We start from the raw sequence: 141577 nt of genomic DNA, 5'->3' as shown, positions 1-141577 counted from the left end.
AACCCCAACAAACAAGAAAATAATGAAGGATTCCATGCCCTCCATCCCTGATGCCTCATGCCTGGAAACTTCCGTGGTCGGACCGTCAAGGGTGCAGCTGCAGGGGACAGCAGGGAGGCTCCCCGCAAAAGTAAACAGAATCACCACAGAATCCAGCTAGTGCACTCCTGGGATAAACCCCAAAGAACCGAGGGCAGGGACTCACCAGACGTTTGTGCCGTGTCCACAGCAGCGTTATTCCCAACAGCAAAAGGAGGAAGCGACCCAAGTGTCCACGGGCGGATGACGGATGAACAAGGTGAGGCGATACATGCGCGGGAGTGGTACTCAGCCCCTAAACAGGAAAGGGTCTGACACCTGCTGCATCACGGATGAACCCAGAGGACACTGTGCTCAGTGAAACAAGACAGTCACAGCAAGATGCTGCCTGTGGGATTCCACTTAAATGAGTCCCTGAAGTAGCTGAATTCACAGAGGCAGAAGGTACAGGCTGGGTTCCAGGGGCTGGAGTTAGTGTTTAATGGGGACAAAGCTTCAGTTTGGGAAGATGAAAGATTTCTAGGGACAGAGGGTGGTGATGGTTGCACAACACTGTGAATGTATTAACGCCACTGAACTGCACATAAAAATGGCGAAGACGGTGAATTTTATGGGGTTTTTTTTACCACACACACACAGTTGATGAAACATAAAACTTCTTCCTTCCTGTGGCAGTGACAGCACCTACTGTGTGCAGTGGGCCGGGGCTTCGTAAGCACCCATCACAAGCACATGGCCACACTCACCACGTGCTCACCAACACTGGGGTCTTTACTTCCTAATCTGACGACTGATTTGGTGAGAGCACCTGGGTGGTGTGAAGCAGTGTTTCTGGAAATGGGGAAGAGGTGGGTGACGGACGTGAATGGTGGGTGACGTGGGGACCAGATGATGCCTAGAGGATTCTCAGGGTCAGCTCGACCTTCGGTGACGCTGTCATTGGTTGGCACAGCCCTAACTTCTGTTCCCTGATCCCTGTGTAAGTGATTTCCCTCCTCGGGTTGTATGGAGTTACTGCTACTGAGGAAGTCCAAACACGTCGAGTGTCTTTACAAGCAGAATCCCCAGCTGGGGCCTGGTTAAGACAACTGGAAATGACAGCTCAGGAGTCAGACACCCACACGATGAAGGAGAAGCCAAACCAATTTCCTAAAATTTACATTTAAATCTAATCTGCAGTCAGGATCACCAGGCTCATGGTCAAGACCGCTCACAGCTAATGTTCCAGAACAGAGCTCTGTGTCTCTGAATAATGAGCTGACGGCAGGGAGCTCGGGCTCTACCCCGGACTGCAGAGGGGCTCTCACTGAGAGGCTGACATGAGCTCTGCCCTGCTCTGCCTGGGGCCGTGGGGTCCAAGTCCGAGCCTCTGCCACCCCTGGAAGCTGGAGCTGGGGAGGTTAAGGCAGGACGCCCCTGCCACCCCGTGAGAAAACACAGGCAATGCTTTGAGGGCAACACGAAGCCACATCCTTCAAATACTGCAGCACCTCCTCTCGTCTAAGCCCGACCCGGACGACACCCACTCAGGCCTTCCCCGAGTGTTTCCGAGACATTCCGCAGTGTGCGCATCACACAAACGCTGCTGAGCTCTGGGTGACATCCTGATCCCAGGATGACACTTCTGCCCGCTGCCTCACGGGACAACAGAGGGGGCAGGAAGTCTACTGTCCGCTCAGAAAGGAGCCCCAGCACCTCCACAAAGCCGGCCCTGGGTGTGCCAGAGCTGGGCGCCTGGAAGAATTCAGAGGTCCTGTCCCTGTGGTCCAGGACGACGGGACTTGAGTTTAGAGCACAGCGCTCTCTAGCCTGGGTGTTTTAACTCCAAGCTGTCCAAGCCTCAAGGCCTGGCCGTCAGAGCGGTTGAGCGAGAAGGCCTCGCCGAGTTCCTGAAATCGGCTGGAATTTGGAGCCTCTGCTGGCACCGCAATGGGCGGCCTGATGGGGCAGCCGCGCCGGGGGCTCACTCCCAGCAAACCTGCCCTGGGCGGGTGCAGGGGGGCCCAGGGCCTGCAGTTTCAGCGACCAACGGGATCGCGGTGCCTAAGACCACCACCCAGCGGGCGCCCCACGGCCCAGCTGCCGCCGCCCCTCCCCAGTTCCGTCCCGGCCGCCCCCAGCCCTGCCCGGCCCAGTCATCCCGGCCCCGCGCTCACCCTCTCCTCCTCGGCGCGGATGTCGGGCATGGTGCTGAGGCAGAGGCCGACCGCCGTGACGGCCACGAAGGCCACGGACACGCAGGCGAAGAGCTTGCCGGCCGGGCCCGAGCGCGGGTCGTCCAGCACGTCGCGCAGGCGCCGCCGGCCGCGCGCCAGCCGCCCGCCGCCGGACCCAGGGACGCAGGCCGGGCTGCCGGGGCCCCCGCGCTCCGCCGGCCCCGCGCGCGCCTCGGCGGCCTCCTCCTCGCGGCGGCGCAGGCGGCGCAGGCAGCAGCGCTCCAGGCGCGCCTCGTCGATGCCCCAGTAGGCCAGCTCGTCGCGGAAGGCCAGGGCGCACGCGCCGCGCAGCAGCCGCAGCTTCCCGGCGCGCAGCAGCGCCACGATGGCGCGGAAGGCGCACGGGCTGCGGTCGAAGAAGAACTCGTCGCGGCTCACGTCGTAGTCGTCGCACACGCGCAGCAGCTCGTCGTGGCCGCGGCAGGCGCGGAGGCGCTCGAGGCGCGCCAGGGGACAGCGGGCCAGCGCGGCCCAGGCCAGGCGCACCCTGCAGCCGCCCACGTTGATGATGACGTGCCGGGCGCGGGCCCCGCCAACGCTGCCGCTGCCGCTGCCACCGCCGCCGCCGCCAACCGGGGGCTCGGGGCCCGGGGGCTCCGCGGGCCCGGGGAGCAGGGCCATGGCTCCATGCGCCACACCAGGGTCCGGAGGCTGGGCCTGCGAAGGAAGGGAGCGCGCGTTAGGCCGTAGACAGGCCGGGAGCTCTGGGACACCCGCGTCCACGCATGACCTTGGGGCTTTGGGAGCGAACCAAACCAAGAGCTCCATCGGCCCGGCCGCTGGGTTCTTCTCTCCTGCATCCCTGACGCCTGCAGGTGGTCCCAGGAGCCCGCCCCTCAGCTTTCCAGCAGGCCCCGCTTAACAAGGGACCCGCCTTCATTTCTTGCCTGGAGACTAGGGACGCGGCCAACGCGGGGCAGCACGAGGGAGGAGGGCGGGCCGCCCTGGAGATGCTGCCTCAGGAGATGATGGCAAGGCCAGACCTGGGGGGTTTCCGGCCGGGGGAGGGGGCTGCTACGGATGTACTGATCCTTCAGAAGCGTCAGCCAAGCTGCCGGAGCAGCCTGTGGACGTTGTTCGGATTCGGATTAGAGGGAACCAACTATAAAGAGACACGTAAGAGTAAATAAGAAAATCCCAGCACTACCTATGGTTTTAAAGCCTTCTTAAAGGCATGAGACGAGTACTGCACTCGTGAAAAACAGGGCGTTTCGGCCCCTTAGAGGCCCACAGTGAGGTATTCACGTGAAATGAGGTCTGGGTCCTCATTAAGCACATCTTTCTCAAGGTGGTGTGCAGACAAAACACTTCACCTGCTGCTGGAGCCCGGTGATGGGAACACTGGGGCCATTATACTTTCTCTCTGCTTTTACATACATTTACAAACGTCCCTAATAAAAACAGGTTTGTCTTGCTTTTTAAAAGCTTCCAGATAATTCTGCTGCACAGCTGGGTTTGGGAGGCGCTGATGTAGAGAAGCTCACGATGCTTCGGTTGCCTTGATTCTCTAAGCCAGAGGTTCATGGGAATCCTTCAGGGGTCTCTGAGCCTAAAATTAGACGCAAACTTGCCTGTGCACACGTGTTTCTCGTAGAGGATCCTCAGATTCTCAAGGGGTCTGTGGCCTCAAAGCTTAATGAAGCTCACAGCTCCAAACATAAGGGAGGGAACTATCTCTGTAGTGTGGGGATTGCTAGCCCGGGTCCCCTTTACAATATTTTGAACGTGGGTCACCCACACTAGCTGGTGGGCACGTACACTTTGGCATTCGTTGTCGGATGCCTTCTCAAGAATGCTTGGGCAGAGGTAAGATTCCAGGTGAGTTTCTTATAGGAATGATTACTTGTTTTATTCTTTGACCAGGGTTCAAGAAACTCACAAAAGAAATCATATTCTTCTTAATGAGTATCTCATCGTAGCTTGTGCCCAGACCAGCACCCAGAATTCCTAAACGTGTCGGTTTACTCGGCACTTGTTAAAAGGACGTGTCACGAAATATGTTACTGAGACAAAATCATTTTTGTCCTGAATGTGGACATTTAAAGTTTTGTGGCGTATTTACCCACAATTGCACCTGGCATTCCTTCCTCTGCCCAGAGCTGGGTCACCCCTTAACGTCTATGTATCTGTTTGGAAACAGGGTCCCTGACTCAGGAACCACATCAAAAAGGGTCCATAAGTAACACTGATGACTGTGTCCTTTGCAGAGACTCCCGTGGGTTCTTTTCCACGCCGCTGGAGGGCGGTTCTGTTCCTCCAAATCCTGCTCAGGATGGCCCCCCTTGATGTGTTAACACAACGGGGCACCACGCACTTCTCTGCACCGTGGCAACAGTGACAGAGCAGAGAAAACAGGCAAATACCAATCCGGGGACATAAACTCCAAAAGTCCCATTTACCAGGGAGTATATCTTAGACATTGGCTAGGCAGTAATCTGCAGGGGAGGGACAGTTCCAGTTTGGTTCTCAAAGTGTAGACTGAGGGCCAACAGCACCAAAATTATCAAAAGAACCTGCAAAAAAAAGTATATTCCTGGCTCTACACTTAAAATTCTGAGGGACTGGAAAACTGCACAGTAAGGACCCCCAAATATCCCCCCATTAAAGCAATGAGAAAACCGGCAAAAACCATCAGAATCAACTTTTTTTGGAACTCTGGACAGTAACCAAAGGGTAGCAGCAGCCAGGGGAACACTTGAGTAAAAACAGCTGAGGGCTTCCCTGGTGGCGCAGTGGTTGAGAGTCCGCCTGCTGATGCGGGGGACGCGGGTTCGTGCCCCGGTCCAAGAGGATCCCACATGCCACAGAGCGGCTGGGCCTGTGAGCCATGGCCGCTGAGCCTGCGCGTCCAGAGCCTGTGCTCCGCAGCGGGAGAGGCCACAGCAGCGAGAGGCCCGCGCACCGCAAAGAAGAAAAGTGAGCTCTTAGCATTTTATTTAACCTGCTTCCAGTTCAGCATTCGCCTTGAAGATGACAGCCTGCGTTCCTGGTACCAGGACTGGCACTGGAAGAGGAGAGTGGACCCGATTCAGGAGGAACCATAACTATTTGGACCCTTCTGGTGGCTCCCGCGAAAGGCCCGTCAGAAGGCTTGCCTGTACCTCCCCTCACTCGGGACTCTCCCAGGGCTGAAGTGGCCCCCCGGGCAGTTTGTGGAAATCACTTACACGAAAATGTTTGCTGAGGCAACGGATGAATATTATTGTTGGGGCAAAAAATAGACTAACCAGAAAGCTTGGGAGAAGAGGCTGGGGAGTGAGACGCTTTGGAAATGCTCCAACACACTGCTGGAAATCTAGAATGCTGCTCACGCGCCTGGGGCCATGTGCGCGCTCGGGAGAGACCTGAGAAGGCCCTACACTCTCCCCGCGCCCCGCCCCCAGCGGACCTGCAGCTCTGCACAAGCAGGAGGCGAAAGGGGGAGGCAAGGGACAGGCCTGCTGGGTGTTGAGGGTGCCCTGACACACAGGGCCCGTCTGCAAAGACTGGTTTGTTTTTGTTTTTGTTCCAGGCATGTGAGAATCTCTGTCCAGTCACTTGCTGACCATTAAGCTAATGGGACAGAGATATCAGTGGCCACACAAGACAAAAACATACAGACTTTGCCTAATTCGTCCAGAAAAGTCAAACAAACAACAGCAATTACAACAAACCCTGGGGAGCGGAAGAATCTGATTAGAAGAACACAGGAGTAAATCTTCACGGCCTTGGAGTAGGCAATGGTTTCTGAACTACAACAGAAGCATAAGGAACAAAAGAAAAATAAATAAACTGGGCTTTGTCATACTTAAACTCTTTTGTGCATTAAAGGACCTTATCAAGAAAATGAAATGATAGCTCATGGGATGAGAAAAAATTTACAAATCATATATCTGATAAGGGTCTAGTGTCCAGAATATATAAAGAGCTCCTACAACTCAAAAACAAAAAGACAAACAACCCAATTAAAACGTGGGCAAAGGATTTGAAGGACTTCTCCAGAAAAGATACAAAAATGGCTAATAGACACTTGAAAAGATGCTCAGTGTGATCGGTCATCAGGAAAACGCCAATCAAAATGACTTGGTACCACTTTACGTCCATTAGCTCGGCTGCGACCAAACAAATGGAAAAAGGAGTGTCGGCAAGGGCGTGGAGAACTCAGGACCCCCGTCCGCTGCTGGTGGGAATGTGAAATAGTGCAGCTGCTGTGGAGAACAGCTGGGAAGTTCCTCAAAAAGTTAAACATAGACTTACCATGGGATCCAGCAGTGTTACTCCAAGAGAAATGAAAGCCTAGGTTCACGCAAAAACGTGTACGTGAACATTCACAGCAGCCAAAATGTGGGAACAACACAACGGTCCATCAGCTGACCAATGGATACGTAAACGTGCTCCATCTACATACCGGGACACCATCAACCACAAAAAGGAATGAAGTGCGGACACAGGACACAGCACGGATGGAGGTTGAGAACATGGTGTAAGTGGAAGAGGCCGGACAGAAAGGAGCTGTCCAGAGCAGGCAGATCTGCAGAGACAGAAGGTAGGTTAGTGGTTGCCGGGGGCTGGGGGCTGGGGTGGGGGGGTGACCAACTAATGGTGACGGGGTTTCTTTTTGTGGTCATGAGGATGCTCTGGCATTAGGTAGTGGTGAGGGTTAAAATACTAGAAACACTGAATTGTACACATTAAAATGGACATTATCATTTCAATCAAAAAAAAAAATTGACATCCGGTTCTGTGCATGTCAATGAGCAGGTGTAGTGCGCTAAAGCCCGAGAACCACTGCTTCAACGGCCAAAATCAAGACCTTTCGTTGTTGTTAAGGATTTGCTGCTCTAACCACTGCCAGGCAAACCTACCACCAGGGCGACTCACGAACCGTAAAGCGGGGGGCACCCAAGGGGTGTTCGGCATGCAGCCCGGATGCCTCACTGACCCTGGGATTTGGGAGGGGGAGAAAACCAAATAGAAGGGGCCGTGGGGAGAGAGCCAGCGTGCCTGCCCAGTCACTGCAGGATTTGAGGGCGAAGGCGCTCCGGGCTCAGCTGTGTTGCTGACGCCTCGGGGTCGGCGTTTCATGCAGCAAATGTCAGTAACGTCGGCTGGTGCTAGACACGTGATGCTGGAGCTCATGGCGGTGGGGGTGGGGGGCGGAGCCGGGGGCGCGAGGACGACAGGCACTTCCAACGCTGCGAGGCTGGCTCTGCTCAGAGGAGAGGCTGCCCCGAGGGCTTTGCAGGCTCGCCGACCCGGCAGGAGGTTGGGGAAATCTGAGGAGGTAATGCTGAGGAGGAAGATCCTACTTTCCTCAAACGCAGTCAGTTGTTTAGGTCGCGGAAACTTGTTGCAGAGATCCCCCAACTGCCGCTTCTCATCGAGGACCCAGGGACAGCGGCTCGAGTTCCACATCAAGGATGCCAGCGGCTCACAGCCGACCTCCTTCCCAGGCAGCTCGGAGGAGGACTCAGCATCTGCCCAGGAGGCAGGCGGGGGTCCTCACGGGAGGCGCCCCACTCTCTGGAGCCGTGCGAGGCCACCGGGGAGGATGGAGCCTCCAGGGCAGGCTCACAAGTTTCTGGGCTGAGGCCGAGGTGTGCCCGAGGGAAAGCGCCACGTGACCTCACGTCCTTTTCCCGTAACTGTCAGAACCAGCTTCTGCCTGGAATACCGTGAGGGGCAGAGACAAGTATGGAGTGGGAAAGCCCACCTTGCCTGCGCTAGGCTGGGGTCCTCCACGTCTTCCTGTCCCCGTGCAGCCAGTGACAAATCCGTAGCACAGGTCAATCAAGTCCCTTTGTAGCCACGTCAAATGTGTGCTCCGAGTTCTTTGTAGGCAGGGATGACCGATCATTAAAGTAACTGGGGAATCAGCCAGACCCTACAGCTTTCCTGTAGAGGGTTTTCTTCCCCGGAATATACATTTACAAACATAAACATAGCTTACGTGTTACTAAGTGTTGTTAAGTCACGTTCTCTCTGCTGAGAGCCCTGAAGTGCGTCCCTATCCGCTGTGTGGGGCATAAGAGGCATTCAAGTGCCGTGGCTTTTAAGAAAAAAACGGACAGCTCGATAGAAAAAATGGGCAGATTGTCACAGAGTTTACAGTAAAGGGAAAACACAGACTTTAAATATATGAAAAGATGCTCCAGTTCATTTCTTTTTTTTTTTAATTTATTAATTTATTTGGCTGCCTCGGGGGTTAGTTGCGGCATGCAGGATCTTTCGTTGTGGCAAGAGGGCTTTGTTGTGGCGCACGGGCTGTCTAGTTGTGGCGCATGGGTTTTCTCTCTCTCTAGTTGAGGAGCGCAGGCTCAGTAGTTGCGGCGCGTGGGCTTAGTTGCTCCACGGCATGTGGGATCTTAGTTCCCTGACCAGGGATCGAACCCGCGTCCCCTGCATTGGAAGGTGGATTCTTGACCCCTGGACCACCAGGGAAGTCCCTCCAGTTCATTTCTAATAGCAAAAATAAGCATCTCAAATTACTACGTTGTAAGGTGGGAAGGTTTGATGACACACTTTATTGCCAAGGATGTGGGGTCTCTCGGACGTGTTCATTTCTGATAGATAGTAAACTGGTAAACCATCATGACAGGAGGTGGAGGGTTTGAACTAATCCTACAGGAAGCACTGATGGTTGTCCTTACACCCTAGTGAAAGGGTAAACTAGAACAAAATCTGCCTATGGGATAGGAGGATTACAAGATTTCTCTGCCTGGCTCTACAAGAATATGTGTTGAAAAGCCTACCTGCACAACGGATTTGAGGTTGAAACTTTTGTCTCTGAAACTCAAAGCTAGGAAATTATCCCCCGTGAAAGGTGGTCCCAGGTTGGCAATATCCTGGAGACACACATAATCAACTGGGGTGACTCTGCCCCCGGGACACCTGGCAAGGCCCGGGACATTTTTGGTTGTCGTGATTGGGTGTGACTGGCATTGGTGGGAAGGAGCCAGGGGTGCCATGAAGCCCTAGAGCGCACGTGCAGGACACCCCAGAACAAGGGCAGACCCAGCCCAATGCCATCAGCACCCCTGGTCTAGAGGGACGGCTCGCCACTCAAGCCTCATAGCTTCCCGCTGATGAAGCCTCAACCGAGATGAATTGACAAACCGAAATTATAAAATACACAGGGCACAGTCCCACCCGAGCAAACACCAGCAGACACAGGAATAAGAGGATCAGGCTCCTGGGAACTTGAGATGATAGGATTATCAAAAATCTTCACAGACATCAAAGAAGGAATTAAAACCCCAGAGGAAGAAAGACATTATCACAAAGTCCAGGAGGATCTGAATAAGAAAGACAGTTTCCAGAGGTGAACAGATGAGACTGAAAGTAGAGTCTGTCAGGTTAGGGTCAGGGTGAGATCAGGTTGGGGTTAGGGTGAGGTCAGGCTGAGGTCAAGTTGGGTCAGGCTGAGATCAGGTTAGGTCAGGTCGGGTCAGGTTAGGTCAGCTTGAGGTCAGCTTGAGGTCAGGTTGGGTCAGGTTGAGGTCGGATTAGGTCAGCTTGAGGTCAGGTTGGGTCAGCTTGAGGTCAGGCTGGGTCAGGTGGAGGCATTCTCTCCCAGGAACCCTCCAAAAGGGGTCAGTGGAAGACAGACATCACAGACAAGGACACATAAAGCAAGCAACGGAGAAAGGGAAATGATCAATTCTGTTTACTGGGAATCCCAGGAGAAGAGCTGAAGATAAGCCAAGTGACGAAAACGTGGTGAAGGTGGAAGACATCCAGCTGCAAAGGCTCAGCGCGCAACAGGACGAGGAGATTCCACGCCTGGCGCTTTACGGGGAGACCTGGGGGCTTTATCCTCGAAAGGAATGTGTGCTGTGGGACTTGGCTTCGTAGCTGCTCTGGGGAAAGACGCCCCCGTGTCTGGCACAGCCTCTCCCTCAGCTCAAAGCCCCGTGACACTGTAACTGGGGCTGGACACGCTCAGCAGTCACCGCAGAAAGGGCCAGGGGCCTGGTCCACTGCCTCCAAGGCATCCGTGGCCAGAGGAGAGGGAGCGTCTGCCCATCGTGCTGTGCGCCCGTCGGGTCCTGCCCCGGCTGGCACCCCCGCATTCCGTCCCTGGGCCCTTGGAGCTGCGGGCAGGAGGGGGGCCGGTTAGGGATGCATCTCCTGGGGGGCCTGCAAGGGAGCGCGGCAGAGGGGCGTGTGTGAATGAAAATAAAAAGGGGGAAAACACACATGATTAGGAAGAGGTTCTCAAATACCAGGTCAACCCACAGTGGAGGAAATATTTATTCTGTAGCTGAATTTACCAATTTAGGCTTAAAAACATGAACTGGAACAGACTAAAACCTCTTTAGCAGAGATAAAGTTTTTGGTGTCACCAAGCAAAGTATTCTCTAGGAGAGATTTCTTTCCTTGTACAAAACAGACAGCTTCTTACTTGGAGAAGGTGACCTTTAAAATGAGACCCCTGGCTGTACCTGGGACGAGGGATCCATGCTGTTGGGCACCCCACACCCCCCTGTGGCCCCCACGTCCCCGGCCTGTGCACACGCTGGTGGACTCCCAGCTGTCAGCACCTGTCTCTTTGCCGACAGGCCACAGATGCTTGAGCCTTCGTGCTCCCCGGGGCAGCTCTTGCCATGGTGACATGAAGCCCCTGAGCCCCCGGTCCCCGGACGGGCCTCAGTGCAGACTGGGGGTTAGGGGGTGGGGCGTGGGGGTGGGGAAGGGGGTGGGGTGTGGGGGTGGTGGGTGGTTTGGGGTAGGGGTTGGGGCATGGGGTGGGCTGGGAGCTGGGGGGTGGGGACTGGGGTAGGGTGAGGCACGGGGGAGGGTGGGGGGACCAGGCGCCCCGAGGGCACAGGAGGCCCCCAGATGCGTCCAAAAGGTGGGCGTTTGATCTCAGCTTAAAAGCCAGTGGCTTTAGGATCTACAACATTATTTCACACCGTAAATGTCGCCAGATAGTTAATCCAGTGATTAAAGGCTCTGATAGACTGCTCCCTGCCTCAGTTCTGGCTCGGAATCTTTACAAGTTCAGTTCACACGCCACCTCCTCCCTCACCTCTTCTCACCCTCAGCCGCCCGGTGCTTTGCGGGAAAAGGGGGCCATGACCCGGCCCTTCCACAAAGACCATTCCCGCCTCTTGGCTGGTCTCTCCTTCCAGGTACTGCTTTGCTTTACAGCTGAAATGCTTAACCTCTGAGCTGACACAGGTTCACGAGAACGAACACATGAAACAGGCCATGTGACAGGATGGAAAAAGTGATCTAAATAAGAAATGCTTTTCTCCAACCAACCAACTAGCAGATGACTGCGGCTGAGCTAGTTTAAAATAAAAATGCATCTAACCTCCTGACCATAAAGAGAGCAGAGGTTAATATTTCGTGAGCCACTGCATTTTTTGTTTTTCAATTCTTATTGTCCTACCAAGACAAACATCATATGAATTAAGATAAAAATCATCTATGGGTTAAAAACACAGCCCCAAAGGCAAAGGACTAATTTTAAATGAAACATGATTCTTAGGAAGCTTCAGCCTTAAAGATACGTACTATTAGGATCATTCCTATCATTTCTTTCCAGTTGTTAAACTCCAGTGTGTTCAACTATTTTGTTTCGAAATGCATTTATATTCTATATGTCAAAGTTACACAAATTACAAAAGGCTTCTAAAGTGTATATATGAACAGAACTCAAGACTTGCTGATTAGATCGATCTAATTTTTAGCCATGTTGTTGACAGAAAGGCTGATGATTATTTTTCAGTTATGATTTATGAGAACCACATATAATCTCCAAATCTGTAAGACACATTGACATTTGGTAACTGATAACTCTTATTCACAAAGCATGATGTATATATACAGCAGAGCTGCATATAATGGCCCTGAAGATTTTTCTTAAATTACACTTTCAATTTTGAGCTTGAAGAGATCCTTTTACCCAATTTGTCCAGTGGTAGCATCTCGCAAAACCGCAGGGTGCAGACACTGACACAGTCCAGACACAGCATCCATCACCACCACGGCCCCCGCAACCCACCTCCAGCCCTCCCAGCCCCACCCCCAAACCTAACCCGGCCACCACTGGTCTGTTCTCTGTCCCCGTACTCCTGTCATCCCGAGAATGGTGTATAGAAGGACCTGCACTGTTATGTAACCTTTGAGGATTGGCTCTTTAACCGCCCACGAGGTGAAGGACAGCTGGGTTCCTTCTACGATTTGGCTGCTATGAGCAAAGCTGCTATAAACATTTCCATAAAGGTTTTTTCCCCTCTCTAATAGCCAGTGGAGCAAAAGTTTTTACTTCTTTTTTTTTTTTGCGGTACGCGGGCCTCTCACTGTTGTGGACTCTCACGCTGCGAAGCACAGGCTCCGGACGCGCAGGCTCAGTGGCCATGGCTCACGGGCCCAGCCGCTCTGCGGCATGTGGGATCCTCCCGGACCGGGGCACGAACCCGTGTCCCCTGCATCGGCAGGTGGACTCCCAACCGCTGCGCCACCAGGGAAGCCCCAGAAGTTTTTACTTTTGATAAAGTCTAATTTACATTTCTTTTTTTCCTCACTGTGCTTTTGGTATCAAGAATGATGTGTATGATCCAGCATCCCAAAGATTTTCTACTGTTATTTTTCTAAAGTTAATAGTTTTGCATTTTACATTTAAGTCGGACTTAATTTGACTTACATTGAAGTCTGACTTAATTCTTGTATAAGGTGTGGGACTTAGGTGCTCAGCAGGAAAATACGTCTACACCATCTTCCCGGAAGTGGAAGTCCCCAAAGATTTTGAAAGCAAGCTATAAAATGTTCGCTAATCTTGTGACTTATAATAGAGTCATTTACAAGAAATTCTGCCGGCTCTGGAAACAAGTTACAATAAAATAAAACCAATGTAATTTTTCCTCTAAAAATTTTACAATTTACTTAAATGATATGCTTGGAGCATCTAGTATGTCTTCATGTTCTAGCTGCTCCGTATCTTACAAATTCTTTGGAAGCTGTGTGTAAATATAAATATGTAAACAGATGTTTCAGGTGCCCATTGACTCTGATTTCTAAACAAATAGTTTTTCTAAAATTATTCTTAGAATAGCAGTCACTGAAAGTGGCTCTAGTCTCCCCAGCATGACTCGGAATTTTGATAGCAATCTTCACCCACATTCCACCCAATACTGAGGGAACATCTGGCCTTGGTTCCAACAGCTGTGACACCCGCCACCCACCTTGTACCGGTACCCGGTGGCAGAAATGTGCCAGTTCTCTCAAACCCCTCTGTTCAACCTCTGCCTTTTGGGGATTTGAAATCATAAGCCTAGACTGGGTTAATTTACCTCTAAGTGTTTATTAAGCTCAGATAGTTCTACTGAATAAATAGGAAAGACGTATCCGATCTGCTCAGAGCGTGGACATGAACACGCCCAGCATAGCTTGTAGGCTCGTACAGCTAAACGCTTTCTCTTTCTACTGCAATCGCACTTCACCACCTGGGACCACGTCTTCCCACTGAAGAACCGTTTCTCACCAGAAGCGGCTCATTTCTGATGGGAGCAGGCCAGGTCCAACGTGAGATCAGACACCGTGTGCCAGAAAGCAAGGCAGAGCTCCAGTGTCAAAGGGCATGCGTCAAAGGTCGAGGGTGGCACAGAAGGGCTCCTTCAGGCAGACTTTGAAAGTCTAAATACATAGTGACTGGACTTAACCCACGAGTAAGTAAAGCCCTCAAGTCTATGGTACATACAGTGAAAAAGAGAGGAAGAAAGAGAAAAATCAACTCACCGTCGGAAAACAAGACATCCGCACGGTGCTGGCTACCACGTCATCGAGAGGGGGGCGGGCTTCACGACGGGTGCGAACCATGTCCACCCCTAATCCCGTAGCCGAACTTGGTGCCAAGGGTCTGGGCTGTGGTGAAGGTGCAGCGGTCAGAGTCTCCAGCAGCCGTCCAGCTCTGCCCTGGGCAAGGACGAGCTCCAACAGGTGTCCAGACCCAAGTCCCTGCATCCGGAGGATACGGGAAGAGGGAGAGACAACTGGGGTCTTCAGAGTCAATGACCAGGGAAAATAAAAGGTGGGAGGGATGTTCTAGAATGTGGGGTAAAGGAGATCAAGAGACATAACCAAATGAAGTACATAAACCTTGATTAGATTTTATCCAAAAAACCTACAAAACACAGATTTGGGACAACTGGGGAAATCTGAATTTGGACCTGATATACTCATTGTTGTTAACTTTCTTAGGTGTTACAGTGGAATTTGGTTACAGAAGAGAATGACCTTATTTTTAGTAGATGCATGCTTAACTATTCAGGGATAATTGTCTTGGTTTCTGTAAACTACTTCCAAATGGTTCATACATTTCATATATATATGGACACACACACATATATATACACACATTTCATATATATATATATATACACACATATATATATATATATATATATATATATATATATACTTCCACACAGATGGCTAGGTTTTCACTGTACTACTCTTTCAACTTCTTTTTATGCTTGAAATTTTTCACTTAGAAAGAGCTAGGAAAGGGGCTTCCCTGGTGGCGCAGTGGTTGAGAATCCGCCTGCCAATGCAGCGGACACGGGTTCGAGACCTGGTCGGGGAAGATCCCACATGCCGCGGAGCAACTAAGCCCGTGCGCCACAACTACTGAGCCCGCTAGCCACAACTACTGAAGCCTGCGCGCCTAGAGCCCGTGCTCTGCAACAAGAGAAGCCACTGCAGTGAGAAGCCCGCGCGCCACAACGAACAGTAGCCCCTGCTCACGGTAACCAGAGAAAGCCCGCGTGCAGCAACGAAGACCCAACGCAGCCAAAAATAAAATAAAATAAATAAATTTTAAAAAGGAGCTAGGAAAAAGCAGCCCCCTGCCAAAACCAACTAAACGTGATTCTAATGACATTACTTTTCTCCTCACAAAGCAGGAGGCAGAGCAACATACGCCTCCATTTTTATTGAAGGAAACATTAATAATGGTTATGCTGTGTCAGCTAGGCTGGGCCACGGGTGCCCAGATATTTGGTCAAACACTTTTCTGGGTGTTTCCGCCGAGGCGTTTTTGAATGAGATTAACATCTAATCTGTAGAGTAAAGCAGACTGCCCTCCCTGACGTGGGTGTCTTACATCTTATGTCTTAGCATGAAGGTTTTTAAAGATACAAACCCTGCTATGTAGCCGAGCCCACTGCCTCTCGGCCCTGCAAGGTCCCCCTCCCCCCTCCACCGACGCCCGACGCCGGGTCCCTGCTCCTGCTGCTGGTGGCGTTTCTGGGCTGGCAGCTTACGTCGGCTGTGGGTCACCCCACCTTCCTTTCCCTTCCTGGCGTCTGCCAGCTGCGCTAGGACAGAGCCCGCACACCCTCCGACCCAGAGGCCCCGGTCAAGGACTCAGCTTTGCTTGTGTGGATCTGCCTTTGTGCTGTTTCAGGCAGAACCATCACTCAGAACCGACCACACTGGTCTTGACCACATGGGCCAAATGATCTTTTACACATATCGACTTGTCCATCGTTCGTTCACTTTTCAGCACACTTTGACCTGCTCCCAATGGCTCCTGCCCGTCCGCGGGGAGTTCTGCAAAAGTTTGTTTCTTTTAAGATGCTGTGGCCACAGATTTGGGTTTTGTTCTATAAACTCGTCCTTACTAATCGCTCACTTTGCAAACATCACTCACACCGTAGGTGTCGAAAGAAAAGCAATTAGACTCACAACGGAAATTCCCAAGGACAACAGTCACATCCGACGGCAGCAGGAGAGATTTAGGTTACGTGGCGAGAGAGCCTCCGTTCATTGTAAGCTTGAGAAACACTGAGAAAAGTTATACAACATCCTTCCCGGCCAGTTTTTAAGGGAAGTCGGGCCTCTGCCTGCCACACCGACGGGGCGGCGCCAGCTGGCAGGCGAGCAGGTGAGGCGGAAGCGGCCCAGCTCTCGCAGGGCCGGCGTGTGCTGGATGCGGGGGCAAAGCCAAGGCTGTGTTTCTTTGAAAACAACACGCGTAAATGTGTGAACACCTCGTAAGCCTGCCAGGTGCTGCACACAGCGAGATTCCCGCACGTAGGCGGGAAAACCCGGGACGGAGCCAGAAGCCAGGTGCCGGGGCCAGTTACTCAAAAGTTACTTAAAATCTCTCAGGGTCTCAGGGTCCGGTCGGTGAATCAAGGGATTGGATGAGATCGTCCCTAGGCCTCTTCCAGACTCAAGGTCCATAAGTACCAGATAAGAGTGGAAAAGATGGAAAGCCTAGCCTCTTGGAAAAAAGCAAAAGAGAGCGGGAAGATGGAGGGGGGCAGTAGCAGCAACGCCTGAAGAAGAGAGAGACCTGGGCACGTGGGGGACACCTGGCGGCAGGTAGACACAGTTCCACCGGGGGGTTAGCACCCCCGACCACCAGCCCAACTTTCAGTCCGGGTCCTGGGAGGAAATGATGTTTCCTCTGTGGCCTCCGTGTCCTGGGGTGAGGCAGCCCTGAGGAGAATGAGGTCGGCTGGAGCCTGGGGCACCCAGGGGACAAGGATGGGAGGGGACAGTGGACACAGGCTCTCTGGGGGCCCCGAGTTCTTCATTTTGCCACCACTCCACTCTTCTCTACTCAGAGCTCCTCGTGGCCATCTCTCTTTGTCTTTGTCTCTGTCTCTGTCTTTCTCTGTCTCTGTCTTTCTCTCTCTGTGTCTGTCTCCCTCCTTCCTCCCCAGCACAGCCTCAGGCTCCGGGGAGCTGTCCGGTGGGGACAGGCGTCCGAGTGGCCAGTCCATGCCACTGGTTCTTTCCCCAAATCTCTGTCCTCCTCCCTCTTGGGCATTAACCTCTGAGGAAATCGCTGTTTTCAGGTGTCCACATGTTGGGACTCTTTAGGCGATGGTTTTAATTCGATGAGCCCATTCTCCCCGGGGGCGTCTGGGCCACACGCAGGACCCTCTTACCGTTGGCTGGTTTCCCCGCGTCAGGGCTCATCCCAGGGAGCCCTCTTCCAGAGCTGCTGTCTCCCAGGCCGTCTGCCGGTGCTTCTCCAACCCCTGAAACGACAGGTCGGCCCTCCTTCAGGGCGCCGTGTCTGGACGTTGGTTGGTCACGGACTTCTTACAGAATCCGGGAAACACGGTTCACTGCCTCATAAAGCACACGGTCGGTCTGGGGGTCTGAGGACCCTCTGAAGTCTGCCGTGGTCACGGGGCCCCACGGTCCCGGGGGAATGTTCATTCCAATTACCCGCTTAATGACATCGTGATGGTCATTGTACTTCGTCCCAATCAACGTTCTCACTCGCGTCTCCAAGGTGTGCACGTGCTCTGAGCGCAGGGCTTTGACAAGACAGATGGAAACATAATAGCTTCTCAGAACTTGTTCTTTTCTTATCTCCTCTCGGTCTCCCATCAGCGACCTAGACAGACACTCGGTGTATCGCTCTATAAATGTAAGAACTGTCACCTCCAGGCTCAAACGCAAGGCCCCTGACCACGTCTTCCCTGTTTCAGGGAGAGGATTCTTTCTGGAGGCCAGTGTGTGTCCTGTGCCCTCATCCCGCCTCGCCTCCCCAATTATTCCCTCTTCCAGCCCCCGTGGGCTCTTTCTAATCAGCAGAAGAGCAATTCACAGATGGACACCCCTGCCCCCAGTGCTAGCCGCTTCCGGCCCTGCCTGCTGGGCGAGAGTCTCCACCGTGCGCACCTGCCCCGGCCCCACAGAGCGCTCGGGGGATGAACAGTGCGTCCCTCTGGAAGCCTCCCCTCTCTGGGCCCACCCGGGGCTCCCCGGCTCGCCCCGCTGCCCCCACAGGCCCGACGCCCTCCTGGACGACCGTGAGCTATGCCCTTGCACGTGGTAAGTGAGTTGTCCCCGAGTGGAGGAGCCGCTGGGGCAGAAGCCCAGGGGTCACCAGGGCTCAGGCCACCTGCGCACCACTGTCAGCCGCCCGGAGCCCAGCTGACCCGTGTGTGCACTGCAGCACCTGCCCGTGGCCCAGGCCTCTGGGCGCGCCCAGGCCCCGGGCTCTGTTGCGTGATTCACAGGACGAACGATCACTTCAGAGGCGCCTGGGCCTCACCCTCAGCAGGGTTAGGGTCTCTGGACCCTCAGCATGAACCTCCTTATGGGCTTCAGTGCGTCTCCCTGTGCCTGTGAGCCTACGGGCTGGAAGAGCATCTTGCGTTCCAGGACAACGGTAACTGCTGAGTCTGCTTCAGGGTATAGCTGAGAGGATTCTAATTAGCACATCTGTATGCGGATGTCTGTTACATCATTGTTTTCTCTGAAATAGCTATTTGCATAGGTGTTTTTGCTTCTGGAGCCCAGAGGAGAGGGGCTTCCACCCAGCCTCGGAGCTGCGGCACCAGCGGGGGGGAAGGGAGTCGCCCCATCCCTTACGCGTGGATTCCTGGTTTCCAGCCTGTGATTTGGAGGAAACATCGCCCCGAGGGAGGGGTTCACACTGGCATTCTGTCTCTCTGCAGCATTTCCCAAATCCATCCTGAGCACCCTCAGTGTGTCAAGGGGCCCCCAGTGGGTTTGTCCCCACCCCTATCAATTTCTAAACCCACATAATGAAAGCTCTTGAATGGTCTAAAATAGACCGCGGAGTTTGAGAGCCGCTGTCCTGAGCTAGTGAGCCCCCTGGCCCTGCCCCGCTGGTGGGGGCCTGAGCTCTCGCTGGGCCCCGGGGGGCTTCCTGAGCTAAGAGGCTGAGCCTGCGGTCCAGCCTGGCCCTGGACACCGACCCCAGAGCAGATGTTTGTACAGGACGGAGCTACTGAAACTGCAGTGAATGGAAAGATGATGGTTTGAAATTCTCGTGGGTCACGGCTGCTACCCGCTACCGCTCTCTGCCCATCACACAGGGATCGCGGGGGTGGGGGGGTGGGGGTGGGCGTCCCTGTGTGGACCAGTATCCCTGGCACCTGAGAGGAGGGGCTGCAGCTTGAGGGCACAGGGCTGGCCCAGACCAGCCCCCAGACCCTCCAACTCCAGCTCCGGGGCCCCTGGACTCTCTGGGGCCTTAAGTGAGGGTCCCCAGGCTGGTCCCCAGAAGGAGGCCCAAGGCTTCCACTGCAATCCCATAAAAGACCAGAGGCCCCCAGTGATCCCAGTAAGAGCAGGCGGCCTCCTCACAGGCTCCAAACATCAGATCTCAGCTCCCTGAGCAGGAAGTGAACAAAGCAAAGTTTCTAGATAATTGAATTTTTACTTTTTAGTCAGGACAATTCTTAATTGGTAATTCCTTTTTCAAATCAATTTTATTAAACAAGTAATCATTCCCACACCTTCTGCAACAGAGTGTGATGCACATAACTGGACCTCCATGTGAGCCCCTGCGAGGCTGTGGGGCACCGCTGTGCTGTCACCTTCTCCAGGGAGTCCCGACAGCAGGGGACTCCTGTGCACCCCGAACCCCTCACGGAAGGAGCGGTGCACCTCAGGAGAGGGGGTGCTGCCTACTCTCTGCAGAAATAAGTCTTCAATCCAAGTCTGAAGTGACTGCCTCACTGTGAAGACCTCACGCACCAGAAATTCTCTCTCCAGTTCGGCGCGGTGTCTCTGAAAATTATCAGAAACACCCCAACTAACTGCCCACGCAGAGGAGAGTGACCGAGTAACTACCACGGTCCACACAGTGAGCAACCAGCCGCTGCAAAGAGAACGAGGAAGATGTCTGCAGCCGGGCATGATGACTTCCGGGACGTGTGTTCAGGGGCACATCTGGAGACGCACAGTCTAGTGAGGCAGAGGCATATAACACGCACAGGGCCTGCCTGTGCAGGAGACATTTAGGAAGGAGAAGCAGAAACCACAGGGACTGGTCCCCGGCTGGGCGGGTGGGGAGGACAGGGCGGGGGCTTCCCCTGAGCTCCCAGAGCCACACGCTCCACGTTCCCTTTGCCACCAACGACCAACAGCCAGGTGGGAGAGAAAACAGTAAGAGCCTCACCGTAGGGGTGGGAGGAAGAGAGAACCCGCCCGAGAAGCCGTGGGAAACAGCATTGATGGCTGTGAGGCCGCAGACAAAAGAGCCGGGCGTGCAAGGTTGTGCCGAGTAGGTAAACTCTCAGGCTGAGAACATCCTTCTGCAGTGTCAGCAACGCGATATGCAAAGAAAAACTGGAATTGCAGACTCAGGAGATGAAGGAGAAACACAACCCAGACGTGGGGAGGGATCCGAGCGTCCTGGAGCACAAGTGAGAACGGGAGACTCCGGAATGGGCTTCAGCGCGGTCACCGTGCAGGACCAGCATTGATTCCCTGGTTTCACTGTGTTTTTGCAGAAGATCTTAACATGAGAGGAAGCTCGTTGGGGATACAGGAGAACTCTGTGCTAATTTTTCAGCTGTTCTGGAAGTTTAAAATAGTTCAAATAAGAAGGTTTTTTTAATCTAATTTTTTCTGTTTAAACCCTGAGGCACTGGAATGAAAAGCACCTTGAGTCTGAACTTGATGAGTTTCACTTCAGCCTTCACACCCCCTCCCCAGGTATCAGCGCTGGGATCTCCTCAAAGGCCAAACCCCCAGACACTCAGCCCACTTCCAGCGTGGCCTCCGACGCTTTCTGCAGAAACCAGAAACCGTCCAAAATTCCCACGAAACACCAGAGACTCGATCTTACGAAAGAAGAGCAAAGTTGGAGGACTCACGCTCCGATTTCAGAACATACCACAAAACTGCAGTAACTAAGAGGGTGGTCCTGGCACGTGGGCATCATCGAGAGCACAAAACAAAGCCTCACGATCACAGTCAGTTGATCTAGACACGGGTGCCGGGTCCACTCAATGTGGAAAGGACAGTCTTGTTAACAAATGGTGCTGGGAACACTGGACAGTCACGTGCAAAAGGATGAACTTGAACCCCTACCTTACACCACATGTAACACTTCAGTCAAAATGGGTCAGTGATCTAAGTTTAAGAGCTAAACCTATAAAAATATAATAAGAATGGGGTCAAATCTTCACGATCTTACATCTGGCAATGCTTAAATATGACACAAAAAGCATACACAGCAAAATCTAAAAATAGATCAATTGGACTTGATTAAAATTAGACTTTGGTGCATTGAAAGACTCTATCAGCAGAGTGAAAAGACAACTCACAGAACAGGAGAAAATATTTGCAAATCACATACCTCATCAGGGTTTAATATCGAGAATATATAAAGAGTTCTCACAACTCAACAACAAAAAGAGAAACAACCCAGTTTTAAAATGGGCAAAGCACTTGAATAGACATTTCTCCAAAGAAGGCAAACAGCCAAAAAGCACATGAAAAGATGCCGCACATCCTTAGTCCCTGGGGAAATGCAAACCAAACCCACAGTGAGATTCTATGGGGATGACTTTAGTCAGACAGACAGACAGTGGCAAGCACTGACTGGAATGTGGAGAAACTGGACGCCCACACAGCGCTGGTGGGAATGTAAAATGGTGCAGCCTCGGTGGAAAACAGTTTGATGGTTTCTCAAAAAAGTAAACACAGAATTACCATATGACCCGGCAATTCCACTCCTAAGTATATACCAAAATAATCGAAAGAAGGGACTCCAACAGTTATATGTCAGCCAATGTCTGCAGCAGCATTATTCCCAATAGCCAAATTGGGAGCAACCCTCAACAGATGAACAAATAAACAATGCGGTCCACCCACGCAAGGGGATATTTCTCAGCCACAGAAAGACATGAAGTACCGACACCTGCTACAACATGGATAAGTCCTGAAATCGTTGTGCTAAGCGAAATAAGGCAGACACAAAAGGACCAATATTGTATGAAACAGCTAGAAGAGGCAAATTTGTATAGATAGAAAGTAGACTAGAAGTTACCAGGGGATGGGGTTTCCCTCGTGGCACAGTGGTTAAGAATCTGCCTGCCAACGCAGGGGACACGGGTTCGAGCCCTGGTCCGGGAAGATCCCACGTTCTGCAGAGCAACTAAGCCTGTGCGCCACAACTACTGAGCCTGCGCTCTAGAGCCCACGAGCCACAACTACTGAAGCCTGCGGGCCTAGAGCCCGTGCTCCGCAGCAAGAGAAACCACGGCCATGAGAAGCCCGCACACCCAACTAGGGAAAGCCTGCACGCAGCAACGAAGACCCAACGCAACCAAAAATAAATAAAATAAAAATAAATTTAAAAAAAAAGAAATTACCAGGGGCTGAAGAGGGGAAATAGGGAATTATTGCTTAATGGGCACAGGGTCTGTTTGGGGTGATGAAAAAATCCTGAAAATAGTGGTGATGGTCACACAACACGGTGAGTGTAGTTAACGCCACAACAGTACAATGTAAAATGGTTGAAACAGCCAACTCTACGCTTTACACGGTGGGGAGCCTCCAGCTGTGGCCCGAGCTGACTCGCGACCCTGACCGGTGACACGGCCCCGGCGCGGCCCAGCCAGAGCGGACAGCAGGCGCCGGCTGCACACTGCCGTGTAGACCGCGCGCTCAGCGTGGCACCCGGTGCGGACCCACAGCCGTGAGTGACGGGGCCTGGGGTGTGCGTGGAGGAGCCCTCCCCATCTGCTCACACGCTGTGGCCTGAGCCCCAGCTGTACCCGATCGGCCACCAGGGAAGCTCCCAGGACAGTGAGGCCGAGTGTCCTGCCCCAGGGCAGGTGCCTGGGACAGCCAGGCGGTGCCGGCGGCGGAGCCGTCCCAAGCGGCCATGGCCCGCGGGGTCCTGCCTGCGTTGTCCTGCCCAGCGTCCCTCTGTCGGGTCCTCCCATAGCCAGTGCCCTGTGGGCATGTGGCCTCGTCCGCTGGCCTCCCCATGTGGCCACTGCCCCTCGCTGGGCTCGGGTCAAGGGGGTCTCACCTACCCCCCGCCCCCCGCGCCATGGCAGAGCTCTCTGCTCTTCTTACTTTGCTTCTTTCATCTCTTGAGTATTTGCAGATGCCTCAGTTTCTTGTTTGACACACGGTCACTGAGGTGCTATATCGCCAGGCACCGGGCTGGGCCCTGGGCTCCGAGGGGTGGACGGAGAGTCACAGGTGATCCTAGCAGCCTGGCCAGACCTCGGGCTGCTGGACACCCACCTCTGCTCCCTGGGAGCAGCTCACCCTGCAAGCGGCACGCAGAGCACCGCGCCAGCCCTCCGGAGTCTCCAGGACAAGGTTCTATCTGGGGACACAGAGGCTCTGCAGGTTCTGGCTGGGTCAGCATCGCACGTCCCCAGAGGTGATGACTTAGCTGCTCTGGCAGCAGCCCACATTCTCCGTAATTAGGACCCCTTAGGAGACGCCTTCGCAGCCCTTAAGCGATTTTGAGGGGGAGCCCCCGCTGTGACTTCAGGCTTCAGAAAACAACATTTTTAGAAGAAATGCTGCTTCCTGTCAGCAATGGGAAGACTTTTTCCCCCTTCTCCTTTATCCACAGCTGCTATAGATAAAAATGGGTCAAAATAAGTAAAAACTGACATCCTGCTCCTGCAGTCACGAGGGCCCCCTGCCACGTGGAGGCCCCTGCCACGTGGAGGCCCCTGCCATGCGGAGGCCCCCTGCCACGTGGAGGCCCTGTGCGCCCCCCTTCAATGGGGCGCCAGCCATGAGGCTCCTGAAGGGACCAGGCATCAGTCAGTGATGGGAGACCCCTTCCTGGGAAACATCTGTGCTGGTTACATTTTCTCCTCTGGGAAGTCAGTTCCTCGGAGGCAAAGGGCACTAGCAGTAAGGATGTGTCCCAGTCGTGGTCCCACCTCACTGGACAGGGTTCACCGGGGACACGGCTGGACCAGAGGTGGAGCGGGGCTCCATCCTCAGTGGAAGCCCAGAGGACCTCCGGGCAGAAGCAGCGGGCGGAGGCTCTGCAGCAGGGCCCCAGGAGGTGGGGTGTGTGTGGGGAGGGCCGGGGATGGGGGTGCGGGCAGGGGCACAGTGCCTGAAAGGGCTGCTGGTGTGGCCCCTGCTTTACAAGCTGGGCTGTATCCAGGCCCGGCCGTTGTAAATGAAAGGAACTTCCACGTACAAGGTACTTAGGGATACACCCGACCAAGGAGGTAAAAGCCCGTTCCCTGAGAACTACAAAAGGCTGTTAAAGGGAATGAAAGAAGACACAAATAATTGGAAATACATCCCATGTTCATGGACTGAAAGACTTAATATGATTATGATATCTACATGACCCAAAGCGATCTGCAGCTTCAGTGCAATCCCTGTCAAATCCCAATGAGGTTTTTTGCAGAAATAGGAGAGCCATCCTGAAGTTCATGTGGGACCTCAAGGGCCCCGAAATAGACAAAACAATCTTGAAAAGGAACAAAGGTGGAGGCCTCACCCTTCCTGATTTCAAAACTTACTACAAAGCTGTAGCCAACAAAACAGTACATCACTGGCACAAACACGGTTCATGACCAACAGAATGAATCGAGAACCCTGAAATCAACCCTCGAATACGTGCTTAAGTGGTGCCAAGACCATTCAATGCGGAAGACCATCTGCAACAAACGGTGTTGGGAAAACTGGACATCTGTATGCAAAAAAAAAAAAAAAGGAAGTTGGATCCTTACCTTACACCATATAAAAAAATTAGCTCGAAATGGATCAAAGACCTAAACATAAGAGCTAAAACCATAAAACTCTTAGGAGAAAACAGAGCTTTTCTTCTAAGATTCATGACGTTGGATTTGGTAATGATTTCTTGGATATGACATCAAAAGCACAAGTAAAGAAAGGAAAAGTAGATTAACCGGATTTCGTCAACATTAAATAATCTTGTTCACCAAAGAACACTATCAACAGAGTGGGAAGACAGCCCACAGATCAGATGATAAGGAGAAAATATTTTCAAGCCATATATCTGATAAAGGACTGGTATCTGGAATATATGGAGAACTCCTACAGCTCAATGACAACCTAAAAAACCTATTTTAAAAATGGACAAAGGACTTGAATAGATATTTCTCCAAAGGAAAAAAAAAAAAGGCCAATAAGCACATGAAAAGATGCTCTAACAACACTAATCATTAGAGAAATGAAAATCGAAACCACAATGAGATACCACTTCACATCCATTAGGGTGGCTATTATAAAGAAAAAAAAACAAACAGAAAGAGTATTGGCGAGGATGTGGAGAAATTTGAACCCTTGGGCACTGGAGGTGGGAATATAAAATGGTACAATCACTGTGGAAAACAGTACAGGGATCCCTCAAAAAATTAAAAATAGGGGCTTCCCTGGTGGCACAGTGGTTGGGAGTCTGCCTGCCGATGCAGGGGATACGGGTTCGTGCCCCGGTCCAGGAAGATCCCACATGCCACGGAGCGGCTGGGCCCGTGAGCCATGGCCACTGCACGTCCGGAGCCTGTACTCTGCAACGGGAGAGGCCACAACAGTGAGAGGCCCGCGTACCGCAAAAAAAAAAAAAAAAAAAAAAAAAAAAAAATTAAAAATAGAGTCACTGTATGATCCAAGAATGCCAGTTCTGTGTATCTACCCAGAAGAATTGAAAGCAGGGACTCAAACAGATACTTGTGCGCCCATGTTCACAGCAGCGCAGTTCACAACAGCCAAAGGTGGAAGCAACCCAGGTGTCCATCAGCCGACGGGTGGGTCAGCAGCAGGTGGTGATAGACACAGGGAATGTTATAAGGTTACGTTATAAAAAGGAAAGAAATTCCGCTACAACGTGGACCAACCTTGAGAACACCGTGCTAAGTGAGAGAAGCCAGTCACAAAAGGGCAAACATTGTAGGAGGTCCCTTGAGGAGTTAAATTCAGGGACCGAAAGCTCGAGAGCTCGAGAGCTATGTGACATTTGCAAGTCGACTGCCTACCCTGTGTCCGTTTCTCCACCCGCGACGGCGAGTGGCAGTGACGGCGCCTGTATCACTGGGTAGGGAACCAGCGAGGCCATCGCTGTTCCTTCCAGGCAGTGCCATCACCTTCCTGCAGCCCAGATGTGACCATTTCTACGATGACAACAAAGCCCTCGTGTTTGCCTGTGGGACTGCAGGCAGGTCCTGCCAACGGGCAGCCGCTCTCTGATGGCCCAGGGGTACCCAGGCCCTTGGGCCAGTTCTGAACGAGGCGTCCAGATCAGGTGAGGCTTGTGTGGAGGCACAGCAGGAAACTCCGTTGACTGGGGACGGGCTGCCGCACACGATGACCTACTTGGGGTGAACTGGTATCATTTAATTTTTATACAGCTTGCTGTTAACAGAGGCCCCAAAATAAACAGTTGTGCCACTTGCTTCAAGAACATTTTCTCTTCGGTTCAAATAGTTTCTTTTTTTTAATATATATATATATATTTAAAATGTATTTATTTTTGGCTGCGTTGGGTCTTCGTTGCTGCGCACGAGCTTTCTCTAGTTGCGGCGAGCGGGGGCTACTCTTCGTTGTGGTGCGCAGGCTTCTCATTGCGGTAGCTTCTCTTGTTGCGGAGCATGGGATCTAGGCGTGCGGGCTTCAGTACCTGTGGCACGCGGGCTCAGTAGTTGTGGCGCATGGGCTTAGTTGCTCCGCGGCATGTGGGATCTTCCCGGACCAGGGCTCGAACCCGTGTCCCCTGCATTGACAGGCGGATTCATAACCACTGCACCACCAGGGAAGGGAAGCCCCCAAATAGTTTCTTACCTTACCAACGCACACTTGTTCTAAGAGGTCGGGAGAGCTGGTGGGGGGGCGGGGATGAAGAGGAAGCAGGGCGCGGCTCAAAAGGCCCAGGGCAGCCCCGAGGGAGGGGACTCCACGACCCGGGCGCCTCACCTGTGGGTCCCACCCAGCGGGTTCCGTCGGCACCTCCGTAGGGCGGCCCGGATGGACCTGGGGTGGGAGAACAAATGGGGGTCCACTGCCCCTCGCACTCACGACTGGGATGACGGCCAAGCAGCGGCCAACTCTTCCTGGGGGTGTGCGGCAGAGGCAGCGAGCAGGTCCCTCGGAGCAGCCCCAGTCAGGAGGGGGCAGGGGGCTGGGGGCCGCTCCCGCCAGAACCTTCCGTCAGGGAAGAGCCCACAGCCTGATCCTAGCAGCTTCCTGGCAGCCCTCCCGGCACTGGGCCTTTCCAGTGGCCGCCTTCCAGGGGACACGCAGGGCTGCCGGACCCTGTCTCGGGTATGTGGTATCCTGAGCGTCGCAGGGTCCTAAGGAGGTTCCGAACTTTTCACGGGAGGATGTGAATGTACGTGGTTCCCAGCATCCCGAGTCCCCAAGACGACACGCCCCGCCCCTGAGCCCCCGCCCAACCCGCCCCATGCGATCCAGCTGCTTCGACAGGACTAGAGGGTTAATTTCGCCCAAACAGAGCACTATGATCCCACTGGGATCCAGCTCCCAGCAATGAGGGAGGCAGCTGTGCCTCGTCCACCCTGCAAAAGCCCCAGGTGTCACTGGTCAGCTGCTGGATGCAGAGGAGGTCTGTCAGAAAGGCGTGGGATGAGACTTCCCACCACGGACGCAACACTTTTCTTTTCAGCCACAAGAAGGATATGTTTTGATGTTTCTTATTCATCTCTACATTAATTTGCATAAATGAGTCTTAGAAGTTCATCTTCATAAAGAATAATGTTCCAAGTATAAAACTAAGCCATGGGAAAAGTGGAAAATTGGACAGTGCGATAACATAGAAGGAAGAACTACCTTTAATCCCATCACCACTGACAGCCGTCGTAGAGCTGGGGGTCCGCCCCCACGTTCTTTCCGTATTCTGACACAGGTGGCTGAGTTGACCTCCGGCTGCTGGCAGCTGCGGTGGGCATGGTGCCCGGCGGGGAGGGAGATGGACGGGTGGGTGCCTGCAGGCCCTGCGTCCACAGCAGGAGAGGCAAGAGAGCCCCCGGGGGAACACTGGAGCTCACACGTCCTCAGACTACACAGTTCTCCTCTTTGCACCCTCCCAGTCAGACAGGAAGGCTGAGCAAGGCTTCCACGCAGGGGTCTGGCTGGTGGGACGGGGTCGGTGGGCAGCGAGGGCTGTAGGGAAATGCCCACATTTTCGCTAAATCGTGGTTCTCTCCTTGGCACCGGGAACCCCATGGAAATAGGACGTTGGCTCTCCTTTGATGCCACTCCAAGTCCTACCTAAGCTCTCCTGACTGCCTGTAACCGTGTGGGTGGACACTGGGGAGGGGTAATGGGCCATTACCCTCCCTCAGCACTGCCCTATCACTGGACACTATTTCACTGGTACTTTACAGCTAGACACTTGTATGAAGGCTGCAGAGAACACCCCTTTGCCTATTAAAGTCATTTTCTCTGAGAAGCCTTCCCTACCCCCAATAGAAATATATATTAAAGTATATTACTAACTAACACATAAATAGATTTTTCATTGTAAAAAGTGTTTTTACTCAGCGAATTCCCCCGAGATTCATCCAAGCTACCGCGTGTATCAATACCTCACTCCTATTTTATTGCAAGTAGTATTTCATGGTGTGGATGGACCACAGTTAACCACTCACCCACAGAAAGAATCTGGGTTGTGCCCAGTTTTTGATTATTACAAACAGAACTGCAATAAACTGTCATGTACAGGCTTTTATGTGAACAGAAGTTGTCATTTCTCTGGGATAAATGCCCAGGAGTACAACCGCTGGGTCATATTGTAGTTGCATAATCGATTTCATAAAAAATCGCCAAACAAATTTCCACGGTGATTGTACCATTTTACATTCCCACCAGCGATGTACGAGAGATCATTTCTCCACGTCCTTGTCAGCATTTGGTGTATATTTTTAATTTATTTTGATAAGTGTGTAGTGAAACCCTTTTGTGGCTTTAATTTGCTTTTCTCTAGTGGCTAACGATGGTGAACACCTTTCACGTGCTTATTTACCATCTTTATATCCTCTTCAGTGAAATAACTGTTCATGTATTTTGCTCATTTTTAATTGGATATTTTTGGTTTTGTTGTTGTTGTTGGCTATTGAGTTCTGAGAATCCTTTATATACCACAGATTTGGGTCCTTTATTGGATGTGTGGTTTGCAAACATTGTCTCCCACTCTGTAGCTTTTCCTTTCATGCTCTTCAAAGGGTCTTTGGAAAAGCAGTTTTTAATTCTGATGAGGTCCAATTTATCAAGTCTACCTTCTACAGACCATGCTTTTGGTGTCAAGTCTAATAACTTTTTGCCTAACCCTAAATCCAGACGATTCTCTCCTATTTTTTTCTAAAAGTCTTACAGTTTTACATTAAAGTCTGTGATCCATTTTTGAGTTAATTTTTAAAACATGTATTTTATTGAAATATAACTGAGTTACAGTGTTGTGTTTGAGTTGATTTTTTTTTTTTTTTCCTTTTTGCGGTACGCGGGCCTCTCACTGTTGTGGCCTCTCCCGTTGCGGAGCACAGGCTCCGGACGCGCAGGCTCAGCGGCCATGGCTCACGGGCCCAGCCGCTCCGCGGCATGTGGGATCTCCCCGGACCGGGGCACGAACCCGCGTCCCCTGCATCGGCAGGTGGACTCTCCACCACTGCGCCACCAGGGAAGCCCCTGTTTGAGTTGATTTTTATAGAAGGTGTGAAGTTAAGGATAAGTTCTTTTTTCTCCTGTGGATGACCAACTGAACTGCCATTTGTTGAAAAGGCTATGCTTCCTCCACTGAACTGGTTTTGTAACTTCGTTGAAGATCAGTTAGGTGTACCTGTGTGGGTCCACTACTGGGTTCCGTGTTCTACGCATCTGTCTGTCCCTCTGCCAGCATCACATTGTCTTATTACTGGAGCTATATAGTGAGCATTAATATTGGGTAGAGTAATTATCCACTTTATCCTTCTTTTTCAAGATTGTTTTAGCTATGTTAGAGTCTGTGCCTTTCCATATGAATTTTAGAATAAGCTGTACATGTCTACAAAAATTCTTGTTGGGGTTTTGATAGAAATCGTATTAAACCCATAGATCAGTTTGAGAAGAATAGACAACTGTACTGTGCAGAGCCTTCTAGTCCATGAACATGGTATGCCGTCCTATCGTTCAGGTCTTCTTTGACATCTTTCATCCGCATTTTATAAACTGCAGCATATGGACCCTGTAAGTGCTTTGCATCATTCATACCTAAGTATTTAATTTTCTTTCAAGTGACAGTAATGGTCTTGTGTTTTAACTGGTTTCACACATGAACTGTTGGTATACAGAAATGTGAGTGATTTTTGTGTCTTAATATCTTACCCTGTGACCTTGCTGTACTCACTTACTGGTTCTAGGAGCTTTCTTGGTACACTCCTCGGAATTTTCTACACAGGTAATCATGGCGCCTGCAAAGAGGGGTAGTTATATTCCCTCCTTTCTGAGCTCTGTGCCTTTATTTCCTTTTCTTGCTTTATGTAACTTTCAGTACTAGGTTGAGAGGAGACGCCTTTGCCTTGTTCCTGATCTGAGGGGGAAGACATTCAGCCATTCACCATTAAGTATGATGTTAGCTGTATGTTTTTTTCAGGTGCTGTTTATCAAGTTGAGGATCTATTTCTACTTTTCTGAGAGTTTTCATTATTAGTGGGTGTTGTATTTTATCAAATGCTTTTTCTGCATCAGTTGATGTGATTATATATCTGTTCTGCTGATAAGGTGAATTATACTGACTGATTTCTGAATGTTGAACCACACTTGCATACCTGGATTAAATCTCACTTGGTCCAGTAACTTTATGCATCACTAGATTCAAAGTGCCAATATTTTGTTTAGGATTTTGTGTCCTAGTTCATGAATGATATTGATCTGTAGTTCTCTTTTTTGTGTGTTGTCTTTGTCTAATGTGGTCTCCAGGTAATGCTAACCTCAAAGAGATTTAGAAAGTGTTCCCTCCTTTTTGTTAAATGTTTGGTAGGATTAATTCTTTTTTTTTTTTTTTTGTGGTACGCGGGCCTCTCACTCTTGTGGCCTCTCCCGTTGTGGAGCACAGGCTCCGGACGCACAGGCTCAGCAGCCATGGCTCACGGGCCCAGCCGCTCCGCGGCATGCGGGATCTTCCCGGACCGGGGCACGAACCCGTGTCCCCAGCATCGGCAGGCGGACTCGCAACCACTGCGCCAGCAGGGAAGCCCTGGTAGGAGTAATTCTTTTTTGAATGTTTGGTAGAATTTTCCAGTGAAACCCCCAGGACCTGGAGATTTCTTTTCTTTAGGAGTTCTTAAAGAATTAACACAATTTTGAAAGTTATATTATTGATACAGTATCATATATAGAGATCTTTCCTCTTTTCTAATATAAGCATTTTAGTGCTATCAATTTTCCTCAGCACTGCTTTGGCTGCATTCCACATGTTTTGATTTGTTGTGTCTTCATTTCCTTTCAGTGCTATATTTTTTAAAATTTGAGACTTCCTCTTTGACATATGAATTGTTTATGTGTGTTATTAATTCCCAAGAATTTAGAGATTTTTCTGTCATTTTTCTGCTCTGCTCCTTGAGTCTGTAGGTTTGTATTTTTTGTCAAGTTTGAGAGGTTTTCAGGCATTCTTTATTCAAACACTTTTTCAGTCCCATTCCCTTTCTTCTCTCCTTCTGAGGCCTGATGATAAAAATGTTGATATTTTTGTTATTTTCCCACAGGTCCCTATGACTCTGTTCATTTTTATTTTCAGTCTTTTTTTTCTCTCTGTTGTTGAGACTGGTCAGTTTTGATTAGTCTCAGGTTCACTGATTTTATCCTCTGTTATGTCCTCTCTACTTTTGACCCCATGCAGCAAGTTTTTAAATTCAATTATTGTATTTTTCACTTCTATAATTTCTTTGTATTTTTTTTATAACTTGCATTTCTTTGCTGAAATTTTCTGGGTTTTTTTGGTTTGTTTGTTTCAGGAAAACCCATAATTGCTTGGTGAAGCATTTTTGTGAAGGCTGCTTTAGAAGACTAGTCAGATAATTCCAACATCTGATTCATCTCAGCATTTATTGATGGTCTTTTTCAGGCAGGTTTTGATATTTCTGGTTCTTGGTATGATGAGCGATTTTTTTTTTTGTATCAGAGATACTTTTAGACGTTCTTTTGCATGTTGAATCCTATTGTTCCAGCTCCATTTGTTGAAGAAACTATTCTTTCCCCACTAAATGGTCTTGGCTCCTCTGTTGAAAATCAACCTCCACAGATTTTGGGGTTCATTTCCAGACTCCCCACTCTATTCCATTAATCTATACATCTCTTCTTATGCCAAGACCACACCATTTTGATTACTGTTGTTTTGAAGTAAGTTTCAATAAGTAGTAAGTGTGAGTCCTCCAACCTTGTTCTTCTTTTTAAAGATTTTTTTTACTTACCTGGGTCCTTTGCAATTCCATATGAATTTTAGGACCAGCCATTTCTGCAAACAGGAAGTAGGGATTTTGACAGGGAGCATACTGAATCTGTAGGGCAGTTTGGGGAGTACTGACACTTTGACAATATTAAGCCTTCCAATCCATGAACACAAGATGTCTCTCCATTTATTCAGGTCTTTAATTTCTTTGTATTTTTCAGCGTACAAGTACTTCCTTGGTTAAATGTATTCCTAAGTATTTTATTCTTTTTGATGCTGTTATAAATGGAGTTGTTTTCTTAATTTCCTTTTCAGATTGTTCAATGCTAGCATATAGAAACACAACCAGCTTTTGAGTGTTGTTGAAGTTCTGGTTTGTTTTTATAACAGTCATTGCTGACGGATATCACCCACCACTTCTGAGGTTGGAAGGTCCTGTCCCTCCAGAGACTTTAAATAGTAACTTCTAGATTTTTCTAGTTTGTTTTAAAATGTTTGCTTTCCGTATGTACTGCCTCTACTCAGTATCTGGTATTGGATGACGTCGAAGTCGGTCTCCTCTTACTGGTTGAGCCACGGCCCCAGCATCCTGGTCAGCCTGCCCTGCTCTCTGGAGTGCTAAGATGAGCCTCCCTCAGTGCCATGGAGCCCCACCCCATGTCCCAGGAGAGCCTGTGCCCCATCACGACTGTCACATTCCCAACATGGGCGTCTTTCTCCAGCCTCTCCTGTCTCTTTCCCAACGCTTCCTTTCTAAGTTTCTCTTTTTGTCCCTCTTTACTTTGATTTTTTTTCTTTTAGACTATTTCCAAGTTCCTCCTCTTTTTGAAATACTAGGTTCTGCCCTAAGACAGAAAGGCCTTTTACCTAAGAAGCTCCACCCTGGGTGCCGACAGTGCTTCCTGCCTGCTCTCCTCCCTGCAAGGCCATGGGGGTTGTTTCCACGCCACAGACAGGGACAGCAGTCGTGTGAGCAGTGTGGGACCAGACTGAACCCGGCCACAGGTGCCTGAGTGACATGGACACTGGCCACCAGCTCAGCGACCTCACAACCCCTGGAGGCTGGGAGCCCATGAGGCAGGAGGAGGGGTTGGAAACCACAGCAGTGAGTCACGGAGGCAGGGAGGCTGGGCCCCAAGTCGGCGGGCATTCGGCGAGACTCCTGTTAACAGTGCCTGGGAGAAGTGAAGGCTTCTGCTCTAGGCTGGGACGCCTAGAGGTACCATCTGGAGGTGTCATCAGTGGGTCCGAGTGCCCGCCCTGCTGTGAGGGAGGGATGGCAGGGATGCCCCGTCAGGTGCCCGTGTGCCGGGGTGTCTGCGTGGGGCTGGGGCCGCACACCAGGCTCTCAAGCGCAGACTCCAGCCCGGGTCTGGGGCCTCGCAACCACGGAGGCTAGAAAGGATTGTGAGTCAGCAAATGTGAGCCTTGGCCCCTCAGTCGGGAGCTGTGCGGTCTTGAGCTCATCGCTCAGATGTTTCTTATCATCCAATGGAGGAAACGACCCGCCAAGGACCTCTGGCGGCAGGGCTTGTCCCCCCAGCGAGAGGACATCTGGGTGATGACATCCCCAGGCAGACGGAGCCCCGAGATGCAGGAGTCACATGGACAGTGAGGACAGACAAGCCCCAGGGGCACAGACCTCTCAAAACACACCCCCAGAGGCCCCGCTGTTGGGGGGGCAGAGAACGGCCGCCTCCCGCCTGCAGACCCCAGGCGCCGACCCAAACTCAAGGTCTGGGCCCAGGGCCGTGACTGATCGCGGGCAGGTCAGTTTCCTTGTCCTTGGGGCGAGTCTCCCCGAGTTCTTTCCAGCTCAACACCTGGGAGTCTCAAGTGGCCCAGGTTTGGGGCTAATTCTAATATTTAAACATGAAAAAAGGTGAGGGAGTTCAGCCTTGAGACTCTCCACGGAGCCTAGACCCGTGGGGAGGGTGAAGAAAGGAAATGCTGCAGAGCTCAGGTCAGTAACTTCTAATTCTGGCCCCGAGCCAATGGCAGTTTTGCAAACAGATGCCCACACTGTCCTGTTTGTCCTCCATTAACATCGCCTTCACCTGCCTGAAACGGGGCTTGTAAGCCCTTATTCTGGTCTCACCACCAAAGGGGCAGCAGGACGCCCCTTCACAGGCCGGGGGTGGGGGAGCTGCGTGCCAAGGCCTCCTCCCTGCAGCCGTGAATGGCGCCAACTGACGTCCGATTCTGGGGCCCTTCTTCTCCAGGCCGAGCTGGGCGGCGCGTTGTGTGTGCGGACAGAATGATTCCTGTTCCCCGGGGCCGCGGCGGTGGGAGCGCAGGCCGCACCTGGCCCAGGGCCGCACGGGCTGCAGGGCAGGTGCAGTGAGAGGCCAACTGAGTACCGAGCGCGGACAAAGGGCCTCGCTGGGCAGACTCCCTGCACTGGGGGTGTGGAGTGGAGGGGGAGAGGGGGCAGCCCCAGGGCAGGCGTGTGGCCTGAAGACGGCCGCACGCCGCTCAGTGGGGACACGTCTCAAAGTCGCCTACATTCCCCCCACGTACCAACACCAAGAAGAGGTCTGTGAGCCACACAAGCGCACACGGGCCACCCAGCTCAGAGCCCCCAACCCCCGGGCGCCACTCCAGGTCTCCAGGCCGCATGGCTCACGGGGTGTTGCCTGGAGATTTCTCTAAGGGTCTCCCCTGCCCGCCAGGCTTGTGCACGCGTGTGTGTGTGAATGTGTGTATATGTGGGTGTGTACACATGTGGGTGGGTATGTATGTGTGCATACATGTGTGCGTGTGTGTCGAAGTGCCTGCGTGTAGGTGTATATGTGGGTGTGTACACGCGTGTATGGATGTGCATGTGTGTGTAGCTGCGTCCATCCTCCTGTATCTGTACACATCTCCTCCACAACTGGACTCCAGATGCTCAGCACAGAACCCAGCTCACTGTGAACACTCAGAGACGTCTGCTGGGCCCTGCAGCACAGACACAGCCATGTGGCCAAGGCCAGAGGGTGGGCGCCCAAGTGCTGGTGCTCGCACGGCTGGTGGCCCACTGCAGGGCTGGAGGTAAATGCAAACAGCGTGGGCAAACGGTGGTCCGGGAGGAAGCACACGCCAAAAACAGGAGAAGCGAGGCCGCCACAGAGAAACAGAGGACAGGAGGAAAAGGCAGCGGGGAAGAAGCACAGCCTTCCCGGGAGACAGATGGGACAACCGAGGCAGCAATGACCCCTGAAAACACACGCAGGAAACCAGGCGTCTCCCAGTGCGGGACATGCAGGGACATGCGTGACAAACAGCCCAGGAGCCGGCCAGCTCGGTGGCAACACACGTCCCGATTCACACTTTCTCCTGCGCGAGTGTTTTGTAACGACCCCGTGGTACCTTCCGACAGAAAGACCTTGGCATTGGAAACGCAGAGATTAAGATTCGAAATGTGATGAGAGTCAAGGTGATGTGCAGGGAACTCCAGCACAACTTTCCCGAGAAACCATCTGGCGTCATGTGTGAAAAGCCTGAAAGCTCATGCACTGTGACCAAATGAAACGCCTTCTGAAGACAAAGATGTCTATTATAGAATATTGAGAAATGAGAAACAACCCACATGGCCAACAATAGAAGGAAACACAAACACATTTTGACAAATCCACCCAAAAATATTCAATTTAACAAGTGAAAACATGAAGACATAAAATGATCCCAAATGCTTGTGTGAGAGTGTGTGTACGTGGGACTGTGGGTGGTAATTCTGTATATAAACCCTGAAAGAAGGACATATCCTAACGAATCAGTGGCCGTTCCTCTAGGAGTGGAATTACACAAGCTTCTTCTTAAACTTATGCTTCTCTTTAATCTATGTTTCCAGTTCCTCTATGATAAAAATGTACTTCTTTCATGGTGAAATAGCAGGTATTTTTAGTCACATTTGTCGTATCTGGAAGCATGAGGCGCCACCTTTCCACTTGCTCCTCGGGCTTGGAGCGGGCTTCTCTTTGGTCGCGTTCCCTTCGGTGTGAAATAATCTCTTCACATAAAAGGGCGTCAGCCCAGACGTGACCCACCCAGGACGCCGCTGAGCACAGCGGGCCCCTCTCCCTCCCAACGGCCTGTCTGCCTGCAGCTCTGCTCCGGTGGACGCACCGGGCACCCCCCTCCCCGGGGACCAGGCATGGGCTCAGATGCGTCGCGGCCCCCAGCCGGCCGGCAGGTGTTTGCCGGGAGTGACAGCCCCTCGGAAGCCTCTTACTGGCCAAGCCTCCGCCCCCCAGTTGTAGGTTTCTTGTTAAAACAACACGTCAGGATTCCAGGAGATGAAAAGCCACCTTGTTCGTCGTGCTCGTTGCCCCGCACACCTCTGCGTTTTCTTGAGACTCTAGAATTTTTCTACTTCCAATTTGGTGAGTATTCAAGAAGCCAACGATACATATTTCCTATCTTTCTTCATCTAAAATAGGTCTTTGTTTTTTCTTTTGGTGGAAAAAAAAAATCAAGGAAATTTGTTCACAGTCAGAAGCGGTCATTTTCCTGAAGTAACTGTGAACTAGCTAAATTCTCCAGAAAGGGGCCTCGCAACAGCGCAGCACCACAGCCAAACATCGGAGGCTGAGGAGCAAGACCGTTCCCTTCCCAAGACTAAGTAGCTAATCTACATAACGGGCATTAATTTTTAATGCGTTTTATTTCACTGAAGCGTTACACTCCATTGCATTAATTGCTATGATGTTACATAAAACATACGGATTTAACACTTGTCATGCACTTTTTCCCGTGTTAATCTACACGCCTCCTCGACCCCCGGAAAGGAAGGGAACCCTCTTCCTGGCTGTTACCAGACCCGGTTGGGCCGCTGTTTGTTCAGGGAGACGATCTGAAATCAGCTTGGCCTGGAGGTCGGGGGCTCAGACAGCGCACGGGGACTCTGCCCCAGGGGCCCGCGGCGGCACCCTTGTGCGGGTGGGACTCCGGGACCAGGGAGTCCGGCAGGTGCCTGCTTAGCAAGGGGCGGGGCCTAAGCCAGCGCCCTGCCCCCCCGGCCGGCGCGCCCCCCGCCCCCCGGGCCGGCCCCACCCCAGTGGGCAGCCCTGCGCTCTGCTGTGAGCCTGGCCGTTCGGCTGCCCGGCTACGCTGAACTCGGCGGGGAGATCCGGCTTTTAGACACACGTTCTGGGCAGGGCCTTTCCGTTATTTTGAACCCGTTTAACGTTGTGACCCAGAACACAGAGAACTGCACTCATAATAGGTGACATGCCGGTACTTTCCGTTTCACTCTGCTACAAAGACGCCAGTCAGAACCCACACCACCAGCTTCCCACTGCCCCAGTGATGGGAATCACCTGGACTCCGGCTGAGGCTCCGAAGCCCAGGCCCCATGCCAAGCCCCGGACAGAACCCGGGACGGAGGCAGGCACCCTCTGGGGATGGGAGGGGTGAGGGTGCATGTGGAGACCCCCGGCTGGGAGTGCACAGGCTCCAGGAAGCCTCGCCAGCGAGGGGCAGACCCTCCGTCCACACACACCCTCCCTGCGTCCTGTTGGGGCCGGGTGGCTGCAGGCTGGTGAGGGCTGAGTCAGGAACACGGAGATCACAGCCTTTCCCACCGGAAAAAGCTAATCCTTTACAAAAATAAATCTGCGTCTTCAAGCTAGAATTTAGTAAAAACCCAACATTCATATCAGCCTGAGGGTTTCTGAGGCTCTGCTGGGCCCCATAATCCTAGCCTCACTTTTCATGTGCCCAGCACTTCCCAAGTCTAATCTGAGGTTTAAACTCCATCGTTTAAATATCTGAGAAGGTTAAAAATATCCAGGAAGGTCATTAAATTCTGGGAACTGCAGCCCAGGGCTCTGGCTCTGCCACCACTGGAGCTTATCTGCTCCCTCCCCAGGAGGCTTGTCTAGGGAGGCGGGAGGCCGAGGGGGGCGGACAGAGCAGGTGTCAGGTGGGTGAGGCGGGGGCAGAGCGCTGTGGCTCAGCCGGAGCCCCTCGGGAGCGGCGAGGCGTCGGGGGCCCAGGGCGCCGTCTGCCCCTCGGTGTGCGGTCTGCTCTCGCTTCTTAGCTTCATTAATTTAAAAAACAACGTAATGTCTCCTGTACTATTTATACGTGACATTTCAGTTTGTCTTCTTTCTAAACAGACAATCAAATTAAAGTGTTGGGAGTTTCATTCTGCGTGAATGTATGCCCGGCTCTGTTTCACAGAAACGAGTTTTCCCCCGAAATTCAGAGAGCTGGCATGGTGCAGCCTTCTGGTCTGACACGGGAGGGATCAGGAAAGACAAAGCAGCAGCAGCTGAAACGTTTGCCCTGCGGCTACGATCGAGGAGGCCCAGTACGCGTGTGTCTGGCCTCACAGCGACGCGCACCTGTGCCTGCTTGGGTGCGTTAATGGCACGGGGCACCGAGTAACCGTCTGTACCTGGCAGGTGCCCACAGGTGCGACGCCGAGTGGGGAGCAGGCCTCTGTCTCGTCTGCTTCGGCTGAGAAGCGCTGAAGCTCTCAGGAGAGCCACTGGGAGGAGACAGAGACACGGCTGTTTCTTTCTTTCTTTTTTTTTAACATCTTTATTGGAGTATAATTTCTTTACAATGGTGTGTTAGTTTCTGCTGTATAACAAAGTGAATCAGCTATACGTATACATATGTCCCCATATCTCCTCCCTCTGGCGTCTCCCTCCCTCCCACCCTCCCTATCCCACCCCTCTAGGTGGTCACAAAGCACCGAGCTGATCTCCCTGTGCTATGCGGCTGCTTCCCACTAGCGATCTATTTTACGTTTGGTAGTGTATATATGTCCATGCCACTCTCTCACTTTGTCACAGCTCACCCTTCCCCCTCCCCGTATCCTCAAGTCCATTCTCTAGTAGGTCTGCGTCTTTATTCACATCTTACCCCTAGGTTCTTCATGCCTTTTTTTTTCTTTTTAGATTCCATATATATGTGTTAGTGTATGGTATTTGTTTTTCTCTTTCTGACTTACTTCACTCTGTATGACAGACTCTAGGTCCATCCATCTCACTACAAATAACTCAATTTCGTTTCTTTTTTATGGCTGAGTAATATTCCATTGTATGTATGACACGGCTGTTTCTTCAACGCCCAAGCGGACCCCCTTTCAGCTGTGACGTGCAGACTAATCACCCACTGAAAGGCCGGCTGGGGCCAGAGCCTGAGCCCTGACCAGCTCCGAGGGTGATGCTGCAGGTTCCAGGCCGTCGTGGGGCAGCGAGGGAGGGCTTGCCAGGGTGCTGGGGTGTGAGCGGCTCTCACCTGGCACCCTCCTCCACCTCGGCCTGGAGCTACCCGGTGACGCCCTCTTCAGTCTGACCCTGAGTGACCTCGCGGGCAGTGCGGGCTCCGCGCCTCAGTCCTAAAATGTCCCTGTTCCTCGGGAAATTGCCCATTAGGACATGGTGCTCAGATATTCAGACGCACGTGGCCATTCTTCCCGGACCCCATGGGCCCTCACATCCGGCACCGCCTCATCTGCTCCCCTTCACTCCCACCCCTCGCATCCACACTGCCACGGAAGCTGAGAGGCTGCTCCCCACTCCAAACGCCCCTGAGCCCCTCCTGCCCTCCTGGTGCCCGGAGGGGAGAGCTGGGGTAGGAGCGGGGCTGCCCGTGCCCCTGGCTGTCAAATCCTCCAGGGACACGGAGCCCACCTGCTTTTGCCAGGGCAAAACCCAACATGTTATCATTTCCTACCAACCCATGTGTTCCACACGACCTATTAATCATCGCACATACACCTGTAATTATGATAGTGCAGGTCCCAGCCATACCCTGGGTAGAATCTCTTAATTAAACTCAAACAATGAATCAACCAGCACATATTTTCTGAGCATCTGGCGTGCGCAGGCCTCAGTGCCAGGCAAGAACTCGTGTCCCTCCTTTTCTCTCATGCCTATAAAAACATCCAATTGTTTCCTTAAATTATGGGAATCTCAAGGTATTAAAAAAAAAACTTTTGCAAAGTGGAAATACACAAATTGTAAGATGAAAAGGATCAAGACACTTGGCACTGGCCTTGGAAGGGGTCTGGGAGTTTTCTCCTAACTTATCCCCAGTGAAGGTGCAGATATACTAGCGTTTCATTGGCAATACTGTGTAATCCTTAGCGTGTGTGTGGCTGGTAAGCAACGGGGATCCACAGCAAGGGGATTCCAGCCCCCAAATGAGCCACCACGCTCCCCCTGCGTTCAGTTTAAGGGAAGCCAGAATGAGTCCATCCATTGACTAACGGGGCATCATAGATGCGTTGAAGCCTCGGGAGGCCTGCTGTATACACCGCACCATCTAGAGATTAGGGGTGGGGGAAGGACGGCGCCCTCTTCTGCTTAAACTGCCTGGGTTGTGGGATCGCCCTGGAGGTCGCCGCAGAGACGGAGGGTCTCTGTGCTCCCACCCCTGGTGGACAGGGAGACCTTGGGGGTTCTCCTAACTGACCCCCTTGGCAGCTGCCCCGGGGAACGAGGGGGCAAACCAGCTGCCACCGCCGCCTCCGCGAGGCCACCTCCCAGCGGGGTCACTGCCACTGGCTCCAAATCTTGGCCTTGAGTACAGGACTCAGGAAACTGGCATCTTTGCAGCCCAGCGAGAGGGAGGAGAAGGGGAGGCCCAGGCAGGGAATTCCAAAGGCCAAGTAGAATCCACCGGGGCCGAACCCAGCTCTGGGCTGGAGTTTCGGATGAGGTGACAAACCGTGACAAAAGGAGACACAGCCCACGATCAGAGCCCTGCCCAGAGAGTCGGAAATCAGAAACTGAGTCTGCTGGGACCAGCGGGCTGGGAGGGGGCTCCACCGGTCACCCGAAACCCCTGGAGAGCAAACCCGCGCAGGCGCAGGGACACGGCAGGGTCCCCAGGGACTCGGGAGCTTGGGGGAGCATTAGGGGCGCAGAGAGACCCCAGCTCGCCCTTCTGGACGTCCTTGTCATCCCTGCCGAAGCCTGGGACCCCCTGAGCACCCGCCCCCCTCATTTCTGGAGCCACTATCCGGACCCCGGGCTGCTCTCTGAGCCCCCCAGCCCCGGCGCCCGATCTGGGCTCAGAGGGCGAGTGTGGGAGCCCCCTGGGCTCGGCTCGGATGGGGAGGGCGCAGGGAGCGCTTGGGATCCTAGTTGGCAGAATTCGCAGACCCTCTCCTGGGTTCAGGTCCGCGTCCCGGCTCCGCGCCCGGGCCAGAGAAGGCAAGGCTGGGAGGGCGGCCGTGCGTGCGTGCGTGCGTGCGTGCGTGTGTGTGTGTGTGTGTGTGTGTGTGTAAGGCTACCCTAGCGCGCACCGCTGTGTATACGGGGCGACGTTCCCCTCTGCACAGCAGGGGCGGCAGGAAGGGGCGAGGAAAGGGCACCCGCGCGCCGGGGACTCGCCCACGTCCCGCGCCCTCTTCGCGGAGCCGGGTGCGCCCACAGCCAGCGAGGGAGGGTGCCTGGGAGATCCCTGGTCATCCCACTCTGGTGCCCCCACCCTGATCTCCGCTTAGGTCACCGCCCCGCTCCCGGTCGCGGACGCCGCTTTGTCCCACCCCTCCGTCCCCTCACCTGGGCTCCTGCAGATCCGACACAGACAGACGGGGCGGCAGCTGGAACCAGGCTCCGGCCAAGGCCGCCCAGACCTCCATGAAAGCACACGAAGCTGGCGGAGCCCGCGCGCGCCTGCGGCCGGGCGCCGGCCCAGCGCGGGACTTGGAGCCTGACGGGGGGCCGGGGGCGGCGCCCAGCCCAGCCCCGCCCGCCGCTCCGGTGGCCGGGGGGTGGGGGAGGGGCGCTTAAATGTCCCTCCCGCAATCTCCTTGGCCCCAGCCCCCTGCGCAACCGAGTAGAGACCGCGCGCGCCGGACTGTCGCCGCTGTGGGACAGGTGCTTGCGCCCCCGTTGCCCTGGGCCCGCCCAGACGCTCGGGTGTAGACCCCGCGCCCCTCCCGCCCCCGCCCCAGGATCTCACGGTGTAGACACCCTGTCCCCGCTACGGCCCCGGGAGACTCCAGCGTAGGTCTCTCTCCCCGCCGCGTCCGCCCCCCGTCTCCCCTCGGGCTCGGGACCCCCCGGTGTAGATCCTACTGCGTCTCCTGTCCCCGCTCCGCCGCGGAGCCCTCACTGCAGAAGCCCCGCGCCCTTCCGCCCCGCTCCGGCATCGGCACCCTCCAGTGTGGAAGCCTGCGCCCCCGGCCCCGTTCCGGCCCCGGGACCTTCCCCTGTGGGTCCCCGGCCCCACCGCGCGCGCAGCTTCACCTCGGGGCCCCCGACTCCGCGGGCTGCCGCTCGGCTCGCCGGGCCGGCGGCCTCCTCCAGGAGGAGCGCGGCGTCTCTGGAGCCCGCAGCCCGCGGAGTCCGGCACCGCCCCGCGCACCGCCCCCGGCCCGGCCCGGCCCCGGCGATCCGCCCGGCTGCTGTGGCGCGGCGCCCCCTCGCGCCCGGACGCGGGTCCCTAGGGCGAGCGGACCCCTGGGCGCGGCGGTCCGTCTGGGAGCCCGGGGACGTGTCCACTCAGGGCGAACTCTCGGGGGCGCACGAGGCGCGGACCCCGATCTGCGCCCCGGGCCCACCGACGCAGGGGCGGCTCCAGAGGCGCAGAGACCCTCGCCCCCTCCATAACCACACGCGGAAGCGGCCCTTGCGGAAAAGGGGCAGGCGAGGGGCTCTCCAGTAAGCGCGGTCGCGAGAGCCCGGAGGAAGGGCACTTGAGGGGTCTGGAGACGCTCGGCCGGTCACCAGGAGAGCCTGCGCTTTGCGGGCTGGCACTGCCAGATGCGTGTGTGGTGTGTCTTGAATCCTGACGGCCTCTGTGAGGGGCTGTTTCACCACGTGCATTTACACGAAGAAGGTGTTCCTCTCCAGCTTGAGCCTGGACACCGAAACCTTGGAAAGAAGGCTTTTTTCTTCATAGAAGCACTCACTGAATATCAGAGCCCGAGAGGCCTGGCCACCTCTCTGTCCCTGAAAGGCCACCTCTCCCCCAGGAGGTGATGGCTTCTGGGCGCTGGTCGTGCCGTGTTTTCCGGACAGAGTCTGTCCTGGGCTGAGCAGAACCTGTTATGGGTGGTGGGGCATTTGCCCCCTGGGGATGGACATTGTAGTTGCTGAGGCAGAACTAGGTGGAGGATCCCTTTAACACAGAAGCCCTCCAACTCTAGGAAACACTGAACAATAAATGAGTAAACAAGGCGGCTTATGGAAATCTCTGGCCCACAGCGAGTGCGCAGCCTCTGGGTTACATAGGTCTGAGTGCGGATGGGTATGTATGATTTCTCAGGCTAAATGCTCCCCAGCCCCTAACCCTTCATGGGAGGAAATTTCCAGCCCCAGCTCCACCACAGCTGCCCCTTCAGAGCTTGTGCCGTGGTTGTGATGTGCAGTGTGGCATGATCCCATGCCCCTCCCCTCTCCAGACACCGTACCTCTGTGCATCCGGCCGAAGCACTCACTAGCCTTTCCTGGCATCACATCACGTTCTCAGTCAATCCTGCATTTTCAGTCGGCAAAGATCTCTCCATCTCCCCCAGTCTCTACTGGTGCAGTTGTTCCTGGTTTCTCCTGATCTGCGGTTTTTAGCTATTTGGTTCTTTAAAATCTAGGTGCAGTATATTTGTTTCTATTAAATTGTGTTTGTTCATTTTTACTAACCTCTTTGGTGAGCCTGTCAGGTATTTCAGAAGCCTAATTCTATCATACAGTGTATTAGCTCTGTCCTCACCTTGAGCTGGTGGAAAAGCGGTAACTCAACGTTCTCCAAAGAGGAGGACACCCAGGGGCCGGGGCCTCCACTGAGCTGTGCCTCTGGTGCCGACTGCAATCAACTTGCCTTGTCGTGGTGCCAGGGACACTCTACCCCCATCTAGACTGTTCTAGCGATGCACATTTTCTGTTTTCTTTGGGAGACTTAATTGAATGCCTTTCTGAGATAGAAGCAAAACTCATTAGGCATCTGAACTGCTAAGTCTACCAATTTTACAAAAACGAAAAAGAAAGGATAACACGCATGTTCTGGTTAATTTCACTTCGTCGTGATGGAGTAACCGTCAGCACTTTGTTTTAGAAACAGTGCATGTGAACTTGCTGGCAGCGGGTGCAAATCCTGTCCATTACTTAGTAGCCTCAGTGCGTCTTTGGCCAAATCACTTAGCTCTCTGTGGGTCACTTTCCTTGTCTATAAAGTGGAAATAACAGTAGAACCTCCTTCGCTGTTTTGATGCTTAAATGAGTTAGCGCTAGGACACATCTGGGCCATAGCAAACAAAACCAGTTATCATCATTATTTTAGGCGCTTACAGAGCAGTAACAATCTAGAATGTGGTAGGAATGCTGAAACAAGAGACTGAGCACGTCTGCAAACCGAGGAGCTTTGAACTCCGGGCCCAGGGGCCCTTGGGGAGGACACGCAGTCCAACCTCCGCCCGTGGGCTGCCTGGCACCCACAGATGCGATGGGCACTGTGGGCATCCTTCCACGTGGGCTAACTCCTCTCCCTAAAACCAAGCAAATAGTTCAGCGTGTCGGAGAGGGACAGACCTTTCTCAAACTTCCTTTTTAAGTACTCTTCTCGTCTCGCTAAGCCCCTTAACTTCCTTCATTATGTGTGTCTCATTCCCTTTTATTATTTTTACTGCTTTGTTTCTGGACTTCTGCAGGTTTTGCTCTGTATTTCTGATCGTTTTGAAGCCACTGTTAGGCAGCGTCAGAAAGGAGTGAACGCTGCGGATGTTGGACCCTCTGGCAGCCACGTGCCTGGGGGTCCAGCACTGCAGGGATTTTATAAATTCACTGCTGGTCCACAGGACGGGAGCCAGGGACAGGGTTGCAAAAGACGGTACCATCAGCCCCAGTAGACTCATCATTGCTCTTTCTGAATAATATTAAATTCATTGCTGTTTGATGCATTTGCATTTTTCGTGTAGCTTCTGTTTTAGGAAAGGAGCAAACATTTACAAAATGGTTTTTGAACGTAATACGTGCTTATTGTTGAAAATTAGTAAACCTTCTGTGAAGAATACAAAGGAGAAAATAAGAAATCCCTGTACTTCCCATCTCCACCATTCAAACTTGACCACTGTTACTGTTTAGGACCCATTTTGGTACCAAAACATTTTGGACTTTTTTAATGTAAGAATATATTTTTGTTTGTTTCTATACAAAAATAGCATCATAGTAGCTCCTGGATTTTCACTGGATTTAATAGCAAATGAATATCTTCAGTGTTTTCCAGGCTCCAACATCATTTTAAATGATTGCACAGGATTCCTTCTTGTGGCTGGTACCAACCTGCCACTGAGACTCTGTTGTTTGACATCTATGTTTTCTCCAGTTTTCCACTAATTATAAAATACTTCTGCCAAAACAGCTTTCTAGATATATCTTAACCCACTTTCTTGACTATAGTAGCATATTAGTAAATACTGACTGGTATGTTACTAGTGGAAAATCCTTGCTGTGAGTGAAATCCTTTTCTTGAAGAAATAGAACGTTTGCATATGCACTTGTTTCTCTCTCTCTCTTTGCAGATAGTAATCCCCGTGTGCAGGGACATTTCTATTTTCGCTTCTTTGTCCTTAGCGTAGATGGGACCTGGCGCCCATGTGTGTGTTTGGAAGGTGTTTACTGTGAGTGTATAAGTGCAGAAGGGCGTGAATACTGTTATGAACGCACACGTCTAATTACATTCTTTACCAGCGTTTTCCAAGTAAGCACTTTTATTCTGGGTACTTAACTAAAATTTTCATGAATTGGCTCCTTTTTGAGACAAGATGATACAGTCCCTCCTCTCTTTCTGGTAACAGCTTTACTGAGGAAGAATTCAGGTACCGCACAATTCGTGCCCTTCAGGTGTGCGGTTCAGTGGGTTTTAGGATGCGCGCAGAGCTGTACAACCGTCACAGTCAGTGACAGAGCACTTTCACCTCCGCGTAAAGAACCCCGGACCCTGGTGCCGTGAACCCATTTTCTGTCCGTCTGTCTGTCTGTCCACCTGTCCCTTTTGCGTGCAAGGTGCTCAGAGCTCCGTTCAAGAGTCTGTCGGCCTTTCAGACACTTGCATTCTTTTGTTTGTTTATCTGCCTGTTCCTGGCTTTCTTTTTTGCTGTCTCTTCTTGTTCATGTCCATTTCTGACGTGTGTCACCCTTCATCTCTGAGTGCTGCGGGGAACCAGCCCTCTCCCTGTCAGTGGTTCGCTCAGCTGCTACTTGAAAACATTTCTCTTTCTGCCTTTCTGTTCTCTGACTTTTCTTTCTCGGGAGCGTTTGCAGCATTTCACGTGTTCTGGTCACTTTGTAGTTCCCGCAGATGCCCATGATCTGTGCTGCCCCCACCCCCAGGCCACTGGTGGCTGTCCCACCCTGTGTCCACCCCATCATCCCGCTTTGATGGACCACACGCCCCCCCACCCCGTCACGGGAGGCCGGGCCTTTGAGCTTCCCCAGAATTCCCCCTTTGTTCATCCCTTTCATCGTCCACCCCCACTCCCCTGCTCTGCATTTCTCTTCTTCCATTTCCTCATCTTACTTTGAGCTCCACACAGGGACACCACCTACTAAAAGGTAGATCGTTTGCCTCAGCGTGTCGTCCAGGAGGCCCTGGGCCTTCTCCTCGTGCCTGTGGTTCAAGAACAGGACGGTGTTTCACTCAGGAGAGAGACGTCCTTCTGAAACGTGTGCATCACTTTAGGGTGGGCTCTTAGGACAGGGGCCTGCGGTGGATTCTCGCCAAGTGTAAGCAACCAGCTTGTCTCCGCGGTTGGGGGGTGGGCGGCGCACACGTTTGAATTCTCTTAACCCCACGCATCTAAGGAGCGAGGCTCTTCCCAGGGCTGGGTCCTCCTCTCGTCCTAACGAGCAGACACACTTGTGGTCCAGGCCCGGGGGCCCGGCTCTGCTGCTTTTCATCTGTGAACTTCAGAATCTGTGCCTCAGCGGGCGACTCGTGCAACACTTCTCAACGTGGCTTTTGTTACTATGAGATGCTCGTGATCCCAGAAGCGCAGCAGGGTTTCTACAGAAGCCGCTCATCATTTAATTTAAACCTACAGTGGGATGCGAGGGTCTTGCTGCCTCTCTCAGTTTTGTGCTTATGAATTTAACATGCAGTTTCACTTGTGTCATGCTTCTCGAAAGTGGCCTCAAATTTGACGCAATAACATTTTAAATTGTTTGAGTTGCTTAATCCTGTATAGAATACTGAGTAAGGGTCTGGCTGGTTGGGACTTGCTTTTTCCCAAGTTATTGGCCTCAGTGACACTTTGAAGAGAAATACTTCTCTTGCCTTTGTGAATAGGGCAGAGCCCTCGGCAGCTCCAGTGTCACGGGACAGGCCAGTCACCCTCATCCAGTTCAGTAAATTCTCCTCACACCCGACCGGTGCCGGGAGTGCTGGGCACTGCAGCCTGAAAGGTGCACTGGAACCAGCTAGAAAAACCTTGCTCTGCGGTAGCTGTGCGGTGGGCGGATGGGAAGAGCCTGAATGTTGACGCGCAGGGCTTTTCCGTCCTGGCTCAGCCTATAAATGAGCTTTAAATTTCTCCCCCACAAACGGGAAGCCACTGCGCTCCGCCGGCAAGCTCTGCAGAACGGTGGTGTCTCAGATCACAGAGGCCAGGACAGTGGTGAGAAAGAGACAGAGAGACACAGGGAGAAGCTACAGCTGCCCCGCACCCACGGCACCCACGCACAAGCCCAGACAGAGCGCAGAGCCGTTCTGGGTTCTGGACAAGGCAGTAGCAAGCAGCAGGCCCTTGGTGGCCTGCGCTGGAGGTAGGCGCCTTCCTCGGATAGTGATGAATGAATCAGAGGAGGCGCACGGAAGGATTTCCTGCAAGTGATAATAAAAGCGGTGCAGGAGACGCTCGGAAAAGGGTTAGCAGAATGGGTGCGACAAAAATAAACACAGACGCCGAGCAGTGACATCCCAGCCGCCCTTGACCGCACTTTCCTCCGTCCCTCAGAAGGAGGGTGACCGTCCCCGTCAGGCCCAAGCGCAGAGCAGGGCTGCCTCCCCGCCCCCCACGCTGCCCGGGCCGGTCAGCCACCTCTTCTCGCTGGGGTGGTGGTTAGAGCTTCCTGCCTGCCCGTACATGCTGCTATCAGGGCCTAAGTTGGGCTCCCCGAGTCCACTCAGGTGCCCGGCTGTCCAGGCGCCGAGGTCAGACCTGCCGGTGGCCTCGCCGCAGATCCCGTCCGTCCATGGTCCCCACTCACGACGCTCGCTCCCTCCTTCGGACGACGGGCTGCCGTTCATCACGCACGTTCTTCCTGCGCTTGCCTTGTAAAAACTCGGGTCCATCTCCCCCAGCGCACAGCAAGACCATTGCTTGTAAGAGCGTGTTGCACTTCAGGCAGAAATGCCTGTTTGTTGGCCTTTTTCCTGGGTAAATTTTCAGCCTCGCACCCGTGCTAACATTCATCCTCACGACATCTCGGGTGGGCGCCTCGGTCTGCCTGGTCTTTAACTATCGTCTGAGCGCCGCGGCTCTGGAGCGTTTGGTGGCCTCGGCAGGGCTGCCTGCTCCGTGCTCCCACGCTGGCTTTGGGGTGTTTCTTTGCTGAGGAATAACAAGGCCCGATCCTAATTACAAGGAGTCCCCACGGTTCTGACAACACTTCCATCTGTGGCTGTCCTGCTCGCATCTGCCACGAGAGAACAGAACGCCCACGCTGGTTACACGTGCGAGGCGGAGCTCCTGTCCTGGTTATGAAACAGCCAGTCATCTAGGATTTTCGTGCTTCCTAGCGGGGCTGGGAGTCTGGTCACGCCCCCCTCGGACAAGATGAGGGCCCTGGGCAGACAGCCCGTGTGTGTGCACGTGTGCGTGCACCCGTGAGGCGTGTGTGTGTGCATGTGTGTGTGCGTGTGCGCCGTGCCGTGGCAGGCGCTAGGTGCACGCGCTCAGGGAAGAACACGGAGCTTCACGTGGGAAATGCTGGGGTTTCTTCTGTCCTGATGGCAGCCGCTCCCCTCCGTCCCCCGCCCCTCCGCGCCCCTTCCCAGTCCTGGGGGAGGAAGCCTCCGGGATTCAGGGATGCTGGGCCCGGTGTGGGGTGCAGGGCGGGCCCCTGCGCATAAGCACCCCGCGGACCTCCTGTCCGGGAGCGGCTGAGATGGGACGAGCCCTCCGGAAGGATGGCCCCAGGTGGACCCCGTAAGGAGCAGAGGGGGGCCAGGCGGGCGGGCGGTGGAGTTCCCCTGCTTCCGGGGAAAGTCTGCATCTGCCCCTCCGGCTCGGGGGCCCCCCGGGGCCTCGTGGCAAAGGAGCGGGGACATGTGTGGGGGCTACCAGGGCTGTGGCTCTAGGGCGGCGAGGGTGGGGTCAGCCTCTGGGCAGAGTTCGGTCTGTCCTCGCCCCGTGGAGCGCGGATGTCGCCAGGTGCGGAGGAGGGCCCACGTGGCGGCCCGAGGAACAGCCCCAGCCGTCTGGAGAGCTTTTCCTGCACTGGTTAACGGACTGGACCGGGCTCGTGGCCGTGGCCCCGGTGCTGGTGGCCCCTGCTCCCAGCTTCTCTGAGAGTGGAGGTGGCGGCTCTTCACCCCCAGTTTCCCACTGAAAACTAGTAAACCAGCTGTTCACCAGAAGGGCCACATTGCTTACTCTCAAGGCAGACAGATCTTTAGTGTGAATTTCTGGAAGTAGCAGGTCCCGACCCTATGTCCCGTGACCGGCTTGATGGCGACCTCGGGTCGCGTTTGGTTTCGGGGACGAGAGAGCCCTTCCAGCAGGAGGCTCTTCTCTGTGCCGGGTCCTCTGTGCAGGTTGGGGCGGGGCGCGGGGACGGGGGGCGGGGCACAGCTCAGCCCCATCCCGTGGAGACCGCGACCTCCTCGCGCCTCACGGGGCTGCTTCCCCTGCAGGGGCGGCCGTCCGCTCAGGGTCCAGGGGATGTTTTCATTCCGTTTGTTTGCTTCCTGGGAATAGCGGCTCCTTCCCAAGGGACCAAAATGAAAGTGACAAAAAATAAAAATGTCAACAAACATTTGGAAGAACTGTTTAAGCTCACTTATAAGTAAAAACTGCAAGTTGAAAAGATGCCGCTTTTCCTTATGAAAAGAAATATCTTCCAATGGTCCCAGTCATCCTGTCCTGAAAACCCCTCTGAAGGAAATGGACTGGAGATGGAAAACCTGAGGATTCCCCAAGGTTTACTCCGGGAAGGCCTAGCCCTGCTTTGACAACAGATTCTTTTACAATTTGGTGAAAACTGAGGATGGAAAGTGCTTTTTCTAACCGTAGACCAGCCGAGCGAAGAAAAAAATGTTCAACAGAGAAAAACCAAATGTGTTGACTGCCTCACATTAAAAAGGGAAGAAGGAAAGAAAACTAATTCTGGTGGAGAATCACGTTTGCCTCCTTACTGGAAACAGTTGTTACATAGGTAAGTGGGCTGGCGCGAGCCCCGCACCTCACTTCCTCTCAGCAAAGGACGTGAGCTGAGGCTTCAGACGGCGTCTCGGGGCCCACGTGTCTCTCTGGTCTGTGCCCTCGGTCTGCTCTCGGCAGGACTGCACCGGAGCCAAGGCCCTGTCGGCTCCAAGGGGAGGGAAGGTTCTGGCAACACTTCCAGGAGGGATCTGGGTGGTTAGGCTGGCGTCACTGCGTCCAGAGGCATGGACTCCCGGCACATCAGGCTGGGACCACGGGGAGCTGAGGGCCAGGGCCTCGCTCCCTCAGCTTCCGGGGCGGGTCGTCCCTGGGGTCCTGTGGCTGACGGTCAGCACATCCCCGCCCCCGGCGCGAGATGCAGCGCCCCCCCCCCCCCACATCGTGTCAGCCAGGCTCTCCAGCTGCTGCCGAGTGTGCCCGCGGAGGGGCGGCAGGGTCGCCCCGGTGAGCGCCATCGCGAATTCTGTTAGAATGAAGCGAGGAAATCGCTGTTTCAGAGCTGCAGTCGGTTCTGAGTTGGCTTGGACTTGATCTCAGAGGTCGTTTGGGCCTGCTCTCACTTACAGGTGAGGAAAGGTTACCAATGTCAGAGGTCGTTTGGGCCGGCTCTCACTTACAGGTGAGGAAAGGTTACCAATGTCAGAGGTCGTTTGGGCCTGCTCTCACTTACAGGTGAGGAAAGGTTACTAATGTCTCAGGTACAACTTAGAGGAACAGATAAGGCAAACCCTGGTTTATTTTCATTGTTTCAGGGCTGACTATTCACTGCAACGAATGGATGCGAACACAGGAGAAAATAGGGGCAGAATGTGTGGCCACATCAGAAGCTGCCCTGTGTGCCCCTCCCGGCTACTCACGGCACCCCATAGTTTTCTGAAGCCCCAAACCTCAAAAATGGGAGTTGCAGGAGCTAAAAATAGACATGTTCCGGTGACAAATGCAGCCTGTCCCCTCCCTTCTTCCGGCTAAACATCCCAGCTCTGTTACAATGTTTCATAAGCCGCGTGTGCGGCTCTGGATGAAATGGCCCCAAGTCCTCCCTCTGGCTCCCAAGCTGTGGGAGTCCAGGGCTGAGCCAGCCCCCGAAGGGGGTCCAGTCGGCTCGAGGCCCGGGGGGGCAGAGAGCGTGTAGCATCCAGGAGCTGTAGGTGAGCGTCTCGAGGGGAACTCGCCCTGCGCGGCGTGGCAGGGGGCGCAGTGCCAGTCCTGCGGCCGCAGCCCACACGCCCTTTACCAACAGCGACGCCCTTACCTGGGAGGCTCCCATTTCCTAGGCAACTGACCGTTGGATCCACAGTGGGAGCACCTGTTGGTGTGCGTGGACACTGTCCTTAGTTGTATTTTCCATTCTTGTAATTTTTTCTCTCTCACTTATGAACTTTCCTTAATTACCCTCTCGGCGCTGGGTCTGTGCCAGACGCTTGTCATGCAAAGGGTTCCTGTGACCAAGGAGCTTCTGCTCTTGTCAGGGAGACAGACCTGTAGACAGGTGTCAGATGTTATGGTGCAGGTAGACGGGTGTGACTGTGCAGGTAGACATGTGTGACATTGCAGGTGGCCAGGTGTGATGCGCAGGTAAACAGGTGTGACCATGTGGGTAGTCAGGTGTGACTGTGCAGACATTCGGACCACCGGGATTCCCCCCACCTTTGTCACACACAGGCCTTGGTTCAGTGTCTCTCCTCCAGGGCGGGGAAAGACATCTGTTAGCCGACCCCTGGGAGAGCTGGCCCCTGGCCAGGCAGGAAGTTCTTTGAGGAGTGTCCGGAGGGCCTTTGAGTTTACAAGCAGCGAGCAATGCGGCTTCCCTTTCATTTGGGCAGGGCCGTGGGGGGGAGGGGAAGTGGCCAGAGACACCCCGGGGCACCCTCCTGCTCCAGCCCTCACTCCCGCTTTGCTGACTCTGCTCTGGCCTATTTTCCGAATGCACCTCTCTCTGCACGTCCACATCCTTCCGCCGCTGCTTCATGATTTCTGACGGTCCCGTGCCCCTTGCTTCACGCTCTCAGAAGTTTCTGGGCGACGCCCAGTGCGGCGGTCCCTCTCCCAGCCTCTGCCCCGGTTACGAAGCAACAACTTGCACAAGCGAGGCTCCTCCTGCCTCCTCACCATCCTGGTGTCCAAGGAGACAGGCGAGCCGGGGTCAGCTGGGTCACTGTCGTTAAAGCGCTCCTTGGACGCTGTTTGGACCCGGGCGGGACTGGGTGCTCCTCTGCACCAGGCATTTTCAGGGCCTTTGTGAATGCGCTCGAGGCCTCTGAGTTCCGGCCGCCGCACCAAGTCATCACACCAAGTCCCCGTGGCCACCTGACAGGGGTCGCCGGGTCCCGAAGATCCCAGGACGAAGCCCTCCTGGGCAGGCGAGTCCCTCCCCGGCTCAGCACCCCAGGTCTCACGGAAACTCGGGTGCCTGCAGGGCCCCTCCCGGCTTCCACTCTCAGAGGAGCACGTGTGGTCTGAAAAAGCAGGGTCCACAGAAAACAAAACAAGAGCTATGGTTTTCTTTACAGACGGCCCCAGGAAGCAGAGATGCTAGAACATTCTCAGCTGGCAGCAGACGCAGACTGAACCCCAGGCCCCTGGTGCTGGGCTGCAGGCGGGGACATCACAGGGTGTGATGCTCATGGTCACGGTGCTGGGCGCAGAGCACAAGGCCCAGACCCTCTCTGGGCTGGGCTTCCTCGGTGGAGAGCAGTTCGTGCCTCCACAGGGAAGAACCCGGCCTGGGGGGAACGGCCCCAGCCGAGCCGCATGTAAGAGTGGGCGCCGGGCTCAGCTTGCCTCCCGGGGACACGCCCTGGGCGGCTGCCGCGCACAGATCCAGGATGGTGACACTGCCCACCTCCGAGGGCCGGGACCATGGAGGCCCCGAGGTTGGTGCCCCCCCGGGTCCTGCCACGGGCTCCCCCGCTGCCTGCCGCGTCTGTGTCCTTTCTCTGGGACGAAGCACAACCCCGAGCGTGACAGCCTTCTGTGGGCTCGAGTCTGGCCTGCAGGTGGTCTTCTGTGGATGCATCCCCACCCCCGAGCTCCCAGCTGGGACACCGTCGGACGCTGAGAAGGCCTCTGGCCCTGGCACCTCTCGTCCCCCCATCCTCTCCGATGAGGACACATGTAGGGCTCACCCAGCGGTGGTGGGCCGTGTATTTGGATGAAGGGTCAGAAGGGTCATTTCACAACACGACAGGATGGAGCCCGATGGGCCCTGGGTGTCTGGGGGGCGGTGTCCTTGGGGGAGGCCGAGTCTGCAGGACAGAGCAGCGGAGGTGGCTCTGGGACCCTCGTGGAAAGGAGGGACCTGGTGACTCAGACGCTGAGGTCACATCTCCCCCTGCGGCTCTCTGCAGAGTGCTGGACTGGTGGTCTAGGGGACAGGCAATTGTCCTGTCACTGTGGGACGCCAAGTGTGACATCATCACCCACGTGATGTCACAAGCGGAACAGGCACGCTGTGAATGGGCGGTGCTGCCGGGGGCGGGGCAGGGGGCACGTTAGCCTGAGGCTGGCTGCACGCTGTTTCTACTGCCCTTGGATTTGCTCTCTGCCCACGCGCACCCTCCCTCCCCCAGTGGGGTGGATTCCTACTTATTATCAGAAGTGGGAAAGGTAATTACCAGGCGAGGGATCATAGGTAACAGACAAGGGTGCTGGTTACAAGTTTGCTTTGGGTAGAAAGTTTTACTTGTTTGGCAGCAAGATAACAAGCGTTGACAGGACATCACTTTTTGGAAAGACCTATTTGAAGAACATTGGAAAGGCCTTCTAGACGTTTCCACCGGCTCTCAGCTGGCCCCCGACTCCCTGTCCAGCTCCGGGCGGAATGGATGGGCTCTAACAGCCAGGCGAGTGATGCCCTGGGCACGCCTCACTTCCTGCAAGGCGTGTCGCTGCACAGGACCTGGGGGGTCTGCTGAGGGCAGGGGAGCAGGTGTGGCATCGGGGCCCAGCTCTGGGCTCAGCCTGCAGCTCCCGGGTGCCTGAGATGGAGCCCTGGGCGCCCCCAACCCCCTCCAGCCCGAGCACAGAGCAGTGAGTCTCCCACAGCGACCTCACGGGCAGGAATCGGGGTCAGCGTCACAGGAGGGGTGACCAGGGCTGGAAGAGACGAGGGACCAAAGAGGAGAGAGAGGCCAGCCCCTCCCGCCTGCAGCCACGCAGCCCGGGCGTCCCTAAACCCAGCCGTCCAGCGCGTGAAGCTGTTCTGAAAGAGGCGCTTCTAGGAGGCGTCGCTTTTTTCAGGTTGACCGTGAACACTCGCTGTCCCCTCGTTTATTCTCGCGAAGGCAGTTTCCAGGGACCCGTCCAGGGCCGCTCGCTGGGACTGATTCAGCAGGTGGAAGACAGACCCCCGCCTTCAAGGGTCTACAGCGCTGGGGCGTCCGTGGTTGGCCCCTCCTTGGTTGGTATGCAGCTCTGGCAACACAATTCGGGAACAGTCACGGCCCTGCAGAGGCTCGGAAGGCAGAGGCCCGGTACTTGAATGGTTACCCCGCTCGCTTATTTTCCTGTATTTGCCGTGGAGTGACTGGAAAATTCCCCATCCCTCAACGCCTACGAGCCAGAGATTACCAGAACCAAAAATAAAAAGATACCCACAGCTTTTCAAAGAGGAGCAGCGAGGTGATTGAAGGCTCCCCCAGGCCTCCTCCACCGGCCCCATCAGGGGCTCCGAGACAGCCGAGCAATTAGAGACAGTTGCTGTTGGGGGAAAAGTGCCAAATGCTGCGAGCTTTAAATCCTTCCTTTTGATCAGATTGGACTCTGGCCACTTTATAAAGCTGAACATTTAGATTTTAGAAAGAAACGCAACAGCCCACGGGTTCAAGAGTGATACCGGGTCTTGCAGAAGACAAATGTTACGAAACACATACAGAGAGAAAGACCCCTCATTAGGAAGCGTACCCTTCACTGTCTCCACATATAAGCAGCGTATAATTCAACAACTTCCCAGCGTTATTACCTTCATCGCAACAGCAGATGTGCCCAGGAGTCCACGTCCCTACGAGACAGGAGCTTGGTGGGGAGTCCTCACGCCCGGAGGCCTCCACAGGCTTCCCTGGAGGACGACACATCCACTTCCCCGCAGCTGAGGCTCTGAGACAGAGATCGTACCTGGCTGGTCCTGCCCTCAGGCCCCAAGGAGACCAAGGGGAGGGTGTGGGTCTCAGCTTTCCCAGCGGACGGAGGCTGCTCTGCCCTGGACGGCGTGCAGCCAGAGGGCAGTGTCAGGAGTGGACGCAGAGCCTGCGAGGGGCAGCTCAGCCAATCAGAGAGCGTTAGCTTGGACCCAGGGGGCTGCACACGGGGAAACTCGTGCAGCAGCGTTCTCGGGGGAGGCCCTGGTGCTCGGGGCCTCTGGGCCAGGACGGATCGGTGGCCGTGGGCAGAGGCAGGGCCAAGAAGGTGGCTGCAAGCCGAGCCTGGAGCAGCGCCTGTGCTGCGTTCAGCGAGGGGCAGGGGGTGGTCCGCTCAGCTCCGGAACGGGGACGTCTGCCGTTTGATAGACCGCAGGCCGGGTTATGGCCTCGTGGTGATTGTGAGAAACGGGGCCAGAAAGGCCAGCACAACTCAGCCCCAATGGTGGCCGTTCCCGAACCGTCCTGGCAGCACAGTCCAGGCACCTACGTTTCCCCAGATCATTGCTGGGGGGTGAAACCCTGGAGAGCGAGTGTCTGTGGGCTCGGAGCCCCATGGGTTACTCCGCGGTGTGGGGCTGCATATCTCACGCTGTGTAATTACGTAGCCAAATTTCCCCGGGGGGTTCTGTTTACAGAGGGACTTCTGATCATTCTTGAGGTTTGCTTAATATGTGTGTGTGTGTGCAGGTGAGTGTACTGAAAATAGCCGAAAATCTGTAATAAGTTAGAGGAAAGGCAGGCAGGCAGTCCAAGCGACTAGCAGTACGATTTGGGGGAAGTTCTGGACTCTCTCTGGATGTGAAACGAATGGACGGCAGCCGCCCACGTGTGGTCTGCACAGGGTAGGCCTGCACCCCCGGAGCCTGTTGGAGGTTCAGGCTCAGGCTCCGCCCCGACCACGGGTCAGAATCTCCGTTTTATAAGGTCTCAGGCCGCTCATCCGCGCGCAAGCACGTGCCAGAGGCTGGGCCTCCCCATCTCTGAAGTCCGTCCAGCTCTGCATTATTTGATTCTATGGAAAGAAGGAAGGCTCTTAAGAGGCCATAAAGGGACCAGCAGAGAGAGGATCTCTCACCGAAGGGCAGCAGCACAGAGCTGCTGAAGAGCCGTCGTGTTTGCTGTGTGTGCAGGGCGAGCACAGGCGGCCCCGAGCAGCAGTGCCGTCGTGTTTGCTGTCTGTGCAGGGCGAGCACAGGCGGCCCCGAGCAGCAGTGCCGTCGTGTTTGCTGCGTGTGCAGGGCGAGCGCAGGCGGCCCCGAGCAGCAGTGCCGTCGTGTTTGCTGCGTGTGCAGGGCGAGCGCAGGCGGCCCCGAGCAGCAGTGCCGTCGTGTTTGCTGCGTGTGCAGGGCGAGCACAGGCGGCCCCGAGCAGCAGTGCCGTCGTTAAAATGAACGTTTGTGAATTGACCATTTAACACTTGCAGCCTGACCATGAAATAACGCATCACAGAGCAAAACGCATCAGTTCCTGACTGCTGTCCTGCTTTGTCTCTTGGGTCGCTTGCATTGGGTCTGAAACCAGCCCCAGGTGGGAGTACTTACAGCACGGAGACGGCACATGCCACAGACCAGCCCCAGCGGATCCTGACCCGTTCCCAGCGCCGGGCGTCTGTCTGTCCACAGTCTCGCTGTGAGTGGAGGGAGAAGGCTGCTTCCAGCGAGATGTGGGAACTCCAGGGCCTGGTCTCAGACAGAAGGTGAGCGGGGTCACGGGATCACGTGGAAGCAGCCCGGGGCTCTGCGTGTGCACCTTTTTACTTGGATGTGATTGACTTCTGCACCAGAAGCCGAAGGGGGCTCACTGTGCCTCAGCAGCAGCTGCAGGACGCTGGCTGCCGGAGCTGGGAGATGGCCGGGTCGCCCCGGGGCAGGCGGAGCCGCTCCTGCCGGGCTGCACCTTGCCCTCCACCGGGCCCGGCCTGCTGAGTGATGACCACTGCAGCGTTCCTCCCCTGGAACCATCCTGCCGCGCTTCGTGGCTGCACCTCCAGTGCCCAGCGCACTGACCAGCACCAAATAAACACGTGTTAAATGTGTGAATGAATAAGAAAGGAACCCCGCCGGGAGGGGCTGTCCTGTCCTGTCGCCGGCTCGCTGGTGCCTTCTGACACGCGTGTCAAAGGGCGTGCTGTTGGCGTAAGCAGCGGGCGTTCACGGATGCTCTGTGGGCTGGCGCAGCTGACAGCCGTCGGAGGAATTTCGGCGAGAGCTCAAAGCCAAGCCTCATGCCCATTTTCAGGGCCCGCTTGTCCCCCCGCCTGTCACTCGGAGCCAGTGGGATGACTCAGAGGCCCAGAGCGTCTGACCAGGACACGCTTCGCACCGCGGAGGTTCACGGGCTGGGATGGGGGGGCCCGCCCCCCAGGCTCTGCGTTTGGCCCGGGTCCAGGCGCCGTTCTCCTTTCGACGCACATATGTGTTTACAGCGGAAGAAACGCAAACAAAAGTTCAGTTCGTGCGCGTGTGGGTTCCACGTTTATATTTTTCTGTTGCAGAAATGAAACTCCTGCTAAATGTGTTATACGTACATACAGATAAATAAATCCTGAATGCACGGATTGTGTTGCCCCAGCGTATTCTCATATTTTATCCTTTTAATACACTTCAGACGACACTGATGTTTGAACAGTGGACAGGAAGGAGCCCCTGCGGTGGTTCTGCTAGAGCTCGGATTTTCCTTTTTCCTCGTGTGCTCCGTGTAGAGATTTCCCCTGGGCATCGCTGGGCAGCTGAGGCCGCGTTGCAGGATCACAAGCTGCTCCCGGGTCAGGCGGAGCCCAAGGGGCCCGAGGGGCTGCCGCCCCGGGTCTGCGGCTCACAGATCAGGGAAGGTGGAGGTCAGTGAAAGCTGCTGTCCCGCAAAGCCTCTTAAATGGGAAAGCACAGGCTCCGCGTCAAGGTGACAAGGAAGTCCCCTGGGCCCAACGGGCAGCTGAGTAACTGTCAGTGGAAGCGAAACAGAGCAGCACAGGCTTGTGAAATGAGCCAGCGGGTCTCCTGGAAGCCGGGTGCAGACAGGAGGGGCCGGCGAGGCCCCAGGGCACGGAGGCTGCCGTCCAGGGGGCAGCCCTCGCCCCCCGCTGGCTGCAGAGACCCCAGATCATGTTAAGAGAAGTGAGGCTCCCCCGGCCCTTCTGGACACCACACACGTGTCCCTCTAGAAGCGTGGCCTGGCTTCCGCGGTGGGGACCACGACCAGGAGGTCGGCTACGGGCGGAGGCCGAGGAACGGGGTTTGAGGGGCGGCCTGCGGAGAGGTCAGCCAGGAGGGGAGGGGCCGCAGGAAGCGGTCAGCACGGAGAGGCAGGCAGAGTGGGCTCTGACCTCTGGGGCGCAGGCTTCGCTGGGTTTTCTCTCCGGCATAGCCGAATATTTTTGTGTCCTCAGGACACCCCCCCCGAAGGCGTTAGAGGCTCGACGGCGTGTTAGATGCTGGTCACCAGGCACTGGTCTGACTCTGTGTCCTGTGTGCCTGCCTATCCTTCTGGATGTTTCAGGGCCCCCTTGTTACTCCTTTGATGATCCTGTTTCCAGAGCCGGCTGTGCAGGGACCAGACTCTGAGGTTGCCATGTCCGTCCTCGGGGACGGGCGTCCACCAGGGCCGCCAGTTTTCAAGCCCTCGCGCGCCTTGGCCTCGCAGGCCCCGATTTTAATCCTGCCTTAATCTCGTTCAGTACATTCCGCCCACTTCGCTCTCACCACTAAGGCACGTGGGGTGAAGCCGGGCCCAGGCCGTCTGTCCCAGCAGTGAGGGCTCTTGGAGGTGAGTGAGAAGCCCGTGTCTCCCCTCCTCTGGGTGTCCCGAGGCCCCGCTGACTCTTGCCGTCATCGCCCGGGCGGTCCTCCTCATGGCCGAGTCCTCCGTGGTTCCGAGCACGCCCTGGAATTCTCAAAGGCGCAGTTGTCAGGGCCCACCTCGTCACGTCGCACGGGCTCTCTTTCTCCAGGGCGCGGCGTGTGGGACAGGTCTCTGCACTTTCGCGGCATTGCGTCTTTAGCGTCTTCACCCGGGACTGGTCCTCACAGCTGCGGAGCTTGCCTTCCGCCTAGAGCAGGTGCTGCCGGTTCCAGGGTCGCTCGGGCGCCCACCACGCGGACAGCTGGACCCGCCTTGCGGATGGAGGGCCTGGCCCGACGTTCAGGAAGTCTTGCAGTGTACGGCTTGCTGGTTCACTCATGCCGTTCGCCGAGGGGCGAGGGTTAAAACAACATAGACAAACCAAAAAGGAATTTAGAACCTCCTCTATGTAGCTCAGCTCTTAGGAGGTGAAGTCTAGTTTTCCCCGATCAAAGCAAATACGACCGCCCGTTCCTTCACTTGGACGGTATTTCTGAGGCTCTCCTGGGTGCTGGAGGCCAGCACTGTCTTTTAGCCCGTGTGTTGCTGTGGTAACCGCCACCAGCCACCGCGCCGCGGCCCAGCCCACCCCCGAGTGCGCCCAGACCTTGGGTGGGCAGGGCCTCAGGGGCCCGTGGCTGCTAGAGGCCCCCGGACAGTGGGCTGGGCCTCAAGGCCCCCTATGTGGCAAAAACCAGAGCAGTAACTGTGGTTAAGACCATCCATGGAGGCTAAAATTGGTGCAGAAGCTCCGCGATGGGCAGGGTAACTGCAGGTCTCAGAAACTGTTGAAAGCGGAGTAGGAAGCTGGCTGCCGCTGCTCTGACTGCAGTCCCGACAGGACCACAGGCATGGTCCCGGGAACCTGAGAAAAGCCCACCTTGAGGGACCGTCCGGGAATCCCTGGCTGTGCTCGTCGAAAGGTCTGGGTCGTGACAGAAAAAGACTGAGGACCTGGAGGGGATGAGGGGGCCTGACGACCGAGGAAACGCCGGAGCCGGGCCGGACCGGGGGGCAGACAGGGGACCCTAGGGGACAAGCTTGTCCCCAGGGTGTCAGGCGGCCGGGCCGCCGACACAAGCTCCTCGCCCACTGACCCCGGTGACACACAGCCATGGGCCGCCAGGGCCCCGCGGGGACAGCACGAGCAGGTGGTGGTAGCTGGGGACACAGCCCGCTGCCCACACCCAGCCTGGTTCTTCCGAGTGGATCACGTCGGCTGGGGGTGATCGAACTCGACCCGGCCTCCCAGGCTTTCAATCCCAGAGTTCACGCCCTTGCGTCGCCCGGCGAGGTCGGCTCTGCGTGGGCCCAGGCGAGGGTTTGTTTTCTTCCCGAGGTGCTCCTTGTAGGCGCTCTGGGTGTGGGCGCTGACAGTGCGGGCGCTGTGTTCTCTCCAGTCACTAAGTGCAGGTTGCGACACCCTGGACGGACGAGCCACTTACGACATTGCCTTGACGAGAAACGCTCGTCGAGACCAACACCTGTTATGCTGAGCGCTGGTCTCCCCTGGGTTTGCATTTTCGCATCAAGTGACTTTTTCAGCAAAGGAAAAGATGGGGTCTCTCGTTTTTTTTTTCAGTGCTGAAAGTACCTATCAGGGTATTAAGTCAGTGATGTTTCAAGCATTGCTATTCCCATTGTTGTTCTGATCACTTATTTAGCAGGAAGCCCTTTCCTCGCACTGGGTCCTGTGTGCAGACCTGCACGTGAGCCGACAGAAGGGCAGCAGGTCCTTTCCGGAAGGGCACAAGCCGGGCCACCGCTGGGGTCCCAACAAGGCGCCGTCCAGGACCCATCGGTCCAGCCGACACCCTCCCCGAAGCCAGAGGCTCCCTTTTTGCTGTCGCTGCCATTCTCAGACGCTCGACAGACGGGAGCAGCCACTGCGCCCGCCAGGTGCTCGCGGAGGCGCCTTGGGGCGGCACCGAGTCCCGCGGGAGGGAAGCAGGGCCGGGAGCCATGGGGGGCGGGGGGAGGATACGGATGCTCTTCGCTGCCGGGAACCCGCTGGATCTGGAGCAGCAGCAGGTCGCTGGGTGCTGCCCGGGCCCCGGCGGGCGCCACTCAGGGCTCAGACGGGGGCTCCGCGTCACTTCATCGGGGGGCACGGGCGGAGCCGCTTCCGGGAGCTGGGCTCCTTTCGTCCCCGGGGGCCCGTGGCTTCACTTTGTTTCTAACGATAAAGCGGCTGTGGACAGGCCCCCCTCGTCCCGAGGGAACAGAATCCACGACACACTTGCTGTCGGAGTGAGTCTCGGAGCAGCGGGGTTCGGTGCTCGCCGTGCCGGTCGAGCTGGCGGCTCTCTTGGGACAGAGAGGAACCAGGGCCACACGTTAATCTCAGCCCAGAGGCGGGGGGCTGCCTCTTCTCACGAAGTCCACGAGGAAACCCTGGGGCGCCTGGGGGGCATCACCGTGGGCAAGGAGGGGCTGCCGGCTCCGCAGCCCCGGGTCTTTACCCCGGGACCCTCCAGGGGTCAGAGGCGGAGCTGCCCGCAGAGTCCGGGATGGCCCCTGGAGACCCTGGTCCAGAGGCGGCGGGCGGTGCCCTCCTCTCCTGCCCCGCGTGCCCCCGCGCCCTGCCCCCCCCCCCCCCAAGCGGCTCCCGCCTCCCCGAGGGCAAGCAGGATGGCGCCCATTGGCTTTGACCTGTTTCCTTCTCAGCAGACGTGACGATGGCGGCCGAGTGCTGGGCGGCAGCTCCACCCCCTGAGATGCAGCTGGACGGAACCTGCCTCTGAGCCTCTCCCCAGCGACCGGGGCCTCTGCAGAGGGCAGGGGAGAGGCCGAGACCCTGACGGGCTCTGAGGGGACCCCTCACGGGGCGAGCAGGTCGGGGCCCCCAGGCTTCACGGGGGGCTCTCTCTGCAGGGCTGACCCAACCTGTCGCGGCCCCTCGTCCCCCGTGGCGTGAGCCAGGGGTCCTGACCGTGATCTCCGCAGCACACACAGGAAGCCAGGACGTCCCCAACCTCAAATCCAGGCCGACTTTTCTGGAGCACTGTCGTCTCGGGGGAGACAGAGCGCCTGGAAGCAGCTGCCCACAGAGTGCTGTGGAACTCGGTCCAGCCTCTCGGGTGACACGACACATGGTGACCTTGTCAACTCGTGTTGCTGCTCGGAGCTCAGACTCCAAGGCCAGGTCCTTAGGGGCCTTCATCTCTGCACAGATGGTCCCTGGTTGGTGCCAGGACGCGGCGGGCGCTCAGCTGTCAGAGAGGTCAGAGCCCGCGGGAGACCATCTCCCGTGGATGCGGCAGCAGTCAACCCTGAACGGTGGCGTGTGCGTGCACGCACACCGTGTGTGCACACGTGTGCTCCCACATGTACGTGTGCGTGTGCCTGGGGGGGGTCACACGCTCAGCAGGGCTAAGCGAGCACTACAGCGGGTCCAGCGTGGGCCACAGACATTGCTGACCTCAGGCCCCAGGGGCCCCTGGGAGGAAAGCCGACAAGGGGGGCCAGCCCAGCTGCCCACCTGGGGTCTGGGACACTTGGGGCCTGGGTCTGCAGCCTGGGGTGCGGGACCAACCGAACCGTCCTTTCACTACAAAGCAACCGGCCTTGTTCTGTTCATCTCTAAAACTCAGACCGAGCGACTTTATTCATGTTGTTGTCACTTTTTATTACAGAAAATTCCAAACACATACAAAGTAGGCAGGACTCAAGCTTCTCCAGTGAAAACTGCACTGACCTTGCTCCCCTCCAAGCCTCCGCCCGCCCGCTGTGCCTCGTACTGTTCCAGTGCAGACCCCGGACATCATGCCATTGCATCATAAATCTCTCAGTACATCCTCTTAAAAAGGGGGCTCCTAAGAGCTACACTTCACCTAAAATAAGTGAACAATATTCATTAATATCACACATGTGTTCATGTTTAAATTGCCTGTTGTCACGCTGTGTCTGTTACTTTCAGTTTGTGTGAATTAGGACCCAAACAAGCCCACGCGCTGGGATTGGCGGGCGTGCTTGCCTTTAATCAATGGTTCCCCTCCATCTCTTCTGCTTTTCTCGCTAATTATCTTTAGAAGAAGGCAGGTTGTCTCACGGAGCCTCCAGCAGCCTGCCTTTTGCATATGCTGGATATCGACGATGAAAAGACATGGAGGAGACGAGGAGACGTAAACGCGTGTTGCTAAGTGAAAGAAGCCCATCTGAAACGGCTGAGCACTGTGTGTCCAACTACAGGACATTCTGGAAAAGACAAAACTGTGGACCCGGTGAGCAGATCAGTGGTGCCGGGGGCTGGGGGAAGGAGGGAGATACGGGGGAGCACAGAGGATGTTTACGGCAGTGAAAACACTCCGTATGACCCCATGATGGTGGATACGTGTCTTTACACATCTGTCCAAACCCACAGAATGTACAACACCCAGAGTGAATTTTAACATAAACTGTGGACTGTGGGTGATGATGTATGGACATAGGTGCATCAGTTGTAACAAATGTCCCGTCTGGTGGGGGTGTTGATAGTGGGGAAGACGGTGCACGGGCCGGGAGGGGGTGTACAGGAAGGATCCACACCTCCCCCTCGACGGTGCTCTAGCCTTAAGCTGCTCGAAAAACTAAATTCTATTAAAACAATATGCATAAGAAACTAAAACAATACATTGAAATGCTAATGTGGTTAGATTTGGTGGCAGGATTATAGCAATTTTTCTTCCTCATCTTCGATGGGGTCTACGTTAAAATTTCACAATTACTTTTAAAAAGCCAGGCTCATGACCACAGGAAAGGACTAAACACTGAATGCGACTGTCACCTCTGGGTGGGGTGATGAACGGCCTGCTTCCTTTGTTGTACTTGAACATTTTTCCACCTGGGCAGCACTTTCAAAATGGAAAAGCTTTATGTAAAGACCAGGCTGCAGCTCTGAACGTGTGTGCGTGTACACACGTGCACACGTGTACATGCACACGCTCAGCAGTCCACACTGGATTGAATCTGACTTTGAGAATACAAGGCGTGTACCCTGAAGCTGGCCCTTGTGGCGCACGAGTGGGTGGCTCTGGTCATCCTCCAGGCTCTTCTGCTCGCGTGGGGCAGCCCGGGTCCTTGCAGGGAACACCAGTGCCCCCGCCCTGACACCTGGGCAGCCCCCGGCCCTGACTCGGGTTTCCGCGTGGGGTGGGCCCACAGACGGGTCGGACTCACACGACAGGTGTCCCCACGTCACAGCTTCACGGTTGTTTTAAAAACGTGAAAAAACATGAAAAACTCAGACGGGACATGAGATCCACCCACGTTTACACAAAATTTCAACATTGCGCTTCTCAAGGAGGGTAAAATTTCACATTTCCAGCGTCACAGACTTTTGAGTGTTTGTAAAAAGTGGCTTCAATTTATGATCTGCTTGTGCAAAGATTTCTCGTGGACCGAAGGGATTCTCTCCCAATTCCTGGTCATGAATTTTCAGACAGCTGTCTTAAGCGTAAAGCCTGACGTTTAAGTTCCGTTCAGGATGGCAAGTTCAAGCTTCCTACTAAAATTTCTACAAAAGATGTCACTTGGAGGAGTTGCACAAATTATCCAGCATCTCCCTGACTCGCGCGCACTTCTCTCTGTGAGACAGCACGCAGGTCTCCTAGGCAACCCTCCCCCAAAGGTGGTATCGCCTCCTCAGGAGGCTCAAGGGGCCCCGGGGACCTTCGGTGCCACCCCGGCCCCCGGGACGGCTCAGCATGCCAAGCACACGCCACGGAGAACAAGGCTGCAAGGAGATGTGTAACTACCCCCAGCCCTCTAAGGGATATCCACCCGAGGCGCTGTGTCGGGTTTCAGCAGGAAACCTTGAGATTAGTCACGTTCCCAGTTCTGTCTTCTCCGTTCCTGCCCTAGTACAGACCCATCAGAGGGGCCTCCCCCTTGCTGCTCCCCAGGAATGGTTCTGACCGGGAATCCCGGAGCCTCACACTGCTGTTGTGGAGACTGGCAAGTACACGAAGGTACACTCACCTTGGTGAGGAAACTAGGCGGGGACTGTGCCTAGATTCTTGACGTCTGCCGGCCCACACCTGTCCCATGTGCATCATGATTCCCACGCTGCCCCCCACCCCCATCATCCGGAGGGCGGGTGGCATCTGACCATCAAAGAGAGGACAAACCATGGGAGGAGGATTCAAGTTCCCAATGACACCTGAGCGTTTGGTGAACACCTGGATCCAGCCGTACCTGAAGCTCCACCCCACTTCTCAGACAAGCCAGTGGATGCAGGAAGACAAGCCCACTGCAGCTGCGGCTCTTACCTGCAACTGAAGAGTGTGAACAGGACACAGCCTGAGCCCAACACTCACTTTTAATCCAGTAATTAGCCCAGAAAATGCAAAGAAGAACGTTTGCTGCGTGCTGATCTAGAGCTGGAAGGGGGCACACCTCTGTGTCTTGGTGACCCGGCAGCCCAGGGGCTGCCCCTCCACACAACAGGAATGCAGCATCTCAGGCACACCCCGGGCTCTGCTCCCTCCACCTGCAGCCTGACCCGGAGGGATCACGCAGGAAGGACCAAGGGGCTGTCTCAGAGGAGGCACGAAGGCAAGTTCACCAGCATTACCGCCCAGGGGTCTCAGGTCAGCGGTCTGGGTGGGATCTTCCTGGGGCTGCCCGAGCACACAGGGCCTGTGGGTGAGACCTGGGACCCCAGGGGTGGGACCACGCGTGGCCATGCTGTCTGGCTGACACACTGAATACGATGTTTCACACCGTGTCAGCACTGAGCTCCCAGGTCAGAATCGCCTCTGGTTTCCTTGGGTGTCTTGGGTCAAATTATCATAAATCTAGTGATTAGAAACAACACCGGTCCTTGGCATTCCTAAAGCTTTGGTGCAATAAGGGACAGACGAACAGCCACGGACTGGCTTGAGAGGGTCATCTGCTTTTCTGTTTCAGCGTCCAAGGCCCTGGTCATTCACCCAGGAATCGGCCCCGTGAGCGCCCTGGAGGGGAGCGGGACAGGGCAGCTCACCCACGCACGTGGCGCGAGAGCTGGATCCCGTGACGAGGGAACGGGGCAGAGCAGAAGGCTTACAAAAGGGACTTTTATTAAAGGAAAGAAAAATCTGTTTGGTGGGTCACGTATGAAATAGATATACAAAACTTTACATGCCCGCGAGGGCAGGGCCCTTTGTCCCGGCGCCCGCGGGAGCTGCAGGGCCCTGGGGGCAGCTGGGGGCCCCAGGCCTGTCCTCGTCACACGCCGATGCACGGCCTCGCTTGAAACCTGTGCATGTTCTGGTAGCTTCAGTCGTGAAAAAGCAGGTGGATGCTGGGCTGCCGCCGCCTCAGCCCTCTGTCTGGTCGGACGCCCAGCCTTCACCCTAAGCAATGTGCTGCCTAGTTAAAGGAAAAACACCTCCCCACACCCCCCGTCTTCCTGATAAAAAGCGCCAACTCCAGTCCCGCTGTGCGGCTCTGCTGGGCTCACCCAGGATCTCTGGCATGGCCGCGTTCCCTGCCCCGCTGTCCTTAACAAGTAGGCTTTCTTGTAGTGAAACTTCTAAAAACACCTCTTTCTGCAAAACAGTGTGTTTCTGCAGGTGGAGCTCTGCAAACAGACATGTCCCTCTGGAGGAGGGGCAGCTCCCGGGACGGAGGTGAGTCGAGTGCACGCCCCGCGGTCACATGAGGTCGCCAAGCTCGGCCTCCAGCGCGGCTGCCATCTCGTCCGCCTCCGAGCTGCCCCCCTCCTCGTCCTCGCAGCTGGACGCTCCGCTGGACTCGCTGGCTGCGTCCTCTTCGTTCAGCTTCCTCTTGTGGCCCCTGCAAGGAAAGCACACGCACCGTGAGATGCTCGTGGCACACACGTTCCCCGGCCCCTCGGCCTCCAGCCCCCATGCTTCCGGAACAGCCCTGACAGCACAGGCTGGGCACCAAGGCAGCCTCTGTCTCCGGCAGGTAACGAAATACCCAGGACGTGTGAGGGCGGGAGAGGGAGGGGCCCGGAGCTAGCTGCCGCTGGGAAGGGAGGCGGGGACAGCCGCCAGCAGACGGGTGTATGTTTTACATTCAGGTCTATGAAATCTATTTTGAGTTAACCGCTGAGTACATTTCTGACTGTGGGCTACGATTAATTATTCTGCATTTGGACATCAATAGTTCACAGCTGTTGTCGCACCATTTATCGAAAAGTTACGTAGGAATATATATACGCCCCCCAACAACTACTATGGTTTGGGGAAACCTTCTGAAGGGAAGAAACCCCCCAAAAGATTTACCTCTTAGAGACACAAAAGGCATCTCAAGCAGTCACAGACACGCACGAGACTGGGAAAATGACGTGCAAGACTATGACGTCTATAACCTAAGACCTACAATACACACAGAAATTTCTACAACAGACAAGGAATAACCTAATTGTGAGAAACACTCCTCAAACAGAAAAGGGCAGTTGGCAGAAAAAAGGGCCAACGAACACTGAAAAAGATACTACGATGTAATTTGAAAAGCAAATCAAGGTGCCTGTCAGGAAGCACATTCAGCCCCCAGGCTGGCGGAAGTCAGAGGAGAGGGACCCCGGCCCCGGAGGGAGCACGTGACCCGAAGGGGAAGCGCGCGCTTACTGCGACCCAGCGCCGCCCCTGCCCAGCCGCTGCGGCCTGGCTCGGCAGCACACGTGGCTGGAAGGGAAAGTAAACCCGAAAGAAACCCCTCCTCTCAGGTCCCGGCGGCACCGGGAGGAGGTCGGTGCAGGAAGGGGGCGCGGATGGGAAGCGACCCGGCGGCTGGGAGGGCGCCAGGGTCTGGACAAGAGGACGGAGCCGTGTGGACCCTGTGATGTGCTTTCAGGACAAACACTGACCAAGGTGTCTGCTGGAGCACAGCCACGCTGGGACACGGCGCCCGGGCCTCGCCAGCTCGAGCCAGCTCTGAGCAGACATGCGGCCCGAGGGTCCAGCCCCTCAGACACACTGCAGGGGTAGCTCTGGATCTGCGAGAGACGGTGGAGCCAAAGGTGGTGCTAAGCGTTAAGCGTAATTCAGCTGAGGCGCTCGCACGATTCCCCTTCGCTGAGTGAACACAACAAACTCAGAAACGACGTGCAGACGGAACAGTTTAGAGACTGCTTTCTCCTAACCCCAACGACACCCACGCTCCACGGGGCAGTGCCCAGCACCGCCTCCCAGGACAGAACTGGGCGGTCGCGCGTGTGTGCGTGTGCAGCGGTCACACACACGAGAGCAGAGCAGAGTCAGCCCCAGGCCTGAGCTGTGCTCAGCTGCGGGTGGCGGGCAGAGGGGGCTGAACCCCACCTTCCAGGCCCCCACTTGTGGCTGCACCGCCGGCGGCGCTGAGAGCACGTGGGGACGTGGTCTGTCCTCGAGGCTCCTCCCCGACCGCCCTCCACCTCTGGGGTGTCCCGCCTCCGGGGTGTCCCTGGGGCGGCTGCCGCGCCTGCTGTAAAGCAGATCCCCGTCTTCCGGTCACCGAGGGGACGAGCTTCCAGGAAGTAGCAAATCCAAGGGCAAAGAGGAGGTGTTCCCGTGACTGGTGAGGAAGCCCCCGGGGCCAGGAAGGGCCGGGCCCTCTGCCTGTGTACAGAGACCCTCACGCACCCCGAGCTGCTGCAACAAGGAAGCCGAGGCTGAGTCAGTGGACGGCGCCCGGCTGCGTCGGCCGGGATTGCTGCTCTCCTGCGGGGACGGCTCCACAGGTGGCACAGGGGGCCTGGGAGGGACCCCGGGGCACGAGAAGTGCAGGCCCCTAGGAGGCTGATCCCGGGGCGTCCTGTTGATAAAACCTCCTGCACTGCCCTTGGAGACCCCGCTGCAGGGCAGCCTTTTGGGACAGAACGGGCTGCACAGGGTGTCCCCCCCACCACCAGGGCGACGCCAGCTAACAGCTAGGCAGGAACCCACGGCTGTCGCAGCCTCTGTGCGGAGAGACAAACGTCGACTGTGCTGAGCCCGGCTGGTCCTGCGGGAGAGACCCTGGGACCTCGGTGTCCACTCGTGCGGCCGTGTCCGGGGGCCTGGGGACCAGGGTTGGGGGCCGCAGCGGCAGTGCCTTGTGCTGGGAAGAGCAAAACCTGCAGTCTCGGTTAAACAATGTTTGGAGTATTCCTATATCCAACACGATTGAGTTTTAGTAATTAAAGATCACCTCAAAGACTGGACACAGCTGCAAGTCGCGGTTAATAGATGCCTAAAATTGATACCAGCTTCCTTTCCTCTCAGCAGAGCCTGCAATAATTGTATTCTGTTTTCACAACCAACAGCACAGTCCCCTAGAGAAACGCTAACAGATTTAATTTGGGGAAAAATTAAGGCTCAAGAATCAGCTCAGATTCAACGTGGAATAAAGCAAGAACGTGAACAGGAACATAAATCACGCGTGTACGTTTCCTCCCTCACGTCCCAGCCTCTGAGCTCTTTGCTGTAAAGAGGCACGTGGACCCGCACCTGAAGTCTGCTGTTTAAAAGATGCACAATTATTTTAGCAACTACGGCAAACAAACACACATTATTATTTCATACCAGTGTCTAACCAACAAGATCAAACAATCCATAACACATTTATTTTTCAAATTGCTGGTTACAACCAGCTTGGTATTTTTGGCAGAAAGAAAAAGAACAGAGCAGCACGGCAGGTGGTAAGGTCACTATTTTACCTAGCAAAAGCTGTTTCAGGTACGTGTGTGCATGTGTCCACGTGCGTGCAGGGGAGCACCTGCCCTGGGGTGTGGAAGGCCGTCTGGACCCCGAGGCAGAGAGGACGCGTGTGGGCTCCTGCCTGCCCTGTCCGGTCACGACAGCGGAGGCTCTGCTGCTTCTTCAAAGAGGTGCATGTGTAGGTCACTGTAACACAACACCGGGCTCCAGGGCGTGTGCTCAGGTCAGGGCCACAGGGCGAGAGGGCACGTTCCAAGGAAAAATCGTCCGGGCCACATCTGTTGAACTGTTTCTGAAAAGCCTGAGAACTCAGGTGACGTCGCCTATTTTGAGGCAGTCTTCTGACCCGTCCTGGTCTTGGCTTCCTGCATCCTCGCCGTGACGCGTGCGGATGGGGACCTCTGAGCTGGGCTCTGGGTGCAGAAGCGTGGACGCTTTGGATTTTCCCATAGTAGCGTTTTTACTTGAAAAACGGGTCCCGATGTGTCAGATGACGTTCCCCATCACATTTGGCAAGGTGCCAGTCATTACGTCCCTGGCAGTCCTGCCACGTGCGCGCCGAGGGCCTGGCGGTGCCGTCTGAGACGCTGTCCCCAGGACCCTTCGGCGATTCTCCGTCTCCGCGGCTCTGGGAACGTATCCCGTCTGTTCTCTGATACGCGGTCGCCCTCTCGGGCAGCTTCTCCGGCCTCTTCTGTCTTGTCTGTGGCTCATTCTTCTGTCTCTCCGATGTCTCACGATTCTCTTTGCTGGAAACCGGACGTTTTAGTTACTGCGCTGCAGCCGCTCCGGGCACTGGTCTCCCCTCCCCACAGGGCGGGGCTGTTCTGGAGAAGCTGCTGCACCGGCACCGCCCCCTCCAACAGCGCAACGTCTCTGGGGTCCAGCCTTGGGCGCGGGCTCAGCGCAGGGAGACAGAAAGGCACACACAACTAAAACAGCGCCACTTTTTATCCACCGCACTGCAGGGCCCAGAAGCCGTCACGAAGCACCGTGGCAGGGGGGGGGGGACAGCCAGCCCCCTCGCCATCAGCACGGCCCTCCACGGTCGGAGGGCAACTTGAAGCAGCTACCAGGCCAAGAGCGCGAAGGCCTTCCGACCGCGGCGAGCCGCCTTCAGAAATGGACTGTGCGTGATGAGCTCACACACGCAAAGGGCTGGGGCCCAGGGTGTCACCACGGTGCTGTCGGCTACGGCAGGTTAAACATCACAGATCGACACACGAATCGACGGGAAGCCACGTGTCCACGCGACAGAAGGGCAGCTCCTCAGCCACAGCCTGGGGAATTTACAACCTGAGCCAAGCGCCTTGGTCCAGGGTCACCAGCTGGCAGCGCAGACAGAAGGTGTCCGACGGCAAGGCAGCGACAGGGCAGAGGTGGAGGGCTGGCTGCAAAGCGGCCTCCGGGCTCCACCGCGGCAGCAGAGCTGGGTCTGCTCTCTGGTCACAAACACCGGGCCCACGTCTCCTCCATCTTTAGAAATGACCGACGTCCCCAGCGTAGTAGAGACAGCCTTGCCTAGGTGACCACCCAGCACTGAAAACAGCTCTCACGCGTGAGGGCCTCTGCACAACTTCGCACCGTCCGTCTACACGTTCGGCCGGGACCCCGGCCACCGCACCCCTGCGGAGAAGGGGAGGCGGCAGCGGACCGGGCGGTGGGAGCCCGGGACGCGGGTCAGGAGCTGCGCCTTTAGACGTGGGTGGCGCTCCTGACTAGTTCACCACGGGACCGGGTGGGGTGAGGAAGGCGCCGAGACTAAACTCTCTGGCACTTAGAGAACGGGCCTCAGGGAGAGAGAGCCGGCTTCCGCTGGCCAAGCCGACCGCCCACGACACGAGACCCCAGGCCGCGTCTCCACGTCGGCGTCTCCTGCGAGTGGCGGGGGCAGGGCGGCGTCTCCGACGCCTGCAGACGTCTCGTTTGCCAAGTGCCTGCCACACGGCCCTGACTTCTTACTCAGGGATCTACCTCAAGGAGCGGAAGTGCCCCTCCAGCTGCCGTGTGTAAGACGGGCGTCTGACGTCTGTTCATTTGAAAGAAGAGTGGATCGGTTGTCAGTGGACAAGCCCAAACCCCACCCCCGTCCTTCCATCAGAAGTCACCTTCAAGTTCCAGTGACATTAAGATCCCGTAGGGGAGCCTGGCCACTCGGGCCGGCAGGACGTGCTGCCAACCGCTCGGGAGAAGCCAGGCTGCGACCCAGGGCGCAAGGCGCCAGCGCTCGCAGCAAAGGCCGTGGACCGAAATGTCCCGCAGGCAAGAAACAAACCCCCCAAACAAGCCTGACTTAATCTCAAGTAGAAACGCTACTATGGGAAAGTCCAAAGCATCCACACTTCTACACCCAGAGCCCACTGACAGGAATAAAACATGCGCGAAAACCACATTCGCCAGCTTCTGGGCAGAGAAAGGGGTGAGCTCCCAAGCCCGATCACGGCGCCTCGGCCCCGACGCAGGGCAGACTCGACGTCGGGTACAGGGAGACGCTGAGCGGCGGAGGGGCAGGCGGGGGCGGGAACAAGGGTCTCTGGCCACCCAGGGGAGGCGGCGTCCGGGTGGACCCTGGGCTTTGGCCTCGTCTCAGATTCCCACAGCGCTGAGGTCAAGCCCCACGGCACGGTGTGAAACAGCAGCTGCAGTGAGGATGGTGAGGAGGCCTGGGCTGGGGTGAAGGGGGGGCTCCCAATCACCCCCACCCGCCCCACGCCGACCACAGCCCCGGCCCCCGCGCTGGACTCCCCGGCACCGTGCAGGGCCGAGAGGAGCCGCGGTGGGCGCAGGCCACACGCCTCTGGCCCCGATGGCAGCCCCGACCACCGCAGGCAAGGCTTTCTCCGTGTGGCCCCGAGCTACTTCCCGTGTGGGCAGATGACTCCGTGGAGACAAAGCAGGCCGCGCGCCCCAGGACTCCGGCCCGTCCTTCCCAGTCTTAGAGAAAAGGCTCTGTCTTCCTCTTCACTTGGCAGGCGCAGCAGCGCAGCAGCAGTGGAACCGGGGCTCCGGGAGCACACTCCTCAGAGGGGGCCCAGCTCCCTATGTCCCTCGAGAGCCCCACGGGGCCCTCGCGCGGAGCTGAAGACGCAGCTGGGTCAAACACCTGTGTAAGGCAGGGGTCCCCAACCCCTGGGCCTCGGACTGGTCCGTGGCCTGTTAGGAACCGGGCCGCACGGCAGGAGGGGAGCGGCGGGCGAGCGAAGCTCCGTCTCTGTTGACAGCAGCTCCTGTCGCTCGCATCACTGTCAGGTCAGCGGCGACATTAGATTCTCAAGGGGGATGAACGCTGCGGGGATCTGTGCGCGTGAGGGGTCCTGGCTGCACACTCCTTATGAGCATCTAATGCCTGATGATCTGGGGTGGAGCTGAGGTGGGGACGCTGGGACCCACTGGGGAGCGGCTGCAGATGCAGATTCTCATTAGCAGGGAGGTTTGGCTGCCCAGAGACCGTAGTAAATCAATGGCTCGCAGACTCATATCAAAACCCTGTGAGTGAGTGGCAAGTGACGGCAAGCTCAGGGCTCCCGTTGACTCTGCACTGTGGTAAACGGTATACTTATTTCATCATACGTTACAATGTAATAACAGAAACAGGGTACACGACAAACGTAATGCCTGAATCACCCCGGAAGAAACCACCCCTCCCCTACCACAGGTTTGATCCCCGGCCTGGGAACTAAGATGCCACGTGCTGCGAGGTACGGCAAAAACAAAACAAAGCAAAACAAAACACCCATCCATACGCACGTGCACACCGGTAAGTAAGCAAAGGAAAATACAATGAAACGGAAAAGCAAGCACCGGCGTGCCGTCCTGCCTGACTCGGCGTCAGCACTCACAGTCCCAACAAGCCAAGTGACCCCGAGGGCAGACACTGGTGTGGGCAGCTGCCCGCGGCCCACGCCCTGCACACGCCCGAGGTCACGCGGGGGCCAGTTCTCACCACGACCTGCCTCTGAACACTCGAAACCCTGGGGCTGTGAACACACCGCGCAGCTGGACACAGAGCACAGGGCCGCCATCGGTGGACAGCACGCTGCTCCCGGCCGTGTCCCATCCTGGGTCCACACACAGCAGCCCTCCAGACATGAGCGGGGACTCAGGGAGAGGAGCCCCACCGCAGGCTCCTGGGCCGCTGGGACCACACCTGGGCACGAACCACCACCTACAACACACACTGTGCACTCTGTGAAGGGGAAGAGTTACATCTGCCCAAATGGTAACTGAATCATAAAAAACGATAAAAATCAAGGGCACCACAAACGTAATATTCTAAACAACCTGTAACGTGCTTTGTATGTTTCAGAAACAGGACAGTGACCTTTGCCCTCTCAGGACCACCCAGACCGACGTCTTTAGGTCTCTTACCCCCTTCACTATTGCCTTGAAAATGATACCCACACACCATGGTCCGTAACAACACTGGGAAGATACAGCAGGATAACAACAGTGCACTGATCAACACGGAAGGTGTCTGGCGCTTGGAAGGTGTCTGGCACTCGCGGGGCAGCGCACAGGCCCCCCCTCACCTGGGCAACCCCCCGCCTCCCAGCCCCTTCCCCGCACCTGCGCCCCCCCCCCCCCCCGGGCCCCCGACCGCCCCCCTTCCTCTCGCAGGCCCCCTCACCTGGGCCCCCGGCCGTCTGCTGCATTCCTCTCGGTGGGTGGCGCTGACCTGAGCGTGGGCCCCCTCGGGGCCCCCAGGGCCTCGGGCTGCCCGGGCCTCGGTCCGCGCTGCCGGTCCTCCCGGTCTCCCGGCTTCTTCTTCTCGCTGTCACTGTCATCGCTGCCCTCTCCTAGGATGTCATCCACCTAACGAAGGGCCAAGAGTCAGCACAAGATCACCTTTCTGAGGAATCCACGCGACGGCCCCTCCCTCGGGAGTGACACCACCGCAGATTTCTGCACGGGCCCCGCTTCCCGTGACTAAGCACGCAGGACACCCCGTAAAGCTCCAACACGGGGCCTGCCGCGAGACGGGTGCTTACAACCAGCACCGAGGAGCGTGGACAAGGCCCACGGGGTGCACGACGGGAGGCAGAGGTGGCCTGGGCTGTCCCTCCTCCACGCCCACCTCGCCGGGTCCTGGGACCCACGCGGCCACGTGTGGGGTGCCTGCCCGTCTGTCTTCTCTGACAGACCTCAGGCTTAACTGTTCATAGACATGGCAAGGGAGGGGGCTTGGGGGGCAGGGGGCAGGGCCCCGACGACACCTGATGCCCACGACGGCGGACGGGGCGCTGGAAAGGGGAAGGCAGCGGCAAGAGGAGGCCGGGCCCACGTTTCCTGAACACGGACCCGCCAGCACCTTTTCCAGGAAGGAGCAGAGACCCCGTGTCCCGTCAGCTAGCGTAACTACGTTCTTATGGCCCCAGAGCGGGGTCATCACTTAACAAGTTTGATCTGTGAAGCTGCTTCAAGTGTGCGAAGCGACAAGAGATTTGCTCACCGGGCTCTGCCCCCGTGAGCTCCCAGCCAGAGCTCCCAAACCCCCGGAGTCTCCTGGACCAGGGAGCACCTTTGGTCTAATGAGGCGACCGTGGTGGACTCTGGGGTGGGGCCGGTCACCCAGAAGCACCAGCGGATAAGCGGCCTGGACCTTTCCACCCCACCCCGCCCCCAGGGAGCCTCCCTAGAACCCCCGAGGCACAGGGCTCGGGAGCCTCTGGCCGGGACCCTCCCGACCTCACCCGTGTGCCCTTCACCCGCCGCCAGTCAGGCCTCGACCGCGTGCCCGATTCCACGTTTCCCAAGTTCTCAGCCGTCCCGGCAGGGGCGTGGGAACCGACAGGCGGCCGGCTGGTCAGAAGGACGCGTGACAACCCGGGACCCCCCATTTACGACTGCGTGTGGCGTCGGGGAGTCCCGTGGGCCGTGCGCGTCCTGTGTTTCTCGACTGCTGGCTGCGGCTGCGGGTGAAGGTCTCAGGGCGAAGCCAGGGGGGCACTGCCACACCCCTGGTCAACCAAGCAAGAGCGACCGTGCACCAAACGCTCAGGGAACGACCCCCTGCGGCTCCAGCACAGCGAGGCTGGAACCCAGCTAACAGCCAGCACTCGGGGGCCGCGCGGCATACACGAGACAGAGGGCGGCCGGCGGGGGGGGACGAGGGCTGCGCCCACGCGGGCTCTTGGGCTTTTGGAACTTTAAACTACGGGGCGGGATGGCTACTTTATCAAGCTCAGAAAACACGCCAAGGAAGGAAGGCTGTGAGGTGGACTTCACTCACGGGAACTCTGACTTCTTCCAGCAAACCACCCACTTCTAACTGAGCCCTGAGTCAGGGAGGCTCCCGTGGGGCCCAGAACCCAGGACGACCAGGGGATGCCCCTTCGGCACCCCTCCCACGCCCGCAGCACCCTCCTGGGTGTGTGCCCTGCACACCTGCTGCTCCCCGTGGCTCTACTGGGCCCGCTTCCCTGTGAGAGTCGTGGACTCGCAGTGCGTGGCAGGGACACCTCGGGGAAGGCACCGCAAACGGGACAGAACGGGTTTCAACCCTCTGATTAAATTCGAGGGCGGGGGGGAACACCCCCTCTACAGAGCAGCTCTGATCAGCGACCGCCAGCCACACCCTGAGCGCTCAGGCCAAGGCTGACGTCTTTGAACCACTGTATCCAATTTCAAGTCTATCAACACGCAGTCTAGGGAGGAACGATGCGCAGGGACCTCCAAGTTAAAATACGGAAACATTTTAATGGACAGTTAAAGTGTTGGCTTTATCGTCAGGGGTCACAAGATCTTCACACGCAATATATCCTCTCGGGTTAAACTAAAGGCACCTAACAAAAAGCATCTAACTGTATTAATTCTAACAGGTTATTGACACTTACACTTCACCGGTATATTGAGGTGGCCGTACTTAACTTCATTTTGATAAGCAAACCTCCTCTTGTCAAATTTTGCTCTGAAAATACTTCAGGTCTTTAACTCCGCATCCCATCTTCGCAGGGGAAAAGAAAGAACTAAAAGAAGCCAATCATTTAAAATCTCCCAGAAGCACACAACCCCAGCAGCTCAGAGCCCGCGGGGCGACCCCAGCCTGGAACGCGTGCCAGGCCGCCCACAAAGCGCTCGCGGCTCGGCGGCGTTAGCCCCAGGCCTGGCAGACAGCGCGGGCTCATCCCGCAGGAGGTCGGGTCTCATTTAACCCTGCTTGGTGTGCTCCCCCCGGCTTCCCTCACATAAAGTTCTGTATGAGGACAACTTTGCACTTCCCGAAAAACAGGGATCTGTAATGAACCATTTACTTCGTAAATGTTGTTTTAAAAATGCTCGTGTAAATATTTTAAAATCTTAATTAAGGGAAAATCTAAAAGCAAGTACATGAAGAGAAATACAAAATTCACTTTTTCCTCAAGTACTGAAATCTCTCAAAGGGCAAGCACGAATGACATCAAATGCTCTTGGGAATGTTTCCATCCATCGACTTGGAAGATGCAGGTCATGAAGACTTAGTAAAACTCATCTCAGCTTCTGACCCGTGGAAGCGAGGCAGACGAGAGAGAAACAGAAGAAATGGAAACAGCAAGTCCAGGCCAAGAACGGCCAGAGGGGACACGGCCTCGTCCCAGCCCTGGTCCCAGCACTTTCTTCTCACCGTTCTGTGACTTTGCCTGCAGAGGGAGGGAACCTGAGGCAGCGAGGGCCGCGCGCAGAGCACGAGTGAGCTGCTCTAAGCGACTAACAGCACCGCCTGTGAAGAGGACACGCCTCCGAGGACCACGGCGGGAATTCTAAGCTCTGGTCTCAGGCAACGCGCTTCCGGTGAGGTAGAAATGATACCACCTGAAGGGTCTTTAGACCGACACCAACGTACTTCTCTCTTGGCCAGAAGAACAAACGTCCTGGTCATTCCCTTAATATGCTGCATTCTCACGAAATAAAACTGAAAGCACTACTGGACCTATTGAACTTAACTTTCTCTGACGGCGCTCCCGGGATGCGGAAAAGGACCAGAAGGTGGCCGTGCACACACCCACGTGGTCGACCCTCGTCTAGACTCCACGCTTCAGGGGGACGCCACCAGAGTCCGCTGTCCCCTCGGCAGCAGCGGAGGGGACGCGCTCCTGGGGCCCACAGAGCCCCGTGTTCCGCAGGAAGCGCCCCGGTGGCCGGGCCCGACGGTCCCCGCGCGCTTGGCACCCACCTGCCCCCCACGGGCCGGCCCAGCAGAGTCTGTGGAACAGGCCCTCTGGGAAGCGAGAGCCGGGCCAGGACGTGCCTCTACCCCACCGTCGGCACTACCGTGCTGTTTCCACGCGTGCGTCATCTTCAATCTCAAGTGTTTCTCCTGAAGCCCAACGTGCGGTACCTCAAAACACTGGAGTCCATAACAGCGACTGCGGGGCTGCCCACCTCCTGACACCCAGATGGCACGGCACGGTGGTAAGACACGCTGACTTTGGGAGCCTGTTCCCCACACTGACCCTGACGGCCCGCCCGGGAGCGCCCGCCCCGCCTCAGGCTCGGGTACAGTCCCGGGAAGAGAACCGACCTCACACGGGTGTCGAGGCTGACCGGGCTGCACAGAAACAGGACCACAGGGCGAGCCCGGCCAAGCAAAAGGGCTGAAGACAAAAGGAGGAGAAGACTCAGGTGGTCGTGAAAACAAACCATTAAACCTCTGCAGATACGTACGGCTCCTAAATCACGCAGTAAGGAAACCCAGTACCCGAGAAACGCGTGCTCTGGCCTCACATCAGCTCAGGTTAGCCCACGCGTGGGGGGAGGAGGGCAAGCGGGCGTCAACCCCGACCCCCAACCCGTGACCATCTGTGTCCCGCTGGGCAAGCCTTTCCCACAGCCCGCTTCCATCCCAGGGGAGAAGGAGCCTGGATGTCGTGACCACCTCTGAAGAAATTCCACAACTGGCCAAACGAGTCTATGCCATCAAAGGCAGTAAATTGAAGTCTTCCACCAAACCTGAGGTTTTCAGCCATTATCTCCCCAAGTATTTTTTCTGCACCGATCTCTCCCTCTTATCAGCTCAGACAACACAAACATTCAACTTCTGATTTGACCCCGGTGTCCCTGAGACGCTGACCCCCTGCCCGGTCTGTTTTCCTGTTGTTCCTCAGGGTGATTCCTATAACCCTGTCTTCAAGTTCACTTAACCTTTCCTCGACACTCCCGTCACCAGGGGTCCTCCTGGTGAATTTCAGGGCACCTGCCTGAGTGCGTGTCCAGTCCTGCTGTTTCCGTGTGGTTCTTCTTCGTGGTCTGCACTCTCTTCAAGGCTGTGCCTCTCCCAATGGCCACGGCCACGGCCACGCCCGCTGCTGTAGTGCTGGTCTGACGACCCCAACGCCTGGGCTATCCGGGTAGGCGCCTGCTGTCACTCTCTTGGGAATCGCCCGTTCCTGTGTTCGCATGTTGAGTAACTGTTAAATCGTGTGCTGGACATCCTGAATATCATGTCCTGGTAGAAGCTCTGGAGAACAGGGTTTCGTGTTTTAGCAGGTGACCAGCCCAGTCAGGCTAAGATGGAAAGTTCTGTCCTGCTGGCCGTGGACCGCAACGTGAGTTTCACGCCTCTGCAGTGCTGTCCGCCCCACACCCAGCACGACTGGGATTGACTTCTAACAAACAGTCGAGGCAAAAAAAGTGGGAGGAGCAGAAACAGAGCCGGAAGCCAAGGCAGCACATGGGACACGCGCACACCGGCACACGCGGGCCACCGCAGAGCGAGAGTAGCGCAGAGAGGTGGCAGAGGAGGGAGGTGTGCCGTGCGCTCAGAGCACCCGCAGGCATGAGATGCAGCCGCGTCAAGCACGCCAGAGGAAGAGTCCAACCCTGCACTGGACGGGGGGCGCGGCACACGGGCACCGTCCACACGCGCCTGCATCTGCTCCCCCGACACGTGCGCCGCCTGTGCATCGTGCTAACTGTGCACCTCCAGCTGAGCAGACGCTGCACGGCAGGCGCTGTGAGAACTTTCCACGCTTTTCTTGTGCATCTGCTGGTAACAAAAACACGTGCTGACGGAACTGATCACCAGCAAAAACATGCTGTGAGAAGACGCCACCGACTCTGGGAAAGGACAGCTTTATGGCAACCACGCAGAATGCAAGGCCACATCAATCCTAAGAATCATCATAATTTGCGCAAAGAATCACAAATGTGCTAACGGCCCTGACTTTTGAACACAAACTCAAAACGCTGCGGGACCATGCCTGCTCCAGCCTCCCAACTCCCTGAAGCTGGGTCTTCAGGTAGCTTCTGGGATCACCTGGCTTCTTCTCAATGTTGTGAAGCTCGTGGAAGATGTGCCTATCCTATTCAGAACATAATCCTCACAAGACAGCGTTTGCCGCCAGCACAGAGCGGACCCGCCGTCAGGGTGGGATAAGCAACTCTGCAGATCTCCCTGGGGAAACAGCCCCGTGACACGCGCAGCAAAATGGACCACGGTAGTGAGGGCAGCAGGCTGAAACTGCCACCCACGTGTGCAACGGTGGCCTCTCGGGGTCAAGGGACCACCTTCGGACACGTTGGTTACTGCGTATCAAAGGCTTTAACCCACCAGATAGCAAACCTGCGCCTGAGGTCTCAATTTCTCCAGTGAAACGTGTTAATGTCCACAGGTGGGAAATGAGACAGGATTTCCTCGCTGTGCTGACAGATGGTGCTCGCTGGTCCAAACAGACAAAGCGTGCCCTCAAACTATCAAATAAAGTCAACAATCTCCTCCTTGACGGAGGCTGCCGCGGAGCTGAAAGGGAACCACTGCCCAGAGTCCGCACGAGGGCTGCGCGGGCAGAGGCCACACCCTCACCGCTTCCGCCTGAACCACGGCAGACGGGGAGCTGCTGAGCCTCTACTCAGCAAACAGCTTTTTCACGTGAACCAAAATACACAACCATCTGGCATCAACAAGACGAAGACAGCGGTGATCACACCAGACGTGCGTATACTTTCGCCTCTTTGAAAAAAGCAACGAGGAGGTTCTGCTCAGATTCTGGGTCTGCAAAGATGCTCATCTGAGACGCCAGCCTGCGCGTGGCGTGTTACAAGGACAGCAGCATTCCTCATCAGGTTTAGGTGCAGGCTGCGAGTACAGAACACCTTGGTGCTGGTGAGATGTGCCTCCTGGTGAGAGGAGCTGACCCTGGAAATGAAGAGTTCCGGGCGGCTGGGGGCTGGGAGAGGCGTCTGTGCTTGGGACGCCCTGGCTGTGGAGCGCCCAGACATGGTCCTCAAAGTGTAGAGCAGACAAGCACCTGTCGCTGCCAGTCCGGGGGCCCATCTGAAGAGCCCCCTCTGGTGGAGTAAACTACAACTACAACAGGCTCAGAGCCACCGCCCAGATGAGCACACAGCACCCTCTTCAGTAGTCCTGTTCCCCTGAACTTTAAGGAGAGGGAACACCTCTCTGGCCTCAGCTGCCTGCTGCAGCCCCACGGGGGCCTCCGCCCTTCGTGCGACCCTGGGGACCACAGCCTGGCCGTCTCTGGGCAGAGCTGCAGATGGTGGACAGGGTCTCTGCCCAGCTCTGTCCGGCCTCAAATCCTAAAGCCCCACACGGCCCCCGCCCTGCCACACAGGGAAGATGGAGAGCCGGGCGCCCGCTCCCCTGGTCATCTGGTGCCCGGCACTGACCGAGCAGTCTCTCTGGGGCCCACATGTCACCGGGAATCGAGCAGGACCCCCTGAGCACCGCTGGACACCAACCCCTGGTTCCCTCATTTATAAAACGACAGTCATGTTTGCTGGAATCCCAAGTCCAGGATTTCTCTCTCCTTCAAAACCTTTCTTCCCGAAGAGCCAAAGCGAAGGTTTTAAGGCTAATTTTCATTTCTGAAAGAAAAGCCAGGTTTCAGAGTGATGGGAGTGTGTTTAACTCTGTTATCTCATGTTAAAATTTCGCCACCCTTTGATGTGCAACAAACAGGTAGCAAACTCGTCGCCACTGCTTGACAGACTGAGCCGTGTCCCTGCAGGTGCCCAGCAGCGAAGCCGCCCCGCCCACCTGCGAGGACTGGGGCGAGGGGGCGGGCAGGAGCAGAGAAGCGAGTGTCCAGCTGTCCCCTGCCAACCCCCAGCAGGAAGCGTCCCTCACGGAGAACAAGGAACATCCTTGATCAAGAAGACAGGCTTACGGCTAAAAAACTTCTTCTAGGAGAAAACATTTTTATGAGCAAACCCCAGCAGCGTACTGGCTAAATGCTCAGAACGGCAGAAGACGAACGGCAGACAGAGAAATTCGGCCCATCTGACGGCAGGTTTAAGCGCCATGGGATAAATCATCATCTGAAGATGATGGTCTGAGCTGCTGGCAGGATTCTATACTGAATATAACATTCCTCTGCTACCGCCGGAAGTAAGCTGAAATGCATCTCTGTCCTCAGGGCTCTCCCTGGCGTCCGCGATGGTCCGAGGACGACTTCTGTCTGCACAGTACGAGTGGCTGAGTGGCTGCGGGAGCTGTCTGTCTCTAAGACGCAGATCCGAGGCCCGGAGGAGTGTCGGTCCCGATCCGGGCCCAGCTCCGTTTAGTGGGACGTGAGGTGTGGTGTCCACAACGGTGCCTGCGTAGAACAGCAGCCCCAGAGCCATGCTGCCCAAGCCACCTTCCACAGGCTGGGGCCTTCTCTGAGGGGCCTGACCTAGGATGGACGAGGGGCACACAGGCCCTGGGGCAGGCACGGGACACAGGGCGAGAGGGACAAAGGGCGGGCTTACAGGTGCTCCCACTGCTTCCCTCATGGGCCAGAGACAAACAGCTGACTTGCAAAATTATCTACAGTTTAGTTTCTGGTCCTAAGGAGAATCCCCTCTGTATTTAATCTTCACTTCAAAAGGGATTCTGGATCCTATCATCATTATTCCCACAATTAAGCATTTGGAAGAAAAACACCACTTCTACCCACGTTGCCCGACACCTGTTCGTGGTGTAACAGCCAGTTCCCAGTCACGATCTGGGTGTGTTTCAAAACCTACGTGCAACCTGAAAGGGCAGAGGGCGTCTCGACCTGGGTCCTGAGGACGCGGGGGCCGCCCGGGCACTGAAGGCTGCTTGGCGGCTCCCCTGGCGCCCACCCACTCGACACCAGGAGCCCCCTTAGTAGTGACAATGCCAGACACCGCCGTGGGCCCCGGGGTGGAAGGGGGAGGTCAGGCCCGTCGGTGCAGAAACCTGCCTTCTATGTTGCCAATACACCAACTGGTCACTTCCTGCTGTCGTCACCTCCTCTCCCACACGTCCCTGGAGACCAGAAGGCCAGGTGAGGCCACGCGCGAGGCGTTGCTGCGGCCGGGCCGGGGCTCACCTCTTTATCCATACTCTCTAAGTCCTCCTTACACAGCGTGTACAGCGGCATGGTCTCCGACATGCTGGGCTGCCGCTTCCTTCTAGAAGGACCAGGCTGCTCTCCATCTTGATTGGCTGGCAAGTCTTCACCAAACATCTGCTGGTGATGTGGCTGGACCGCTCTGAAAGGAATTTCACAGGCCCCGTATGAGGAAAGTTGGTCTGAAGTCACCTTTCCAGCCCTGAAACAGATTCTCGATTCTCGGGATAGGTAAAGACACAGACACAGACACACACACACACACACACACACACACACACACACACACACACAAACACGATATCTCAGCTGTGGAAACACACGCTGTCTCGTGGACGGTACCTACTCAGGCTTGATATGGGTTTGTTTATGAAACCAAATCCCTGAGTCCAGCCAGGCTGTGGGCCGGTCAGGCTCGCCCTTCTTCGGGCTAAAAGTGAACACTTAGCTCCTCCCATCAACAAACCGCACTGTCCGAGCATCCGCCTGGCGGGACTCATTTGAGAACAAAGGGCAAAGGTGCAGAGAGACGGTGAACACTTGCTCAGAAACCAGCCGCAGTGCTATTTACACTCCAAGTAAGATCAAGCAGCTGTAAGACTGCGAGAAACCAACCATTTCTGTATCATCCAGGCTACAAAGTAGAGATAACGTGATAGAGAATTTAAGACACAGAGTGCCCTGGGTCGTAGTGAAAGTCCGTCCGTCCACAGAGGACAGGAACATGCAGGGTCATGTGTGGGGTTTTATTAAACTATTAAACATCAACACTGCATGAGGAACCAACCTTCTGTTCCCAGAACGCTTCTGTCCTGGAGCCGAGCCCCAGGCTGGCGTGACAGTGACTGTCCTCTGAGCTACCCTCTCCGTTCCACCTGGAACAGACCCCAGAGCACCCCTGTCCCCCACACACGCTCTCATCCCGTGTCAGGTTCCCAACACGGGTCAGTGCCCGTGACGGCCTCAGAACTTAAGGGGCTTTGTGAAGCGGGCGGCCGTGCCTTCCTCTGGGGCTGGCCGTGGGTACCTCACGGCCACCAGGAAACTGAAGACGACGTAGCAAAACCTTGTTACTCTGAAGAAAAGTGGTGGTAATAATAAGTCTGAATCACAAAACTGAAAGGAAGCAACTGTACTGGGCTAACCACATACTACCTGATGTGGTTAAGATCTCTGACCCAGAAACATGAAGGACCATCTAGAAACCGCTGACCTCTGCTTCTTCCGAAGTCAGACTCTGTCCCCAGCCTCTCGACGGCCCGCCCGCCTCCACGTATCCATGCGGCTTAAGAGCTTCCCGTCCTGTCTTCTGACCTGGGCATCAGGCTGCACTTCAGCCCACACCCACTTACCGTCACCCCACCACCCAGAGCTCCTCTTACAAATATGGAAAACGGCAGAAGTACCTTTTTACTAGCACAGCCTCCCTTCAGACCCAGAATGGGGAAGGTGAGAACACGTGCACCCCCTACGGAAGGCTCATGGGCCCAGGGGCCGACTAGTCCTCAAGGCAGTGGGGTGTGGGTTCAGCCTGAGCTACGCACAAACACCTGAAAAGGCAGGATGTTCTTCCACGTGGAAGATGCTGAAAATCGGCCACCACGCTGGGGGCTCCTGAGAACCCCCTCAGGGCAGTTGCAACATCCTCCCTCTTCTAGAGACACACCGGGCGAGGCCACCGGATGGCAGGTCACACCAGGTGGACCAGGAGGCAGTTGGGAACGCCGTCTTCCGCTAAGCCAGAGAGATTTGCAGAAATGCAGACGAGCCGCCCTCCTCGTTACATTTCTTTTGGATTTGGAGAAGAGCTACTCGTCGTTAAAACAGTGTTAACGGGCAGTGGTTTATTGCTCTTCTGAGATGAACGAGAAGCGAGTACTTCAAAGGCGCCTCGGTTTTGCTTTCTAACCTGGTGAACACCAGGCTACGAAGCCCCCAGGACGGACAGCTGGAGGGCCAGCTCGCAGCCCCCGCCGCCTGCTCGCGCGTCTCCCCCCGGACGGAGCAGCGTCCCTGTGGCTTCTGAATCGGCTCCGCACGCACAGCCCGAGCCCCAGGCCCCACGGTGGCTTCTCTGGCACTTCCCGCTGCTCATCCCAGGAACTGGCAACTGGACACGCCCACGGGCAGGCCCGGCTCACGACAGCCACAGCCGCCAGCACAGGACTGGACAGCAACCCCGCCTGCTGCCTCCCCTCGCCCCACCGCGTGGGGGCGTCACGGAGCCGGCAGCAGAGTCGCTGGCAGAGCAGGGGTTTCTCACTTGGAGGGAGCTCCTGATCAGTTTTCTTTCTATGGGTCATGCTTCCGCTGTCAAGTGTGTGGACTCTGCCTGGTCCGAGATCCTAGTTCTACATTTTCTAAGCAGGTCCGTGACGCGCTGCAGTGTCAGTGGAGCCCACCCACCTGCAAAAACCGGGAGGCGTCAGACTGTCGTGGACCCCGCGCCAAGGCTGCCCGGCAGTAACAGTGACCCCCAGGCCAGCGTCAGCGGAGGCCAAGTGGGACCCTGGACTTTTTTTGCCCCTGCCCGGCAGGGGTGAGGAGGTGTCTTACAAGTTCTGCTGCGGGAGCACGGCCTGCGAAAGCCAGCTAAACAGAAGGTTTCAGCAAGGTCCAGACTCTCAGAAAGAGACCTGTCTCCAGGTTTCAACTGAAAACCACCTGTCACACCAAGAGCCAGGAAGACCTCCAACTGACTGAAAAAAGACAATCAGGAGATGTCAACTGAGGTGACAGAAATGACAGAACTGTCTGACAAAGCTTCCAAAGTATCCTCAATACAAAGAAATGCTTCAATAAGCAATTACAAGCACGCTTGAAATAGATGAAAGAAACAAAGAGCCTCAGGAACGAAACAGAAGATAAAGAGAAGAACCGAATGGAAATTCTAGAAGTGAAAACAAACAAAAACATGCTTTAGGTGGGCTCAGTGTCGCGACGGAGCGGACAGAGGGAAGGAAATCTGAATCTGAAGACACCCTAGAAAGTGCTCCATGTAAACGACAGGAAACAGACTGAAGAGGAAAAACGCACACGGCCTCAGGCCCACGTGACGACAGTGAGAGTCCCCGATCGTGTCACTGCTGGTGCCCCAGAAGGAGAGGAGAAACACGCAGAGCTGAAAAAGTACTTGAAGAATAATGGCCGGAAACAATGCGCCAAATTTGGCAAAAACGACGTGAAACTTCCAGATTCGAGACTCTTAAGTGAATCCGCAACAGGATAAAAGCCCACATCCATATTAAGACACATCACCGTCAAATCTGCAATTCAAGACAAGGAAAAACATCTTGAGAGCAGTGAGAGAAATGCTACTCCAGTTACAAGGGAAATACGACTCAAGTAACACGCCAAAGAAGAAAAACTGCGCGAGCCTGAGGTCAACACAGATAAAGCGATGAAGAAATTCAACAGCCATTCACGGTGAAACACAGGGAAGATGGGAGGAATCCAAGGAGGAGCAGCTACAGAAACTCGCAGCCGACACCACGTGTGACGGTGCGAGGCTCAACGTTTCCCCCCTCAGACTAGGAAAAAGGCAAAAATGCCCACCAACCACTGGAAGAGACAGAGAACCCAGGAACGGACCCACGGGAATACGGTCCCCTGAGTCCAACAGAGGTGCAGAACAAGCCCATGGAGGAAAGAGGGCCTTGCCCACAAACGGCCCCACCCTCAGACCTCTCACGTTAGGCCAAAACTCACTCGGAACAGACCACGGACTTCAATACAATACGTGAAGCTACCAGGATCCAGGCCAGGCAGGGTCCACAGACCTGACACCGAAGCATGACTCACGGAAAGACCACCAGTCAGAGAACCTCCCCGAAACGGGAAACGTCTGTTCTGCCAACGACGCTGTTAAGAGGGTGGAAGGCATCCCCAGAGCACGAGAAGCTTCCACAAGGCTCGCAACTGACGCAGGACAAGGACCCGAGACACCCTAAGGGCGTCAAATGCACGGGCAGGCGACGGGACATCTCGCTGAGGAGACTCCACAGGGGCAAAGGGCCGAGAGAAAGGGTGAGCATGAAACCACACGTCCCACACCCTCAGGGAGGCTCAAATGGAAACGGGGGCACCAGATGCAGAGAAACAATGTCCCCCACCCGCTGGTGGGGACGTAAAAGGTACCACCACTGCAGAAAAAAACTGGACGGCTTCTTGTAAAACTAAACACACTCCCTGTACAACTCAGCAGTCCCACTCCTGGGCGCTGATTCAGGAGAAACAGAGACGCACAAAGACGTTTACAACAGCAGCGGCCGTATCAGTAACATTCCAGAGCTGGACACGCCCCAGATGACCTTCCGCGGGTGAACGCCACAGAAGCCGCAGCACCTTTTTCCACGAAACACTCCTCAGCAGCGGACACGGCCACATCGGGGCAGAATCTCCAAGGAACTGTGCTGAGTGGAGCTGCACACCCTGTGATTCCACTTACTCCGTGTTTTCGGGATGACGGGAGTACAGGGACAGAGACAGACCAGTGGTGGCCGGGTGAGGCTTGGGGGTGGGGCTGGGAGGGCTGGAGACGGGCCGGGGGGCCCGGTGGGGCTGGATGCTGCGTCTGGACCAGGCCAGTGCTGGCGTCCCGGCTCGAGACTGGCTGCACCCTACGGCCAGTTCTGTGAGATGACGCCAATGGGGGCAGCGGGCTGACGGTCCCTGGGATCTGCTACTTCTGACAACTGCCTGTGAGTCTACGATTGTCTCAAAATAAAACCGTTACTGAAGAAAACAAAACGTTCACAACTTAGAGCACACGACAAACAAAGGGTAAATGAAAAGGAATTCGGAATCGCAGAGGCCGTCCGTGCAGGGAGATACATTTCAGTGCACGATGTCGGGAAGCCCGGGGCCACTCGCGGCCCGCTGTCTCCGTGAGGGGTGCTGCTCCCCGCCCTGCACCTCTCACCCTCAGACACACCCGAGGTCGTCGCCTGTGGGAGGCCCACTTTGGGCCTCACCGGAGAGAGAGGGCGGCCGTGCGCCTTGAGACCGATCAAGGAGGAAGGAGAGGGAGGGGCCGGTCCTGCCGGGCAGGACACAAATCCCAACAAATCTTTGGCAAAGTAACAAACAACTGCCCCCGTCTATTAAAGTCAAGGACATCCACGACCTTTAACCTAGTGACCCTGCTCTGGAAGTAACTCCACGGGAGTACAGGCAGCACAGAGATCACAACGCACCTTCTCAAGTAATTAAATATCATGTTGTCGGAAGAAAATCAGAGCTTAATCAGCGACGATGCTTTCAGAACAAAATAATCCACCAACCAACAGCCCAATTGAAACTGGCCTAAACCCCGGGCGTCTGTCCACGTCTGGAGCCCAGCCGCAGGGTCAACTGACACCCCGCTGGCCTCCAGGGGCCCCGCGTCCACATCCACTCTGCTGGCGTCAACCGGGCTCACGTCGGCCCTCGCGGCCTGTTGCCGAGGCCAGAGGGTCGGGAATTGGGTGAGTCCCCGCCCCCTGCAACGAGCACTCCGGTGGAGCCACGCGGTCAGCGCAGGCTGCCAGGCCACCAGAGCAGGAGAAATCCACCGCCACACGTGGGCCGCTAACAGCAAAGGTGGCTCTCGGGATGGGCTCGGGGCTCCAGAAAGGAGGGGACCCAGAAGCAAGACCACGTGCGTTCAGCAGAAGCACAAGCGTTTCAAGGCAGTGGCCACTCCTCAAAAACAAAGCAAAGCTTCAGGTCCCTCACTTACACCGCGGAGAGCTAAGGTGTTTACAGGGTGTGCTGTAAGGTCCCCAACTCAGCTGATTTCCAGTCAACAGGCAGAAAGGAAACAGACACCCGTGGAGACACGTGTGGAAACCACTGGCCACGCTCCCTCCGGGCAGTGCCTTCCTCCCCGACCTGGGTCTCTCTCTATGTTCCTATTTACCAACTGCCACGGCCACCAGTGTGACCTGTGACCTGAGGGCCGGGGCTACAGAGCAGAGCTGCTCCCAACTGGCCCTTCTGGGGGTGGCAGCAGGGACGGACCCGAAGGGCAAGACAGGAGGGTCAGGTCCAGCCGCCTGAGGCCACCCCTTGGCACCGAGCAAAGGTGGGGCGTTTGCAGGTCCAGGCTGAGCCACAGACTCGTCTGCCCCAGTCCCGGGACCCGAGACAGGACGGAAGAACATGCAGAAAGGCCCGACGTGGGCATGGGTGAGGACTGTGCCCCCGGCCCGACCCCACAGGCACCCCACTCTGCTGCCTGCTGGCTAAGCCCTGCGAGGATGCCTTTGCGTGCGGGGCGCGTGTACCTGAAGGAGGAGAGCTCCGCGTGCACCGGCAGGGAGCCGGGGGGCCCGGGGCCCGCAGCACCCTGGCGGATGAGCTTGCCCGTGCTGGCGTCGTAGATCCGAACTTCAGGGCCAGGCGGGGCCTTGGGATGCACGGGTGTTGGATGAAACAGGGTGGCTGGAAGCAGGCCCTGCCTGTCGGGAAAGGCGGCCGGGCCGTCCTCCCTGGGGGGGAGGCGAGAACGAGGGTGGTGAGGAGAGGCCGGAACAGATCGGGACCCCCCGCGCCTCCCTCCCGCTGGGACTGTGAATCCGCGCGTGAAGTCGTGGTTCTCCGTTAAGCCTGGGGTTCGACCTCGGCTGGGACACAAGGCCCCTTGGAGAGCGCGGGCTGCACCGCTGTCTGTCTGACACTGTTTCCGGCTTCACCTCTAAACACAGCACCCGCTCTGATGGAGCCGGTGCGCTGTCCGTGCTGCCTGGCTCTGCCCACGGGCCCTCTGCACCCATCCCTCATCCTGGCCACCCCCTCCCTCCACGCTGGACTCTGTAAAGACCCTGTGACTTGATGGGACCACGTCCCAGCTGTGAAAGAAACAGCCGCAAACTAGGATTTGCTGCTTAAAGCTGACTTGTGTCTCAGGAGAAGCACTTCCGCTTCTCCTCCAGGTGACACTGGTCAGAGGTACTCTTTATGACAGTCTGCGCAGCGGGGGCGGCGGCGTCTCCCGAGCGGGAGCAGCGGCTGTGTGGGCTCCAGCGCGGACCCTCCCTCTGAGCCACCGGCCGCCCCCCGCGGGCGCCCACCTCTGGGATTTGGCCGGGTCACCACGTAGCGGGAACAGCCGCTCCTCCACCTTGTCCCAGCGCTCCAGGCAGCTCCACAGCCAGTCGGGGTTGACCACGTGCAGCTGCCCGGAATCCTGGGCCTGGCGCACCTTCTCCGTGCCTGCGGGCACATGCACTCTGCTCGCAGCCGCCGCGGGCCACTGGTCTGCCGTCAGGGCTTGGGGCGGCGGGGACAGCAGGGGCCCTGGAGGGAACAGCCCTCAGAGCAGGGCCCACCGTGTGATGGCTCCTCAAGAGCCCCGCTTCTCTACATCGGCACCCACCCCAGAGCCTCGAGCCCGGGGCCTCGGGGAGCAGTGACACCTGGGTGGCCCCGCAGTGCGGACCATGGAGGCAGCCGGTTCGGAGGGGGAGCCGGAGCCCCACCCGGAGGCGGTTGGGGCCGGGGCAGGAGGGCGTGACTCACCGGCCCGCGCGGCGATCAGGTGGGTGGCCCGGTCGGGGTTGCCGGGCTCCAGCACCAGCTGGGTGACGATCCTGGCGCCCAGGGCCGTGGCGTGGTAGTGCTCCCGCGTCTTCTCGATGGGGAAGTTTGTGGGGTGCAGCCCGCTGAAGATGATTGCGACGTCGGCCAGCACCCTGCTGCGCAGCTCGGGGACAATCTTCCGGATGTCGGGGGCGTCCTGGGTCTCCCCGCGGAGAAAGCAGTCATACCTGGCATAGTAGGTGGCATGCACGCGGGCGAGGATCTCCTCCAGGTGGACCAGGTGGTCGTCGGCGTCGGCGTCCTCCTCCTCCTCCTCCTCCTCCGCGCTCTGGTCCAGGGACTCGCCCACCGTGATGCCTGACTGCTCGCTGTTCTGGGACTCTGTCTCGGCCTCCCTCCTGTCGGCACAGCCGCCGCCCAGCCCGCAGAGGCCGTCCCGCTCGCCCTCCCCCTGCACGGCCGCCTGGACGCCGGGCCCGGGCTCCACGCACGGACTGGCGCCCGAGGCGCTGCCCTGGGCCACGATGTCCCCAGCATGGCGGGTGGCCGCAGGCTTTCTCCGGGTCCTCTTCTCCCCACTCTCCCCATCAGAGGGGATGGGGGACGGCCGGCCCTCGGACTCGCTGTTGCTCCCGCTGTCACTGGGGACATCTGGGTCCGGGTCAGGGCCCACCGGACCCAGCACGGGCCTCTTCTCTGGCGGCGTCCGCCCGTGCTGCTGGGTGCCCGCCAGGGGCCCCCGGCCATCAGCAGAGGGGGCGCAGGCGGCGGGCCGAGCGCCCCTCTCCTCCTCCTGCCCGGGACAGGGCCAGCCCCCCCGAGGGCCTGCGCCCCCGTTGAGCTCCCGCGTGGGCTTCCCGAGGCCGTTGCTCTGCTCGACCCCAGACACCTGCCTTCCTTCCTCGGGATCCTTGACGGATGGAGGCTGCTCCGTGGCGTCGGCACCTTTAGGAGAAGGACTGACTGCACGTGTGCATGAGAGACAAGGTGACCGTCACCTAACATTTAAGAGGAAACCCCCTGTGGAAACAAACTCCATCCACCTGCCCCCAGCTGCTAGCTGGAGGGACCTCTGGCCAGGGAGGGCGCCCTCAGCCGGGAAGGGCTGGAGGGCGAGTATCTCAGGTCTGCGGGCCTCGCCCGGCCGCCTCGTTTTGGGTTCCACAGTGGTACGAGATGCGCAGAACATGCTTGGGTCCCAGGCTGTGGCCAGATCGGGCCCAGCTCGAGCTGTGCTGGGCAGCCTCGCCCCCGAGGGTGCCCTGGGGTCTCACTCCCCTGCCTACACCTCAAAGCTCTACTTCAGTGACTACAGCAATAACTGTATGCCTCAAAATGGATTATTTAAAAGCTAAAGATCATCAGAAACACTTCAAACCAAAACTTTAAAATTTTTTCAGACTCTGGGTTCCAGCTCGCCTGGGAGGTTCCCCGCAGGCTCTGGGCCGGGGCCTGGCACCAATCGCCCACGGGCTGGAGCCTCACACACCAAACTCCCAGTGTCATGCTTGTCTTTCAAGGAAAGCCGGGATGAAAGGTAGTATTCAGATGCATTAAATTAAATAGTATTCTTTAATCTTTACTCAACGGGAAAAATGTTTAGGCTGGTACTAGTAAAAGAAAAAAACAAAAGCCAAACTGAAACCAAATAATACCACATTTTTCAGCATAATATAAATAAACCCCACAATCTCTATGACTACTGAAATATAAATAAATGACCCAAACCAAACTGAATCCTCAATTAACAGCAGCCACAACAGAGACAGGACAGAGCTGGTGCTCTCTGACAGCCAGGAGGGGCCACACCCACCTCTCCTCCTCGCCTGGGGCTCCCGGGACCCGGATGGGGCATTGATGTCACCTATGCCCTGGAAGTACACGTATTTCTTCACAGTTATCAGGTTGGGGGCAAACTTCCACACGTCTTCTCGGTCATCGATGATGCAAACCATGGAGTCTCCACAAGGAAAAAGGTTTCTAGAAGTAAGAATGCATCGGAAGTACTAGCACAATCTACAGAAGGTCACCATCGACCGAGCGTCGAGACCACCTTTTACGTGAAACCAGCAGAGAGCATATCAATCAGAACCAGATGCAAACTGCACTGAAGGGCTTTTGTTTAGCTCACGTTTAAAACAGTTTCCAGAGAAAGTTATACTAAGATAGTTACGCTTTTCTCCAGTGTCTGACACTCCTTAAGGCAGGAGTCATGGCAAATTCTTCAAAGGGCCAGAGAGTGAAGGGTTTACTGTTTGGGGCCATGGAAAGCCCTCACCCAGGGGAAGCTGGCACAGACCAATGGGCCTGGCCACATCCCAACACGGCTTTATTTACAAACACGTGTACTCGGCCTGTGCCAGGGAGAGCTCTCAGTTACAGGCAGGAGGGCAAGGCCTTACTCAAATCTTCGCTGGGGCACCTACACGATGCCAAGTCCAAAAAGTGACTGCTGTGTTCCCGAAAGCTATGAGGATGTATGGGTGGAGCAAGATGTTAGCAAGCGTCCAAAGAGCCACCTTATGGACACAGGCCTGCTCTGTGGTCTTTTCACTTGACTTCTGCCCACGACACTTAGATTCAGACAGACAGGCGCAAGGACGCAAAATTCAGAAGGATGAGTGCTTCCTGCCTGTTTTCTAGGATCGGGAAACAAACCCAGGAGAAACGCATGTCACTGTTCAGGTTTTCTAGCTGCTACTAAAGGCTACAACTAGTCAGAAAAAAACGTTCACGTGTCCAGAATTGTCTTTGGTGAGTCTGTTTTCCATAGGCAAAGCATAAGCGGTAGCCAAAATGACCTACACAGTTAAGGCCTTTAGCACATTTAATTCCAGACGAGGGAGGTGAAAACCACACCAAATCGAGGCCGGGGAACAGAGCCAAGCGCCGCCCCCGGAGCTGCCATGGAGCCCCTCCCCTCTGACACGCTCAGCCTCGGGTAGGTTTTCCCCCGAACCAGTCATCACACCCTCCCTCGATTTCCTTCGTCCTCGAACCTGCTCGTCCGGATGCCTAACCAGTAAACACGAGAACTGTTTCTGAAACAAGTACTCTGATTCTCTTCTTGCATCCCATAGACATGAACAGGTCTCAGTCTGTGTGGATACCCTAAATCTGAAGCACGAAATGTTAGCTAAGGGTGGCCAACGCCAGCCAAAAGGCCACTGGGGCCACAGCTGTTACTGTCCAAGTCTTAAGAAGCAACAGCCATGAAGAAAGTGATACCTGACACAGGACACAATGGGGGAGGCGGCTTTCTGGGTAGCAGTGGGGAAATTCCTTGTAGAGTGAGAAGGAAATTCCCAAGAATATAAATCAGCTCTAGGGAGGGATGGGAGGGAGCCCTGGTGTAAGAGCACACAGACCCGGATCGGGAGGGGCACAGAGGGACGGAAGGACGTGGAAACAGGCCGAGCGCCAGTGCAGAGTAGCACGACTTAGGATTTGATAACTGACTGTACGCTGCACAGCACGCAGGTCTTAAGGAAACAGAAGTCCGAGGTGCCAACACCCCCTAAAACTCCCGACTAGGCCAAACAGCCCCCTCGCCCTCTGGGGAGGCTCTGGGGGCTGGGCCGCCCAGACTATCTCTCCACGCATCCCCCAGGCCCTGGGCTCACTCCTCCCCCGACACCCATGTCGCCCTGGGCTCTGGCCCAAGTGCCCCAGGAGCCACCATTGCCTGGACATTCAAGGAGAGCAGGGAAGGGAGGGGTCTGGTTAGAAGACAGCGGACTCGCTACGTGCCAGAAAGTGGACGCTGGTAACCGGGAGAATAAATACAGAACGACTGGGCTGATGCTCAAAACGCAGACTTTACGACGGAAACTGAATGGTGACCTCAGATGCGCACAGCCAGGTACATACCTAAGGTTCCCCGTTTTGGAAAACGGGTCAATACATTCGTCCCTCGATAATATTCGATGTGAAAAAAGCTTCTTCTCAGGATCTAAGAAGCCTTTGAAAAGAAAACAGGACAAGGTCACGTGTCTGCAACGCGCTGATGTCCCTTCCTACGTGCAGTGATGTGCAGAACAGAGCACCAGCATCGAGCACTTTCCTCTTCCAGGTGAGACCGTCACCCTCTTACACCCTCGTACAGCTCCTTCCCTCTGATCTTCTTTTTCTCACTGTTGTGGCCTCTCCCGTTGCGGAGCACAGGCTCCGGACGCGCAGGCTCAGCGGCCATGGCTCACGGGCCCAGCCGCTTCGCGGCGTGTGGGATCTTCCCGGACCGGGGCACGAACCCGTGTCCCCTGCATCGGCAGGCGGACTCTCAACCACTGCGCCATCAGGGAAGCCCTCCTTCCCTCTAATCTTAACGCAGGTAAGGGCTTTGGTCCAGGAAATGTTGACTGAATCTCACATCACCTGGAATCTTGCTGGGACAGCAGACGGGATGAACAAGTTCAGTGTTACCCGGAAGCTCAGAGCCGCGGGCAATTAGCACCACGTCTGCCCACCTCGCAGGGGACTGAGAGTGGCATCAGGGAGGAGCCCGTCGCCGACAGAAGTGGCGCCAAACAGGAGTTCACGTGCTGGTTTGGCTTTGTCTCCCTGACCTTCGTGTTCGCAAAGCAAAGGGGGGGGCAGGGCGTTCGGGCAGCACTCCTCAACTCACACCGTGACAGGAGACCCGTGTTTCCTCAAGCCTTTCTTTACACGGACGAGGAGGCACCTTCATAACCTCACGTGCGTCCTCTCCCACACGGCCCGCCCACAGCCGCCTCCCTCGGTGACAGGACCCTTGACATTGCAGGTTTGACACCCACGCCTTACTGTTTCCTACTACTGACGGAGACGGACGCGTCACCGGTCGCTAGGCCTGCAGCCCGAGGTCCTCCTCTGGGCGGAGCCGCGTGCCCCTCCTGAGGGCCCCTGTGCAGCGGGGCGGCAGCCGCCCAGTGCTCAGGGCCTCGAGGTCACTGAGTCGTCTGCTTCATCGACAGACAACGCCCATCTCGCAGGAGAAACACACACTACCGTTCTACTATGTAAAGAACTTGTATGAACGCTGAAGCCTCTCAGCGGCTAAATCTAAAACGCTGAGTATCAGAGCCTCTACAACAAATGAAGAGCACGCAACGCGCTTAACATTTCCGCCCCAACGGAAGCGTTTCTATCCTCGCTACACCGAAAGGACACATTTTGTGAAAACAGTAAAGCTGACAGGAAGAGGAAGTTACGAAATCCATCCCTGTTAAAACCACTGTCAGGCCTCCGCACGTGTGGCCTCTGCTTGTCATCTGCGAATGATCAGACTGACACGGCTGGTCAGCCGACTCCTTCCAGCGAAAAGCGCTGTGGCCACTAAGCTCAAATCCACGTGCCCCCGAAGGCCTCGCAGCTCCCAGAGCTACGTGGGGCACCAGCCCTGGGGGCCACGTGCTTCCTCCCAGGCCCTCTCTGCAGGTGAACCGTGGTCGCTCTCAACGCCCTCACTGGGGTGGCCGAACCACCTCGGGGCCCCTGGTCGAGGTGCTGCTTGGAGGGTCTCTGCACCCACTGTCGCTGGGATACTGCCTGCGGTTTCCTCGTGATGGCCTCGTCTGGACTTGCTGCAACTTGGGATTCTACGGCACACGGCGCAGCCTGAGATGGGGCGAGCCCTGTTCTTAGGAACCTCAGGAAGCGGCGATGGCCACAGGCCCTGGGGGGGGTGGGGCAGGGCGGCAGGCTGAGCAGGAACGCCCCCTCCCGCCCCCGGACCTTCGCTGGTGCTCTCCGTGCCTCACTAACTGACACCTAGCGAGGCCAGGTTCCAGGGGTGACGGCCACGAGGAGAAGCCTGAGGCCGCACCTGAAGACGTCACTTGCTATTCCCACGTGGGGTGTGGCTTACTCAGCGGTGTGAGAACTCTGCAAAGGAGTTGCGTCAGTCTCCAAACCACGCTCCCGCTGAGCCGCAGAGCAGCCATACGCTGAAGGTGAACACGCTGAACGTTAGTTACGAGATGGATTAACTAATGACGCTGCCGCTGTGTTTGTGACTAACATTTCCTACAGAGGCAGCAAATGTTAAACGGGAATTTAAAATGTATTTCTCCACTGACAAGACCAAGACCCATCTGCAAAGGCGTTTGCATTTAAAAGTACTTAGTTTAACGTACCTGTAACTAATCCTTAGGAGCTGTGACATACTGCGGGTGCCAATGTCCAATGATGGGCCCCAGTGGGCTAGAGCCCAAATGTGCCTACGCAGGGGAAGCTGGTGCCCTTCACCCCGTCCCAGCCAGAGCTGGGGGCCAGGGGGCTCCGGTGTCCATGCACGAGAGCAGCCAGAACAGAACCGCAAGCCCGAACTAGGACAGCAGGTTAATACATCGTCACGCTGCTCCCTTCCAAGTTAGAGAGACTGTTCTGTCTGCGCCGAAAGTGCTAACTGCAGACAAACACAAGCAACACGGCTCCAGAGCTATTTCCAAACGGATTAACATTTTTTAACAGAACCCTCATAGCGAGAGTTTCTACTTTTCCACGTATGTGTGGTCCTGACCGACTTCCAAAGAGGCCCGTGGCGTGCAGCTGACCGGAGTGATGGCAGCCTGCCCTCTGCACTGGAGCGTGTCTGTCACGGCCCGTGGGCCCGGCAGAGCAGGGAGGTTCTCGTCCGCCTGCAGCCTGTGGACCGACTTAACTGGGCCCCCACCTGCCAGCTGGGAAACTGAAATTGAGTTTGGGAGACCTTCCTGATCTTTCCCCTTCATCTTCAAGAAACATTGAGAAAAAGAGAGAAGCCAAACGTGAAGTGTCCAGTGCGGGGACTGAGCCCCACGGCCCGCTCACCTGCGATCGTGTGTGCGTACAGCCGGCTGCCGAACGTGAAGACGTGGAGCTCGTACAGCTTGGCGATCTTCTCCAGGAACCCCTTGCAGTGCGGACGCAGACGGGTGTGCAGCATCGGCTCGCCCCGGCCCAGCTGGAAGTGGAATATGCCCTGCAGAGAACAGGCCCAGTCAGGGGGCGGGAGCCGCCGTGAAGGCTTGGCCTTGCGGCTGACATGGTCACCAGCGGGAGCTGACATGCAGTGAACCACGCCCACTCCACAGAAACGCTCTCCTTTCTCACGCTCTATGGCGGAGGGGGGCTCCACCTTCCCTGCTGTGGTAACCACCTATGGTAAGTGCCCAGGACAAGCAAGGAGCTACCCAGAACGACCAGGTAACTACCTACCTGGGATAACTTCCTGTGATGACTATGGTAACTCGGCTGTCCGAGGGCTTCACTAAAAGGCTATCAGGACACCGGTGGACGCTTACACACCCTGACCGTCTTGCCAACACTGTTTCTCTGATCACGGACAAAGTGCGCACCCTGAGAGAGTCACTGCCCATAGCAGCAAGCGGCAGAGCCGCTGCGGACCGCTTAGGACCCACCTCCAGGGGCTACTGACAGTGTCTCCCAGAGCTAGGTGAACACAAACCAAGGGTCCCACATCACTCAGTCTAACTCATGGATGGTTTAAGGTGCAACTTTACTACCGTACAAATGAAACACAGAAGCTGAAACAGTATTCGCAGACATCTTTAGGAGACAGACAACCTGCTTATACGTGATTAACGTGCACGCACGTCCACTCTCCTTAGGGAGTTAAACTTTGATCCTTTCAATCCTCTTTGTCATTCGTTTTCTCAGTAGTAATAAACTAAAAAGAAAGGAAACAACCTGAGGCCTAGTTAATTTTTTGCTAGCTCTAAATTCGTCACACCCCTCATGATGGGGCTGTTCTGGTAAAGCATCTGGGAGTGTGAAATGGTATAAAACACCTTCCACCATACTCAACAGCTAAAACGTCCAGAAGCTACAATAGAAACATCCTTAAAATCCCAAGTTAGGATCTCCGAGGTTAAGGATTCAACATGCCTCTCTGGCTGTCGCCAGCAGGTGTCCTGTGGGTCCAGAGTTGGGGGCAAGACGGGGGGTTGCCATGCGTCCCGATGCTGTCTGGGGGTCCAGAGGGGCCTGGCCAGTGGGCAGGTGTGGGCAGAGGCACAGGGAAGCCCCCAGCAGCAGTTGAGCGCCGTCCACATGGCCCCGAGGACACCCTCCTGCCACACAAGCTGAGAACGGGAGTGGCATAACCGTGCAAACTCTTATGCAAGGAGTGAAAAGGCCCGGCTTCGCAGGCAGAATAAGCCCAAGTGGCTGCGGTGCTCGCGGCAGCCATGCCCTCAAGCTCTGCCCCCCAGCCTGAGTCCAGCGGTCGTGATGCAGGAAACCCCCGAGACGCCTGCCAATCGTGACGTCACACAAAGAGCGTCTTACAGAAGAGCCCACGACATCGAAGACTAACTGAAAAGCACATGCTGTTCTGCGGGTGAGGGACTTGACGCCAGCGCTCACCAGCTACTCACCGGCCTCCGCACCGTGGCCGAGAGCTTCCGGAGCAGAGCGCCCTGCGCCTGCACACTTACTGAGCCGAGGACACGCGCTCCTTCAGACGAAGCTTGTACCCAAGCTGCTCAGGCCTGCGCGTGTCGCTGAATGAGCTGCCCACCACCCCCCCCGGCCCCCGGAGGAGCTCACCTTGTTGGACATCTGCGGGCAATGCTGCTCCGTCGTGTGGATCAAGGTCTGGTCCAAGTCCACCATGAGCACTAGTTTTCTGTTGCGATGCAGTCGCTGCTGGTCCTCCCTTCCTAGCTTTTCAGCTTGCTAGTTAAAAAGGAAAAAGAGAGACGACAAAGCAAGTACATGTGGATCCAAAACAAAACTCGGTCTTATGAGAAAACAGAAGAGGAAGCCGAGGGGTTCACGGCCCCACACGCCTCGCCCGCCTCGCTCGCAAGCCTAGCGGCCTGCAGACTAGGCCCCAGTGCCAGTCCTGTGTGGTCCAACCCTCTTGAAGCCACTCCGACTTGTGACTGCTTTTCATTAAACAGGCAGACCGGTGCACGGGGGCTGAGAAGAAAGTGGCTGTGTCTATACAGACTCAGCCGAAGGCTCTGGAGCTGCTCAGGGCAAGCGACTGGCAGAGCTGAGACAAGCAGCGAGCCGAGCGTGGGGCGGAGGGGATCCCGCTGTCCGCTCCTGAAGCGGCTCACGCAGGACGGGCGAGGGTTAGTCCTGCACAGCAGAAACGACGGGGGGCGCCTTCTTCTCTTTCTATCCTCAAACTTCCTTGTTTTGTCTTAAACATACACTTATGTATTTGTATTTGTTTAAATTTCAGCAATTCAGAAAAACCAGAATCACGTACCTCGCACTTTGTCTTTCCCATGAAGGACAAAGTAGGTACACATCATTTAAAAGCACACACCTGACAAAATCATAACACTGAAGAGAGCTATTACCTACTACCTGCAAGAACGCAGAGCTCCGAGACTGCCTTGCGGTAAGACAAGAAGCCAGTTGTTACAGAGCCCCGTGAGGTGGGCACCGTGCCTAGTGCCCGGGCCTGGCGACGCTCACTCACCCCACCGTGTGGACCCTGGCCCAGGTGTCAGGAGGCCTCTGACCAACACGGCAATGTACAAAAAGCAAACTTTTTCTTTCCAGACATCTCTCCAGCACTCGCACGTCTTTGCACGTGAAAGCACAGCACCGGGCCCTCACCCTCCACCCCACGTCCACGCAGCCAGCACTGATCAGACCTGACACCTCCCCGCTCCTGCTTGGCCCCCTGCTCCCCGGGCAGGAGCCCTCGAGATGCCCTCCCCTCACCCCTGCTCAAGATGGGCCCGGGCTCTGCTCTTCCCCCTCGGCTCTCTTCCCACCCGCAGCTCTCCAAACCCAGGGTCCGGCTGCAGCACCCTGGAGAGCTGCCGACCCAACGCAGCCCCGCGGAGCAGTGCTGCCTGCAGGCGGGATCGCTTGGGGAAGGAGGAGGAAGGGGTGCAGCCCTCACCCGCGGGCAGGCCACATGCGCCACATAAACCACCCGTCCACCGCGGGCACACTGGGAACACAGGGACGGCGACGACGGAGCTGGTGTCTTCTCCTGTCGCTCCTGACACTAAGAGCGGCCCACAGATGCGCTCACGGCTCTCAGGAACCGTCTTCCCAAACGCTGCCCCTGCCAGGGGCACACTTACCTCGGAGCTCACCATTAGCTCGGGGACGCTGTGCACCATCGACACGGTGGCCGTGGACAGCGGCACCTGCGGCCTCCCATTCTTACTCTGCAGCCTGCGAAGCGAGAAGGGGCTGCTGAAGCGACACCTGCAGCTCATTAACTCATGCAGAAATTTTAGCTCAGGCTTTAGCTGATGAGTCCTGCGGGCTTAGTGCTGAAATTTCCCCCACTGTCTGAAAACAGACAGGAAAACCAAGGAAAAAATTAAGTAAGAGTCACACTCACAGAGTTCCCTTTGAAAATAAAGATGGTCCCACTGAAACACAGAGGCCCAGAGCGTGAAAGTACAGAACGGTCCACACTGCTCTACACGTACAAACGGGGTAAGCCAACTCAACAGTGGTGGCAAACTAGCGCAGGCTGCGAGATGGGGGCCTGGAGGTTGTGAAATGCCAGCTGCGTCCAGGGATGGCCGGTCCCAGTGCGGAAGCGCGGTTCACTCAGCGGGGATGAGAAGGCAAATCCCAACCCACCAGCTGTTTCCTACCACACCTGGGGTGGGCGGCAGACATGCTTTAGTGCTTCCAGAGCTCCAAGAAATCAAACCAGAGAGGAAGCGGACTGACTCACGCTACATGCGGGCAGACGAAGGGCAGTGGAGACAGATCCTCCAACCCGAGCCCCTCAGGCGACCTGGCCCTCCACGCTCACACCCACCACCCTCGGGCTCCAGGGGGGACGGTGTCCCACTCTCAAGCTGCCAGAACTTACTGGGTCAGGTCTTGGCCACACTCGGCGCACAGGCCCTTCATGACGACGGGGTGGCTGCATCCTTCTAATTGCACCAGAACCGCCCTAGAATCGGGGGTGAAAACGGTCACAAGTTAGCAAGAACTAAGATCTCTTGCCTTATCCAACTCCTCTAGAAAGAGCATCCGAGTGGGCACAAAGGCACCTGGATTCTGGTACCGGTTCTCCCGGCGACTCTTGCATAACTTTAACTTCACATCACCCTCCAGGGCTGCCGTTTCTCTGGCTATAAAATGAAGGACTTTTTCATCTACGATGAAACACCTGTGCCCCGTGCCAGTGTCGTGAGGGAGGCCCTGCTGGGCGTTTGCCCACAAAGCAAAGACCCTCTCTGAGGCCCAGCGGCCTCCTGGTCGGTGCCCCACACATGAGGGTGGACGGCTCTGCGCCTCTCCCTCCTCACCCGTTTCTGTCCTAAAGGCTCTGGACTGCAAATGGTTTTCACGGGCAGACAGAGCTGCCAAATGGGGGGCAAAACCAGGGAAGCGACACCCCTCCTCCGAGCAGGGCCTCCTTCCTCCCCGCCCTTCCAGCCCCGTTGCTCATCACGACCAGCCACTCGGTGCCCTGGGCCAGGACGCCCCCCTCCCCCGACCCCGGTGCTGGGCGGGGTGGGCACACCAGGCCCCGCCGGCCTGGCCCCTCTCCCACCCTCAACGCCGTCTCAACCTCTCCCTGAAACGGCCCCCCTCGCCCCGATCCTAGACAAACCGGAGCGGCGGACGAGGGGCTGCCCTGAGCACACGCGGCTCCTCCCTCGACCTTGCCCTTCTGGTGGCACCTGCTCCAGGTCCCGCCCGCCTCGGCCGCTGGTGATCCGGCACCCAGGGGAGCCCTGATCTGGCTGGCCTTCTCCACGTGTGGCCCCCCAGCCCCCCACGTCCACCCAAATCCCTCCACGAGGTGCCCACGACCCCTTCAGCCAGCAGCGCCTCCAGGACTCTTCCGCCCGCGGCCTGGTCGGGGTCTCTGCTTTCCCAGCTCTCACGGCACCTCGGCCGCATGCGGGCCATGCCCTGGGTTCCAGGCCCGGTTCCGGGCCACAGCTGGTCCTCCCTGCCCGGTCGGTTCTGGGGGGCGTTCACTGCTGACACGGGGCACCCACCTTCCCAGACCCCTCCCTGCCGGGACCCTTCCCAGCCAGCCCTGCTCTCCTGCGCCCGAGGGGAGGAACGGGGCCCTGGAAGCATCTGCGACGGCGCGGTGGAGCCAGCAAGGGGACCGGAGGCGCTCTGCTCCGCTCAAAGGCGCGTCTCAGACAGCTGCTCACGGGCCAGTGGTGCGTGTGGGCCCTTTGGCACCTGGTGAAAAGTCTGCCGCTCACCTCCAGGGACGCTGGCGGCAGGTGTTTGAGAAACAGTAACTGGCTCATCCACCAGCCCAGGAGGCTTACATATGCTGAGGCTGCTTACACTTCAGTTACAGGCTCCACTGACCTGCTGCCTTGTGACAACGTGCAGGCCACACGAACACCAGTGACCCCAGAGCTCCTGGGCCAGGAGCGATGACCTGGGGCTCAGCCTCCACACACCGCTCCTCTTGGTAGGCACACTGGTGGAGTGAAACTTACGGGGTACAGCAGCTCAGAAACACTCGGCCCAAATTAAAAGGAGGGGGAAACAGACTTGACAGTCACCCGTCCGTATCCGCAGGGGATTGGTTCCAGGACCTCGCAAGTATCAGAATCTGAGGATGCTCAAGTCCGTTATATAAAAAGGCCTAGTGGGCTTCCCTGGTGGCGCGGTGGTTGGGAGTCCGCCTGCCGATGCAGGGGACGCGGGTTCGTGCCCCGGTCCGGGAGGATCCCACGTGCCACAGAGCGGCTGGGCCCGTGAGCCATGGCCGCTGAGCCTGCGCGTCCGGAGCCTGTGCTCCGCAACGGGAGAGGCCAGAACAGTGAGAGGCCCGCATACCGCCAAAAAAAAAAAAAAAAAAGGCCTAGTATTTGCATATAACCTACATGCACCCTCCTGTGTACATTAAATCACCTCTCAGTTACCTATGATACCCAACACGATGCCAACGCTATGTAAATAATTGCTGGTATGTGGCAAATTCAAGTTTTGCTTTTTGGAACTTTCTGAACTTCACCCCACCCCCCAAATGTTTCAATCCAAGCTGGCTGAATACACAGATGCGGAACCTGTGGTGTGGAGGGCGGACTGTACTTCCTGTCAATTACTAGATCACTCAGAACTGCTCTCCAGGGCCAGAGCTGAGTATGACACTGTCTATCCCAAATGACTTCTGCATCAGATAAAATGACAAGAGAGAGGGAAAGGGAATTAGATAGGAGCACAGCAGCAACGTCCTTTTTGGCATAAGTTGTTTCCTCCTCCAGCTTTGCAGACACTGCTCGAGGCCGGGTGAAACACGCCGAGTGGGCTGTGTTCTACCCTAATCCTCCACACGGCCAAGGGACTGATGCACCGTGAACTCTAAAAACAAGCCGCAGAATGCCAGGCCAGTCACCCATAAAGGTCAGCTTTCCTGGTTCGTTCCTGGAGAAAATCCATAGGATAACCATCAAATGCAATTCCTAAACAAGTTATTTTCCCCAAAACACACAAGTATCAAACTCTAATTTTTTTGTACTCATTAGCTTTTGTGTCTGCTCCAATAGGAAGGTCAGAGAGCACAGGGTGTATCAGAAAGGGCAGTGTCAGGGAGCTGGGCCCCAGCACGCTGCTCCCTGGAGCAGTCACTGTCAGGTGTTGGGTCTGGGCAGGGCTTACAGGTTAGGAGGGCTACGGGATCTCTTCTAAGTGCTAAACCTCTGAGTACTGAAGAATATTGGAGGAAAAGAGACTATTTTGTGCACCCAGATTGGGGTTTCTAAATGCCATTCTCCATTAAAAGAAAGCAGGATTTCTTGGAGAAATGGCTGACTCCAGGGCTGGGGATGGGAGAGCAGAAGCCATCTGTGTCAGAAAACAGGACCATGCTCTACGTTAACGGGACCTGGAAGGGCGCCCGCTTCCACATCCAGGACAGCTTGAGCATCAAGGCAAGTCATCGGAATGGACCATAAGCCACTGAATAAAATAAAAACCCCTGAATCCACACTGAAAAATTAGTTGTTCTTACAGAGGAAAACGAAGCAAGAAATAAAGCAGAAACGATGAAATTAAGAACATCGGCACTGTACAACCCTGATAAAAACAGCAGGTTCAGACAGGCACAGATCAAGCTGGCTGGATGTCAATGGAAGAGGCAAAGGCGCACCTACACAGCCTCCTCCCGTGTCGGTCCTTATCCATCACCACACTTGTTTCCTGATTACTTTATGCATATATTTTCCTTTCCTTTGGAGACATCAATGTACCCGAGTGAATTGAAAAAAAGCAGACAGGTGAGGGGGAAAGACATCATCAGGTACACAATTAACAGACTTACTCTCTGGCAGGCAGTGCCTTGTCAGAAAATTTTCAAATCAAAATAATTTCAATCCACATATATATTACGAAGACAGAAACAGACTCTCATTCTATCTGCTTCCCCCCAGGGGGACGCTCTGGATGAAACGCAGCCTAAGGAGAGAGCAGCGCAGAGGAAGCCCTGGCAAAGCCTCAGTAGGGACAGTGCTGTTTTATCAAAACCTCCTGGGACCTCAGCCCCTTCCTCTGTCTCAGTCAGAATAGCTCCCGTTCTCCCCGACAGCATGAAGCACTACAAAAACGTGCAATCCTGTTACAGATCACAACAGTATCTACTGATTATTTCCACTACACCCAGAGGCAGGACTTCTACGTTCCTGCAACTGTTCACTGCCTGAGAACAACCTCTGACGTGGTCAGGATGAGTCCTGCAGAGGACAGTGCAGATGGAGACAAGGACAACTCCAGCCAGGTGGGCCTGGCGCTGTGCTGGTGCTCTCCTCCCCCACACACCTGCCTTCCAGGAGAAATGCTACCACTCTTCAGGTCCTCAAAAAGCCCCACGATGAACCACTGCAGTAAGATACCCCAAGACCTGAAACACCAAAAACACACCAAAAAGAGAATTACTCACAGCTGGGAGCCTGTCACTCTATCAGCTACTGGGCTGATTGGTTACATGACCTCACTGGGTTACTCTGATCTATCTGCAGGACTGGCTGTCCTGATCCATGCATGCACGTGAGTCTCACTAACTGCCGTGACCAGTAACTGGCCCGTCTGGGCCTTGGTGGCCTTTTCCATGCAGAGGAACAGAACCACATGAAGAAGATGTCTTTCCCTCAGGGTTTTTCTACACAGTGATACAGCAGCATCAGGGTGCACCTCCATCGTTTAGCTGGCAGGTTTACAGGCTCATTATGGACCAACCAATGGTCAGGTTAAGACCTGACTTCAAAGTAACGCTGACAGTGTGCCACACACACACAGCACAGCGAGCCCCTGTCCCCTAAAGGAGGCCAGGCAGACAGCTCTGGTGGCGGATGCACTCAGTGGGCAGGGGCAGGCATCTGAGCAGAAGGCTGAGGGCCTGGCTCCCCACCAAAGACGAGAGGAGAGGAGAGGAGAGGAAAGGATGCGGGATGGGACTCCCAGGGAGGCCGGTTCTATCCTGGTCACCCACTGCTGTGTGGACTAGGCAGAAGATGCTCCAAAGCCAGAGGGGCAATTAGAGCCACAGGGAGAGGAGCAGGGACTGATGCCCCCCCACCCCCGGGGAGGGCCAGGGTGGGCAGAAAGGGAACTGAGCACCCAGGGCACTGAGGTCCCCACAGAGGACAGCTGCACGCCAGCCACTAAGCAGGAGGCAGGAATGCTCCCCTGCCCCAGGCTTCTGTCCCTGACGATGACAACAACCACACCAGTCATGCGCACACGCCTTTGTGCACAACACTGGTCAACTCAGGGAGAAGATATAAACTGACAGGTTCACACACTTTAAAAAAGAAAAAAAAACCCTTTACTAGATTAAAACAGAGGTACGACAGCAAGAGCCTGTGGCAGGAGGCTGCACTACTACTTCTCATTCTGACCTACCTGTGCCCAGGCCGCACCCCCTTCCTGAGCTGAGATGCAGAACTGCACCAGGTTTTACAACCACGTTTCGCAAGGTTTACTAGAACCTAAAGAAGTGCACGCCTCCCAACAGCTGACACTGCGACAAGCATGGAGCACGCCTGATTAGTCCTGTGCGCGCTATGACCCCCTAGGTTTCCTAGTTTACAAACGTGAAGTCTTGTGGGGGAGACACCTATTACAGAAAGAGAGAAAAGAGAACACAACTGTTTTACAAAGGGTGCAATTTCGGTGACGGAGAGTTTTTTAAAAAAAGCCAGCTGCCTCTGATTAGTAAAGTCACTAGCAGTGACTGCCGTCCAGCCTTAGATAAACAGGCAGCCAAGCCGCTGTGGGCTCTAACTTACAAAGTTCTCTCAGAGCGCAGCCTTCAGCTGCTGCCCCGGAGACCCTTTCCCACCCAGTGCCGGGCCAGGACCCCTTCCCGGCCCAAGCCCAGAACTCCCTCTAGACCTCAGCCCCCTCCCTCCTTCCCACTCACCCGGGTGCCACCACCTGGCCGGGCTGCGCGCACAGCTCCCGCACCACGCCCGCGCGCTCCGACCTCAGCCTGCGCTCCGTGCGCACGCAGCCCCCGGAGCCGGCGCGAGTAGGGGCGGGCCCGGTGGGCTGCGCGGAGGCGGCGGCCTCGCACACGGCCAGCACAGAGCCGATGCGTACGGCCGCGCCAGCCGCCACCCTCCACTCGAGCAGGCGCAGCGGTCCGGGGCCGGGGCAGCGCACCTCGGCCACGGCCGGCGGCTGGGCGCCCTCGGCGGGAACGCGGCCGCTGGGCGGTGCCTCCATCGCAGCCGAGTGGAGGCGCTGTGGAAAAGCGGCGGTGCGCGCTCAGGGTCCGGCGCCCATCGCGGGCTACCGGGCGACCCCGGCCCAAGCAGAGGCGGCAGCGGCGCTACGATTCCCCCTTCGGCACCACCGGCTTCCACCAGCCACCCGTTCCGCGCCGACTTCCGGGACAGCGTGCGACGTCACGTGCCACCGCATTCGTGCGCGCAGGCGCCGAGGGCCTGGGTGTAAACGCCCACGCGGGGCCCGAGAGGTCCTCCGCCGGCCATGGGAAATGGGCGCGTCCTAAGACCACGCTTCTGCGACTGGGCCCGGTGGGAACAGTGTTTCTTCGCCCCATCCACCCCATAAGCGCCGGCATCTGGGGCTGTGGGTCGGCATGCAACGCGGAGCTGCCGGCCCAGAAGCCCTGTCAGGCGCTGAGGCTGGACATCGTGGGACTCTGAGTCCCGGTGTGCAACGCGCCCCTCTGAACCACGAATTCCCGTCAGGCGCCGTGAATCCCGGCGTGCAACGAGGGTCTCTGTCCCGCAGTCCCCGTCACCGGCTGAGGGCCGGCGTCATGAGAACTACAAGTCCCGGCATGCAACGCTCTGCTGTTCCCACAACCCTTTATGCGCTGAGGGCTGGCTGGTGTCTTAGGACTAAGAGGCCGGTGTCCCAGAAACCCAATCAGGCGCTTTTGGTCCCGGCATGCAAAAGGGGCTGACGTCCCACAACTCCTCCCATCACGTGCTAAGGCCGGTCGTCCGTGGTGGAACTACGAGGCCCAGCGTGCAGCGCGCCGCTGTCCCATGAATCCCAGTCAGACGTTTGGAATCCCGACGTGCCTCGCGGGAGTCGTGGACTGTGGTCCCAGCATGCTGTGCGCGGTCTGGGGTTGGAACTTGGTGGGCGCCGGGATCCTCGCGTCGCCCTGGGGTGCGTGTTTTGGGGTCTTCTCGGGGTCTGGCCCTTCCCGCACTGTCGGAGCCGCCTCGCCGTCGTGCCCGCCCGGGGAGGCCAGGTGCACTGTGCGCAGGGACCAGGAGCCACTGTGGAGACAAGCCGAGCCGTCAGGGAGGAGTGGGAGTGGTCGTCGGCGGGGGCCTTCAAGGTCTTTCTTGATAGGATTTCTGAAGAGCTGCACTTTCTCTGGTGGTATTTGAACATAACCACCTGTCCCAACGGCAGTGCCCCCAGGTGCATGAAGCAAAAGCTGACGTAATGTAAGGAAGGCAGACAACTCAACAGTAGTACGTGCATAATTTTGCAGCACTTTGCTTTCTTCTGCTTCACAGATACTGCGTTTTTTACCAATTGAAGGTTTGTGGTAACCCTGTATGGAGCAAGTCTGTCGGCACCAATTTTTGCAGCAGCCTTTGCTCGCTTCCTGAGTGTCACATTGTGGTAATTCAGGCAAACTTTGCCGTCGTTACTGGTTACGCTGATCTGTGATTGGTGGCCTTTGGTGTTGCTGTTGTAGTTTTGGGGCGCTGACAGCCGCACCCAGGTAAGGCAGGGAACTTAACTGAAAAATGTTGTGTGCGTTCTGACTGCTCCACTGACGTGCGTTCCGTGTCAGTATCTCTCCTCGGGCCTCCCGATCCCCTTAGACGCAACAATATTGAAAATAGGCAAATCATTAACCCTATGATGGCCTCTACGTGTTCAAGTGAAAGGAAGAGTCGCACGTCTCTCACTTTAAATCAAAAGTTAGAAATGATTAAGCTTAGTGAGGAGGGCCTGTCGAAAGCTGAGATAGGCCGAAAGCTAGGCCTCTTACGCCAAACAGTTAGCCAAGTCGTGAATGCAAAGGACAAGTTCCTGAAGGAAGTTAGCAGCGCTACTCCAGTGAACACACGAATGATCAGGAAGCGAAACAGCCTCATTGCTGATATGGAGAAAGTCTTAGTGGTCTGGATAGAAGATCAGACCAGCCACAGCATCCCCTTAAGCCAAAGCCTAATCCGGAGCAAAGCCCTAACGCTCTTCAACTCTATGAAGGCTGAGAGAGGCGCGGAAGCTGCAGAAGAGAAGTTTGAAGCTAGCAGGGGTTGGTTCATGAGGTTTAAAGAAAGAAGCCATCTCCATAATGTAAAAGTGCAAGGTGAAGCAGCAAGTGCTGGTGTAGAAGCTGCAGTAAGTTATCCAGAGCTAGCTAAGATAATTAAGGAAGGCGGCTACACTACACAACAGATTTTCAATGTTGATGAAACAGCCTTATATTGGAAGAAGATGCCATCTAGGACTTTCATAGCTAGAGAGGAGAAGTCAATGCTTGGCTTCAAAGCTTCAAAGGACAGGCTGACTCTCTTGTTAGGGGCTAATGCAGCTGGTGACTTGAAGTTGAAGCCAATGCTCATTTATCACTCCGAAAATCCTAGAGCCCTTAAAAATTATGCTAAATCTACTCTACCTGTGCTCTATAAATGGAACCACAAAGCCTGGATGACAGCACACCTGTTTACAACATGGTTTACCGAATATTTTAAGCCCACTGTTGAGACCTACTGTTCAGAAAAAAAGATTCCTTTCAAAATATTACTGCTTATTGACAATGCACCTGGTCACCCAAGAGCTCTTATGGAGATGTACAGTGAGGTTAATGTTGTTTTCATGCCTTCTAACACAACGTCCATTCTGCAGCCCATGGATCAAGGAGTAATTTCAACTTTCAAGTCGTATTATTTAAGAAACACATTTCGTAAGGCTATAACTGCCATAGATAGTGATTCTTCTGATGGATCTGGGCAAAGTAAATTGAAAACCTTCTGGAAAGGATTCACTATTCTAGATGCCATTAAGAACATTCGTGATTCATGGGAAGAGGTCCAAACATCAACATTAACAGGAGTTTGGAAGAAGTTGATACCAACCCTCATAGATGACTTTGAGGGACTCAAGACTTCAGTGGAAGAAGTAACTGCAGATGTGGTGGAAATAGCAAGAGAACTAGAATTAGAAGTGGAGCCTGAAGATGTGACTGAATTGCTGCAATCTCATGATAAAACTTTAACAGATGAGGAGTTGCTTCTTATGGATGAGCAAAGAAAGTGCTTTCTTGAGACAGAATCTCCTGGTGAAGATGCTATGAAGATTGTTGAAATGACAACAAAGGACTTAGAATATTACATAAACTTAGTTGATAAAGCAGCGGCAGGATTTGAGAGGATTGACTCCAATTTTGAACGAAGTTCTACTGTGGGCAAAATGCTTTCAAACAGCATTGCGTGCTACCGAGAAATCATTCATGAAAGGAAGAGTCAGTTGATGTGGCAAACTTCACTGCTGTCCTATTTTAAGAAATTGCCACATCAACCCCAGCCTTCAGCAGCCCCCGACCTGATCAGTCAGCAGCCATCAACATCCAGGCAAGACCCTGCACCAGCAAAAAGATTACGACTCACTGAAGGCTCAGAGGATGTTTAGCATTTTTTTAACAATAAAGTATTTTTAAGTTAAGGTATGTATGCTTATTTTTAGACATAATGCTATTGCACACTTAATGGACTACAGTATAATGTAAACATAACTTTTATTTGCATTGGGAAACCAAAAATTTGTGAGGCTTGCAATATTCACTTTACTGCAATGGTCTGGAACCAAACCTGTGATACTCTGAGGTAGATCTGTCATGGTCTTTATAAAGTTGGATCTCTCTCTCCCTTTGTTCTTCTCTCCCCCCATTTAAAAATTATGTAAATTATGTACATACCAAAGACTATGTAACCCTAAAATGAACATATCCGCCAATCTAAAATCTAGAACATGACCAGTATTGTTACAACTACCTATGCACTCCTTACCCTCCCATCTTATCCCCTTGATTCCCCACCAGAGGTATCTGCCGTCCTCGGCTTCATGTTTGTCTTTCTCTTCTTGTATGGTGTTTTGCTGCATTTGTATATATGTATGCACAAAGATACTGTGTAGTCACTTTTTTTTGAGGTTTATAAAAATGCATCATGTTTTTAAATCTGAATGGCTTTTTCATTCATCACTATGAATCCGAATTTTATTCATATTATTTTATCTGGGTATAGTTTATATATTGAGACTTCTATATAATAGCTCATTGTGTGAATATGCCAGGATGGATTTATCTATTATGTTGTGAATGGACATTTGGATTGTTTTCGCTTTTTGATATTCTGAAACTTGCTACAGTGAACATACTTCTGTGTGTTTCTTGGTGTAATGAGTTAAAATGTGAGGATATGTGCATAAGTGTGGAATTGCTGAATCAGTTTATGCAAATGTTCAGATTTATGAGATAATGCAAAAATGGTTGTCTCAGTTTATATTCTCACCGCATTCTCAACAACTTGGTATTATCAGACTTATTTATCTTTGCCAATCTAAATGAAAATCTGTGTTAAAATTAAGTTGTGGTTTTAATTTGCACTCTTCTGATAGCCTTTTGGCTTAGTATCTTTTCCTGTTTTTTAAAATTTACCTTTTTTGTTTTCTGCAAAATGTCTATTCAAGTTTGTTGCTCACCTTTCTACTGGGTTGTTTGTCTTTTTCTTGTTGAGTGGTGGTAGTTCCTTATGGTTTCTGAATACAGATCCTTTACTGTTTACATGTTGCTCATATCATTTACCAATTTTTGGCTTGTCTTTTTCAAGTTCTCAAAACTTCTGTTTTGAGAACAGAAGTCCTTAATTTTAAGAATGCATTCCCTAACCTGAGGTTATAAAGATAGCTTCCTTTTTTACTCCTAAAATTTGTAAAAGTTTGCCTTTCACAGCCAAGTCTTTAAATAATAAGAACTGGATGTTTTGTATATGTTGTAAGGCAGGGATCTGATTTCTTTCCCATATGGGTAACCAGTTATCCCAGCACTATATATTGAAAAGCTTACCTTGTTCTCACTGAGCTGTGGTGCTGTCTCTGATACAGAGTAAGTCTCTATAAAGGTATGAGCTTATTTTGGACTTTCTATTCTGGGTTGTTCTTGTATCGTCTTCATTGCTGTAGCTTCATAATAAGGCGTGACATTTGGGAGGGCAATTGCCCCACAGTAGTTTACTTATTTAGAAGTTTCTTTAGAAGTTTTGTGGCTATTCTTGGCCTTTGTTTCATAAATTTTTGAATTAATGTGTCAAGTTTATTGGTAAAACCTGTTTGATCAGAACTATATGGAATCTATAATTCAGTTTGGGGAGAAGTGACATCTTTGTGATTTGAATCTTGCCATCCACAAACAGTATATCACTCCAGTTATTTAGGACCCCTTTAAAATCTTCCAATAAGGTTTTATAATTTTCTGCATATAGGAGTTGCACATTTTTGGTTAGATATATTTCTAGTTAACTTTACTTTTTGTTGTTGATACTTTTGTTGATACATGATACTTCTAAAAAATTGACATTTTCTAATTGACTGTTGGTGGTATATAAAAATGCAGTAGATTTTCGTGAACTGATCTTATACCCATTTACCTTAATAAGTTCTTTTATTTTAAATAGTATATCAGTAGATTCTTCAGAGTTTTCAATGTAGGAGTTCATATCATTTACAAATAATTGTTTTATTACTTCCTTTCCAAGTTTTATAGCTTTATTTCTTTTCTTGTCTTAATGTGCTAGTTTATCCCTATACTGCAGTGATCAGTTATATAACAGGATCAGTTATTGTGGTATCCTTGTTTTACCCCACATTTTACGGGGAATGTTTCCAACATTTCCCCATTAGGAAAGACACGTGATGAGTGTTTTTTGTATATTCATGATCAGGTAAAAGAAACTTCAGTCTATTCATAGTCTCTTAAAAGATTCTTATGACTATTTTAGAATATTATCAGATGTTTTCTGCATCTTTTGAGGGATCATATGGCTTTCTCTTTTGTTAAAATTATATATGCATATATGTACATATACACATATGCACACATAACAGATATATGAATTCTGTTTATGTAACTAAAATTATACATTCCATGTTTATGAGTGAGAATAGTCCATATGTTTCCTCCTCTATATTATCCTTATTTAACTTGATTTCAAGGCCAGTAGGTGTCATGAGATGAGTTGGGGAGCTTTTCTTTTCTGTTTCTAGTTCTATTTCTAAAAGATTTTTTGTAAGTGTGGAATGATCTGTTTCTTGAAAGTTTGGTGTAACTAGCCTTTATAACCTTTTGGTCTTGCTGTTTCCTTGTGGGAAGATTTTACCCTGATGATTCAATCTCTATCCTAGTTACAGGTCTATTCACACCTTCTGTTTCATCTTGAGTCATTTCGGAAATTGCATTTTCTAGGAATTTTGTCAATTTATTTGGATTCATTCTTATTTCTAGCATCTTAAATTGGATGTTTAAAGCATTAATTTTAGCCTGTCTTCTTTTTAAGTAAAACTTCAATGCCATTTGTGTGCTATTGCGTATCACTCTTGCTTCATCTCACTAGTCTGGATAGATAGTTTTTTCATTTCAGTCATTCAATTATTCATTTATATCCATTATGATCTTTTTATTTGACAAATGGGTTATTTAGAAGTATATTTGAAAATGTCCAAAGCATGGGAATTTTTCTCCATCTTCTTATTGTTGACTTCTAAGTTAATTGCATTATGGTTAGATAACATAATCTGAATGATACTACTTCTTTGAAATTTAATGCAGTTAACATAATTCCGGTATATGGTTAATATGTACTTCAAAAGAATGTGTCATCTTTCCTTATTGAATCAGGAGTCTATATCTACTCAATAAGTTAAGCTTGTTGAATGTGTTATTAAAATTTCCCATGTTTTTTTCCTGATTGACCAAGCAGTGATTGAGAGATACATGTTGAAACCTCTCACTATGATAGTGGATTTACCAAATTCTCTCTGTAGTTTTATTAATTTTTTGTGTGTACACACACAATTGTACGCATACATACACAAATGGGTTGGGGGCAGAGGTTGTTATTAAGGCATACATGTTAAAAATTTTTATATCCTTGAGGAATTGAAACTTTTTGTTATGTAGAGCCCTCTGTATCCTGAATAATGCTTATCTATTAAAATGTTTTTTGCTTGAAGTAATATAACTGTTTTAACTTCTTTTTAATAAATGCTTGCCTGGTATATACTTCACTTTTACTTTTAGAGTTTTTACACCTTAAGTTTAGGTATTCTCCTATAAATGGCATCTAGCTAGACTTTTATAATTCATTCTGACAATCTCCACCTTTTAGTTGGAAAGTCCAGTACATTTATATTTAACCTTCCAATTTTTCTTTGGATATCTTTTCTCCCTTATCATCTTTTTTCCCTTTGGGGATATATTGAGATCTGGTTTTCTGTTTATTTTCTTATATTTTTTCTTACTCCATTTTTTTTTATTTTGGTGATCACCATTGAAGTTTTACCTTTGTGTATTGTGATTTATAGGAGAAATATATATTTGGTCTTCATCCACAGTGCCTGGATCACATCTCCCAGAACCCTTGGAATTTCCTGAGTGATAAGAACAATGGGATAATATTTGGTCTCTTGTCCTTAGTTCCTGAAAACACTTTCAGTAGGGCCCCACCTAAGGGTAGGGGCTGGTTGCCAGGAGAACCAACCAAATGATTAGAGGGTTAGAATTTTCACCCCATCCCCACCTCCACCCTGAACTCCAGGGAGGAGAGATGGGCTGCAGGTTGAATCAACTGCCAATGGCCAATGAGTTAATCAATTGTGCCTAAGTAACGAAGCTTCCATAAAAGCCCGAAAGGACAGAATTTGGAGAGATTCCCAGTTGGTGGACATGTGGAGACCTGGCAGAGTCGTGCACCTGGAGGGAGCATGGAAGGTTCACGCCCCTCCCATACACCTTGCCCTGTGTATCTCTCCCATCTGGATGTTCATCTGTATCCTTTCTCCATAGCCTTCTGTAACAAACTGGTAATCCAGTAAGAAAATGGGTTTTCCTGAGTGCTGTGAGCTGTTTGAGCAAATTAATCCAACCTGAGGGGTGGGGGGGTTGTGGGAACCTCTGATTCATAGCCAGTTGATCAGAAGTACAAGTAACAACTGGACTTGTGATTGGCATCCTGAGTTGGAGGGGGTCATTGGGATCTCGAATTTGTAACCGGTGGGTCAGGAGAATGAAACCTGGGCTTTTGACTGGAGTCTGAAGTGGAGGGCTGTCTTGTGGGACTGAACCTTAACCTGTAGAATCTGATTCTATCTCCAGGGAGACAGTATCAGGATTGATTTCGAATTCTTGGACATCCTTCTGGCATCTGAGAATTTCTTGTTGGTGTGGGGAAGCCTACACACACACACACACACACACACACACACACACACACACACGTATTGGAATTGGAAGCCAAAAGAACCTTGTATTCCTAACTTAATAAATTTAAAGGGAATATTCCAGTTTCTTTCCAAACAATATATAGATCTTAAAACACTATACCTCTGTTCTTCTCCAGACTTATACACTATAATTGTCTAATACTTCAGTTCTACCTTTTTACAATTCCCAAATTAGACATTATTTTCTAGACAATGTTTTGCTTTAACATATGTTTACCAATTTATTTTTCATCATTTTTTCCTTAACATTTCATATCCTCCTTTTTTTTGGTAACAATTTATTATGAAAGAGATACATTCCAATGAAAATAAACAGGTTCTACTAAAATGATGGATACCTAAAATATTTGTATAATATATAATCTACATATGACATGTACATGTCGTACACATTTGTATATACTGTGTTGTAAATAAATCACATCTTCCCTCTGGGATTAGGGCTCACCTTGGAATATATTCTTTAGAATTCCTTTAGTAAATTTCTGTTGGAGTTACACTCTCAGTTCCTGTTTATCTGAGAATGTTGTATTTTGCTCTCACTGTGGAAAGGTAATCTTGGTAGACAAACAGCTATAGAGTGACAGTGGCTCTTTTCATTTGGAAGAGATTTCATTAGATTCTGGTTTCCATTTTTTATTGTTGAAAGTCTGTTAACCTGGTTGTGGCTTCGTAGGTGATAAGTCTCCTTGTCTTTGGGGTTCTGTAATTTTGTTTGTGTGTCTAATGGTAGGTTTCTTTTTGCTTATACTGTTTGAAATATATTGTAAATTCATGGATTTCATTAATTCTTGAAAATTCTCAAGCATTATCTCTTTAAGTATTTCTCTTTAGTCTCTCTGGAACTCTGAGTAGATACTTGTTGAAATTTCTCATCCTATAATCATCTCTCAATCTTTTAAAAGTTTTTCCTCTTATTTCTCTGTCCAGCATTCTGGGCAATTTCATCAAACATTGGCTGTACTTGATTAATCTCACTTCATCTGTGTGGAATCTGCTGTCTAACGCATCTTTTGAAGCTTTACCTCAAAAATTATTTTTTGCATTTATGAAAGTTCTGTTTGGATATTTTCCAAACATGCCTGTCCATTTATAGCCTATCTTTACAATGCTTGCTTATAATTTTTGTAATTTTCTTTTTTCTTTTATAGGTTCACACCTAATTTGTCAGATTCTGATTCTGGTCATTTGAATAACTGATGTCTTTGTGGGTCTGAGTCTGCTTTGTCTTTGTAGTTGTTCCTACCCATTCTTATGTATAGAAGCTGTGTTTCCTTTTATGGTTGGTGCTGTTGGTGAGCGCATATTTGGTTGATCATCTGTGGAGATCCTTGTGACATTTGCTATGGCGAGAGCCAGAGGGCCCAAGATGAGGACACTTTGGACCCTTCCAGGGTAGGAGTCTAGAGTTCACCTCTCCTGCTGTGCCAGGAGCCCAAGGTTTACCCTCCCCACCTCTGCAACCTTAGGTAGCTCTGATACTGGCAAGTTCTCTGAGGGCAACCCTGCGTCTTGTATTTTCTTACTGGAGTTTCCCTCCTGGATCACTCATTAGGATTTCCTTGAGTTGAGAGACTTCAGGATGTCCCTTACTTCCTCCAAGCCCAATACTGACATGGAAAATTAAGTCCTAGACAAAAATCTAATTGTTTTGTGGTGTGAGGGGCCCTTCAGAGTTTCTACACTGCCATACCACCCAAAGTGGAAGTTCTTCTCTTTGATTTTTCTTCTCTGTTTGTTTTAAACTGGATCAAATGACCAAAGGAGAAGACGTTCCCTTTCTCCCCACCCCCCTCCCCTACTGGTTTTTTCCCCCTCTATTTCCCCACCTGGTTTTCTCCCTTTTTTGGTCTATATTTGAAGGTACTGGTCTTAGAGGAGTCATGTGCTCACCGCCCCTTTTGTTTCGGCGAGTGGGGCAGAGGGAAAAGGTGGAAATAGAGAAGTTTCCTGTCAGTGGAGAGCACTATTGACATATCTGGGAAAAAGATAATTGTGACTTAAGAATTTTAAGTCATTTGGAGGAGAAATCTCCATAAGATAATGTATTTACAAACCACCAATACACCTGCATATAGGATATTATTACATGATAGATTAGAATAATTGTACTGTACAACACAACACACAGACCAATTAAATCTATTCTATAAAGCGTGTAAGTACAGGGACTATTCTAGCTTAGCAACGATTTACTGACTCTTTTTACTGCTCCCATAGGCTTGGCCACATAGCATTTTACTTTCCGTAAAATGGCTCTTTGAGAACAGACGAATAATGAAAACAAAGTTATTTTGGCTACAAGGAACATTCTACCATTTCTTTTACAAAGAGGGCAGTAGTACACATGGTGTGCATTTTGGAAAGGAAAAGACAGCCGGGAACGCTGAAATGGTTCTCGTGCTCAGGAGAAGGCAGTCACTAGGGATGAGGACGTCTGTGGCCCTGTTACCATGAGAGCAGCTGGTGTGCTGTGCGGGCTGATTTCTCACCATGAGTCAGAAACAGTCCCTTTAGACGATCCCAGAAAAATACCAGAATAGCGGGTGTACATCAGAGCCCGCACACATGCCTGCCGAGACCGTCCAGGGTGCTTCTCATACGAGCCGTGACTTCTCAGGAGCCTTTCCCAGCCCTTCGGAGCAGCTAGGTAATCATGAGAGAAGCAACAGACAGATGCTCCCTGCCCTCTTTGTTGTTTTACTTCCCAGTAAAGGGAGATGCTATGAAGTCTGCTTGGTTCTGCTGGAATAGCGCATGAGATTACGACTCCAGTGACAGCACACAGAGTTAGAAGGGTTTGGTTTTCTCAGCATCCTCACCAGGTATACTGTCAGTTATAGTGGGGTAGAGATGGAATGGAAGCATTTTATGACTGGAGCCTTCCCATATGGCTCGGGTTTAATTTTTTGTTTGTTTCCAGTACGCGGACCTCTCACTGTTGTGGCCTCTCCCGTTGCGGAGCACAGGCTCCGGACGCGCAGGCTCAGTGGACATGGCTCACAGGCCCAGGCGCTCCACTGCACGTGGGATCTTCCCGGACCGGGGCACGAACCCGCGTCCCCTGCATCGGCAGGTGGACTCCCAACCACTGCGCCACCAGGGAAGCCCCGGGTTTAATTTTTTAAATTATTATTTCAAGTTGGGTGTTAAGAAAACATAGTTTACAGTGAATCTGATTCACAACTCCAAGCCACAAGTTTTCATGTGAAAATTTATCAGGTTCGGAACTAGACGGTCAGCCCTCCTGGATTGATGGTCAGCTTTTCTAGGTCTGAGACGGGCCCAGCGCATTACATGAGAGGGACTGAGTTAACGGGCTCTGCCGTGTTCATTTTATCTCATGTATTCCCTCTGGAACAGCAGGACGGCAGGCTCCTGACCACTGCATATTATAACGTTCGCTTTGCTGCTGCAAAAATATATTTTTTGGGAAAATGAGCATGAGACTCATTTGATTTTACATCATCAGATGGGTGTAAAAAGGCTGTTAAACGAGAACGCTGGCCTTTATAGGCTGAATGCAGAGTCCGTGCAGCTTACGGAGGATTTCTTTTGTTTATTTTTTAAATTCCTATAGGAGATTATTGATGCTTTATTTGACTATGGGTTTAAGAAGAATCTTTATCATTTAAAGATGTGTGCTGAAATATTTTACAGATGAAATAATAGGATACCTGGATTTATTTCTAAATAATCAGGTTTAGTGAATGGTACGTATGATTGAACAAGATAGGTTCTGTACTGATAATTGCTGGAGAAGGGTAAGAGAAACGTCAGTATTTTTGCATGTTTGAAAACTTTCATAATAAAAAGTAAAATGTTCTGTTAGGGGAAATAATCTTCCTGCATAAATTCCACGTGTAATTTTCATACACATTACCTCCTAATATGCTTCTCATCTTATGACTGCCAAGTTTGCATTACAGCCGCTGGAGAGAGAGTTTATAAAAAGCAGGTCCCAAGATGACCGTCTTAGTGTAATTCACATGAGAGAGTGGGTTGGAGTCCTCGCCTGTCAATCCATCCTCTGAATCCAGCACAAGACAGACATGAAAATATACTATGGGGTTGAGAGTCCTTAACAGGAAGAAATCTCTCTCCAGTGACTCTTTAAAATGTTATTTTGTGTTAAATTTTATGATATAGACCGTGAACATCCTAGAATTTCAAGTTCTGTTCCATTGATCTTTATGTCTGTCCTTATGCTAACACCAGATGATCTCGATTTCTATAGCTTTATAGTAAGTTTGAAATCCAATAGTGTAAGTTCTCCAACTTTGTTCTTTGTCAAAATTGTTTTGGCTATTCTAGGTCCTTTTCATGTCTATGTAATTAATAGGATCAGTTTGTCAATTTCTACAAAAATATGCTGGGATTTTGATAATGATTGCATTGAATCTCTACAATTTGTAGGGAACTGACTTACAAATAATATTGAATCTTTCAATCTGTGAGCATGGGATGTCCCTCCATGTAAATTTTCTATAATTTTTCTCAGTGATGTTTTATAGTTTTCAGTGAATTAATCTTGCACTTCCTTTTTTACATTTAATACTAGGTATTGTATTCTTTTTGATGCTATCGTAAATGGAATTATTTTCTTAATTTCATTTCAGGTTGTTTGATGATAGTACAATTGACCCTTGAACAACACGAGGGTTAGGGGCACCAACCCCCCATGCAGTCACACTGTGTATAACTTTTCACTTCCTCAGAACTTAACTACTGATAGCCTAATGTTGACTGGAAGCCTTACCGATAGCATGAACGGTCGATTAACACATGTTTTGTAATGTTATATATATTTATATGTGGTATTCTTATAAAATGTAAGCTAGCGAAAAGAAAATTTTATTAAAAAATCATAAGGAAAATACATTTACAGTAATATGTGAATTTATTTTAAAAAATCAGCATGTAAGTGGACCTTCACAGTTCAAACCTGTGTTGTTCAAGGGTCAACTGTATATGAAAATCGAATTGAGTTTTGCACAATGGGCTTGTATCCTGCAATCCTGATAAGGTCATTTATTAGTTCTAATGAGTTTATTATATTAGAATTTTCTTTATACAGGATCAGGTCATCTGTAAATAGACAGTTTTATTACTTCTGTTCAATCTTCATGCTTCAATTTATTTTCCATTCTCTCATTCTCTTCCTTCCTTTCTGGCGGAGCAAGTATCGCTCTCTACGACCTCCAGCACAGCGTTGAGTGGGCGTGGCCAGAGCAGATATCCTGGGCTTGTCCGCAATCTTAGGAAGGGAAAGCACGTCCCTGACTATGATGTGTAGGTCTGTTTACATGCCCAGCGTCAGGCTGAGGATACTCCTTCCTTGTTTATTGAGAGGTTTTTGTCTGTTCGTTTCATTATGGATAGATGTTGGATTTTGTCAGTGAGATTTTTCCACACCTATCGATTGATCGGTTTTCAGATGTTCATCCAACCTGCATTCCTGGGATGAGTTCCAGTTGGTCGTGGTTTATAATCCTTTTTATATGCTGCTAAGATTTTGCTAAGGGTTTTTGTGTTAAAGTTCGTGAGAGGGATTGGTGTGAAGTTTGCTTGTAACGTTTTGTCTGGCTTTGGCGTCAGGGTGGTGGTGGCCTTGTAGAATGAGCTGGGAAGTGTTACCTCCTCTTTTTTTCTGAAAGAGCTTTTCTCTAAACTTTTGATGGAATTCACCGTTGAAACCATCTGGGACTGAGCTTTTCTCTGGGAAGATTTAAAATCACCAGTTGAATTTCTTTTCTTGTTATAGGTCCATTCCAATTTTCTATTTCTTCTTGAGTCAGTTTTGATCATTTGTGTCTTTCTAGGAATTTGCCATTTCATCTTCATTGTATAAAGTTCTGAATATTTCCTTATAATTCTTGTCAGTATGGTTGGTCGTGATAGCCCCTCTTTCACTGCCAGTTCTGCTCATTGTGTCTCCTCTCCTTTTCCTGGGCCAGTCTAGCACAGGGTCTCTCAACTTGAGAATTACTGACATTTTGGGCTGAAGAAGTCTCTGTTGCAAAGGGCTGTCCTGCGCAATATAGACTGTGGCTGACGTGCAGATGGCTCTGAGGTGTGTGATGTGAGGGGAACGCAGCAGGAGCAGGTCTGGGCAGGGGAGAGTGGCCGTCAGAGCTGTGTCCCCAGACGCTGCTCGGGCTTCTCCTCCGGCCCTGCCCAGGCCCCCATGGCTCTGGCTGAGGCACCGAGGTTGGACGGCTGCCCCGCTTCTGCAGCAGGGGGGCAGCAAAGCCCTCCTGGGGGGCGGATCGGGGCCGGAGCTCCTCAGACCCCACGCACGAGGGCACCTTCTCCTAAGCGTCCAGATGAGGGAGACAAGCTTAGGGCATGAAGACGTGAGCTGTGCCCTTAGCAGAACTAAGGTCATGTTGGCTTCCCTGGAGCTCTCGGGGCCATGTTTCCAGGCGCTGCAGTGGGAGCGCGCTCCCGGCAGGGTGGGAGGCCACTCCCAGTGCCCTCCGTCCCAGAAAATGTGCTGTGCACAGAAGCGTTTGTTTTCCACTTTACCCACACCTGTAGCTGTGTGAGGCTGGAAAATTAACACTTGAACCCTAAATAATAATAATGACTGTTTCCGGTTATTTTGAATCCACTGACAAAGACCTTTACAAGATAATTGCACTGATCAATCCCCTATGAGTTACAGGGGAAGATTCTTGAGTTGGTGTGTGATGAGAACATTAGCGGGAATTCTGTAATGGGGTTCTGTTTAGTAAGTGTAATTGTAAGGAATATATCGTGTTAAACTGCCTGACGTAGCGTCTTGTAATAACACATGGTTTCCATCAAGGAGCAGATGTTTTCAGCCTCCCCTTAGAATAAAACATCATAATTTAACCGCACCCACCAGCTCCACCGTGAAGCAAGAGCAAAGCACAGGCTGCACGTTTCAGATATGTGTAATTGCAGCTTGAAAGCACTTTTTTGTTTTAGGGTGAAATGGCCTTAAAAAGAAACAATTTAGAATAGCAGCCTAAGGAATCCTGGGAAAATTGTGTTTAGTAGGAACCGTAGCTGTGGTTTACCAACAAACACATGAAGAAACTGATTTCTGTTGAAGAGGTCGGGCCCCTGGATGTAAACTTCATGTCCCCAAGACAAAGCAGAGAAAAGGACAGCCTCGCCGCCATGCTCTAGATAACTTAACTTCACCGTGAGGAGGCAGAGGCAGGATTTTCTCTTTCTGCTCACGTTGAATCCTTTCACCATCGTTCTTTTTTGAAAATCGACACATAATTTCTACCATGTAATTCATCCCTTTAAAGTGTACAGTTCAGTGGGTTTTAGTATATTCCAAAAGGTAAGCAGCCGTCAGCGCTCTCTAACTCAAGAACTCCTGTCACTTCCCCCAGAAGGAAACCCGGGGCCTAAAATGTTTAGCAGGAGCTCGCTTCTCGGTGTAATGAGAGGTCACGGCCACTAGATGGAGACATTCCTTCAGCGAATTTCTCTGCGAAGCCTCTCCTGAGTTGTGCTCCGGTGTGGGTGGCCGGGCTTTGGTGCTGGATTTCAGGGTCCTCCCGCTTCTCTAAAGGCAAACGTTGTTTTGTCAAGCAATTTCCCCAAATTGAGACGCTGAGGCTTTCTAGGCAGCATAGGGACAAACGTGTTTTAATTTATTCATTATATATTTATTATGTATTTGTTTGAATGTGTAATAGAAAAAATACAACAAATACATCAAGGCCATGATGTTATTTGTTTTACTTAGGATAAGGACACGTTTTTTGTTTTAACAAGAATTACATTTAAAATTAATTTAAAGAAAATTATTAAGTAACTATCACAAGTGACGTGTGAACATGGCAAAAGCTGTGTGGGTGCTCAGGCCGCTGGGCTTTGGGGACAGTGCTGGGAGGGTTCAGTAAAAAGCCCTTCACTGCAGCGAGAACGGGAAGTTTCATTTCCAGAAACGATGATCCTCTCACGTATGCACTGAGAGTCCTCCACCTGCCGATCGGCAGGGAATCATCCCAGCTCTTACGCTCAGGTTCTCCCAGGCCTCTGACGCGAGAGCCCCCGGATTTAGTTTATGCCCTCAGACAGCCATGCAGGCGGAGAGCTGCCCTCAGGCATCTGGAACCTCCTCGCGCTGATAACGCAGTTGGGAAGCGGGCCCTTTGTAGAACTAGAGGCCCACCTGTGCGTGCCTGGAGCCCTGTCTGGGACCGGGCCCACGGTAGGATCTGGGAGGATGCACAGGGGGGCTCTCTGGGGGCGAACAGCAAGCAGCGGGGCTCAGCGAACGCCTTTGATGCTGGAAATCAGGGTCTGCAAATAACGCTAGTGGGCTAGTGGCTTGGTGCTCCCCAGCGTCTTCCCACTCGGGCGCGCCCTCCCCTGGGCGAGTGGCTTGGTGCTCCCCAGCGTCTTCCCACTCGGGCGCCCCCTCCCCTGGGCGAGTGGCTTGGTGCTCCCCAGCGTCTTTCCACTCGGGCGCCCCTCCCTGCAGTGAGCTCCTCAGCTCCCCACCCACCGCACCCCACCTAGGACCGTCCTCAAGGTGTGCTCACCTCCTTCTGGTTTCATTTGAGTGACCACCTTGTGAGGCAAGAGGCCCCATTATCCATCCCTGTTTCCTAGATGAGGAAACTGACACCCAGAGCAGCTAAGCAACTTAATTGGCTACTGGAGAAATGGCATTTGAATTTTGGTCTGAGTCCAGGTTTTCTCTCACTGGATTACACTTTCTCAGGATTGTTCTCACCCCAGCACGACAACGCACTTGCACAAATACACAAATTAGTCATCTCTCGTGGTAACTGCCAGCTTCTCTGTGGGGAAAACAATTGGAATGAAGAACCTGAGGCAGCACAGCGTTCCTCCTTGTCATAAAGTGTTGCAAGTTTGAGGGAGGGATTCACGTATTAAGTCTTTGCCTTTGTGAGAACGAACTGTGGAATTGGGTGATCATATTACGTAAGGGGTGACACTCCTACTAGTAAAGCATCTGCTTAAGATGCTGGGGGATACGCACGCGTGCAGAAGTGTCTGCTGAGGAAATGAATGGATGGATAAATGAGATGACAAACACGGTACCTGGTCTGAAGGGATTAACAAGCTGCCACAATCTACCAACACTGCAGAACCCAGAGCTCTGCAGAGAAGCTGGTGTGGCCGCCCTGTCCCTGGTGGGTCCCCTCCCTGGAGCCGCCCGTAGGGACCCTGAGCCAGTTGTCACACACACGTTGGAGTGAGGCTCTCTGGTTTGCATTCTTTCCTGTCACCACACTGGGGTACAATTTACCTTCAGAAGGCGTGTGCAAGAGGAATCTGTATCTCTGTAGTCAGTAACCTCCGCGTGAAAATGGCGAAGCCCAGTGTAGTCAACAAGGGAAGAAAGGACCGGGCGTCGGAGAGAAGCGCTGTTCTCGTGCCGGGGAGGGAGGTGCGGGTCCCGAGAGAAGCTGGAGGCGCGGAGGGCCGAGGGCGCGAAGGTCACGCGTCCCGAGTGGAGCCGGGAGGCGGGGGCCCGTGCCGCGTGCACGGACCTCGGGGGCTGTGCCCCCTGCCCGGTGTGACTGGTGCCGGTGCCCCCTCACCGCCCCCGTGGGTGCCCTGGTCACAGAGAACGCACGCGCCGCCCGTCTTGTAATAGAGTGCGAGCCGGGGAGGGCAGGGGGTCTGCGGGCAAGAGTCTTGGAGGCCTCGCTGACGCCTGTCACGTCGACGAGACGTGGGTAAAGCATGGAAACCCGAGGGGGGCGGGGCCGAGGAGACCGGAGGCTGGGAGGCGCGGGGCGAGGGTGTAAGACGGCGCCGGGTCACGCCGCGCAGCCGTTAGAGGCTCCCTGAGTGACGCCCGATGAAGCCTAGATGGGGGCCTAATGGTCGCCGTCGGTCATCGCCGCTGAAAATCCTGGAGCCCCCGTCCGGCGGTCCCCGAGGCTCAAGAGCTGGCCCTGCGTGACCGGCGGGCGGGGGCCGGGCTGGGAGGCGCTGAGGCCCGGGGCTGGGCTGGGCGCTGGCAAGGCTTCCGGAGCCTCCTCCTCCCTCTTACCATCCCTGTTCCCGTCCCTGCCTCTCTCTCCCTCTCTCTCTCCTTCTCAGCACAGATTTTTATTAGCAGCAAACTTATCTGGAGATGACATTGGTTATCAATGTCAAAATCAGTAAGTACAGGTACATCTCAGTTGGGTGGGTTAAGTTTTACAAACCTGTGTAAAAGTAGCTTAGAGAAAGGTGAAGCCACGCGTTAAAATACAGCGACGGCTACAGGTGTGTCTGCAAAACAGTGGAGAGCTCTGTGTCCACGGTGTCGCTGTTCTCAGCCCTCAAAGGCGTCTGTCTGCTGACGGACGGATAAGGAAATGTGGTGACAGACACAGGAGAATATGATTCATCCCTGAAAAGGAAGGAGCCTCTGACTCAGGCTGCAGCTCGGGTGAGCCTGGAGGACTGCTCAGTGAGATGAACCCGTCACAGCACGACGCATACTGTCCCATGACTCGTAAGAGGGACTCAGGGTCGTCAAGTTCATAGAAAGTAGGGGGGGCGGGGGGAGGGGAGTTGGTGTTGCACCGGGACCGAGCTTCAGTTTTGCGAGATGAAGAGTTATGGGGACGGATGGCGGTGGCCGCACGACAGCGTGAATGTGCTTAAAGTGCCACGGAGCTGTGCACTTAAAACGCTCAAGATGGAAAAGTGTACGTGTAGTTTGCCACAGTTTTAAACATAGGGAAGGAGCTCGCCATTGCAAGAAGGACTCGCACACGCCGACGCGTCGTTGGGCGCTCCTCCGAGGTTGCTGGGCAGTGAGGGCCTCGTCTGCAGGGCTTGTGGGGCGCAGGGCTCCTCTGAAGCCCCGTTCCTCCAGAGGCAAAGACGTGAAACATGTGGGCTTTGTTTTGATTCTTTCCCTCAGACGGGAAGGAGGAATTCCAGCATCACAGCGAGATGCTGGGACCAGCACCCGGAGCTGGTGTTTCCAGCGCAGAGGGGACAGAAGCCCCGTCAGGGTGTCGACCCGCAGGGTCCCCTGGGGGAAGCTGCGTGCTCCACATACCGCTGCCTGGACGTACGTGAGGGCCACGTCCTCTGTGCCCTCTCCCAGCCCTTTTCACTCCGTGTAGTACGGCCGGCCGCATTCCATGCATCCTGTGAAAGGAATTTGTGACATATTTTAAGTGGATGCCATTCCTTTTCTCAAGTCCCATAAAACCTGCCCTAATGGTTCAAGGCCTTTTCCTCCCACTCAGACTCCCAGTGGAAAAGTCTCCAGCTGCCAGGAGCCTCCTGTGGGTCCCTGTCCTCCTGCCGGCTCAGGCTCAGGGCCTCTCCCGAGCAGAGGGCCGCCGTGCCTCCCAACACGTGCCTCCATCGAGGGAGGTGTCCTCAGAGCGTTCCCACGCCATTGGAAGCGTCTCTTAGCCCAAGTCACTGGTTTGAGGGTGGAAAGCACAGCTAGAACAGGGCAACCCGCCAGCTTACACGGAAGCAAAATAAATGCTCTTTTCTTATAGAAACTTCCCAAGAAATGTTACTTCTCAAGAAATGTTTTCGCTGAAACATTTAAGTCCATAAAAACTTTTTAGATCGGAGTTTCTTATTTACAGTTTCCAAATGTTGGCAAAGTGTGCCTCGGCCCAGATGCCTGGCAGGGGAGATCAGAGCTGAACAGAAATTTCTCACTTTAAAACAGAGACGTTTAAAACCGATAGCATTTTTCACACGGTTGGTGACACCGCCCAGTGGACGTGCCCCTTCCAGGCACCTTCTTTTCTGATTCTGGCCCGGAGGGAAGCAGGGCTGTCAGGCTACCAGCAGGAGGCCTTGGAGAGGCAACTGTGGAACCTCGCGAGAAAAACCTGGAATCCGCCCAATTTCAGAGACTTCAGAGGCGCTGGCAGCTCAGTGACCAGCTCGGAAGCTGAGATTTCCATCGAGCGCCTCTCCAGACCCTGGGCTGTGATGCTGATGTGGACAGGAGCCTGGGGGCCCTGCTGTTTCCTCGGGAGGCCCTCTCTCTGAGCCCCTCCCTGGCCTCTGTCCCTGTCACAGTGACTAGAGGGGACGTTCCTGCTAGAGGCCACAGGCAGCCGGAGACCCACCGCGCGGGGCTGGGCCGCTGTTCCTCCCCCGGTGCCGTCAGGGGCCAGGGGCCCGGCCCTCCCCCACGTCTTCCAAGAGCCGACCTCCACCCCTCAGCCTCACTGAGGCAACGGGGGAGTCCGAGCTGCCGTGGCCCGCGGGGCCCAGGCCCAGGGGCGAGGTCACCGCCACGGGCACGTCTGGGGCGTGTTCCGGGCCTGGAGCAGTGTGAGCCGGACACCACGTGCTCAGTTAAAATGGGGCCGAGTCCCCTTCTGAAAGGCGTGGGTGACGCCTTCTGGCTCCGGAGGGCCCGCCCCGCGTGCCTGCTCAGGCCTCCCCGCAGTCCACGCCGGCCGGAGCTCAGTGCCAGGGCCTGCGGGGTCAGAGAGCTGGGCCTCGACGGCCCCTGCACCTTGTGTTCCGGCCCGCGTCTGCCTGTCTGCCTGTGCTGCAGCTGTGGCCGGAGGAGGCGGCGGCCCTGGATGGCTGTGTCTGGGACGCACCCCAGCCCCCAGCGCCCTGCAGTCGCTCTCCTCGGCGCCCTCCGCAGAGCCGCGCCATCTGACTTGCTTTCTGTCCCCTCTCACCTCAGGCTCTGGGCCCTGAGGGACACTTGCCTCCCACATGGAGCTCAATGGTCCCAGGCCCTCGCTGTGAGTCCTCTGGGGTCACCTTCCTGGGGTCACTCTCCTGGGGTCACTTCTGGGGTCACTTCTCCTGGGGTCACTCTCCTGGGGTCACTCTCCTGGAGTCACTTCTCCTGGGGTCACTCTCCTGGAGTCGCTTCTCCTGGGGTCGCTCTCCTGGGGTCACTTCTCCTGGGGTCACCCTCCTGGGGTCACTCTCCTGGGGTCACTTCTGGGGTCACCCTCCTGGAGTCATTTCTCCTGGGGTCACCCTCCTGGGGTCATTTCTCCTGGGGTCACTTCTCCTGGGGTCACCCTCCTGGGGTCACTCTCCTGGGGTCATTTCTCCTGGGGTCACTTCTCCTGGGGTCACTTCTGGGGTCACCCTCCTGGGGTCACTTCTCCTGGGGTCACTCTCCTGGGGTCATTTCTCCTGGGGTCACTCTCCTGGGGTCACTCTCCTGGGGTCACTTCTCCTGGGGTCACTTCTGAGGTCACCCTCCTGGGGTCACCCTCCTGGGGTCACCCCTCCTGGGATCACTGCGTGTCGACGCCCATGTCTGTGGTCAGGGCGCCTTCTGAACCGCCATGAGGGTGGAGGATGGGTGACCTTCTGCTTAGTTTTTACGTCAAGGCCACATGGATGGTCCCTGCACAGCAGGGGCTCGGGGACGCTGGTTGATGAGCGGCTACATGATAGAGCAAGCGACTGAAGGATGAGGATGTCCCTCAGGCAGAAGAGCCACCCGGAAAGACAGACAGAGGGAAGGTGTTTAGAAATGCAGCCTGAAGAGTGTAACACTTTCCTTCATGAAGATTGTGTCACGTGTTATAGACACATTTCAATAAATTGAACACATTCAATAAATTCAATACATTTCAATAAATGTAGCACATAAATTACTTTCCCTGAACGTAGAATTTTGCTGCGAGATGGCCTGAGCCTTGTACCTGAGAGTTTTGTCCTAAGTAGAAGTCGTTCCACGTCTACTGACATCGTGGTGTCCCTGAGGAGGCCACCCCCCACCCCCTGGCCGGCAGCAAACCTGCCACAGAAGCAGGATGTGGTCCAGCCCTTTATAAGATACCCCACATTCATATTTGTCCCATATTCATGTCTTCATTTAGATTTTGGGATTTTTTTTAGTGTCCGAATTCGTATTTAATTTATTTTACTTATACTTTCGCTTTTTTGTTTTGGATCGTTTATTTTTCTGATGTTTCCTAGACGTTTCAAATTCCTAGAGCATTCCTACAAGCTCTTTGGACCCCATCACGCTAATAAAAAATCTATTTAAAAATACAAGTATAAACTAACATTGAATGTAATTTGCCTTAGTTTCTTTGGTCCCCCATCCCGTGGAAACCTGCTCTTATGCGTCAGAAATAGGAAAATATTGTGAAGCCTGGCGGACAGCACACGGCACAAACCACCGTCTGAGCGCTGGCTGTGCCGCAGGACGAGGGAAGTGCCCGTGCCCGCAGACCTGGGGTCCTGAGCGGTGACTCACGCCGTCGCCGGGCGGGAGCCAGTCCCCCTGGACACGGGCCCCTCGAGAGCTCGGCCACGGCACTGGATCCTCTCACCGTCTACTTTTCTGTTTTGGCTTTAAGGCTTTTCATCCCCAAAGTATTAAAAGCTCATAACACCAAGATACACACATAAAACGACAAGTACAGTTAAAATTCAACATTAACAGAAACCGATTCGGGCAGCAATTCTGCGTCCCTGGACTCGGACACTAGTTTCAGCCTTGAGCTCGGGCGGCGGGGGGCCCGAAGCACAGCTGTGCCCCTGAGGCGCAGGGTCTCGGGGGCCCCGGGTCTCAGGCCCGAGCGCTCACCCTGAGGCCCGGGACGCGGGCTGCTGACGGGGATGTTGCCGACCACCCCACTTCCCAGTTTCCCTGTGCACCTTCTCGTCCCTCCAGGCCCCGCGTTACCGCTCTGCTGGCCTTGGGGTCGAGGAGGAGCTGCATTTGCTGCGTGGCCCACACGGGACGGGACACGAGCAGGACTTCGGTGCCGACTCTGGGGACCTGGAAGGACAGCAGAGTTTCCGTCCCGGCCGCCGAGGCCTCTGCCGGCTGCCCGCTGCCCCAGCCGGCCGCGTGTATCTGGGGATGTGTAGTCAGGGGTTCGGAGTTGGGTGGTGCCCAGGAAGGGACGACGGCCTGCCTTTCTCGGTAGGACAGGCCCAGCTGCGGGACCACCGAGTGGGTGCATCCCCCATCCCGGGCCCTTGGAGGGCCTGTAAGCGGCGAGCGGGGCCGGCTCATCGGTCCCCGGCAGGGCACAGCCCAGCAGCCTGGGTGAGCTATCCAGGCCCACTGTGTGCCAGGCAATGTCTGGGGCCGTGTTCACACCAGGGGACACCATGGGGACCTCAGTTCAGGAGACAGGCAGGGAGCAAAGCAGGTGCTTGTCAGGTGGGAAACAAGCCACCAAGAAAAAGAACCAGGGGAGGGAGCGCTGTGGGCAGGGGGCAGATTTAAGTAGGACGGACAGAGGGCAAAGGTCAGCGGGAGGTGGGGAAGGCACATGGGCGTCCCGAGCGAGAGGGACTTCCCAGCACATCTGGTGCCTTTGGAGCAGCGGCGGAGAGCCGTGCAGGAGGGGCCCCGCGGCGGGGCGGGGCGCGGCCCCCTTGAGGACCGTGAGTGGGAGGCGCTGAGGGCCGTGGGAGATGATGCCGCCTGCAGAAGTGCCCAGGGGCCAATCCTCCTTGTCACCCCGGCCCCAGCTGCAGTCGCAGGGCCCTGGGATGGCCCCGGGTCAAAGGTCAACATGCTGGCCGTCCTAGCGTCGCTTCCTGTGTCCTGGAACATTGGGCCGTACGGCAAGCCAACCCGGTGGTTCTGGGGCCCGGTTGTTGGGGAGCTGGGCACCCACGGAGCCCGAGGTGTTCACAGGGCAGCAAATTAAAGCCATGGTGAGCTCTGACCCCTGGCCATGAGAGGTCGCAGCCCCGCGAGTCCCTCCGCTGGGGCCCACGTGCCACCACGCCTGAAACGTTTGCGTGCTCTGGTCGGCAATTCTACGCCCATGCGCAATTCCCAGGGGAGATTAGATGGCCCTCGCATTGACTCACGTGAGGTGTTCTCTGCAGCAGCACCTATAATCTCATAGAAACCACAGTTTCAAAGGATGGTCCTGCCGCGGGAAAACAGTGCAGGTGCCCAGAGATCAAGGGCCCGGCCTCGCGGGTGTGGCTTCTCTCACGGGGGATCTGGGCGCCAGGGCTCCGGACCGGGACAGACGCCCCCTTGCTGTTCGGGGCTGGATTTTGGCCCAGGCTGCACTGAGTGGTAGTCCTGGCCTCTACAGGCACACACACGCCACTCACACGCATGCACGCCCATGCACACACACGCACACGGTCACAGGCACACGCACGGCTGGGAGAACACACAGGAGCGTTAACCTTGCTGCATCTGGGAAGTGACGCTCTGGGCGACCTCCAGTTGCTTTTATTTTTCTATACTTTCCCAAACTCCATAACGAGTATGCCTTCTTTTTCTGAGAAAAAAATGGGTATTTTAACAAAGACTTAAGTGAGCACTTTGGCTGGACATGAGGATGTCTCCCAACTCCCCCGTCTGAGCCCTCGGCCCTGGAGACTCCTCGGAAGTGGCTTCTCGTCCAGCCGAGCTCTTGGGGTCACTGCTCGGGCTGGAATGTTTGGCCGGCCACCCCTGAGAGGCTCGGGGCCTGGCCTCACCTCGCCCGGCCGCCTGGGCCCACCTCCAGCCCGCCACCGCCCCTCGGTCACACCCAAGTCTCCCGCCAACACCCGGGACCCCTCAGACCCTGGGAACCACCGGGCCACCAGACGGGAAGTCTCGGGGAGGCCTGTGGTCAGTCGCTGAGGTGGCCTCTTTCTGAAGCCTGGGACAGTCTGTAGTTCTCAGCTTTTATTTCTGAATTTTGTGTTCAGTGTTTAAGGACGTGGACATTCAAAACAGCTTTTGCTTCTTTTTCTTTCTCCCTAAATGACCTTAACTCAACGTTCTCTCTCCTGAAAAGTCACAAGTGGGGGTTCCCCTAGGCGTCCTTGGAGAGAAGGAGCCACGGGACAGCTGGGCCCCGACCGCGGGGGTGGCTGGCAGGAGGGGCTCCGGGTTGGCCTGGCCGGGCCTGGGCTCCCAGGCACTCAGTCTGCGGCCCTCCATTGGCCTGAGAGGAGATGTGACTCCTGGAGGCCCCAGATGTGCTGGTGAATGGGTAGAGCTGTGTGCGGTTCCAGCCTCTCACAGCAAGGACAGCGTTGGGACACGGCCCGAGGGCCCCCCACCTCGCCGGCCAGGTCGGCCTCTCCCAGCCGAGCCCCCTCCCAGCTCGAGCTCGTGTCCTTCCAGGCAGGCACCCTCATCGCCACCGAGTCGGTAGGGTTCCGTGTGCTCTCAATCTTCTTACCTGAGGCACTGCGTCAAAGCTGAGCTCGCAATCCCCCAAAGGGGCAATTACAGGCCATAGATGCCTCCACAGATACTCCCGTGAAATCCACGGGGGTTCACATGGTGCTTGCTGGGCCGAGGAAGCTGACTGGGGAGGGTGTGAGCTGGGCGTGAAGGCCGAGGCCTCCTCTGCCCTCCCCTGCTGGTGCCGCGGTCACGGCCGGTAGATTCCGGATTCTCCTCCTCCGTCCTTTCTCCCTCCAATAAGTCAGGCATTTCTAGGAAAAATGCACCTTCAGTAACTCCTTCCTGGGATCAATTAACAAAGGACGGAAGTGCTGAGGAGGGCCAGCTGGAGGAGCTGACCTTCTGCTCAAAGCCCTGCGTCCTACCTTCCAGGTCCTGCCCAGCCCGGCAGCTCCGTCTCGGTCCCAGGCCCAAAGTGACAGCCGCACAGATGGGGCCACACGAGCGCCTCGGACCAGTGGCCCAGATGGGTCAGCTATCACTCTCACTGTCTGTGCGTCACTGTGACTTGACACACACGTACACACGTGAGTGCATGTACACCCACTCACACGTACATGCATGCACACATGCTCAGGAACACCCTGCATGCACACGCACACAGGTGTAGTAGCTGTACGATTCCCAGCCGGCCTGTCAGGAGCCCATAGGGTCACAGGCTTTGCCTCGTGGTAGTGGGCTTGCAGACCACACCCCTCCTATTCCCGAGGCACTTTATTTCCCGTCCGCTTAAATGCTTGCCCTCACAGGGACAAAGAGAAACCGAGGCACGGGATCAGGGAGTGCCCTATGGCTCACTGGGGGGGGCTGCAGCGGGACCCCGGGGCCACCCTGGACGTGTCATGGGGCTGCACACAGGTGTTAATGCCTCTCTGTTGTGCGTCTGACGTGCGACCCAGAGCCGCTCTGCCCACAGACCCACGCCAACAGTGGGCAGTCTGCATGCCCTTCGACGTCCCAGCACACCCGACGGTCCCGGGGGCTCCCGAGACACGAGAAACTTGCGCAGATCGATGGTGTTTTCCTGGACCGAGATCTGGAAGGCTGATTAGACTTGAAGTAACTGATGAACTTTCCACATCCGCACCAGCATCTTCTCGTCCCTGGGAGACACACAAAAAGACAATTCAATATTAATTATGAATACACTAATTTCAAGCGAAAGCTCCCTAATGGTAACAGTAATGATAATAAAGACAGGGCACAGTTATTGAGTTACACGGCCTTCCGTGCTCCACGATGTTCAAGGGAAAACTCTTTCTCTGTCAGAGGCTGGCACCCTTCAGGTCGGAGTTTATTTATTATTTTGCTGTACGCGGGCCTCTCGCTGCTGTGGCCTCTCCCGCTGCGGAGCACAGGCTCCGGACGTGCAGGCTCAGCGGCCATGGCTCACGGGCCCAGCCGCTCCGCGGCATGTGGGGTCTTTCCGGACCAGGGCACGAACCCGTGTCCCCTGCATCGGCAGGCGGACTCTTAGCCACTGCGCCTCCAGGGAAGCCCCGGAGTTTATTTTACTTTTATTAAGTGTGTTCTCAAGCAGCATCCCTGCACCCCTGCCCGCCCCTCACCTTTCCGGGGGCACCCGCCCCCCGATCTCCGAGCTACCTGCAGCCTCTGCCCCGCCCCTGAGGCACTAGCTGCCCTCGCCGCCTTGCAGGGGCTCATCGTGGGCGCGTCTGTTCAGCCCTGTCCCCACCACGGGCAGGGTCCCCACTGGGCACTACAGCCTGGAGCCAGCTGATGGCTTTCCCCCAGTTTCCACCCCCTGAGAATCCACGCGGATTGCCGGACTCTCCGAGGCGCGACCCAAGACGCTGCGTTGACTTCCAGTCCCCAGGGCTGCTCTGGAGCCCGAGATCCCACCCCTCTGTGCCCTCCTGGTCCCCTGGGCGCCATTCCTTCTGCCCGAGCGCTGGTTGGCCGGGAGGGTCTCTGCGCGGGACCCTCGAGGCCTCTGCCTGGAAACTCACGCCTTCAGTTCTGGGAAACTGTCCTCGGTTGTTGGTCGACTTCTTCCTGTCCACCTGAGCTGCCCCCCTTTCTGGGGCTCCTGGCCTTGGGGCTTTCTGAGCCTTTCTTTCCTATTTTTGATCTCGTCGTCTTTTAGCTGTACTTCCTGGTAGATTTTCTTAACATTCGTCACCATATTTCTGATTGCTAGGCTCCTCGTGTTTGCTGTTGTAAACACTGTGCTTTGATTGCGTTTCCTGCCTGGGACGCCTTTCTGAGGGAGGCGACATCAAGGTTCTCTCCCTGCACGGCGTCTACTTACTTGCATAAGCTTTTGCAGGAGGTTTAGTTTTTCACGTTAGCGCGTTTGCTCTGATGTTTGTCTGATTCTATTCGAGAGGGAGAAACCAGGAGGCGCGATAGTGGGGTCAGCCTGCTGTGGGCTTGCTTTTGGGACATCTGGTTGGGGCACCCCAAGTCAGTAATTTTAGGGCTCCTTCAGGCTGGTGGGGCTCCCGGAGAAGGTGCTCTGGTCCCGGCTGGGGCCTGTCTGGAGACCTGGTGTCCAGCCTCGGGGACCCGCGGGGCTCGGCACCAGGCAGCGTGGCCGTCCCTCCTGCCGTCTCGAAGGCCACTGCCACAGATCCATCCACTTCCCAGTCTGTTTCCTCTGTGCCCTGTCTGTGCCCTTTTGTTTTACAATATCTCTGTACTGAATTTCAGCAGAGAGAAACTGAATTTCAGGAGAGAACAAAAGTAGACGTGGGCTTCCCTGGTGGCGCAGTGGTTGAGAGTCCGCCTGCCGATGCAGGGGACGCGGGTTCGTGTCCCGGTCTGGGAAGATCCCACATGCCACGGAGCGGCTGGGCCCGTGAGCCATGGCCGCTGGGCCTGCGCGCCCGGAGCCTGTGCTCCGCAATGGGAGAGGCCACAACAGTGACAGGCCCGCGTACTGCAAAAAAAAAAAAAAAAAAAAAGTAGACGTGTTTTCACTCTGCATCTTCTCCAGGCCGGGTTCCTTCTAAAGGCACCATTTTCAATTCTTTACCTCAAACCAGAGATTCAATGACAACAAAACAATGTTCACCCCAACCTATGTTATGTTTCAGTAAATTTCCCATATCATTCCATTCTGCCCCCAAACTGCCTCCTTGCCCTCCTGGGACCCTGTGGGCCTGAGGATTCCTTTCCTACGGCCTGAGACAGAGTTCCCAGCGCCTGGGCAGCCCTCGGCGGGAGGAGGGGCTCCAGGGGAGCCAGCGCACGCCGCTGCGTCCTCGTCTATACTCTTTGGCTGGGCTGTAGGGGACCATGAGGCAAGGCTGTGCGCTCTGTTCCCGTCAGGGCGCCGCGAACGCGGCAAGGACACTGGTAACTGCTCGCCGTCACTTCCCACTGGACGGGGCCCCCCTGCCGGTCATTTGCCCACAAACAAGCTCAGGTCTGGGCTCGGGGGGTACAGCAAGAGGGAGGCCGTTCGGGTCTGCCTGAACGCCTACTCCCCCACCTCCTCCCGCCCCTCTCCTCTGGAGCACTTGGGCAGTCGGTCTTGAAATCTAGGCTTCATAAGTGGGACACGAGACCCAGGCCGGCGAGGGGTTCGTTTCCCGAGGCCCTGGCCACCCTGACTCTCCTCCGCGGGTCCCAAGAGGCGAGGTGTGGGCGCGGCTGGCTCGGGGCAGCCTGTCTGTCCGTCCCAGGGGCCGTCCTCAAGGCCCAGGGCCTGTCGCCACCGTCTTCGAGGCTCTGGTGGGAACACCGAGTCCCAGCTCAGAGGTCTCGGAGAGACTTTCCACCGCAGCCGGGGGGTCTCGCCCGCAACCCCGGTCAGCCGGGCCGCTTTCTCCCATCTGGGCTCCTCCGGCCAGGCCCGACTCCATCGCTTTCCCTGGACGGTTTCCTGCTCGGGTCTCTCCTCTCGCCGCGAGGCTGTCGTCCTCCGAGGTCTGGGGCGTCTGACCTCACCTGACCCCCAGCCTGGCTCTACATCCCCTGATGCTGCATTTCCAGCGGAAGAGAGGAGGTTGAAACTCCGGTTTCAAATTCCAGCGGAAGACTGACCCCTGCTTATCTGGGTGTTAGAAACGAGTGGCTTCACTGACTGGTCACTGCACTGGAGGGGCAGAGCCGCTCTGCATGGCCACATGGCCAGTGCCGGCCCCAGTGAGCCTGTCAAGGGGGCTTCACGTCAGGCCGGCCCTGGGTCGGGGCGTGGGTGCGTCCACGCTGCCCGCTGTCTGTTAGGGGCCTTTAAACACAGGCTTCTCCCAAGTGCAGATTCCAAAAGTGGGTGGGAACCTGCGGTGACTTCCCGATGGCCATGGCCAGGGCCGCGGTGCAGTTATTCTTAGCCGGGGGCTGACAGCTCCCTCCCCGAGGGGCCACGTGGACACTAATGGGGACCAGCTGTCACATCTGAGCCTCTGTGCAATTGACGTATCTCAGAGGCCACGGTCATGACCTGAGAGCAACACAACAGAGAAGAAGGACCACCAAGAACTCTCCAGAGCCTGTCCCCAGGCCTCTGCGGGCGAGGAGCTCTGTCCACCTGAAGAGGCCTTTTGGAAGGTAGAAGTGACCAGACTCTAAAGAGGCCATCTTGCTGACTGATCTAAATCTGGCCTAATTCCAGAAAGGTCGAAGGTAGATCAGATGAAATCAAATGCATGAAATGGATACAAAAAACCGAGACCCGAGAAACGGGCGGTGGGCCTGAGGCCCTTGGGGGATGTGCACGTTGGGCGGAGGGCGCCGGTCTGGAGGCTGCCCTGGGGAGGGCTGCCACGCGCGCGGCCCCTCGAGGGAGACTGGGGGCGGCTTCCCGCTGGGCCCGGGCGTCCCTCCGAGGGAACCACACGCAGAGCTGGCCTCGGGCTCACGATCGCCAGCAGACGCGGGGCCGTCCGGGAGCGCCAGCAGGATGCCCACCCCGGACGGGGCTCCTGCCAGGCGAGGGGTCCCTGGGCCCGGCGGGGAAGGCGGCCCTGCCAGGGAGGGGGGTGCGGAGCCTCAGCCCCACGTGTGTTTTCTCTGCATTTGGTGACGTGCGGCCACGATTTTCCCTCAGGAGCAGCCCGGGCCCGGCACCTGATGGGAACAAACCTCCAAGTTCTCACGGAGCCTGGAGGTGAATCGGGAACCAGACCCTCTGCCCCACGATGGCTGAGTGTCTGGGAGGGAGTCCATGCAAGGAGGACCCCAGGCTCCCAACTCGAGCTTGTCTGGGATTTGTGTTGGACGATGCTGTCCGCTAAGTGGTCTCTGTACCATGTATTGAAGAAGCTGCTCTCCGCCCAGTGGCTTCCACGCGTCCTGGGTCTGAGGCTGTGCCGTCTGTCCCGCTCGCTCCGTCTGTCCAGGCCTGAGCTGGACCCTCACTCTTTCCAGGACCGCATCTTCTTAAATCTCTCAGTGTGTTGGCAACACAATCCTCCTACAAGCACAGGATTTTTGCTTTTGTTTTGTTTTGCTTTGCCTTTCTTGTACTTTTCCAAGAAGAAAAATGAGCTTTTTTCAAGTTCCAGCACAAAGGAGTGAACTGACTCAGGCTTTAATCATGTCTCCCAGAACCTGCTGCTGATGACGGACCCGAGACGGGGACGCGCTGGAGTTCCTCATTAGCGGGGCCCAGCCTGTGAGTCAAGGGCAGCAGGGCCTCGGTCGGGGCGCCTGCTCCCCAGACACCCAGCCTCATGTCCCCCCACCTGCCAGGGCTTCCACAGGAATGCGGAAGGGGAAACTTCCAGCTTTGCTCTGAAAGAGGAAGCTTGGATCAATCATGAGTATTTTTGGTCAGCTTATTGTTTCTTCTTTCCCCAGAAGCAGCTCTCCACCGGTGACACATGTGAGCACAGAGTGGACACTCACCCAGGAAAGTCCCTCGGGACCCCAGGCCTCCCCAGAGTTCCACATTTGCATTAAAAGCTCCTTTACAAGTAAGTGGACTCAACGTTTACAAAGCAGGTTGTTGCTCTCTTGCAACTGTTTGCTCTCAAAAGCATGATGTTGTTCTCAATATTTTAAATATTCTCTGTGATACCAAGAGTTAGGCTTTCGATAGACGTCTCATAAAACTGGGTTTCCCATGGTGGATCTATTGTCCTGAAGGTCGTAATCTCTATCCATAGAAGAATAGGGCGGTGCTGCAGCAGCGGCCCCAGTTAAAGCCATCCTCTTACGACTGCAGATTAGCAAATCTTCAACAAGACTCTGCGTGGGGGCTTCCCTGACATGATACCACCTAGTGCTCCGCTTGGCCTAGGTGGGTCTTCAAGGCTCTATGAAACTAAACTCTAACTTTTAACGTATACCCAGGTTGCTGTTGATTCAAGCTCTTCTGTACAATAATATAGTAAAGGAGATTACGGGCCCCTGCGGCTGACGGGTCCAGGGCATCTGGTCAGGGATGGCTTGATCCAGCGGCTCAGTGATGACACCAAACAATTGCTTCTTTTTAAGTCTTTCGGATCTGTCTCATCCTAAGGCTGGTTCTACTACCATCACGAGGGGGCTTCTGACAGCACCTGGGCCGTGAGAGTGAGGGTCTCCCAGTCCCAGTATTGGAGAGATCTGACGGGCACTCTCCTGGAAGAGCTCTGGGCCACGTGTCCTCGTGGAACCTCACTGATGGCAGGGGAGAACTGCGCTGGGCGATACCCCCAGGGCTGGGCTGGGCTGCGCTGGGTCAGGCTTCCCAAATGCGTGTGTCACAAGGAGCAGCCTATCCTGTGTGCACAGAGTCTGGACCAATTCCCTTGTTTCCTGGTGTGCAAAATCATGGTGCTGAACTTACCGGTCCCTGAGGGTCCTTCACGCCCGGTTCTCAATCTCTCAGCCTCCGGCAGGGTCTTGTCCTCAGAGCCAATAGGCTGACAGAGATGCAGGCAGGGGCACAGCAAACGTCTTCCTCCTCTGTATTCAGGTGATGCTGGAGAATTCTAGAAACTGGAGTCTTCCCGTCCCCAGGGCTTGTCTTATTAGTACTTGGACGGGGGGGCATGGATTTGACTGTCCCCTACTTCACAGACGTGCACGCTGAGTCCCAGGGTTTCCTCTGTCATTCCCCGGCTTGCCCGGCTCTGGGGGGCCCACCGGTCCTCGGCCTGGAGCGCGGCCCCCTCGGACACACGGTCTGCTTGTTAGAAGCTTGTTGTTCAAGCCCAGACGAGGGTCAGTCCTTCCACCTCCCCCACCCCACGATGGCCTCCTCCTTTGACTCCCGAGCCCCTGCGGACAGGTCAGGCCTTCCCGGGAGGCCCAGTGCTTTCCTCTCCTGGCACTGGCTCTCCACCCGTGCCCGTGCGCCTGGCCACACAGGCCCAGCCCAGGACACAGGCCCGGAACCGCACTTGTGTGCGTATCTGTCAAAAGGACCGCTGGCGCTGGGGATGCGGGCACATTACTTTCCAAGACTGAAAAAGCCTTTTCCTGCCTCTCCCTTTCCCAACAAAATGCTTGGGGGAGGGGCTCCAAGTCCACCGGCCATTCAGACCCCCAGAGGCATCGCGAGGGACCCTGCTCCCTTTGTTGTGGATATGGTTGCCCAGGACTCACCAGCTCTGCCCGATGAGACCCCAAGGCAGGCGCAGGCAGGACGCCTCCTGAGGGCGTCTCCCGGGAAATGCACCTGCGGGCTGGCCGCAGAGTGGCCGCCCTGGGCCCAGGCTGTGTGCCCCATGCGTGGGCTGGGCTGCGGGGAGGCAGGGGTCCCGCCTCCGCTGCTTCAACCCCCTGCCCCTCGCTGCCGCCTCAGGTCTTCACCAGAGGCCGCGTTTCTGTCTCTCGCCTCTGCCGAATTTGAGGCACATAGACGGGTTCCTGGAAGAGAGCGACTTTTGGTACATTATGGTGCAAGCATGGTTCTTTATTTCTGTGTTTATTATTTTTTTAAATTGAAGTATACGTGAAGAAGGAGTAGTTCTTCAAACCAACACCAAAGCTTGAACAGCAGCAGGCCCGAGGCCCAGGTGGCTTTCTGCCGCCCACCTCTGAGGGCACGGGTTCGAGAAGACAGTGGTCTGGGCCAGTGGGTGTGCAGATGCAGGATTTCCAGGGAAAGTATCTGCAAAACAAATAAAATAAATCCGACGGCAAGTGGGATTTATTTGTTATATTGACTGTTTCAAGACTGCATTATGTAGAGTTTCTTGATCTGCAAATGACAAAAGAGAAAGTCATAAAACTAAGCATATGTGTTATTTTAATGAAATGTGTGGTTATCGACTTTCGCTTAAAATAAATAAAAACGTTCCTGAATTTATACAGTAGCCGTGTCCTTGAAAAGCAGGTTAGAAATAGAATTTTGTTATAAAGCAGAAACTAACACATCATTGTAAAGCAATTATACTCCAATAAAGATGTTAAAAAAAAAAAAAACAAAGAGAATTTTGCTAGAGTGTCTTGTTTAGCTATAATCTAACTACACGGGAAACTCTGGGAAGAGGGGTGAGTGTGTTAGAACAGCAATGAAATTCGCTAACCTCTTTGTTCCGTTCACTTAGATTTTGGAATATGAGACTTCCTTAAATTGTGTCATC

The 141577-nt window shown here is 54.7% G+C and overlaps 2 protein-coding genes across 10 annotated transcripts in view; both read right to left on the bottom strand.

The window, feature by feature from the left end:
* The window catches only part of KCNG2 (potassium voltage-gated channel modifier subfamily G member 2), a 33083-nt gene extending 29961 nt beyond the window's left edge, over nucleotides 1-3122 (bottom strand). Inside the window, exons 1-2 of the mRNA XM_027118828.1 lie at nucleotides 2856-3122; nucleotides 2196-2793 (exon numbers count right to left, since the gene is read on the bottom strand). Of these exons, the coding sequence (XP_026974629.1) occupies nucleotides 2196-2793; nucleotides 2856-3055 (798 nt within the window). The 5' untranslated portion in view covers nucleotides 3056-3122. The remainder of the gene's footprint in view (nucleotides 1-2195; nucleotides 2794-2855) is intronic.
* Nucleotides 3123-66683: 63561 nt separating this feature from the next.
* On the bottom strand, nucleotides 66684-108522 carry CTDP1 (CTD phosphatase 1). Of its 9 annotated transcripts, none has more exons than XM_027118826.1 (13): nucleotides 108186-108522; nucleotides 101874-101957; nucleotides 101122-101215; nucleotides 99614-99742; nucleotides 97874-98024; nucleotides 94955-95045; nucleotides 92898-93064; nucleotides 91064-92047; nucleotides 90616-90841; nucleotides 89830-90033; nucleotides 83543-83705; nucleotides 74899-75083; nucleotides 67158-67422 (listed from the first exon to the last, which is right to left on the bottom strand). In XM_027118826.1, the coding sequence occupies exons 2-13, from the start codon at nucleotides 101912-101914 to the stop codon at nucleotides 67281-67283; spliced, it is 2577 nt and encodes an 858-aa protein (XP_026974627.1). In that variant the 5' UTR covers nucleotides 101915-101957; nucleotides 108186-108522; the 3' UTR covers nucleotides 67158-67280. The 9 variants fall into 9 exon arrangements, with proteins under 9 accessions (XP_026974623.1, XP_026974627.1, XP_026974621.1 ...); XM_027118820.1 differs by lacking the exon at nucleotides 108186-108522 and adding an exon at nucleotides 107406-108160 and having other exon boundaries at nucleotides 101134-101215; XM_027118824.1 differs by lacking the exon at nucleotides 108186-108522 and adding an exon at nucleotides 107406-108160 and having other exon boundaries at nucleotides 90616-90757; nucleotides 101134-101215.
* Between the last annotated feature and the right edge of the window lie 33055 nt (nucleotides 108523-141577).

Source organism: Aethalodelphis obliquidens, unplaced genomic scaffold (assembly GCF_003676395.1).
Source record: "Aethalodelphis obliquidens isolate GAN/ISIS:26980383/991018 unplaced genomic scaffold, ASM367639v1 scaffold19, whole genome shotgun sequence".
NCBI lineage: Eukaryota > Metazoa > Chordata > Mammalia > Artiodactyla > Delphinidae > Aethalodelphis > Aethalodelphis obliquidens.
This window is presented reverse-complemented; position numbering and strand designations above follow the sequence as displayed.

Excerpts from the sequence above, each read along its gene's own strand:
- CTDP1 (XM_027118819.1), bottom strand. The coding sequence starts at position 107,710 with ATGGAGGCACCGCCCAGCGGCCGCGTTCCCGCCGAGGGCGCCCAGCCG. Across the intron at positions 101,216-101,873 it reads TGTGGCCAAGACCTGACCCA|GCTGCAGAGTAAGAATGGGA; the intron begins GTAAGTTCTGGC and ends CTCGCTTCGCAG. Across the intron at positions 93,065-94,954 it reads TCCAAAACGGGGAACCTTAG|AAACCTTTTTCCTTGTGGAG; the intron begins GTATGTACCTGG and ends TCTTACTTCTAG.